The sequence below is a fragment of the Narcine bancroftii genome, chromosome 1, assembly GCF_036971445.1.
Source record: "Narcine bancroftii isolate sNarBan1 chromosome 1, sNarBan1.hap1, whole genome shotgun sequence".
Taxonomy (NCBI): domain Eukaryota; kingdom Metazoa; phylum Chordata; class Chondrichthyes; order Torpediniformes; family Narcinidae; genus Narcine; species Narcine bancroftii.
Genome location: NC_091469.1, coordinates 116,671,981 through 116,796,075, shown reverse-complemented (window position 1 = coordinate 116,796,075; position 124,095 = coordinate 116,671,981). Strand labels below are relative to the sequence as shown.

The window sequence follows — 124,095 nt, the reverse complement described above, 5'->3', positions numbered from 1 at the left end:
TATTTAAAACAGTCTGTAAAACAGGCACCAAAAAAATTTAAAAGATGTTCTTATGAAGATTGCACACACAATCATTTAAGTACAGGCTAGTTTCTATAATATTGCACTTAAAGTTCTGCTGCATGAATCCTGGAACTTGTGGAGTCATTAGTGAATCAAGAAATATTGGTGCCATGCCAATTTCTCTGTACCATGCCAATTTCCCAGTCCTGAAGCCGAGACGTAGTGAATAGCATCTGGTACAAGATCTGTGAGTTATTAATGATATTATTATTCCTATGCACCCAATTGTTCTGAATGATGCCACCAATTTAAATCATATTTCACCTATTGCAGTACTCACACACCACCATAGACCAGTTCGCAGGTTTATTTCTCCATTAAGCTGAATCCAGTCGCGCAGGGTTTACCTCCGTGATTATTTACAATGTAACTTCCGCACTACCGGATTTAAATATAAACCTGATGAATGGGGGGGAGAGTTATCATGAATTAAATTACAGCGGCAATACAGAGAAATTGTGCTGAGGCATTAATTTCACTCCGGAGGTAAATGCACCAGAGAAATGAATGATTAAACTTATGGGAATCCCCAGAGGTATCTTTATCCTCCAGAGGTGGGTGATCTTTAAACTCACGGACCTTGACTGCTGAATGTGTAGAAGAAATGTACTAAATCTATTGATAGGGCTCCATTCCTCTAACTGCAAGAGAGGAGCCTGGAGCCTCAGTTTCAAGTGAACAGCATACAATTCATTAGAGCCACAACGTGCTTAAAGGGACATGCACACTCCCCCTTCAACTGGCTGATCCAGCCACTTTACACATCAGATCCTTTCTTTATCTCACATACACTTAAAGTTAAGATGTATAGAACTCACCCTATTTGCGCAAACATTTCTCCCTGCAAATGTTATAACATCACTCAACTCTCAGGTACTCCCTGTGCAAAATCACATTTGAATACAATTTATTTCATAAATTGGAATTAACTGGTAGTTAAATTCGCTCATTCTACAGTATTGATAAATGATCATTTATGACATTTAAATTTTAGCATGAATTTTAATCAATATTGGTCAGTGACTGAAGTGGGAAGTCGTGATTTATGAAATTATCTCTGGTCTCTACTCTCCCACTCCCGGCACTTCTCCCAGCATCCAGGAGCTGGCACACAGTCCCTGCCTTTTTCATGTTACTCATCTACTATTCCTTTAACTGCTTGCATCAAAATGTTAGCCTTTGCTTTCTGCTTATCCTCAGATGTCTGGACAAATGCTTTTTGTGCGATCTGTAGAAGCTGGGTTATTCCCTGCTCATGCCAATTTTCTGTCTTTTGTAATTTTCTTCTAATGTCTGGGGCTGAGTTGGTAACAAAACCTGTTAGTACCAATTGTTCCCCTGCTGGGGATTCTATGTCGAGACCCCCATATTGTATATATATTTGGTCCCAAAAATTGGTCTACTGTTCGGCACATCCCTGGGGATCTTCTATCAGGGAGGTCAGTTCTTTCTTAAAGTTATGCACTTCAGTACTGGTCAGGGGCACATTTACGAAACCGAGACCCTCTCCCACGGGAACTTCCCGCAGTGGTCTCATCCAGTTGGTTTCTGGCTTATTAGGTCTAGGTTCCTGCTCCCTGGGAAATGAAAGGGTTCTGCCCTTTCTTCCTGAAGAGTCTCACACTGTTCTGAATTAAAGTTACCTCTCTCTCCTGTCAACAGAGGTGGTAATGGAGTGCTTTGTGAGCGAGTCATCATACCACTCCTCTTTTCTCTAGCTGTGGGGGAGGAGGGGAAGGTGCAGAAGTGTAGGGCATAGGAGGGGGAGGAAAGATAGGAGCCGGCATAGGAGGAACATAAGGTGGAGGGAGGGAATGTAAGCACATCCCATCCTTGTGGTTCAGGGACAAAAGGTTCCTCCTCTCTCTTGTCCTTGTACTCTTTTTCTTTCAAAACCAATTGATCACATGATCCCCTAAGCCAGCAGGCTGCATATTCCCTGCTCTCTAGGTTATCTCTCTGGTTTTGATAGAGCCAGATGTTCAAAGCTTGACACATCCGGTCATCCTCGGATCCGAGCTTTGGCCAGTACACGGAGCTCCCTTTAATCGGGTATTTAACCCATTCTCTACAACAATACCTGACCATGGTCAGTTTGTCCTTTCCACGGGTCCTTCCCGTGCCCCACTCAGATAACATCAACCCAAGCGGGCTCTACGTAGTTATCTGATCCTCACATCCTTTACCAGGACTCTCTTCCTTGCTACCCATACTTCCCATACTGATAGGCAAGTAAAATTCCTCTTACCGGGTTCCAGTAGCAATGCTCTAGCGCGCTTCCTTCCGTCGTTTGTTCTCAATACCTCTTCTCGGATATCACTCGCTTCTTCCACTGACCAGCCACCCGTCGTCCGTGAGTCCAGCTGAATCAGCTGGGGTGCACCTACTCTCGTCGTCGGGCACTCTGTCAGTGGAGGGAGTGTGATCCCGGACGAGCCCCCATTTGTTAGAAACAGAATTACCTGTAAAGAAATTGCTCGAGACAAAAATTGAGAACAAAGAACATTTATTTTACAACTGTGCAAAGTTGGGTGCTTCCCCTTACCCTGGGAATACACACATACACTGGGGCTCACCCAACTTTTATACAGTTGATTTCAGTATAGGAATACCCTCCCCCTTACATTCTTCTGCCTCCTGCTGGAGAGGTTTGGCATTAGGCAATCCTGCCTGCCTACGTGCTGTTTCTGTGCACTTGGTGGACCAGGGGGTATCCTGTCGGTGTCCCTTCATGTTATTGTCCTTATTCACACCTTCCTGATTCTCGGAGCTACAGTCTCTTGATATGCAGAGTTCGCTAATCCTGTCTAGGGTTAACTAATTTAATATGTATAACTTTGTAAATCTATGTAAGGTTAACTAATTAGATATGTAGAACTTGGTACTTCAGTCTCCGGCTAGGAGACCCTTATCTCATCCAGACTACCTCAACTTCCTACACTCTATTGTTCCTTACCGCTCCTTATCTTATTCATATGGTGGGCTCATTGATCTTGTCACAAAGACTAGAAGATTCTTATTTTAAATGTGCTGACTCTGCTTTCCTGCATCCTAATTCCCAAGCTCATCCTGTTTATACTGGTTACATTCATTTACTAATGTATGAATTTTAGTTTCCTTCATGTTCATAATTTTAGATCAGTTTTCCCATCTCTCACACATAGATCAAATTAAGGGTAGAGTAAAGCCAGAGTCCGACACTACTTAATAGTGAAAATTGGAGGAGTAAATCTCCAGGGAGATAGCAGACAGCTGCAGATAGCACATAGTGATAGTAGGAGATTTTAACTTTCCACATATTGACTGGGACTCCCATACTGTAAAATATGTTCAGGAATGTTTTGTAGATTAATATATCGTGAAACAAACTAGAGAGTGCAATACTGGATTTCCTATGACAGAACGTGATAGGACAGGCGACAAGTATGGGTAGGGGAATATTGATTATAATCCCAAGGTAATGGATAATGGTCTTCAGGTTGAGATTCTAAATTGGAGAAAGGACAATTATGAGAAAATGGGAAGGGATCTGGAGAGCATAGATTGGGCTAAGCTGTTTTCTGGGAATGATGTGCTCAGTAGGTGGGAGGCCTTCGAAGGTGAAATTTTGTGAGTACAGAATTTATATGATCTTGTTAGGATTCAAAGCAAAGTTGATAAGAATAGGGAACCATGGTTTTCGAGGGATATTCGCAATCTGGTTAAGATGCATTGCAAGTATGGACAACAAGAAGCAAGGGAGAAACTTGAAGGCCATAAATAATGCAGTAAAAAAACTTGAGGACTAAAAGAAAACTTGTTTTGTTGAAATCAATGTAAGGGAAAATCCTGAGGGTTCCTTCATGAATATTAAGAGCAAAATGGTAGTAAGGAACAAATTGGTCTTCTTGAAGATCAGAGTGGACTGCTGTGTATGGAGCCAGAAGAGATAGGGGAGATCTTTAATTTTTTTTGCATCTGTGTTTACTCAGGAAACTGGCACAGAGTCTAGGGAGGTGATGTAAACAAGCAGTAAGGAACCTGTACAGATTAAAAAAGGAGGTGCTTGCCATCTTGAAGCGAATAAAAGTGGATAATTTCCCATGGCTTTACTAGGTATTCCCTCAGATCTTTACAGAAATTGCAGGGTTCCTGGCTGATATACTTAAAATGTTCCCCAGATAATAACCTCTTTCTTTCAGGTTAGCTCAGAGTTCCTTTCTGTTTCTCTTATTCCAAGAGGAAACACAAGACAGCTCATTTTCTCCTCTTGTATGACACACAAGAGTAAGCCATCCTCCACTCTGGAGCTTCTGTTTCAGTTCCAACAAGCTTCTCCTGGCTGACACTGTTCAGTCTCCCTCTCTGAGACCTCTCCTCTTCACTGACTATCAACGCAGGCACACCCCAAGGATGCGTGCTTAGCCCACTGCTCTACTCACCATACACCCATGACTGTGGTGCCAGGCACAATTCCAATGCCCTCTACAAGTTTGCCGACAATACCACAGTTGTTGGCAGAATCACAGACAGCAATGAGGAGGCGTTCAGGAGGAAGATAAATCAGCTTGTTGAATGACGCAATGATAACAACCTTGCACTCAACATCAGCAAAGCCAAGGAGGTGATTGTGGACTTCAGGAGGAAGTCAGGGGAAAATGACCCAGTCCTCATCGGGGGCTCATAGTTGAGAGGGCCAAGAGCCTCAAATTTCTGGGTGTCAAAATCTCCTGGAGCAATCACAAAGAAGACACACCAGTGGCTATACTTTGTTAGGTGTCTGAGGAGATTCACTGAGAGACTCTTGTAAACTTCTACAGGTGTAATGTGGAGAGCATTCTGACTGGTTGCATCACAGCCTGGTATGGAGGTGCCAACTCTCAGGACAAGAATAAACTCCAGAGAGTTGTTAACTCATCCTGCGAAATTACAGTCACCAGACTTCACTCCATCGAGGACATCTACATGAGATGGTGTGTTAAGAAAGCAGTCTCTATCCTTAAAGATCCTCACCATCCAGGCCATGCCTTTTCCAATTTGCTACCATTGGGAAAAAGGTACAGGAGCCTAAAGACTAGCACTCAATGGCACAAGGACAGCTTCTTCCCTGCTGCTATCAGATTCTTGAATAATCAATATCTTTATGAACCAAAGACACTCTTATTTCTCATGTACCTTTTTCTCTTACAGTGATGTAGTAAGATGGTATAAAATGAATGTACAAGTATGACGCTGCCCCAAAACACCAAATTTCATGACTTGCTCATGACAATAAATTCTGATTCCGATTCTGATATTGATGCACAACACTGTAACTAATTGAGGTGTCCCCCGGTGCAAGTTCAATGTTTTAACTTTTGAACTTCGTATGACCTTAAAGGTCAAGTTCAATGTGGTCACAATATTCAACATCACTACTGACTTCGTTGGACACTTCTAGAGTGTTCCACATTGATTTGCATGGAGACAGACAATCAGACAGACATACATGCAGAAACATATATTAGAAATATATACATATATCTATGTATAAATATAGTTATATAGATAGCTTTTCTACACACCAGATTTACATAAATTGAAGTTAAAATATTCAGACATATACAATAAAAGTTCACGGGACACTATCCACATATGTTCTGGAAATTCAGATGCCTGACGACTTGGAAGAAAAAACTTTTCCAATGTGGACCTAAGGACCTCCCACCACACGGCAGAAAGGAGAAAATTTACACGAGGTTGTGTGAAGTCCTTCACAATGTTTATTGCTTTCTGTGTGCATCGTGTGTGGTAGGTGTCCGTCATGGTGGGAAGTGAGCCCCCAATGATCTTTTTCCATTGACTTCACTATCCTCTGCAGGGACTTACAGTCTGAGGTGGTACAGTTTCCAAACCAGGTGGTGATGCAATTGCCCAGAATGCTCTCAATATAGCCTCTGGAGAACGTAGAGAGGATGGAGGGTGGGAGATGAGCTTTCCTCTGCCTTCGCAGGCAGTAGAGGCGCTGCTGGACTTTCTTGGCCATGGAGTTGATTTTAAGGGACCAGCTGAGATTTTCTGACAAGTGCACAGCAAGGAACTTGATACTCTTGACGACCTCAACGTTAGAACCATAGTCCCCCTGGAGTGGTTTTCCTAGACCCTCCTGAAGTGGACAACCATCTCTTTTGTATTATTAACATTCAGATATAGGTCATTAGCTTTGCACCAGATCATTAACAACTCTACCTCATCTCTGTATGCTAACTCATCATTCTTACTAATGAGGCCCACCATGGTCATGTCATCAGTAAACTTGATGATGTAGTTCTACTGTCATGAGTCAGGATAAACAGCTGTTTGGAAGAGGGGAAAGGGTGTAGCGTAGCCAAGTTTGTGGATGACACGAAATTGAGTGGAAAAACAAATTGTACAGAGGATGTAGAGAGGCTGCAGAAGGATACAGTTAAGTTAGGTGAGTCAGCAAAGGTCTGGCAGATGGAGTACAATGTTAGTAAATGCGAGGTCATCCACTTTGGTAGGAAAAATACAAGAGCAGATTATCATTTAAATGGTGAAAAACTGCAGCATGCTGTAGTGCAGAAGGACTTGGGAGTGCTTGTGCATGAATCGCAAAAAGTTGGGTTGCAGGTACAACAGGTTATTAAGAAGGAAAATGGAATGTTGGCTTCGTCGCTAGAGGAATTGAATTCAAGAGCAGGGAGGTCATGCTGCGACTGTACAAGGTACTGGTGAGGCCGCACCTGGAGAACTGGGTGCAGTTCTGGTTTCCATTCTTGAGGAAGGATATACTGGCCTTGGGGGTAGTTCAGAGGAGGTTCGCCAAGTTGATCCCGGAGATAAGGTGGATAAGACCTACGAGGAGAGACTAAATTGCCTGGGATTATACTCATTCAAATTCAGGAGAATGAGAGGGCATCTTATAGAAACATAAAATTATGAAAGGGATAGATAAGATAAAGGCAGGAAAATTGTTTTCAGAACTAGGGACACAGCCTCAAGATTCAGGGGAGTAGACTTAAGACGAAGATAAGGAAAAACTTTTTTTCCCAGAGAGTAGTGAATCTGTGGAATTCTCTGCCCAAGGAAATGGTTGAGGCTACTTCATTAAACGTATTTAAGGTTTAGTTAGATAGATGTTTACATAAAAAAGGAATTAAGGGAGGGAAAAGGCTGGTAGGTGGAGTTGAGTGAATGATCAGATCAGCCTGAATGGCTGAGCAGGCTTAATGGGCCGGGTGGCCTATTCCTGCTCCTATTTCTTATGTTCTTATGAACAAAACTCAAAACGGTCAACCAGTTTACCTATCTCGGCTGCACCATTTCATCAACAACGAGATAGACAACAGACTCGCCAAGGCAAATAGCGCCTTTGGAAGACTACACAAAAGAGTCTGGAAAAACAACCAACTGAAAAACCTCACAAAGATAAGCGTATACAGAGCTGTTGTCATACCCACACTCCTGTTCGGCTCCGAATCATGGGTCCTCTACCGGCATCACCTATGGCTCCTAGAACGCTTCCACCAGCATTGTCTCCGCTCCATCCTCGGCATTCATTGGAGCGCCTTCATCCCTAACGTTGAAGTACTCGAGATGGCAGAGGCCGACAGCATCGAGTCCACGCTGCTGAAGATCCAACTGCGCTGGGTGGGTCTCATCTCCAGAATGGAGGACCATCGCCTTCCCAAGATCGTGTTATATGGCGAGCTCTCCACTGGCCACCGTGACAGAAGTGCACCAAAGAAGAGGTACAAGGACTGCCTAAAGAAATCTCTTGGTATCTGCCACATTGACCACTGCCAGTGGGCTGATATCGCCTCAAACCATGCATCTTGGCGCCTCACAGTTCGGCGGGCAGCAACCTCCTTTGAAGAAGACCACAGAGCCCCACCTCACTGACAAAAGACAAAGGAGGAAAAACCCAACACCCAACCCCAACCAACCAATTTTCCCCTGCAACCGCTGCAACCGTGTCTGCCTGTCCCGCAATGGACTTGTCAGCCACAAACGAGCCTGCAGCTGAAGTGGACATTTACCCCCTCCATAAATCTTCGTCCGCGAAGCCAAGCCAAAGAAGAAGATGAACAGCAGTGGACTAAGCACACAGTCCTGGTGGCCCCATGCTCAATGTAATGGTTGTGGAAGTGATCCAGACTGCCTGAGGTCTCCCCGACAGGAAGTCAAGAATTCAATTGCAGAGGGAGGTATTTAGACCCAGCAGGCTCAACTTCCCTATCAGATACTGAGGAATGATTGTGTTGAATACCGAACTGAAGTCAATAAACAGCATTCGAACATACTTGTCCTTATTTTCCAGGTGGGTGAGGGCTAGATGGAGGGCAGTGGCGATGGCATCGTCTGTAGAGCGGTTGGATCTACATGCAAACTGCAGGGGGTCCAGTGACAGGGGCAGCAGGAGCTTGATGTGTCCCTTTACGAGCTTCTTGAAGCCATTCATGAGAGTATGCGTGAGTGAGACAAGGTGGCAGTCATTGAGGCAGGACACCCATGACTTCTTTGGCACAGGGGTAATGGTGGTGACTTTGAAGCACTTTGGAATCATGGTGCTTCTCAGGGAGATGTTAAAGATATCGATGAAAGCATCTGCCAGCTGAGTCACACATCCCCTGAGCATTCTTCCTGAAACGTTAGCTGGTCCAGCAGCTTTCTGTGGGTTGATCTTCCTAAAATTCTCCTCACATCGGCCACTGTAAGACACAGCACTTGATCATTTGGAGGAGAGGTGGTCTTCTTCACCACCACATCGTTTTTCACCTCAAAATACGCACTGAAGTTGTTCAGTGCATCTGGGAGGGAGGCATCACCAGCACTGGCAGAGGGTGTCGCCTTGTGGTTGGTGATATCTTGGATGCTCTTCCACATGCATTGCGTGGGCATACGAGTTTGTGTAGCATGTGTACATATATATTCATATGTATTTTATATATATATATACACACACAGACACACATACATTACATATATATAGATAGATTCACACAGTATATATTCATCCTCCACTTATACTCCCAAAATGACCTAGTTCACACTTGTCCAGATTAAGCACCATCTGCTATTTACTGTATCTGTTCAAATTTCCAACTGATCTAATATCCTGCTGTACTTGAGAACTTTCCTCACTATTCACAATTCCACCACATGAACATTACTGAATGGAGAGAGAAATGTAAGCAAAAAATAAATGTAAACTGACTGTGTGTGATAGTACAGATTCTATCACCAATGTGTATATGTACATATGTACAGATGGTAGTGTTGGATGACTGTGATTGGCTGAGAGTGTAGCCACACCTACTGGCAGGTCTTAAAGGATTGCTCCTAGCCAGACCAGGTCATTCTGGACTGGTCGCTCTACTTGTGATATGCTCCAGTCTTTTAGTTAATAAAAGCTTTGGTTTGGATCAACAAGTCTTTGGTTCTTTCAACGCACACTACACTGTGCAATCCAGAAAAGTAAAAATATTCAGTAATAAACAATGTGCCAAGTAAGATTCTCTGATTGGCTTTATTGTTTAGGAGTCTGATGGTGGAGGGATAGGAACTGTGCCTGAACCTGATTGTACGAGTAATGAGGCACCTATGCCTCTTTCCTGATGGCATGTCCTGGGTGCTGTGGATCTTTGACGATTACTGCTGCTGCTCTGACGACAGCAATCCATGTAGATTTACTCAGTGGAGGGAAGAGTTTTGCCCGTGATGCCTTTTGCAGGGCTTTTCTACTCAGAGATATCGGTCCCCCCATTACCAGGCCGAAATGCAGCCAGTCAGCACATTTTCCACTACACATCTGTAGAAGTTTGCCAAAATTTACTGTCATACTAAATCTCCACAAGATCCTGAGGAAGTAGAGGCACTGGCGTGCTTTCTTCATGATGACATTAGTCTGTTGGATTCGTCCAATAACATTTTTCACTACTACTCTCTGTCTTCTATGACTACGCCAGTTTTAAATACAAACTTCCACACTCACTGTAGATTCCATGCAACTCAATCTTCTAGATCAGTCTACCAAGAGGGATCAAATTTGTGAGATATGACCTCTCCATACTCAAATGCCAGTATATCCTGTCCCCAAGTATCTTCTCCAATATTTCTCTAGCATTGATGTAAGGCTCATTGCCCAATGATTTGCTGTATTATCCTGATTGTCTTTCTTAAACCAATAACATTGGTTCTTCTCCAATCTTCCGGGATCTCAGCAGTGGTTAGATAATATATTGATCCTGGCTAAAGACCCAGCACTCTCCTCTCTTCTCTCAGTATCCCAGCTAGTCTTTAAGACTCCCACATGCTAGAAGAGGATTTACAATAACAAGTGGTCCCAATTGAATCTCTCCAGTTCCTACCTAATACTGTGGCATTTAGCACTCTTCCCCCCTTTGCCCCTCCCTCCATCTTCTCCCAAAGATCCAATCTCACCCTTATTCATAATTGTCTTAAAATTTACTCGATTATGATCACTGTTCCTGAAATGCTCTCCTAGTGAAACTCCAATCATCTGGTCAGGCTCATTTCTCAGGTTTAGAATGGCCCCATTTCCTAGTTTGTCTATCTGCATATGTTTCAAGGGTTCTTGGATACACCCAACAAATTCTATCCCACTGCCATGAAGCGAGTCCCTATGAATATTGGGAAAATTAAAATCACCCTCTCCAAATTTGTTGTTTTTATGTCTTCCCATGATCTGCCTGCATATACAAATCCTAACTTCCGGGAATTGGGTTGGCCTGGATTTTCCAGATTCTCAGGTAGTACTTTTAAAATTCAAATTTAAGGAGGAATTAAGAAGAGATGAAGAGGTAGATTTTGATAGTTTATGAATTTGCAAATACAGCATGCTTCATTAATCAAAATGAGCAGTTTTAAAGAAAAATAAAAACAAGTGTGGTCATTTGTTGCTGCTGTGCATCTGTGGCACTTCGAAAGCCCGCTATATTTAAACAGTTTGAGAATTTTTGAAAGGTCTGGGTTCTCGGCTGGTCTGGATTTCAGGCATCCGGATATTTACACTTCTACTATATGTTCCTCTATCTCCCATTGGCTAGTAGGAGGCCTACAATATAGTGTCTGCATCTTTCTCATTCCTGAATTCTACCTGTATTGCTCATCTTTAATTCCTTTTGAGGTGTCCTTTGAACTATTAGATAGTTATCTAGGAAATCCAGGAATTAGCTCCAACAAAGGAGTGCTTGTCGCAATGCAGTGTGACTTAATCCAGAAACTGCAGTGTGACTTAGTCCAGAAACTGCAGTGTTTCCATGTACTTTCCTTATGGCAGAGATTGTAGGTTTTGGAGAAGCGATCAGAGCAACCTAAGCAAGTACCTGTAGAGCATTTTGAAACATACTGGAGATATTGCGCTAATAATGGAAGTAGAGAACAATTTAATGGAGCATTAAACGAGTAATGGGTTTGGTGAGATGATATGAGATCCCATCTGTGCATGTGCAGCCAATCTTTGAATCTCGAAAAAGACAACTACTAGTATAATTTTGTCAAAAGAGCATTTTATTGTGAGGCATACATGCAACACTAGAAACTACCTTAACAACGTTCGAAGTAATTACGGGAGGGTAAGGAGGGCATATTATCACCACTCCCATTTTTTTTCTTTGGCTTGGCTTCGCGGACGAAGATTTATGGAGGGGTAATGTCCATGTCAGCTGCAGGCTCGTTTGTGGCTGACAAGTCCGATGCGGGACAGGCAGACACGGTTGCAGCAGTTGCAAGGGAAAATTGGTTGGTTGGGGTTGGGTGTTGGGTTTTTCCTCCTTTGTCTTTTGACAGTGAGGTGGGCTCTGCGGTCTTCTTCAAAGGAGGTTGCTGCCTGCCGAACTGTGAGGTGCTAAGATGCACGGTTTGAGGCGATATCAGCCCACTGGTGATGGTCAATGTGGCAGGCACCAAGAGATTTCTTTAGGCAGTTCTTGTACCTCTTCTTTGGTGCACCTCTCTCTTGGTGGCCAGTAGAGAGCTCGCCATATAACACGATCTTGGGAAGGCGATGGTCCTCCATTCTGGAGACGTGACCTACCCAGCGCAGTTTGATCTTCAGCAGCATGGATTCGATGCTGTCGGCCTCTGCCATCTCGAGTACTTCGATGTTGGAGATAAAGTCGCTCCAATGAATGTTGAGGATGGAGCGGAGACAACACTGGTGGAAGCGTTCTAGGAGCCGTAGGTGATGCTGGTAAAGGACCCATGATTCGGAGCCGAACAGGAGTGTGGGTATGACAACGGCTCTGTATACGCTAATCTTTGTGAGGTTTTTCAGTTGGTTGTTTTTCCAGACTCTTTTGTGTAGTCTTCCAAAGGCGCTATTTGCCTTGGCGAGTCTGTTGTCTATCTCGTTGTCGATCCTTGCATCCGATGAAATGGTGCAGCCGAGATAGGTAAACTGGTTGACCGTTTTGAGTTTTGTGTGCCCGATGGAGATGTGAGGGGGCTGGTAGTCATGGTGGGGAGCTGGCTGATGGAGGACCTCAGTTTTCTTCAGGCTGACTTCCAGGCCAAACATTTTGGCAGTTTCTGCAAAACAGGACGTCAAGCGCTGAAGAGCTGGCTCTGAATGGGCAACTAAAGCGGCATCGTCTGCAGAGTAGTTCACAGACAAGTTGCTCTTGTGTCTTGGTGTGAGCTTGCAGGCGCCTCAGATTGAAGAGACTGCCATCCGTGTGGTACCGGATGTAAACAGCGTCTTCATTGTTGAGGTCTTTCATGGCTTGTTTCAGCATCATGCTGAAGAAAATTGAAAAGAGGGTTGGGGTGAGAACGCAGCCTTACTTCACGCCATTGTTAATGGAGAAGGGTTCAGAGAGCTCATTGCTGTATCTGACCCGACGTGCAGTTGGATAACCACTCCCATTACTCAAATAATAACCGTCAAACTTTGAACCGGTAAGTTCTCACTTAATGCTCCATTATTTTTCGTAATGCTTGTTGGTTCACTAATATGAGATATGAAAGCTCAGTGGTCTTTTTGTTTTGCATGGTCCAAAAGACAATAGGGTAGATCAATGGACCTCCAGTAAGAGGCACAATTCAATCGGCAGCCTGCAAAATTGATGCAGTGAATTTCTTCCCCTTCATCCTTCATCCTCAGAGGTTTATTGTAAAACCTATTAAAAGTTCTTTCATTTGACCATCCTGCCTGACGGATGATATCCCAAATGAGAACTTCCACTCTACTAGCCGTAGACGTAGCTGCTGCCCTGGTTGAGTGAACCCCAAACCGAGTGGTATCCAATCCGACCAACCTCATGGTCCTCTTTAGCCATCTGGCCAAGGTCTGAGAGGATGCCCGCTGATGCGGTTTCCTGTAACATACAAACAAGAATCTCTTTTCCCCTCTGATATCGCAAGTACATTCAATATATTATTTCAGATACCGTACCACACATAATCCTTCATTCTCTTGATAAGCAATTTAAACTTTGTTTCCATACTACCAGATTTATTATGTTTCAACAAGTCATGAACATGAAATTCAGCAAAATAATTTTCCCAAATCATATAGTCCAAGTGAAAACAAGTTAAAATCTGTATTCTTTGGGCCAAAGTCAGGGCCACGAGCATGAGCAATTTCCGAGATAAGTCACGTAAGTCCAAAGTGTATGCTGGTGACAAATGTCGCAACAAATCCAACACAACTTTCACATCCCAGATGGCGTGATAACGTGGAGTAGGCAGACGGAAGTGAAATACTCCCTTCATGAATCTTGAAATCAGGGGATGATTCCTGACAGAGTGTTCGGTGTCTCGTAGAGTCAGGAAATCTACCAAAGCATTCTTGGCTGTATTGATAGCACTATAACTGGCTATGTGAACATAAAACAAATCAGTGAGGAAATGCAAATGATCTGAAACTGAAACATAATTAACATTTAAACTCTCATTAAAACAAAAAAGTTGCCATTTATTAACATAAGTGGCATATTGCTTTTGAGTTGACTTTCTCCATGAAGCACAAATAATGTCCACCGTTTTCGGCTGCATTCCTTTTACACCGAACTTTTCATGCCAATCTGCAACATAAGAGATCGAGATGAGTGAGAGGATGGGGAAGGAGAGACACTGGTTTAACTAGCAGTTCCTTGCTCCTTCTCAACAGTAAAGGCCATTCTAGCAGCATCCAATTCAGCATTGGGAACCAGGACTGGGAAGGCCAATTTGGCACCACTAGGAGTCCAGTGGCCCCATCCGCCTAAACTTTGTGCAGGCAATTAGCTACTAATGAGAAGGGGGGAAAAGCATAGAAATTCAGTTCTGCTCAATCAATTGTAAAGATGTCTATGGCTTCTACCTGGCATTCTGGCAACCAAGATACATATCTCGGTACTTGGGCATTTAAACAAGATGCAAACAGATCGATTTCTGGCAACCCAAAATTCTGTACTATCTGATTAAAACTCTTTCTCCCCAACCTACATTCTTTTCTATCATTCTCTTCTAGACATCAAATACGCAGCTGTAATCCAGATATTCCTTTCGATATACCAACTCCATGTCTGTATTGCGAGCCAGTTACATGATGGGGATTTCAAACCTCCCAAAGGTGTTGGCTAACCTCATCAACACATGTATACACTTTTTCTCTGCGCAGAATGATTTTGGCGCCAACAATTCTAGGAGGTTAACGCCAGATGTTGATGCCAGTCTGAATAGTGTATCTGCCACCGGCCAAGGTAGTTAAGTCTGTGATGCCCCATCCTTCACCACTAGCATCTGATCGGATTTCCCCATCAAACTTTCTAATCTCTAACATGGCATAAGCCTCTGATACATTTGTTGTCCACCATGCCAGTTCTGCTCTCACCTCTTGAGATGAGCTCATAGGTCTATCAAAATTAGCCCTGGCAGCCTTTAAGACTTGTATTTTATCTCTTTCCAGGAATCTATATTTTAGTGGACCGTACTGAATGGCTGGGAAAGCAGCTACCTATTTCCCAATTACTTTTGCCACTTTACGTATAGAGGGACGTGATTCTGCAATCAAAGCACTACAAGCCTGAGGAATTTCCATCTTTTTATCTTCTGGCAGGGTAATTCTATATTTAAGAAGAACCTGAGGAATTTAATTTCTCTGGTTGGACTGAGGACTGATTTTTCTGGGTGTATAATAAATCCAGCTCCTGCAGCAGAGCTTTCAATCCTGCGGCGGCATTTCTGTTCACTGCTCTCTGTGTTTTGCCTATGGACCTGCCGATCATGATGGTGTCATCCAAGTAACCCATCACCATATGACCCTCCTTTCTGAGCCAGAAGAAAACCAGTTTCAGCAATTTTGTAAATATTCTGGGTGCCAAACCAAGTCCATTACGTAGTGCCTTATATAGCCACAATTTGTCCTTCCAAATAAACTTCAGGTACTTTCTAGAGAGTGAGTAAATAGACACTGAATAATAAGCATCTTGTAAATCAATGGATTCTGTAAAATAGCCCTTACGTAATAAAAGCATAACAGAGTGAATCGTTTTCATTTTAAAATGTTGGTATAAGACATACTCATTTAGGTCAGATAAATCTAAGATCACTCTCATCCCCCGCTTCTCTTAGGTCTTGTGAATATGTTTGATATGAACTCATTCTCTTCCCAGCAGCAGCGTTCAATTATGTTTTTGCGTTCTAAAGCCATAATCTCTTTATGTGTAGCTTCCATGAGCTGTGGGCTACATATATAATTGTATAAGCCCTTACTCCAAACCGGAGGGAATTTCTGTGGATCAAATTCAATTTGATACCCAGACGCATATGCCGTACAGTAGTAAGATTACACCATTGGCTAAAGAACATTGTTAATTGACCGCCCACAATCTTATCATCATAATTAGAAAATGCACTCAGCTGTCTATAGGTGGTGTTCAATTTTTTGGCGCACTTTGCCAGCGTGGCTGTGCTATCTGGCTCGACTTCTGCGAAGAGCTTCGGGCGGGAAAATTCTGCTGCCTCTGCTCCACAGAGGGCGTTGCCCTAAAATTTGCCTGCGTGGTGGTGCCACCTGAGAGGGATATCCTCTCTTAAAGTCCCCCGTGTGCCTGCGATAGGGATGAAACATAGCAGTTGCTCTTGCTTGTACTCTCAAGCCTCTAACCACTCCAGCTGCTGCCTTCTGCTGCTCATTCAGATCCTTCACCTGTTTACTCAGATCATCAACAAAGAGAAATTTAGTGACAGGATTAGCAGGTTAACATAAATGAGCATATACCAAGCACTTAGATCAGGCTTTATCAGCTCCTTCTGGAAGGCATTAAGTTCATAGTTGGCAACCCCAGCACATCTTGTGACTCTGTTATTTCTGATGACAGTGTCCAGGCAAATGCAGTGAAACCTTTAACCAGAGGGCCCTGTAATCTTTGCAGCTTCATGTCCTTGGCTCTCGTGGGGATGTTCAAATTGCTCCAAATTGTTGCGAGGTTTACTTTTGGTACATCTAACTGAGGGCAATTGGCTGGGCAGGGGGTAGTTTTTAATCGAGTCCTCTAGCACTGTCTCTTTGAAGACATTAGATACCAGATAAGCTATTCTTCATTGAGGGGTTGCCCAATGCCCCTCGATACTGCAAATTTTGCTGCGACAGATGGAAACTTTCTCTCATCACGACCAATGGGAGAGTGCACTGGGGGTTAGGGGACCCGATTTCACCTTCAGACTCTCGGGCTCTACCTTGTCCCATTCATATTGGAAATAAGATTCCTCGTCCTGCTCAGAAGGAACGTGGTTTACTCACGATTACTGATTTCATGCCTTCCAACTTGTACAGTCTTAGCAAGATCTCCTTCTTGGTCACAGGCTCTGCACTCCAGTAGGCTTTTGTGATGGATCCCGATCAAGCGGGTGCCCGTGGATCAGATTCACGTACGTTGCCTTTTCTCATGCTTTTTGTGCAGCTGGAGGTCGTCCTCACCTGTCGAGCTGGTGGACTTACGCCTAACAAATAGGTCGTAGAGCAGCCAGGCCTTGTCTTACCAAGTGAAGGCACCTCATCTTCATTGCTGCTAGAACTGAGGAGACATGCCCTCATGGAGCTGGCCTCCTGCGGCGGCATTTCTGTATCACTGCCAGACACGTCAGACCCCAACTTCAGTGGAGCTAGGTTAGTGCAGCCAGACTTGGGCCCCATCCTCCACAAGGATAGGCTGCTGTCACCTGATCCCACCCCCAACGGAGGTAGATCAGCATTGCTGCTTTATCAGCGGATGACTGCTCCCCGACAGGATCGCTGGCTCTTTGGCGCTTTGGTCATGCTGTAGGAGCTCTGTGAGCTCAAGGCCTTTTTGGTGTGCTTGTCCCCCCCACCTCAGGGCCCGGGAACCTCCCACCAGTTGCCCTGGATCACTTTTTGCTCACCTCCTTCGAGAGAGAGCCTCCCTGGGGTTTGCACTCAGCCTTCATATGTTGGTCGGATCATCTTAAACATAATTTACTGACTTTTTTGGACCTTTTGTCGGTGTTCAAAATGGCGCCTGTGCTACGTGCTCCAAGTAGAACAAATGAATTGTCTGCACATGCGCAGATGGGATCTCATATTAGCGAACCAACGAGCATTACAAAAAATAATGTGGTGGATGAGGTGCAAATCATGCAATTTCTGGACACTGTGATTCTATTTTACAATGGCACCCTCTCTTGAGTTAAGCCATTTAATCATCGATCATAATTTACAATTGAATGCGGCAGAACTAGATACCTGATCTGTCAGTTAAGGAACTGTGTCACTCAGTTTTGTACTTTTGCAAATGAGTAAGCCTGAACTAAAGAGGGTTGGTGCGAGAACGCAGCCTTGCTTCACGCCATGAAAGACCTCAACAATGAAGACGTTGTTTACATCCGGTACCGCACGGATGGCAGTCTCTTCAATCTGAGGCACCTCACACCAAGACACAAGAGCAACTTGTCCGTGAACTACTCTTTGCAGACGATGCCGCTTTAGTTGCCCATTCAGAGCCAGCTCTTCAGCGCTTGACGTCCTGTTTTGCGGAAACTGCCAAAATGTTTGGCCTGGAAGTCAGCCTGAAGAAAACTGAGGTCCTCTATCAGCCAGCTCCCCACCATGACTACCAGCCCCCCCACATCTCCATCAGGCACACAAAACTCAAAACGGTCAACCAGTTTACCTATCTCGGCTGCACCATTTCATCGGATGCAAGGATCGACAACGAGATAGACAACAGACTCGCCAAGGCAAATAGCGCCTTTGGAAGACTACACAAAAGAGTCTGGAAAAACAACCAACTGAAAAACCTCACAAAGATTAGCATATACAGAGCCGTTGTCATACCCACACTCCTGTTCGGCTCCGATTCATGGGTCCTTTACCGGCATCACCTATGGCTCCTAGAACGCTTCCACCAGCGTTGTCTCCGCTCCATCCTCAACATTCATTGGAGCAACTTCATCTCCAACATCGAAGTACTCGAGATGGCAGAGGCCGACAGCATCGAATCCACGCTGCTGAAGATCAAACTGCGCTTGTTAGGTCACGTCTCCAGAATGGAGGACCATCGCCTTCCCAAGATCGTGTTATATGGCGAGCTCTCCACTGGCATCCGAGACAGAGGTGCACCAAAGAAGAGGTACAAGGACTGCCTAAAGAAATCTCTTGGTGCCTGCCACATTGACCACCGCCAGTGGGCTGATATCGCCTCAAACTGTGCATCTTGGCGCCTCACAGTTTGGCAGGCAGCAACCTCCTTTGAAGAAGACCGCAGAGCCCACCTCACTGACAAAAGACAAAGGAGGAAAAACCCAACACCCAACCCCAACCAACCAATTTTCCCTTGCAACCGCTGCAATCGTGTCTGCCTGTCCCGCATCGGACTTGTCAGCCACAAACGAGCTTCAGCTGACGTGGACATTACCCCTCCATAAATCTTCGCCCGTGAAGCCAAGCCAAAGAAAAAGAAGCCTGAACTGCAGCTACATCAGGCCAGTGCCCTTTTAAGTACACCCAGTGATGCTCTGGTAAATTTGTCCAAATTTGAGAGAAAACACACAAAATCAAGCAGTGGCCAAATATATAACAGATACTGTATAATCATGACTTGTCTGTTGTAGTTTTGATTTTTTATTCTATATCAGGAATTGAGAGTTTTTGAAACATTATGAGTGCAAATTCTAAGTTTTCTCAACAAAGCTTAAATGTTGTTTCATTATTTTTTAATTCCAACACAAAGCTAAAAAACAAAGTCGCAGAGTGAAACACAAAAATCTGTTCAGATTACCACCCTACTGCGTCCATCGAGTGTCCTGGTCTCTCAGTTTCTTCAGGATGTTCTGTGCTGACTGCCTGATGTCCTTGTGGTCAAAGCTGTAGTCTGGAAAAACATTTCTGTGAACAATAATTGGGACATTGCACAGCAACAAGGTCAAGCCTATCCTTCACAACATCCGGGACAAATAGTGGCACAGTCCCCTCGTACTTTGTGTCAACACACAACACCTTGCTACCATTGTCTGGTGACTTGTACATGATGCCCTTTTGGACCCTTTCCATTTTGGATTCCTCGAGGAATTGAAAAATAGCTCTGGTGACTGCCTGGGCAGAGGATGGGCCACACCTGTGCCACATACAGCAGTATGAGAGCACTTTGTACCTGATTACCAGGTTCTTCTCTGATATTGAAAGGGAGCACCACACCTACATATCCAACTTATGCAATCTGCTCCGACTAATTATTGTTGCACACCTAAGTCCCACCAAACCAGATCTCCAACACCTTCACATCGTCAGATCGATTGTTAAGCAGATGGTGGACTAGTTGGCTTGGTACTTGGCATTGCCTCACTCATCTTCCGATTTACCCTGACGTCCAATGCAGACTTAAATTTGCTGCAGATGCTGATTGATATGCGGACCGATCTTAAGTCCAAGCAGAAGACACCAACGTTGACCATGTACAGGGAAGCCTTAACCTGAATGCCTCTACTGCCCAGCACCATCACTCCTCTTTTTTTTAATTATTTTTTATTTTTCACACTGTGAACCATATCAACCAAAATTTGTACAAAAGTTTCTCATTAAATATACACAGTGGCATTTTCTTCATTTCCCCCCCACTTCCCCCTTCCCATCCCCCCTCCAAAACCAATAAATATTCAACATATACAATACAATAAAACCATAAAACAAGGTCCTCACACAAAGGAAAATAAACAAGAAAAATGAGTCATCTACTTTTACACATTGAATCAAGTTATTTTGTCTTCTTATCATTTTAGGGGATGGAGGTCCGAGGCAAGCTCTCTCTGTTATGTTCCATGTACGGTTCCCAAATTTGTTCAAACAATGTGACTTTATTTTTTAAATGATATGTTATTTTTTCCAATGGAATACATTTATTTATGTACCTGTATTCTCAGGCTCTCTTCCATTTTCCAAGTTGACATTATACATTTTTTTGCTACTGCTAAGGCTATCATAATAAATAGTTTTTTTTCCACTTTATCCAATTTGAGGCCTAATTCTTTACTTCTTATGTTACTTAAAAGAAATATCTCTGGATTTTTTGGTATGTTATTTTTTGTGATTTTATTTAATATCTGATTTAGTTCTTCCCAAAACGTATTCATTTCGTACATGCCCAAATTGCATGTACTGTTGTTCCCATTTCCTTCTTACAGCGAAAACATCTATCTGATAATGTTGGAACCCATTCTTTTAATTTTTGAGGTGTGATATAATACTCTGTGTAACCAATTATACTGTATCATGCGTAACCTTGTGTTTATTGTATTCTTCATAGTTCCAGAACATAACTTTTCCCATGCTTCATTTTTTATCTTGGTTTAAATCTTTTTCCCACTTTTGTTTAGATTTATAGCTTATTTCATAATTTTCCTTATCTTGCAACTTAATGTACATGTTCGTTATAAATCTTTTAATTATCGTTGTGTCTGTAATCACATATTCAAAGTAGCTTCCTTCTGGTAATCTCAATCTGTTTCCCAATTTATCCTTTTTAAAAGCTTTCAGTTGATGATATGCAAACATTGTACCATGAGTTATTCCATATTTGTACTTCAACTATTCAAATGTTAATAAATTATTTCACAAAAAACAAACTTCTATTCTTTAGATTCCATTTCTCTCCCAATCTCTAAAGGAAATATTGTCTATTGTAAGAGGGATTAGTGGATTTTGCGTCAATAATAATTTTGGTATTTGGTAATTCATTTTTTTCCTTTCTAAGTGGATCTTCTTCCATATATTAAGTAAATGATGCAGTACTGGTGAGCTTTTATATTGCAGCAACTTTTCATCCCACTTATAAAGTATATGTTCCGGTACCTTCTTTCCTATTTTATCTAGTTCTATCTTAGTCCAGTCTGGTTTTTCCCTTGTCTGGCAAAAATCTGATAAATACCTTAATTGTGCAGCTCTATAATAATTTTTAAAGTTTGGTAACTGCAAACCACCTTGATTATACCTCTCTGTTAATTTATCTAATACTACCCTCGGTTTCCCCCCTTTCCACAAGAATTTCCTTATTATTCTCTTTAGTTCTTTAAAGAATTTCTCTGTTAAGGGAATTGGTAACATTTGAAATAAGTATTGTATCCTTGGGAACACATTCATTTTAATGCAGTTTACCCTCCCTATCAACATTAGCAGTAATTCTTTCCAATGTTCTAAGTCTTCCTGCAATTTCTTTATTAGTGGCTGATAATTTAGGTTGTTCAAGTTGTGATAGTACAGATCTATCACCAATGTACATAGTGCATATAGTTACTGTATCTAGACCGTGCTTACAGCGATTGGCTGAGAGCTAAGCCACGCCTATTGTCTGGGCCTTAAAGGGTTGTGTCCCTAGCCAGGTCGGATCATTCCGGACTGGTCGGCCACCTGTGAAGAGCTTCTGTCTTTTGCTAATAAAAGCCTTGGTTTGGATCAACAAGTCTTTGGTTCTTTCGACAAGCTCTACAATTTTATTAGCAAAAATAATTTTTTTTGAAAGGGATGGAGCGTTTAACTCGGCCAGAAAAACTTGATATCGACCCACAGTCAGCTACAGCCTTCAAAGCCTTTAACTTCTGGCTGCTGAACTTTGAAAACTTCCTGAGACTCATTGAGGTGGAGGAGGATAACCAGCGTCTAACAGCGTTGCTGTCTATGGTGTCCTTGAGAGTCTACGAGAACATCCAGGATGAGACCACTTACACCAAGACATAAAGGTACTGAAAGAACTGTATAATCAACCGGTGAACAGAGTTCATGCCCAGCTCCTGCTTGCATCGAGGAAGCAACAGCCCGGCAAGTCCAGCAGGGCATATTTACAAGTATTAAAGGCATTGGGCAAGGACTGTAACTGTGTGGACAAAACTGCTGCCGAGATCACAAATGATCTCGTCCGGGATGCCTATGTGGCCGGGCTCCGATCGAACGAAGTGAGGCTGCGCTTGCTCGAGCAAGGGGTAGAAAAACTAGAGGACGTGGCCCGGATTGCAATCACAATGGAGGATGCAGCCTTAAAGTCCACCGAGATCTCTAGGGACTGGACCCCACGTTCTGATGTGAGTAGAGTGCCCTTCTACCCTACCACTGACGGCCTGTCGGCTGCTGCTACCCTGCCCCCTGCGAACCCAAAATGTTATTTCTGCGGGAGGGACAAACACAGCAGGTCCCAGTGCCCAGCAAGAAAAGCCAGGTGCCAGAAGTGCCTTAAAAAGGGCCACTTTGCTGCAGTCTGTAGGTCTAAAATGGCCGCCGGCAAACACAGTGCCTCGTGTGAAGCCCAACCGCCACTGTCCCATTCAAACTCTTCTTCCCCAGAGCTCTCGTCCAATGAGAGCGAGGGCTCCCCTGCACGGAAACGCCTGACGTCACGGAGACGCAGAACCTGGAAGAGGCAGCCCACCCTCGCAACCATGGTGTTGGCCCGCCTCTCGCCCCCATGCGGAACACTTGACGCTACCGCCGCTGCCACAGACACCCCCGGGGCCGACGCTACCGCCGCTGCTGCCGCTGCCACAGACACCCCCGGGGCCGATGCTACCGCCACTGCTGCCGCCGCCACAGATAACCCCTGGGCCGACGCTACCGCCGCTGCTGCTGCCGCCACAGACACCCCCGGGGCCGATGCTACCGCCGCTGCTGCCGCCGCCACAGATAACCCCTGGGCCGATGCTACCGCCGCTGCTGCCGCCGCCACAGACACCCCCAGGGCCAACGCTACCGCTGCTGCTACCGCCGCCACAGCCACCCACGCGGCCAACCAAGTACTCACCCTAGCGTCCATCACTGACGACCGCCAGGGCCCGACCGCTGCCACCAACGACCTACCCACTACCAATCGCGAGCAACTACAAACCCCACTACTTACCATTCACCCGCTGACGCCGTCACAACAGCACTTCCGGGAGGTCCTCCAACCTGCTCCTCAAGCGTTGACTACGTCACCCCGTTGCGTGACGTCATCCCGTTGCGTGACGTCATCGTGCAAAATTCCCCTGTCAACTGCTTCAATAACACTAAACCAGCAATGCTCTCATCCCCTCACCAGAGCAATGGAACTGATTAAAGTGCATGGACACTACACCAATTGCTTATTTGACTCTGGGTCAACTGACAGTTTTATCCAGCCAGATCTGGCCCTCCGTTGGGGACTTGACATTATCCCCACTACCCAGAGGATCTCATTAGCGACGAGGTCGCACTCGACTGGGATAAAGGGGTATTGCATCGCCACGCTGGAAGTACAGGGCGTAACGGTCACCCACTTCAAATTATTCATCCTTTCCCAATTGTGCGCCCCAGTGTTGCTGGGATTAGACTTCCAGTGTCAGTTCCGAACGGTGTCCCTACACTTTGGGGGACCCCACACCCCCCTCTCGGTCTGCCATCGCCCCACCCCCGAAGCACCCGAGCAACCCGCCCCCGTGCCCCGGGGCCAATCCTGCGGCCTTTCCACACTCCGGATTGCCCCGCCAGCACTCTTCGCAAACCTCACCCCTGGCTGGAAGCCTGTGGCCACCAAAAGTCGGCAATATAGTTACGAAAACAGGCAATTCATTAGGAGTGAGGTGCGTATATTGCTGGATGAGGGCATCATCGAACCCAGTTCAAGCCTCTGGAGAGCCCAGGTGGTGGTTGTCAAGAACGGGGAAAAACTACGGATGGTGGTCGACTATAGCCAGACCATTAACCGCTTCACGCTCCTGGATGCGTACCCCCTGCCACGCATCACGGATGTGGTGAACCAAATCGCCCAATACTGCATTTTCTCCACCATTGACCTACATTCGGCCTACCACCAGCTCCCGATCCGCTGCGAGGACCGACCATTCACGGCCTTTGAAGCGAATGGGCGGCTATATCAATTTCTCAGGGTACCATTCGGGGTCACGAATGGTGTCGCGGTCTTCCAGCGGGAAATGGACAGGATGGTGGACCAGAACGGGCGAACCGCTACCTTCCCGTATCTGGACAATATCACCATCTGCGGCCATGACACGCAGGACCACGACGCCAACCTAGACAAATTTCTTCAAACTGCCCGTCAACTGAACCTGACTTACAATTTGGACAAGTGTGTCTTCCGGACCACACGACTCGCTATTCTAGGTTGCGTGGTGGAGAATGGGATAGTCATGCCAGATCCTGACCGCATGCGTCCCCTAATGGACTTACCCCTCCCCCATACCCAGAAAGCTCTCAAACGCTGCCTGGGCCTTTTCTCGTATTACGCCCAATGGGTTCCACACTACGCCGACAAGGCGCGTCCTCTTATCAAGACCACCTCCTTTCCCCTCTCGACCGAAGCCAGAGCGGCTTTCGATCGAATCAAATCCGACATCGCTGCTGTGACGCTGCACGCGATCGATGAGTCTGTCCCGTTTCAAGTCGAGAGCGATGCATCCGACTTCGCCCTGGCAGCCACCTTGAACCAGGCCGGTCAGCCTGTAGCCTTCTTCTCCAGATCCCTCCAGGGTCCGGAGAGTAGACACTCCTCAGTCGAGAAGGAGGCCCAGGCCATAGTTGAAGCGGTGCGTCGTTGGAGACATTACCTCGCTGGGAGGCGCTTTACACTGTTGACTGATCAACGCGCGGTCTCCTTCATGTTCAGCAACACCCAGCGTGGTAAGATAAAAAACGACAAAATCGCCAGATGGAGAATCGAACTCTCCACCTTTAACTATGACATCCTGTACTGGCCTGGTAAGCTCAACAACCCGCCTGACGTGCTCTCCAGGGGGACGTGCGCCAGCATACAGATGGACAGACTACAGAAACTCCATGAGGCGCTTTGTCATCCAGGGGTCACTAGGTTTGCCCACTTTGTCAAGGCGCGCAACCTACCCTACACAGTCGAGGAGATCCGCTCCATGACCCGAGTCTGTTCGGTATGCGCTGAATGCAAGCCCCACTTCTTCCGTCCGGATAATTCCCACGTTATCAAAGCCACCCGCCCCTTCGAGCGTCTTAGCGTAGACTTTAAGGGGCCCCTACCGTCGACCAACCGTAATACCTACATCCTTACGGCCATCGACGAGTACTCCCGCTTCCCGTTCGCTGTGCCCTGCCCAGACACCACTGCCACCTCAGTGATACAGGCCCTTCACAGTATTTTTGCCATTTTCGGATACCCCAATTCCATCCACAGTGACAGGGGGTCCTCATTCATGAGCGCAGAGCTGCAACAGTACCTTCTGGAGTGTGGTATCGCTTCAAGCAGGACCACGAGCTATAACCTACGCGGTAACGGCCAGGTCGAGAGGGAGAATGCCACCATATGGAGAGCGGTTACACTGGCTCTCCGGTCTAAAGCTCTCCCGACCTCTCATTGGCAGGAGGTTCTCACTCGTGCCTTACACTCCATCCGCTCCCTCCTATGTACTGCAACAAGTGCCATCCCCCACGAAAGGATGTTCCTTTTCCCGAGGAAATCCAAATCAGGAACCACTCTACCGGCATGGCTCACCGTCCATAGCCCCGTCCTTTTGCGACGCCACGTCCGGCACTCAAAGAATGACCCCTTGGTCGACCGAGTGACTCTACGCCACGCGAACACACATTACGCCTACGTTGAGTTCCCAGATGGGCGGGAGGACACTGTTTCGGTGCGGGACCTAGCTCAGCACGCGGTAGTCCCAGCAAACCCCCCAACCCAACCTTCCCCAACTCTTGATTCCCCAGGCCCCGTGCCGCAACAGAAGGACCAACAGCACCCCAACGACCCGGGCCACCCTGCCGACAACACGACTGGGGAATTGAGCGACGGAGCAGTCGCACCCAACAAGCCCGCTGGCAACACCATCCCAGCGACCCCAATCCCGGCACCACGGCGGTCATGCCGGATGGTCAGACCCCCTGACCGCTACAGTCCTTGACTTACCCCTTCCTTTCATTCTCTCCCTCGTTTTTTTTTTTTGTTTTTTTTTCCCAGGGTCCGTTCTCCAAGAAGGGGTGAATGTGATAGTACAGATCTATCACCAATGTACATAGTGTATATAGTTACTGTATCTAGACTGTGCTTACAGCGATTGGCTGAGAGCTAAGCCACGCCTAAAGGGTTGTGTCCCTAGCCAGGTCGGATCATTCCGGACTGGTCGGCCACCTGTGAAGAGCTTCTGTCTTTTGCTAATAAAAGCCTTGGTTTGGATCAACAAGTCTTTGGTTCTTTCGACGAGCTCTACACAAGTGGCTTAAGTTATTATCTAACCTGATCCCTAGGTATCGGATTGCTTGTGCTTGCCATTTAAATGGTGATTCTTTTTAAATTCTGTATAATCCGCATTACTCATTGGCATCACTTCACTTTTATTTGCATTGATCTTGTACCCCAATATTTCTCCATATTCCTTCAATTTCTTATGTAATTCTTTTACTGATACCTCTGGTTCTGTTAGGTATAGTATGATGTCATCTGAAAATAAAATGATTTTATACTCCTTCATTTTTATCCCTTTTATTTTATTTTCTATTCTTATCAGTTCTGCTAATGGTTCTATTGCTAAGGTGAATAATGAGGGGGATAATGGACATCCCTGTCTAGTTGACCTACTTAATTTAAATTGGTTCGATACATATCCATTTACTGCTACCTTCGCCAACGGTGAATTTCGGTCCATTATACAATGCTTTAATCCAATTAATATATTTTTCTGGTAGATTGAACTTCTATAATTCTTGAAATAAGTAGTTCCACTCTACTTTTTTTGCGTCTAAAGCAACAGCCACTGTTGGTCTCTTATTTCCTTGAACTGCATGAATTAGATTAATAAGTTCACAAATATTATCCACTGTTCGTCTTTTCTTAATAAATCCAGTTTGATCTTGTTTTACTATTTTTGGTACACAATCAGCCAATCTGTTTGCTAATAATTTCGCTATTATCTTATAATCTGAGTTAAGTAGAGATATTGGTCTATATGATGCTGGTTTAATGGATCCTTCCCCGTCTTTGGTATTACTGTAATTATTGCTGTCTTTCATGAATCTGGCAAGTTTTGAGTTTCTTCTACCTGGTTCATTACTTCCAGGAGAGGAGGAATTAATAACTCTTTAAATGTTTTAAAAAATTCTATTGGAAATCCATCCTCTCCTGGTGTTTTATTGTTCGGCAGCTTTTTTAATATATCCTGTACTTCCTCTTTTTCAAATGGTTTTATTAGTTTGTTTTGTTCCTCTTCTTGCAATTTCAGCAGTTCAGTTTTAGCTAAAAACTCTTCTATTTTATAATCTTTCCCCTCGTTCTCAGTGTGGTATAATTCTTCATAAAATTCCTTAAAGTTCTCATTAATCTCTGTTAGGTTATATGTAATTTGTTTGTCCTTTTTCCTTGATGCCAATACAATTATTTTAGCTTGTTCTGTTTTAAGTTGCCAGGCTAATATTTTATGTTTTTTCTCCCAGTTCATAATACTTTTGCTTTGTTTTCATTATGTTCTTCTCCACCTTGTACGTTTGTAATATTTCATTTTTTTTTGTCCGCCAATTCTATCTTTTTTGTTATATCATCCCTTTTTACTAGTTCCTTTTCTGTACTTACTATCTCCCTTTCCAATTGCTCTATTTCCCGATTGTAATCCTTTTTCATCTTAGTTACACAACTTATTATCTGTCCTCTAATGAAGGCTTTCATTGTGTCCCATATATAAATTTGTCTTTCACTCATTCTGTGCTAATTTCAAAATAGATTTTAATTTGGAGTTCAATAAACTCTCTAAATTCCTGCCTTTTAAGTAGCATGGAGTTTAACCTCCATCTATATGTTCTTGGTGGGATGCCCTCCAGTTCTATTGTTAATAACAGGGGTGAATGATCTGATAGTAGTCTAGCTTTTTACTCAGTTTTCCTAACTCTCCCTTGAATATGGGCTGACAACAAAAACAAATCAATCCTTGAGTATGTTTTATGCCTACTCGAATAATATGAATATTCCTTCTCTCTTGGGTGTTGCCTCCTCCATATATCCATAAATTTCATTTCCTGCATTGATTTAACCATAAATTTAGCTACTTTATTCTTTTTGCTTGTCTTTTGTCCAATTTTATCCAACAGTGGATCCAAATTAAGGTTAAAATCCCCTCCTATCAATATATTTCCTTGTGTGTCTGCAATCTTCAAAAAAATATCCTGCATAAACTTTTGATCCTCCTCGTTAGGTGCATATATATTGAGCAAATTCCAAAATTCTGAGTATATCTGACACTTTATCATTACATACTTCCCTGCTGGATCTATTATTTCTTCCTCTATTTTGACTGGTACATTTTTGTTAACTAATATGGCTGCACCTCTAGCTTTTGAATTATATGATGCTGCCGCTACGTGTCCTACCCCGTCTCTCTTTAATTTGTTATGTTCCACTTCAGTTAGATGCATTTCCTGCACAAATGCTATATCTATTTTTTCTTTTTTTCAGTAAATTTAGTAGCCTCTTCCTTTTAATTTGGTTATATATTCCATTAATGTTTATAGTCATATAGTTCAATGTGGCCATCTTATATCTTATTTACACCTCTTTTCTGCTTCCTCGCCACCTCCATCCCCCTTTTTCCCATTTTCATCTCTTAGTCTTCCCTTTTTAAACTCAATGTACGACAACATATTTAAAACATAAAATACTCCAACAATTCCCACACCCAATAATACTTTAACCCCAAATTCTCCCCCTCTCTCGGAGTTGCCCCCTATCCCTTGCCGGGCAACCACAACTCCCCATTCCATTTGGATTGCGATCTTGCTCGCAAGCATCAACTGATTTCAGTGATGGTTATTCCCTCCCCAGAAAACTTTTTTTTTTTTTTACACATATAACAAAGATCTCTTTTTTTCCTCTTACTTCCTTCCTTCCCTTCTCTTTTCCCCCTTTAGTTCTTTACATATATATTGTTTTTACTTTTTTTATATACTTTATCGCCGTTCTTCATTCTTGTTACATCTCTTCATCTCTCCTTCTGTCCTGCAAATGTTCTGCGAATTCTTGTGCTTACTCTGGATCCGAGAACTGTCTGTTTTGTTCCCCGGGTATAAATATTTTAAGCACGGCTGGATGTCTTAACATGAATTTATAACCTTTCTTCCATAAAATCATTTTCACTGTATTAAACTCCTTCCTCTTCTTTAAGAGTTCAAAACTTATGTCTGGGTAAAAAAATATTTTTTGACCCTTGTATTCCAATGGCTTATTATCTTCTCTAATTTTATTCCTTGCCCGCTCCAATATATTTTCTCATCGTGTATCTCAAAAATGTTATTAAGATGGATCTTGGTTTTTGATGTATCTGCAGTTTCGGAGCTAATACTCTGTGTGCCCTTTCTATTTCCATTTCTTCCTGCATTTCTGTCATTCCCAGGACCTTTGGGATCCATCCTTTTATAAATTCCTTCATGTCTGTGCCTTCTTCACCCTCCTTCAGGCCCACTATTTTTATGTTGTTTCGCCTTCTATAATTTTCCAACATATCAATTTTCTGAGATAACAACTCTTGTGTCTCTGTAATTTTTTTGACATTTTCTTCCAATTTTTCTCTTAAGTCATTTACTTCCATTTCTTCCATATTCTCTACTCTTTTCCCTATTTCTGTCATGACCAGTTCTAAACTTTGCATTTTATCTTCTGCTCTTTTCATTTGTCTTTTAATTGAACTAAATTCTAATGATAACCATTCTTTTAATGATCTCATATGTTCTTCAAAAAAGGCTTTATCTATATTCTGTCCATCTGTTTTACCTTCTATTTCTCTGTGAAGATCTTGTTCTTCCTCTTCTTCTGTGTCTGTACCTGTGTTTGTGTCATCTTCTTCTCTTCTTTGTATGTGAGTATCTTGTTTTTTCTGATGAGTTGCTTGTATCTCTTTGTCAGGCCTCTTCTTGCTGGGCCTCTTGCTGTTGGTCCTCCCCTCCTGGGCTGCCCGTCTGTCGGGCCTCCTGCTGTTGATCCTCTTGTGGGTCATCCCGCCGTCTTTCTCCCTCGCCTGGTTCCTCACTCCCTCCCCTGCCCCCATCCTCTTCCTCCAGCTGAGCGCCCTGGTGTCAGGCGTCTCTCAGCTGGTCGCGCTGTGGCTGCCTGCTCCTTGGCCGAGCCCCCCTCCCATTGGTGTTTTCTTTTTCCTTTGATTACGCACTTTTGTTTGGCTCCAATAGCCATTTTGAAGTCCACTGGTCGGGAGGTCGTGACTCCACAGGGCAGGTACCAACCTTGAAGATCGGGTGCTCTTCGCCACCACAGCTCCCTATTCCATCGTGCAGGTAAGGCCTTCTTCTTTCTTCTCCAGTGACTTTTCTTTTTTTCCCATTGTTACTTTCTCCTTCTTGGGTGCCATCTTCTTTCTTTTATCTGAAACTTGTATCTTCTATTTTTTGTATTTTATATTTGTTGAGCTTTGTCTTTTCCTGACTTTTTTTCTGGAGAGGGCTGGTTTTACTAGACCGGCCACTATTCCATCACGTGACTCCTCCCACCATCACTCCTCTTGTGCCCTCATCTTTCCTGATTCAGCAAAGGGCTCAATGTGGCACACTAATAAGACTGGAGAGAGCAGGCCTGCCTGACTCCAAACATAATGGGGAAGCTATCAATTTCCCACCCATTGATTAAGACTGTGTTACGAATGTCCAGGTAGAGCAGTTTAATCCAATTCCAAATCCCACCCCCCCAAGCCCATTTTAGAGAGTACATGTGTTGAAAGCCTTCTCCTGGCCTAAGATGACTAGGCAGACATCCACGTCCCTGTCCTGAACATAGGTGATAGTGTCTCTGAGCAGCACTAGGCTGTTTGGTCTGGTGGGGGGGGGGGGGGGAGAAATCACCTTGCCCAGGGCTGACTTGACTCAATTGGTGAAGGCCTTGGACAGGGTCTTGACAATGTTTAACAATGATATGAGTCTCCAATTCCTGATAACCTCCTTCTTGCCCTTCTCTTTGAATACAAGGCTGATGATGCCCTTCCTCATGCTGCCTGTCAGGAGCTTAGCTTGTATACTTTCAGTAGGCCTAGGCCATCCCAGTCCCACTGAGCCATATACAATTCAGCCAATAAAGCCATATAACGAAATAACAGTTTATGGCATGGAAACAGGCCATCTTGCCCCTTCAAGTCCACGCCGGTTCACTCATACAACTCCACTAGATCCCCCTGCCTATCCAGCCTCCTCTTAAATGAAAGAACTGACTCTGCCTCAACTATTTCCTCCGGAAGATTATTCCATTCAGCCACCACTCTCTGAGTGAAGAAGCATCTTCTAATGTTTCTTGTAATATTTTGCCCCCTCACTTCCTGGAGTCTTACTCAACCTAAAGGAACGGATGGAGTCCGTCAGTTTCCCCAGGGTAATTGGCCTTCGGATATCTAAAATCCAGAACTTTCCTGGTGCTGGTACAGTGGAGGGAGGTGGGGGGAGAGAGGGAGAGAGAGGGAGAGAGAGAGGGGGAGAGAGAGGGGGAGAGAGAGGGGGAGAGAGAGAGAGGGGGAGAGAGAGAGAGAGACAGCAGTGCGACTAGGTTGAGTGGGTGGGCGAGGGGAGAGAAAGAGACACGACAGCGCGACTTGGGTGGACAGGGGAGGAGAGAAAGATGGCAGTGTGACTAGGGTGGGCAGGGGGGAGGAGAGAGACAGCAGCGCAACTCGGGCAGGCGGGGAAAGAGATAGCAGTGCGACTGGAAGGGGGTGGATACGGCAGCACAATTCGGGTGGGCTTAAATCTGGGGCAGCTGGCTTTTGTTCTGAAATCAGGAAAAATCTGAAATTCGAAACACAATGTCCTCCAAGGGTTCCGGATAAAGGATTGTGTACCTGTACAACAGCCACACTGCAGGTGCAGTAGTGGAGAACATGTATATGGAATCCCACAGCAAGAAGTGATCTAGGATTAAACTTTTGCCATTTAGTATTGGTTTTTTGAGCATGTTTTACAACACTATATCAAGGCGTGTTATGAGCTCTGTATCTGATGAACCTGCAGATAGAGGATGACAGAGACACACATCAGAGAAATGATTTACTAGTCTATTTACATAGTAGATAAAACCAAGTGAAGAAGGACCAAAGATTCCTAACAATCTCCCTGATCTATGTTTCATCAATTGTGATGCACTTCAAACACCTCATGGAGATATTATTTAAAGAAACAAATGCCATTCTCAATAGAAAGCAATTGTTGAATTAAGATTTTGAAAATGGCAAAGACAAACTGTGTTACATTTCTGTTTGTCCAATCGTCACTGAACATTGTGTGCTCCAGAACATACAGGGATGGCTGCTAGAGAATTCATATTCATGATGCCCTCATAATTCTGGTTAAAAAACAAGTTACAATTGTAAGAAAACTTCAGGGTCTGAGTTTCTCATCATAATTCAAGAAGCGTAACAAAGCACAATTTCCTTGAAACAACAAGCAATTGAAATAGTTGTTTTTATTCACTATTCAATACAAAAATGTACTAAACCCAAGGGATGCTCAAATATGTATCAATGCTGCATTCATTTTGATAACTTCAAACATAATCCATAGCAAAACAGCTGCACTCCTCTCCTTAGGAGAGAAACAATTAACCTGCAGAGGGGAAAAAAAGGATATTAATTTTTCCCAAAACAAACAAAATTACAACAATTCAGAGCCATAAATAAAACAGCACAATGTTAAGAATGATTTATCGTGACTCTCAACCAGCCATTCTCAATAGGGGCCACAGCACATTTAAGGAGGGCCACAGAATGAAGTCACAATATATTTTATGTTTTTTTTTAATATACTGTAGTCAGTGGGAAAGAACACAAGAAACCATCTAAACTTGACTGCTTCGCTGGGAAGGGGCCCCATAAATTTTGAGCAGAGTCTTTAGAGGGCCATAGCCAAATAAGGTTGAGAATGGCTGCTTTAAACCACTGTCAAATTAAGATTTTTAAAGAAAGCTCATATGGCTAATCCCAGACTCCATAAACTAGCTATTGATTACTGGACATTCCTAGTCATTGCACCAACAGTATCACATGGCACCACGCACAAACTGAATGTTGTCATAATTGTTTGTTAAAGTAGTGTCAAAGGGACCAAAAAGAGAGTTCCTTGAAAAGGAGGTAGCAGGAACACTCCATCAATCCCTATCTGTCAAACTCATTGTGGGCTCTGCACAGCCTTTACCTGGAAAGACGGCCTCAGCCATATATCTCCAACCCAGATAACACAACAGAAACACACGGTGGTAACCATCCAAGACTCTCATAGTCATGAAACAATATTTATTTATTTGTTTGTTTAAATAGCATATTTATCCTCTGTGATTAGTAAGGGATTACTTAAGGTGGTATTGAGTAGGGAAAAAAAAGGATGAGAACCATTGGTTTAAGGTGAGAGGGGAAAAATTTAAGAGGGACTCTGTATTTGGAAGGAGCAGCCACAGGAGGCTATAGAAACAGGTACAATCACAAATTTCAGAAGGTATCTGAATAGATACAAGGAAAGGAAGAATTTAGATAAATATGGACCTAGGTCAGTATGCCATCTTGGCTGACATGAACAAGATGGGCCAAAGAGCTTGTTTTGTACTGTATGACTCTATGACAAGTTTATGGGCTCAAATGCAATGGGCATTTGTGGGTGTTGGAACAAGAGTAGGATCAGATTTGGTTCCAGTTCCTTACAAAATAAGAAAAACTTGGGCCACACATCAATCAGCTATAAAAATAATGAATCATCAGTAGGTTAACTACAATTATGAAAGATGACCCCAGAATCACATTTAAGACAACTCACATTTAAGCAAACTAAGATCGAGGACTCTTCTGCATGTCCACTTCCATCCGCCCTTGCTTAAGGCCCTTAAGAAAGAAGGGGGGGGGAAAGAAATCAATGACTGGATGGTCTTTTTCCCCCAAATGAAGACAAAAAATAATCATCTTTTATTATCTGCAGTAGATTATCTACATTAAAACCATTTCAACACATTAACTGGGAGATTTAGATCATGAAGGAATGGTGAAATTAGGACCGACACAATCTGGAAGGGAATTTGAGGGTTATGCAACTCAAAATCGTGCACATGCTTATGAAATCTTTTCAAAAGCAAATGACTTAGAATAGAATAAGTAATTCCAGCCTCCATGCAGATTTTCGCAGCACAGCATCAGTCACATCCTGCCAATTTGTGTACCTAATATCTGTGCCCACTTCTCAGCCAATTGCCAAAGAGATTTGTCTTTCATTCCATCGATTTTGGAAGTCCATAGGAATAACATTCATGACATTCTCCTAAATACTAGTTACCTCCACAAACTAAAATCAAAGAAGGTACTTCAAGTTCAGTTTGTGCTTTTAAAAAAAATCTGTAACGACTCTTCATAATTAGTCACAAATTGTTAAGTTGCTTGAACATTACAAACTAGAAATTTCCCAATAATACATATTAGCCAATAGGCATATCAGTTTGTCCTCATCTTTCTTCAATAGAGGGTGCAATTTACTAAACTAAAAAGAAACTGTTCCTGAATAATGCTAACCTTAGAAGAGGTTGACTTTTTTTATATATTGGCCAAATCAAAAATACTAGATATTCAACAGATATTGTATCAGTAGAAAAAGAAAAACAGATTTCAGGTCAATGATCTGTAAAATGTTTATTCTGAGAAAAAGCAACTGACCTAAAACACTAACTGGATCATGCTCTTACATCTCCCAATACTGAGTACTGCAAGGATTTTGTTTTTATTTGATTGAGACATATTTAATTTTCATTTTTCATTTAGACATACAGCATGGTAACTGGCCCTTTCAGCACACGATTCCAATTGACGTACAACCCCTGGTACATTTTGAACAGTGGGAGGAAACAGGAGCACCCTGAGGAAACCCACGCAGACACGGGAAGAACATATAAACTCCTTGCAGACAATGCAGGATTTGAACCCCATCCCAATTGCTGGTGCTGAAGCAGCGCTGCACTAACCACCATGCTAACTGTGCCACCCTGTGTTCCAAGTTTCTATGCATCTTTTTTGTGGATTTTTTTTGTCGTACTTTCTTAACAAAATTAATTTAGAGATGCAGCACGATAACAGGCCCTTCTGGCCCACACTGCCCAAATACAACCAACCAACTCTGTGCGTCTTGGAATGGGGGGGAAAACCCACATAGTCATGGGATGAACATATAAATTCATTACAGTCAGTAGCAGATTTGAACTCTGGTCATTGGCAATGAAATAGCATTGTGCCATCCACTTATCTAACTGTGCTGCCCATCTATTGCATCTCTCTGGGTGTTCCTCTTGAACTTAGTGCATAATTTATTTGATAAAAATCATCAGGAAAAACTTGAATTAAACTGAAACCGTGGAGTTACAAACAGTCATTGTGAACAGAAGCTTTTAGAAACAATACGCAGGGCAAAATTAACACTTGGTTGATGGATGAAGTCTTCACACGTGCAAAAAGAGCCAATGTTACATAATGGGCTTGACAGCAAGGTTGAAGCCAATAGAATTTAAAAAAAGTCACCTTGGCAACGTAACAGAGAAGGATTATTTTCTGGAAGAACAGCAGATTGAACAACATTAGTGGGAAACTAATAGTTGAGGTTTCAAATCAGAACCCTTCAAGAAAATGACCATTTTATCTAGCTATTAACTTGGATTCCAATAGCCAGGTGACAATTTCAAAATTTGTACGAAAAAGCCTCAAGGTTAGTCAGCACGAAGAAGTTATGGATTGTGAGGGTACTGACAGATCTAGTGAATACTGTCAGTCAAGACTGGTGAAAGTGTGTTGCCTTTATTTAACCAGGAACAATGAAGGCAATACAATTGAAAGATGGAGGACAGCTGAGAATGTAGTTTACAACTGCATCAGCACCCCAAGTTTAATTAATAGTAACAAAAAATGTTACAATGACTACTTATAAAATGCTGCTTTGTGTATTGTATTCAATAATTTGCATCTGAGGAAGGTTGTGAGTATTTACAGAGATTTATTAGAATGGTTCCAGGTACAAGTGACTCCAATTATCGTATATGGAAAGAATGGTGAATCTGACATTGTTCCCCTTAGAGAGAGTTGGTTAAAAAAAATGAACTGAGAGTCACAAACTCTTACATTTAAAGGAAGGTTTAAGAACTAAATATTATTGGCAAAAAAAAAAGACAAATTGAAGATTTTTAAAACATGTACCACATAATTGCATTTGTAATGCATTGCTTCATAGAAGGAAGACTTCTTGCTGGCCGTTGATGGAGTAGCAACTTTTTGAAGTTGCTCCAATTTACCTTACTATTTCCAACTTTTTTAAATCCTTATCCTTTACATTGCTGAATTTTATTGGATTAACAACTGTAACTATCTCTAACATGGCTACAAGGAGTAATGGTACTGGAAGAGGATCCTCCTCCATTTTTGGAGTCTGTCAACATAGAAAAGAATCCTCTGATGAATTATAACAATTCAGAAATGAACTTAGAATTTAATTTAAGCAGATGTATGCAAAACTAGATTTTTTTCAAAAAATCTTAGAAGAACATGATAAATGTATTTAAGATAATGAAGAACTTGCGAAGGCTTTGGATGGAAGAATGGATGATATGCAAAAACTTATCAAATACTAATGAAAAACCCAGAAGATTATTAACTTAGAAAACAGACGCCAAAGAAATAATTTACAAATTCTGGGCTGGAAGAGTCAACTGAAGGTGGCCAGCTACTATATTTCTTTTACAGGTTTTCTGGCTGAATTCCTTGGATCTGCAGTTCTTCTGACTCTCCCTTTCTACTACTGACTACCTCTGATTGATCATGCACATAGGTCATTGACTCCTCGTTAGGTTATAGTTGTTTTGTGCGGTATAACCATGACGAGCCTTTATTATCACATTATGACCCGAGGTCAACACTGGTATGCTGCAGTGTATGTATGGCAAGCCACCAGTGCAAAAAGCTTAATCCTAATATTCCCCTCCATTTATTTTCCAAGACCAAAAGTAATCTGCTAATTGGCTTGCATCGTTTCCAGTTATACATCATTATTTTTTTCAACAGTCTTTAAATCTTCAGAGTCCATAAAAAACTAATAATTTCACTGTTTAGTTGTTGTTATTATGTTTTTAGGAGTTCAGCGTCTTAGTGAATTTCTATTGAAAAATGTCAATTCTCAATATTTTACAAAATCCTTGTTGGTTCTCGTGCATGTTGGAACTGGTCCTGGTGGTGTTGACGCTTGCTGGTCCCTGAGTGAAGGACAATTTTAAAAAGTGGTTTTATACCATTAAAAAAGCCCAGAAATTCTTTGAAAAATATCTGCCATTGTAGCACTGCTAAAAGCAGAGCTGAAATAAATGCTGTCCACTCCAAGCAAGTAAACCAGTAACTACCGGTTATTCAAACTATACACATTCCTTTTAAGGGGAAGCGACAGGCTCACAGGAGTGATGTCATAATGCTGCTGAGAGGCCTGGCTGTTCCCCTGGCAATGGGCTCCTGCAGCCTGGAACTTTTGCGCAGTGGAGGGAAATCCCGTGTCCTGCTGCGCTGGCTGTTCACTACGGTGATTCGGCCCATCGTGTGCGGGGTTGACCCGGCCTGCTACACCATCTATTTTTTCTCCTTCTGAGTAACTGTTTCTTTAATTCTATGTAGCTAATTTTAATGTTTAATTAATAAAATAAGGTTTACATGAGTTAATACCTTAGTGTTTATACATTTTGATCAGAGTTTGCTAAAATGTTAAGCTCTCTGATTCTGAAATAACTATTTAAATTAATATTTTAATAATTGTTTTTTTTTACTCCAAGGATTTTTCTCTTGTTAATTGGCAATGTGTGCTGTTTTATTATGGAAACTTAACAACTATATCGGCTTCTGTCCTTGGCATTAACTGCACTAGCTTTGTTTTGTCTCATTTGGAAACCATTCAAAGTTTCATTATAATATTGAAGTTTTGCCAGCAGAAAATATTTTGGGGATGGGTAAATTAGTTAGCTGCGTACCATCTATCTTTTGGTCAGATTTCTGGCTTTGGGTAGAGGAAGGGAGGGATGTTAATATTCCTTTCAAATTTGTTTTGGAATTTATATAAATTGAATTACCTCCCCTCGCTTGGAAAGATTAAGGAGGATTTACGTAAATGGAGGAGCCTGCCCATTACTTTGATGGGCAAGATCAGTTGTATTAAGGTGAAAGTGATGTCAAGACTTCAATACTTATTTCAATCCTTGCCCATTCTTATGCCAACAAGTTTTTTTTAAAAGCATGTCAGACAATTTATATGGAAAACTAAGGTGCCAAGAGTCTCCATGGAAAAACTTACTTCAAATTATTCACTGGGTGGATGACTATTAAACAATTTTTAAAAATATTATTTGGCTGCCCAATCAAAATTTATAGCATCTTTTTTTTGAGGGAGACAATATTTCTGATTAGGCTCTGACGTCAGACCCCTCTTCATATAAACGGTGTGCTGAAATTAAGTTAAATATGAGCTTTTTCTAACGTATCCAATTGAAAGTCAACTTTTAAAAGCTAAAAGTCAACTCTATATTAATGGAGAAAAAAAACAGGTAAACTGTAGCTAATCAATTAAAAGTTTTAACAGCCAAACGACAAATCAAAGAAACTCATAAAGCTAAAGGAATTATGACAACTGATCATTTAGAAATTAATGATACCTTTTAGGAATTTTATTCTGAACTGAAAAGCTCTGACTCTTCTAAGGATAATAGTGTAATGAATAATTTTTTTCGATAAATTGAATCAACCTATTTTGTATGAAGAAATTGCTTAGGCTGTCACCAGGTCCTGATGGATTTCCTGGAGAATTTTATAAGGATTTTTCTCAGTACTTACATTTAACCTGTGTTCTGTTTTTTTGTGATTCTTTTAAATTCGGTAAATTGCCAGTCTTTTTATGAGGCTTCCATCTTGCTAATTCTTAAAAAGAATAAAAATCCAGTCCACTGTTCTTCATACAGGCCAATTTTTCTACTCAATGTTAACACTAAAATTCTATCCAAAGTTTTGCTTGCAGATGAAAATATTTCGCCATTTATTTTATCTGATGTTCAGTCTAGATTTGTTAAAAATCACTATTCCCATTTTAATATATGCCATTTATTAAATATTATATACTCTCCTTCTAAGGAGGTTTCAGAATGTGTAATGTCAATGGATGCAGAGGAGGCCTTTTGATCAGGTAGGATGGATTTAAGACTTAAGAAAAATTTAATTTTGGGGATGACTTTATTTGTTGGATCAAGTTACTATATCTATTGCCTTCTGCCTGTATACTAATAATTTTCAGAATTCTAAACCATTTAAACATCAGCGTGGACCCAGTCAAGGATGCCCTTTAAGTCCATTGCTTTTGGATCTGGCTATCGCTTTTCAAAAATCTAATATTTTAAGGAAGGGCAGAGCCCACAAAGTTTCACTTTATTCTAATGATTTATTGCTATTTATTTCTAATCTTGACTCTTCATTGCTTTCTTTAATTTCTCATTTTAGTCAATTATCAGGTTATAAATTAAAACTACATAAATTAACTTTATCCTTTGAATAATCTGGCACCGATACATACTAACCTTCCCTTTAAAATTGTAATAAATCAATTTACCTAATTGTAAAAACTTATTCAAAGAAAATTTCCTCACTTTAATTAAACAAGTGAGAGGGGTGTTATCAAACTGGTCCTTTCTTTATCGTTGGTTGGTTGAATCAACAATATTAAAATGAATATATTAGCTAAATTTATATCCCTTTTTCAGGCTTTGCCTGTTTTTATTCCTGTCTTTTTTTATTCCCTTGACTCAATCTTATCTTCTTATATATGGAAGAATAAACATCCTTGCCTAAACAAAGTCCATTTACAAAAATTTTAAAAGAATGTAGTTTTAGTCTTACCAGACTAAAATCTTATATTATGGTTACATTATATTAACCATGAAGACTGTCCAATATGGGTCTCTTTGGAATCTAATTCTGTTACAAAAGTTTCTATTATTTCGCTTCTTGGTCCTCACTTCCTATTATCATTAATAAATTAACTTATAACCCAGTGGTTAAACATACTTTGAGGACCTGGATACAATTTAGAAAACACTTTGCCTTATTAAGATTTTATCTTTCTTGTCCTTTTTTAAACCTTCCATGATTCATGCAGCTTTTAAAGAATGAGATAGATTAGACATGAAATGTTTTAAAGATTAATTTATCGAACGAAGTCTTGCTTCTTCTGAACAATTGTCAATTAAATATAGATTACCAAATATGTATTTTTTTATTATTTAGATTAAAGATTTTTTTTGCAATCTCAATTACATACAATCCCTATGAGCACTGATAAGAATTTAATAGATGTAATTTTTAATTTACAACCTTTTTATAATGTTTCAATGTCTAACATTTATAGCAAGTTGTTGAGAATAAGAGAGGCTCCTTTAGATAAAACTGAAAAAGCCTGGGAATGGAACCCACATCTTTTAATCTCTGAAGAAATTTGGAAAGCAATTTTCAAATTGGTTAATACCTCATCTTTATGTGCCTGCCACTCCCTCCTACAATTTAAAGTGGTCCACAGAGCTCATATGTCCAAGGTCAAATTATCTCTTTTTTCTGCAAACGTATCTCCTCGTTGTGATAGATGCAACAATGGAGATCTTTCATTAATTTATATGTTTTGGAAATGCCAGAGTCTTGAGAAATACAGGAATGAAATATTTCATGTACTTTTACGCCTAATTCTTTAACTGCCTTGTTTGGTATTGTTGGAGAGAATTGCATAACTCTAACAGCATCTGATTTGCATATATTAGCTTTTTTTTTCTCTTATGGCTTGGCAGTGTTACTCAGATGGAAGGACATTGCTCCGCCTACTCATGCTCACTAACTATGTGATGTCATGTTATGTTTACATTTCGAGAGGATTCAATGCTCAAACTCTAGTTTTAATTTAAATTTTCAAACATTGTGGGGACCTTTTATTTATTATTTTCAAAGTCTGATTTAACATGAATGCATAAGTATTGACTAATAAAGTAATTTATTACTTTGATTAGGAATTCCTTTTTTCTCTCCTTGCGGGGTACCTTGGATAAACTGGTATGATCTAAGTGCAATGTATTATTTTTTTACTTTTAATATGCATTCTTATGCACTCTGGATTTATCAATGTGGAAGTTCAATTTCAATAAACATAATGAAAAAGATAGAAAGAAGGAGACAGAATCAATTGTAGCTTTTTGAAACATGGATTGAAATTTTAACTAATCTATTCACTGCTCAAATGTGATTAGGACAAGAAGGTTCTGGAAAATTCTTCATTAAACACCACACAATAAAGAAATTAAGGAATCAAAATAATAATATAAATTAATTATTTTAAGCATCAATCATTTAATAGAAATCTGGTTTCGTATTTAATACAATTGAAGGCAATAAAAGGTTCATGGAAATGTATATTTTTTAAGATCACAAGTACTTACCAAATAATAACCAGTGTGGTAGCCACTCATGTACCAGGCTATTAACATGCTTCCTAAGGCTTCATCATCCTCATCTGTTGTATCTGGACCCATTGGTGGTGGAGGAGGAGGAATTAACTATATTTAAGGAAGTAGAAAAGTTTAATCAACAAAATACTGTACTTGCAATTTTTTTTAAAAATTCTGCTTTCATGAATTTTTAAAAATACAGATCAATTACAGGTATGCGTCGCTTAACATCTGTCGGGCCACGTCTGACTGCATATATGCCTATGGTTCCATAATTAATCAGTTACCACAAGCAAGTCCGCAGCAATTTAGAAAAAGCGATCGCTAGTGTTACAAGATCAAACCAGCAACCACAAAGAAGGCATATCACACAGGGGTAAAGATGAACAATTAATTACTTTATTAACAAAAAAATTACCTTCAAACTTTAATTCAAAATCCCCCCTTTTATAACAATGCCCACTGCATAACTATGCAAATTCCTATAACAGTGTAAAACTAATAAATTTCCCAGCCTAAATATAACATAAATAATTAAAATCTAAGTTATATTTCCAACCAGCCCACAGAAAAACTTAGACACAAAACAAACACAAAACACACAAGACTCACAAAACTTCGATCTCAACTGAAGCAAAGATCAGAAACAAAATTCAGTTTGTTTGGTAAACTGAAGCCAAACGATCTTTGAGAGAGAGAGAGAGAGAGAGAGAGAGAGGGAGAGAAGAGAGAGAGCAGAACATTCAAAGTTGTCTTGTGTTGCTTGCAGAGAGAGGAAGAACTGGCTTGGTCCAGATCCTTCTGGCTGCCTTCGGAATAACCATATAACCACTTACAGCACAGAACAGGCCAGTTCGGCCCTACTAGTCCATGCCGTAACAAATCCCCACCCTCCTAGACCCACTGACCAGCACCCGGTCCATACCCCTCCAGTCCTCTCCTATCCATATAACTATCCAGTCTTTCCTTAAATGTATCCAATGATCCCGCCTCGACCACGTCTGTCAGAAGCTCATTCCACATCCCTACCACCCTTTGCGTACAGAAATTTCCCCTCATGTTCCCCTTATAATTTTCCCCCTTCAATCTTAAACCATGCCCTCTAGTTTGAATCTCCCCCACTCTTAATTGAAAAAGCCTATCCACGTTTACTCTGTCTGTCCCTTTTAAAATCTTAAACACCTCTATCAAGTCCCCTCTCAATCTTCTACGCTCCAGAGAAAAAAGCCCTAGTCTGCACAACCTTTCCCTGTAACTCAAACCTTGAAATCCTGTCAACATTCTCGTGAACCTTCTTTGCACTCTCTCTATTTTGTTTATATCTTTCCTATAATTTGGTGACCAAAACTGTACACAGTACTCCAAAGCTTTACTAAAGTCTAAATAGACAACATCCACAGCTTTCCCTTCATCAACCTTTTTTGTAACCCCCTCGAAAAACTCAATCAGGTTTGTCAAGCATGATCTACCCCTGACAAAGCCATGCTGATTACTCCCTAGCAATCCTTGTACCTCCAAAAATTTGTAAATACCATCCCTCAGAACACTTTCCATCAACTTGCCCACCACAGACGTCAGACTCACGGGCCTATAATTCCCAGGTTTACATTTAGACCCTTTCTTAAACAGCGGAACTACATGCACCACCCTCCAATCCTTTGGCACTACCCCCGTGGCCAGTGACATCCTAAATATCTCTGTTAATGGCCCCACTATCTGTCCACAAGTGTCCCTGAGTGTCCTTGGGAATATTTTGTCCGGTCCCAGAGATTTATCCACCTTTATCTTTTTCAACACAGCCTCGGTTATCCTTAAATGCTTCATAACCTCCCCACTATTTTTCTTTACCTCAACTGGTTCAATATTTTTTTCCCTAGTGAATACCGAGGCAAAGAAATCATTCAAAATTTCCCCCATTTCCACTGACTTCTCACTCAGCCTACCCTCACTGTCTACAAGGGGTCCAATTTTATCCCTCACTAATCTTTTACTTTTAATGTACTTATAGAAACCCTTTGGATTTATTTTTACTCTGTCAAAGCCTCTTCGTGCCTTTTTTTGGCCTTTCTAATTTCTTTCTTAAGATTCCCTCTACACTCCTTGTAGTCCTCCTTCAAACTGTCAGCTCTCTGTTCTTTATACCTCTTGTACTCATCCCTTTTTCTCCTAACCAAATTTCCAATATTCCTTGAAAACCAAGCCTCCCTATGACTTTCAGCCTTTCCTTTGATCCTCACTGGGACATAACTACTCTGTACCCTCAAAATTTCTTTTTTGAATATCCTCCATTTCTCATTTACACCCTCACCTGAAAATATCCTGTCCCACTTAATACTCCCCAAATCCCTTCTTATTCCTTCGAAATTTGCTCTTCTCCAATCCAGAACCTCAACTTTAGGCCCCTCCTTGCTCTTCCCTAAAACTACCTTAAAACTAACAGAATTATGATCACTAGACCCAATTGGATCTCCAACATTAATGTCTGATACCTGACCTAGCTCGTTCCCTAACAGGAGATCCAGTATTACACTGTCCTGAGTCGGTTCTTCTACTAATTGATTCAGAAAACAATCTTGAACACATTTAACGAACTCTAGCCCATCCAGCCCTCTAACTGTATGGGTATCCCAATCAATGTGAGGGAAGTTAAAATCTCCCATGATCACTACCTTATGATTCTCACACATATACGTTATCTCTCTACACATTTGTTAATGTTCATCCCTTTTTGAAATCCCAACATTCTAAACTGTCCTCCAGACAATGACATGCTCTGGGCCTTCTTCCACTCCACAGCACCCCCAGAGGTGGTTTATCATCCAAGTCCAGAAATTTTTAGATCATTTTCTGCACATGCCCAGTCTGTCTCCCACTCTCTCAGCAGTCTATCTTCACCTTAACTCTTAAAGGCAAACTGTCACTTTTTAACATAAAGCCACACAACACATAGGTTTTGGCATGTTGGGGGATTGGATTGGAATAGAAGAAGGGCAATGATACATCTCACAGGTTGGCAAAGAAAGCTCAAGAATTTAAATCAAATCTGTCTTTTCAAATGAAATAAAACAAAACAAGAAGCTTACAGGTTGGCAAAGAAAGCTCAAGAATTTAAATCAAATCTGTCTTTTCAAATGAAATAAAACAAAACAAGAAGCTTGCTCACCGGTGGCCCTGCTGGACATGCTGGCAGCCATCCAGGTAAAATAGGTGGAGGACCTCGAAACTTCTCACCTGTCTATACAGAACAATAACAAATCTTTAAACATCAAACATGGCTGTTAGAGAAAGAACTTTTAGTCCAACCAGTCTGTCAACCATCAATATGCAAACAATGACTGTCAATAAGATTTAATTCCTGTTCCCATACAGATGTTAATTTTTACTTTATCTTTCTCAAGAAAAAATGTACAACTCAAATAATACTAATTTTATTATCCATATACTCCTCATTATCCCTAATAAATTAATTAGGTAATTAATTAGATTTTGACATTCCTGGTCAAGTCTAATTCCATTTCAAAAACATTTTCATTTGCACATCTGTAAATACTACTGCACACTTAACAATTTCCTGAAAAAAAATCCCAATTCCAAATTGTCACTGCCATCTATATCAATGACCAATATAGATATATTGGGGTTATTTTGACCAATACAGATATTATCTCTCCAACTTCTGCAACCAAATAAATGACATCATGTTTATTTTATACACTTGGTTTGTTGAATCTGAATTGTGATGGGACAGAGAAGGACACTCATATTCAAGTAAAAGTGAAGATTCTTCACAATGTTAGTAAGCACTACAAGGTGGAGGATAAGGAGAGATTTTAAATTTAGAGATACAGCACAGTAATGCCCCACAATTCCACCCAAATGACCTACAACCCCCTATAGGTTTTGAACAGTGGGAGAAAACCGGATCGCTCGGAGAAAACCTACAGAGACAAAGGGAGAACGTACAAACTCCTTACAGACAGCGTGGGATTCCGAACCCCAGTCCCAAACATTAGCGCTGTAACAGTGTTGGGCTAACCACACTACTCCTTCTGATGCCCCTATTGTGCCGAGTCCTGAAAGCTTATAAAATTATAAGAAGCATTGATAGTGAGTGTGGTGCAAGAATCTCAATGTGAATAAGGATATGATAGTGGATTTCATGTAGGTGAAGGACCATTCCCCACTATATATAAATGGTTCCAACACAGAGAGAGTGGGGAGCACAAAGTTCCTTGCTATCTGTTTAAAGGATGAGCTATCCTGGACCCGCAACACCTCCTCATTAGTCAGGAAGATGCTGTAGATGCCAGGCAACGAAACAGCTTCTTCCCACAGGCTTTAAGACTGTTGAATAATTCTAAAAATCTGCAAATTATTTATATATATATATATACATACACACACACACACACACATATATATATATATATATATATTTATTATATATATATATATTTATTATATTTATTATATATATATATTTTGTATCACTATGCATACATGTCATTTGTGTGTACGATGTATTGTGTGATTGTGCACGCAAGCTATGGTCTGATGCTACACTATTTTGTCAGGTTGTATATGTACGATCAGATAACAATAAACTTGAACTTGACCACACAAATTCTACCCCATCTATCCCTCTTGCAGCAAGGATGTGCCAGTCAATATTAAGGAAGTTGAAGTCTCCCACAACAACCACCCTGTTATTTCTGCACCATTCCAAAATCTGCCTATTTATCTGTTTCTCATGTATTCCAAGGGCTAATTGGAGGCCAATGGACTACTCCCTTTGTGCTTCTGACTTGTCTCTGTAATGGCCACATCATAACTCCATGCTTTGATCCATGTTCTAAGTTCAACTCCCTTATTCCTTATACTTCTTTCACTGAAATAAATAATCAAACCATCCAACTGACTACATAATGATTCCTCCACTGCCTTTCCCTCTTCACAAACCCAAAACACAATGCATACACTTTTCCACCATCCACTCTATTCTTTCCCCTATCATTCTGGTTCCCATTTCCTTGCCAAACCCATTTAAACCCATCCCAACAGCTCGAGCAAACATGCCCACTAGGATTCAAGATTCAATGTATTGTCATACTAATAAAAGTGTCCTATTACATGAAATTCCTTTTGCCTGCTGCAAGGCAGACAGATTCGCCACCGGCAGAAATTGCCTAAGCACCTCTTACATTTCTTACAATCAGACCTACAGTCAGAGAAAGAGAACCAGAGATGCCCAGAGTCACCGAGTGTCCGTAGATTTGTCTCCAGCGCTTCTGCAGCCACACGGAGTCCAGTCCAAACCACTGGCAACCCGAGCTCCAAATCTGAACCTCCAACATGGTCAGGCATCGACTCACATCCCAGTTCTGATAACTGGTACTCCTGCAGCCAGTTTGAGCCAGTCTCCAGCAGTCCACAGTGCCTGTGGGTTCCTCGCCTCAAATCGCCAGCGGCCCGCCGCAGAGCCTCCTCACTGGTTCACTTCCATGGTCACAGTCCCGTGGGTTGTCTCTTCTGCTTCTCCTTCTCAGACGGGGGTGGGGGCGTGGGTGGGGTTTGGTCTTTCCATCTTCTGGTGCCCTGCTCCAGTCCTCTGCTTCCCTGGAATCTGCAGCCCCTCGTGCCTGCTGCCAATTAATAGGTGCCGCTATCTTTGGCAGAGATCCTGTGGTCACGGGATCTCAAATAAAACCACTGTCAGCTCCCTCAATGGGCTGTTCTGAGCCTGTGTGGAGCCAACAGTCAACTGGGTGTATGGACCCCACAGGAGCGTTGTAACTCCAATCCCTGCGGGTATGCACTAGCACCAACACTGCCGCTACAGTGGCTCTGGAAGCACTGCCATCTTTACTTTATTGGTCGTCTCCTATTCAGGTGCAACCTGGCCTTTTTGTACAGGTCATAGCTTCCCCGGAAGAGATCCCAATGATCAACAAATCTGAACCCATGCTTCCTGCACCAACTCTTCAGCCACAACTTGCTATTCCAGCCCTCACTGACATGGCACAGACAGCAATCCAGAAATGACCACTCTTGAGGTCCTACTTTTTAGCTTCCTTCTTAACTCCCTATATTTCCTCCTCAGGACCTCATCCCTTTTCCTATCAATGTCATTGATACCAAAGTGGACCACGACATCTGGCTGCTTACCCTTCTGCTTGAGAATGCTATAAACTCGATCTGAGATGTCCCTGACCCTGGCACTTGGGAGACAACATACCATCCAGGAGTCTTAATCTTGTTCACAGAACCTCATATCTGTGAAAATTCCCCAGGAAGTCAGAAGCCATGATACATAGCCTCTGACTTGGCATCTTCAGCACTTGTCTGCTTTATCCAGTTAAATCTCCTTCAACTAACATTCTCAGCATTCTGTTGAATTTCCAAGGAAGATGATTAGACCTTTCATCCTGTAGTATGCTGTAAAAATATATCCCTCCCAGATGGTTTCACCACAAAATAACAACTTGGGTTTAAAATATTGAATTTTCTGCCAAAATATTTTTAAAAATTGGATTTACTTTCTTTAAATTATCCTACCGAAGACAAATCAATCACCTTTTATTTGAATCTTCCCAATAAATGCATGCATACAGCAAAATAACAGGCCCTTTCAACCTGTGATCCCCAATTACACCCAAATGACCTACAATCCTCAGTACGTTTTGAACCTTGAAAGATTTTTGTAACCCCGACGTAAGGGAGTGGAATAGTTTGCAATGTAATTTCATAATCCTTTAAAATCCATTAAATTTGGTGGTCTCAAAATAAATTTTTGTTCTGCTATGAGACTAAATTGGGTGCCACAGTTGGTATAGCAATTAGCTCAATGCTATTTCAGTGCCAGCCATCTGGATTCGAATATGGCACTGTCTAAGGAATTTGTATGTTCTCCCCATGTCAGTGTGGGCTTCCTGTGGGTGTTCCAATTTCCTCAAACCCTCCAAAAACGTATAGAGTTCGTAAATTAATTGGTGTTTTTGCAGTATGGGCTTGTAGGCCAGAAGGGCTTGCTACCGTGCTGTACCTCTAAATTAAAATGACACAAATAATGCAAACACAAGAATATACACAGCATAAAAGGAAAAGTGACAAAGTGAAAAAAGACCAACAAGGTGATGATCATGAAGACGATGGGTTAAGGGAACAAGAGTTGAGAAAATGTTCAGAAAGACTAGCAATGTAATTGTCAGCAAAAGTAGTAAAATGGAACAAAAGTCTGATTTTCTTTCATTTCAAGAAATTAAAGGTGTGAAGTGCGGAACATTTAATTCTATAGTGAATTACACAGCAAGGAAAATCAGTGCATGAGGAACGTTACACAACTATAAATACCTGCACAAGATATTTTTATCCTTGAACTTACAGAGCCAAATCCTGATATTTGTGGCGGTTGAAGAGGAAGATGACGGTTCCATGAAGAATGATCCATTGGTATTTTCGGTTTTGCTCCATTTGATCGGTGAGGTTTATTTATAGGTGAAATAGCATCACTCTCATCTGTTGATTGCTGGCCAGTCCCATTTTTCTAAGTTCAAGAAGAGGTGAAGGTATCCCTTAAAAAGTATTGGCAGGTTGTAACTCATACAATGTGTATTAAAAAAAAATCAATTACTGTTTACCTGTTCAACATCCTCATCTGCTCCAGATACATCAGGTGGAACCAAGTCTGATAAATTTTGCTCCTCCTCATTTCCATAACCAGTATACATTACCACACATGTTCCTTGCTTTTCATGAATAGACAGAATGGTAGCCAAGTACACATTGCCATCTTCTGACCATACCGCATTACAAGCATCACCAACTTGCCACTATATTTTAACGAGACAAGAGAAATAATTTTCTTTCAATGTTAATTTTTCTGGCTTGTGTATTTACCCATTTAACTACAATAGAAATCACTGTCTACAAAATGCCATGTAGGCCTTGGGTTACAAGTCATCTGACATGCAGGAATCTGATTTTACACAAATTCTCTCATGCATTTTTAAAGCTGGTCAGAGTAATAAATAAAATTTTTTAAATCATAAAATAATAATACAAAAGAGAGTGTTTGATAGGGAAAGTTTAGTTTGTTGAGGAGGTTGCTATCGGTTAGCACATCGGGCCCCAAAGGGTGTGTACTGTTCTGTAATGTTCGATGTTCTAAAATATTTTATGGTATAGTAAAATCCCCATTATCTGGCACCTACGGGGGTTGCGGATTCCTGAAATGCAAATTTTTTGATTGTCTAAGGCTCACTCTTACAATGCCTAACTAATGCACCTGCATTAAGAATACTCTTTAATTTTGTAAAGTTCACTTTAATCAGCTAATTCCCGTAACTTACAAAATTTAAATTCAAACCCCGGCCACTGGCACTGTAACAGTGTTGCACCAGCCGCTGCACTAACCATGCTGTATCATAATTAACCCCCTCCTTCTCCAAGTGTACAGATTAAGCCTTACTAATCTGTTTAATAATATACTAATAAAAATAAAGACCCTTACCAGGCAAGAATAGAAGACACTTCAGGAGTCGCTCCAGCAGGCAGCTCTTCATCCTGGATGCCGCCATTTTATTCAAACACAACTTTAATTGAAACTTAATTCAAATAGCTGCTGCTGGTGGGGCACAACTGGGGTGCTCCGCTGTTGAATGTTTGCTCCCTTCCAAGGGATTGTGTGTTGCTTCGGAGAACATTTACTTTTACAATTTTAAACTTTTATTTAGTCTTTTATTTAAAACTTTATTTATTCTTATTTATCTTTAAATGTATTTATTTCCTTGTTTTTATGCCAGTTGTTTGAGTTTCTGGTTGATTGAATGCCGGATAATGGGGATTTTCCTGTATTAATTTATAATTGGATACAGTACAAGTTCCATTAGTTTAATTATATATTTTGTTAGGTTTATTCAATAAAATTAAAGAATGTATAATATATGGCACAGACTACTATAGAAAGCAGACACTTCTGTTTGAAAGGAAAACACGAAAGTCTGCAGACACTGTTATTGAAGTAAAAACAATACAGGGAAAACTCAGCAGGTCAAAGTGTCCTTTATATAGCAAAGATGATACATAACCAATGGTTCGGGCTTGAGCCCTTCATCAAGGTAACATCGTTACATTTTGGGCTTGAGCCTATCATCAATGTACCTTGATGAAGGTCTCAAGCTCGAAACGTTGGTTATGTATCTTTGTTCTATAAAGTACACTGTTTGACCTACTGAGTTTCTCCAGCATTGAATTTTTACTTTTTGTTTTCACTTTTGTTTGAAGTTGGCTTAGATTTGATTCTCATGAAATGAACCCTGACAAAACCCCAAGAATGGTTGCTCCTCCACAAATGGGAAATTGGGGATAGCATGGTGAGAGGAAATTATTTTTGTGTATGATGGTGTTAAATTTTTGCAACTTCAGCAAGTTAATACATTTCTTCACAATCTGTGGATTGGATCAGAGCTTCAAGTGGCTTATTATTAGCAAAGTAATAGCTTTAAGATGGTCATACCTTTCTATCCCGATGGAGATTACTCTTCTTGTTTTTGAGCCTCTTGTTTTTTCGTTTTGTCCCAGTTACAGTAGACTCCTTGGTACAAGGCTGAACCCATTCACCATTCTTCAAGGCATTCTGAAGAAAGAAACAGATGCATATCAAATCAAGAATACTTCACCGAGTCACTGGGACAACTTGAGTCAAAGATGAACAGCATGCAAACAGACCATTCAGCCCAGGATTCATGACAAATATCAATTACTCATTTTCCCTAACCTCATTTTAATTTCCCAACATTCCTATCAACTAATTCCACCATTCACAAGGAGAATTATTCTTTTTGGGCAAGTCTTTCTTAAGGGGTGTTGTCAAAGACCCTACTGAAGTTGACAAACCAACCACACTATCCATATATAACTCAGAACAGTACAACATAGGCCAGGCCCTTTGTCCCACATCTGCACCAAAAACACTGAAAAATTAAACTTCATCTCTTCTGCCTGCACACGATTTATATCCCACACACTCTACGCTGCATATTTGTGTGTCAATCCAGTGGCTTGTTAAATACTTATATACACTTCCACCTATACTCCAAGTAGGCTATTCAAGGCACCTTCTATTCTTTATACAAATCCTTTTACAGATTTCTCCCATTCTCCTTAGACTTCAAAATGGCATTTTTCCCTTATTAAAATTATTCCTGCTACCATATCTCGGGCCTTCTGATTTTATATCAGGCCTGCAACAGTCCATAGAAAACAACTCAAGCCTATCCAAACTCTCCTTATCGCTCACACCATGTCATCCTGATGACATCCTGAAGAGATCCTGATGAATCTCTTCCAATACCTTCTCCAAAGCTTCCATAACCTTCCTGGGATAATCAGAATTGCACACAATTCTTCAAGTGCAGCCGAAGCAGCATTTTATGTAGGTAGCTGCAACATGCGTTCTTTTTCTTATACTGAATGCTCCAACCAATGTACGCAAACATCCTGCATAACTTCTGTGCCACCCTATCTCATACATGGCTACTTTTAGAGCTCTTATAGACTTGAACCCTGTAAGGTAAAAACATCATGAGATGGGACCGGAGAAGGAGTCACCCAGTACTAAGGAGTAACAGAATGCAGATGTGACCTTGTACACTCAAGATAAGCTTTGCACTAACAAGAATGATGTGCAGCAGACTAACAGAGAAGGATAGCAACAGTTTATTCATTGGACAATGTCATGGTATGATAATTTTCTAAGTACGTATCCTAAGGTATATAAAAAACACCACTTGCTGATAACGGCAGAATGCGCCTTCTCCAACTAACACTGTTAGTTGCAAGTGTTACAATCCGGCAATAAAGAACAAAGAACCTTGATTTCGACTCAGTCTGGTGTTTGACTCACTCATTCATGAACAAAGCAGACCTAACAACCCCCAGATCCCCCTGTATACCCTGTAAAGGGTTAAAAATCCTGACATTATCTGTATACTTTCCCCATACATTTTGTTGGGTATAAGCCCACCCTCTGCTGGATATCATGATGCTCATGTCATGATGTCATCCTTCCATATATATAACCCTGTGTGTCAGTAGCCATGTTAGTCCATTAGAAGTAAAGAATGAGAAACCATCTTGTCTCCGAGTCTTAATTGTGTGAGTGCATACACAACAGTGGCGATGAGGAACGAAATGAACCCTATGCATACTCCATGCACCAACCGTGAGAAAGAATTAATAGAAGAAAGATAGAAAACGACTACCTAACGACCCAACAAATTTTCACCAAAAGATCAAGGTGAAAGCACACCAAGATGGCGGAGGGAAAGTTCGGGGAATTCAACGAAGTAGAGAAAAGTTTTCGCTAATGTCTTGGTTGCGTATCTCAGTTTCTGGACTCCTCAGTGGACTGCTCGGCTCTGCAACCATCTCTGCCCCACCCCTCACTCGGCCTGAGGGGTGGGATGGTCAGGGCAGGCCACGGCAGATCTGGTGGCCCTCCAAAGACATCAACAGTAAGAGAATGCAAAGTATGTCAGTCAATGCAGCCAAAAATGCCGCAAGCTAAAGCTAACCCATGGAAATGGCCATCCGAACCCTGGCATCGGATTCACATACACTTCGCTGGACCAATTATGGGTGAAACTTTCCTAATAGCTGTGGATGCACACTCCAAATGGCCAGTAGTTTCACAGCTGAAAAATACCACAGCAGATCCCATGATTGACTGTCTACGAGCTATCTTTGCCACTTATGGATTGCCTCATGAATTAGTTACGGACAATGGGCCTCAATTTACATCAGAACATTTAAAAATTTTATGCGCAACAATATCAGACATATTTTATCCGCACCCTACCACCAAAATACTAATGAGGAGGCAGAATGTCTTGTACAAACATTCAAAAAAGCAATGAAAACCATGAAACTTCTAAATGCCTCCTGGACACACAAAATTGTAGATTTTCTATTGGGATGCAGAAGCACGCTGCATTCTATCATGAAACACACCCCAGCAGAACTAATGTTTGGCCGCAACCTGCAGTCCAGATCTGGGTCTCCGATTGCAAAAAACAGCATCGCCACAAACCTCACCTAGAACATTGGAAGTGGGCAAGAGAGTTCTGGTACAAGATTATAGACAATATAAAGACCCATGGGTGGTAGGAGTAATCTTACAAAAATTGAGCCCCTGCTCATACTCTGTTCTAGATTGTGGAAGCAATACATTGACCAATTACGAGCATTGACTAACACTAGGTCCATGAACTGCCTCATGAAATGGAGGTGGAACCAGACCTGCCGTGGCCTGCCCTGACCATCCCACACCCCTCAGCCCAAGTGGGGGGGGGGTCAGAAACGGTCACGGAGCCAGTTAGTTAGAGCCATATCCATACAGGCCATGGGATGGGGGGCATGTAGCAATATCTTGATCTGATTGTTTACTGTATGTGAGTTTGTGCCATTCCGAAATTCTTTTGGTTTTCCCTCGTTACCCACAGTGTATATTCTTCCCCTTGCATATTGTGTGTTTCGGCTAATTTAGCATTTTGATTTTGTTGTTCCATCTGCATCCCCTGAGAATAAACTTGTGCTTTGTACTTTGATCTCAATCTTGTTCTTAACCTGTGGGACACACACAAACCTTCATTCACAACAGAAGTGGATCTCATATTAGGAAATGAGGCAACTGATAGAAATGTGTGTAGGGAAACATATTGGGTTCTGTGATTTAAAAAAAAACCATTAGTTTCAATAAAATTATGAATAACAATTACTCTGGTCTTCAGGTTGCGACTCTTATTTGGAGAAAGGCCAATTTTGAGGAAATGAGAAAGGATCTACAAAGTATGAATTGGGTGAGGTTGGTTTCTGGCAAGGATGTGCCCAGTAAGTGGAAGGCATTCAAAATGTGGAATTTTGAGAGAACAGAGTTTGAATGTTTCTGTGAGGTTTAACGTCAAAATCAACAGGCATAAGTAACCTTGGTTTTCGAAGTAAATTGGGGCTCTGGTTTAAAAAAAGAGAATAGCAGATACAGAAAACAAAGAGCAAATGAGGTTCTTGAGTATACAAAATGTAGGAAAAAAAAACTTCAAAGGGAAATAGGAGGGCTAAAAGACACAAGGTTGGTTTGGCAGACAAGGTGAGCTAAAATTCCCAAGGGTTTCTACAGGCTTATTTAGAGCAAAAGGATAGCAAGGGACAAAATTGGTCCATTTAAAGATTAGAGTGGTCAGCTGTGTATGGAGCAAGAAGAGATAGGAGAGATCTTGAATGAGTTTTTAAGTATTTACTGAGGAAACTGGCAGAGTCAAGGGAAGTGACATAAACAAACAGTAAGGAACCTATACAGATTAAAGAGGAGGTGCTTGCTGTTTCAAAGTGAATAGAGGTGGATAAATCCCAAGGGCCTTGATGAAGGCTTGAGCAGAAATTGCGTGGGCCCTGGAAGATGTTTTTAAAATGTCCTTAGCCACAGGTAAGGTTCTGGAGGATCGGAAAATAGCTCATATTGTTCCATTATTTTAAAAGGCTCCAAAAATAACCCAGGAAATTAAAGGTGGGTGAGCCTGACATCAGTAAGTCATTGGAAGGTGTTCCAAGAGATGGGATATACAATTATTTGGATAGTCATGGACTGATCAGGGATTGTCAACATATCTTTGTGCGCGGTAGGTCATGTTTAACCAATCTGATAGTTTTTCGAGGAGGCTACCAGGAACATTGATGAAGGAAAGATTGTGGATGTTGTCCATTTAGTAAGACCTTTGACAAGATCCCACATGGGAGATCAGTCAGGCAGGTTTAGTTACTTGGTATTCTTGCTGAGGTAGTAAACTGGATTTGACATTGGCTTTATGGGAGAAGCCAGAGTGATAGTGGATGATTATCTCTCCGACTGGAGGCCTATGACCAGTAGTGTGCCTGAAGGATCAGTGTTGGATCCATTGTGGTTTGTCATCTATATTATTGATCTATATTAGCCATTCTCAATGGGAGTCATATGGCCCTCTGGTGGCCACAACACACTAAGGGGGCCATGGACGAAATTCATAATATTTATTGTTTTTTTTATGTTCAGTAAAGGAGATGTATGAAAGAAACTAACTAAATTTGACTGCTTTGCAGGGAAGAGGGCCTATAAACTTTGAACAGAGTTCCCAAGGGGCCACAGCCAAATAAAGGTTGAGAATGGATGATAATCATTTGGATCTGCAAGTTTGCAAATGATAAAGGTGCAGTAGACAGAGAAGATGGCTTTCAATGCTTGCAGAGGGATCTGGACCAATTGGAAAAATGGGCTGAAAATGGCAGATGAAATTTAATGCAGACATTGGTGCATTTTGGAAGGACAGAAAAGGTAGGGTATACATAGTAAGGCACTGAGGAGTGTGGTAGAACAGAGGGATGCGGAAATATAAATACATAATTCCCTGAATGTGGGTTGTAAAGACAACTTTTATATCAAAGTACTGAGAACAGGAATTTGGATCTTATGGTAAAGTCATACAAGACATTGTTGAGGCCAAATTTATATCTCACCAAACCGTAGGAAAGATTAATACAACGCTTCCACCAGCGTTGTCTCCGCTCCATCCTCAACATTCACTGGAGCGCTTTCATCCCTAACGTCGAAGTACTCGAGATGGCAGAGGCCGACAGCATCGAGTCCACACTGCTGAAGATCCAGCTGCGCTGGGTGGGTCACGTCTCCAGAATGGAGGACCATCGCCTTCCCAAGATCGTGTTATATGGCGAGCTCTCCACTGGCCACCGTGACAGAGGTGCACCAAAGAAAAGGTACAAGGACTGCCTAAAGAAATCTCTTGGTGCCTGCCACATTGACCACCGCCAGTGGGCTGATATCGCCTCAAACCGTGCATCTTGGCACCTCACAGTTCGGCGGGCAGCAACCACCTTTGAAGTAGACCGCAGAACCCACCTCACTGACAAAAGACAAAGGAGGAAAAACCCAACACCCAACCCCAACCCACCAATTTTCCCCTGCAACCGCTGCAACCGTGTCTGCCTGTCCCGCATCGGACTTGTCAGCCACAAACGAGCCTGCAGCTGACGTGGACATTTACCCCCTCCATAAATCTTCGTCCGCGAAGCCAAGCCGAAGAGAACAGGGAAAGGCAAAATAGGTTCAGACTTTATTCCCCAGAGCATGGAAAAATGAGGAGAGATTTAATAGAGGTATACAAAATTATGATGGTATTAATAAAGTAAATGCAAGAAAGCTTTTTCCACTGAGATTAGGGTGAAAGGTTAGAAGCTTAGGGAGAACATTAGGGGGCAATTTCTTTAAACAGAGAATGGTAGGAGTGTGATAGGAATGCAGAATGAATTTGAACATGAAAGAAAAATCTGGGCAGGTCCATGTTTGGTCCGGCTGCAGACGAGAAGGGCCTGTTTTCCGTGCTGTCATGTGCTACAAACATTGAAGAGGTTCGGCCAGCCACGCAGCAGCTAATAGGTGTTGCCAGAGTGCTTACTTTGAACGAGGTCACCGCCTTGTCATAGGCTTTGATCAGCGCCGTGTCGTCCCAGATGTCCGAGTCGTCGCTCTGCAAGCACAAACAGGACACGATGAAGAGCTGGGAGACCGCAGGCGACAGGCCACGGGCTGAGATCGGGCCGCCCGCGGCGCCGACTCGTCGCTTCACAGCGCCCCGTGATGGTTCGTGCACCTCCAGGGCGCCATTACCTGGCCACAGCCCCGCCGGAACACCATCTCCCCGACCTTGTTCTCCTCACCCATCGTCCTCGTCACACAACAGTGTTCAAACCCAGTCACTCGTCATCAGACCACGACCGAGCTGTAGCGTCATAGACGAGCGACGGACATGGCTGCTGACACCTCCTCATCCTGCGACGAATTGGGAATGGATTGTCGCGCAACAAAATTGACACCGTCAATTTCATATTCAGACCGAATTCAAAACAAACGGCTGCGAGGACTGTGTCTCCACCAAGGTCCCGACCCCAAACTTCTACGAAGAAGTTGCCTGACCTGCGCATCCCTTTGTTTGCTGGATATTCCGGGATCTGCCCTCTTTGATGTCAAACCCCAATGCTGGAAACTCAGCGCTCTGTATCACTGACCTGCTGAGTCCCTCCAGCACTGTGTTTCTTACTTAACTCACGGTGTCTTCGGACTTTCGTGTTTTACTTTTGCAGACGTTGTGTTTGTCCCTGGAGGAACTCATTGAGTTAGGCGGCATCTGTGCAGGCAGAGGGTGAGGTCTTTAATCGACATACTGTCTCCACGGATGCTGCTTGTTCTGATAACAGATCTCGATCCTGAAATGTTAATAGTTTCTCCTTCCTTAGATGCCTGTGTGGTGATATGAAATTACCCCACTAGGTCACCAGAGGTCATCCCGGTGACCTTGTATATAAAGCAGTCCAGAGCTACTACAGTCTAGCCTTCCAAGTTTGTCTTGCAGAGAGACAAGACCTCTTAGTGTACATATCAGTTTATTAAAGCTGTCTTATACTCGCACTGCTGGTGTGGTTATTGTCAGTACAGGCTGACCTGCAGTTTTGCAGCAATTCTGCTTGTATTGCAAGATTCCATTAGGTTTCCCTATAACCTGTTGCAAGTTCTGACAATTCTTTGTTTTGTGTACAAAAGTGGTTCTCAACACTTTTCTTTCCACTCACATACCACTCAATGTAATCCCTATGCCATCGGTGCTCTGTGATTAGTAAGGGATTGCTAAAGTGGTATGTGAGTGGGAAGGGAAGGTTGAGAATCACCCAATTGTTATTTTGCTTGAGAAAAATTGTCAGTGGCCCATTTTCTTTGGAGTTATGAAACTACACATAATGAGTCAATTAGGTATGATTAAAACAGTGGTTTTTAAACTTTTTCTTTCCACCTACATACCACCTTAAGCAATCCCTCACAGAGCACCGATGGCATAGGGAATATTTAAAGTGGTATGTGAGTGGAAAGAAAAAGGTTGAGAACCACTGGTATACAAGGAGCACCATACCTCATTATGCTGTAGTTTTGTATTTTCTCACATTAAATAAAACTTTTTTTGATCTTCCTTCCAAACTGAAAAAAACATACATTTTCCTCCATTTAACTTCCTTTACTCAATTTTCTGACTCAGTTATCCAATCAATTTCCTTCTTTAAATTTCCACCCATTTTTGTGTTTTATGTGTAACCGAGTTAAAAATGGGTTTTAATAATTTGTCTTTAATTCTGTATTTGTGAATTTTATCTCAATGAGTTAGTTAATTATCTCAATGAGTTATTTCAATTATGTTTTTGGTGAGAATGAGTTCAGCAGTCCACACCGCTTGTGCACCTCCTAAGCCCCTTCCTTCCTAATCTCTCACACTGCTTGTTACCTTGCTACAGGTAAGTGGGGGAGAAGATTACTACTGGATTATTTTAAATATTTTCATTGGAAAATTAATTGGCTATGTTATCAATCTTGATGTATATTCATTACTAGTATATTTTACAGTTGGTTTTGTATTGTTTTAACCATTACTGCAAGTTTTAATCTTACTGGTGTTTTGACTCTATTACCATATGCTGGTCATGTGACTAACATAGCTTTGCTGAGATTTCAGTGTAAACTATTATTTTGCATGATTGGGAGAAAAAGGGGCAGAAAACTCAGAAGACAATGGTTATGTTATTTTGCCTTCCAAAAGGGAGCGATTAAATGCTAGAACGGTTCCGTGAGTCATCTCTTTTTCTATGTTTTATGCACACCTGTTACATAAGCAATTATGGCTACTATTCACCTCATTTCCTTCCTCCCAAATCATATATTGTAAGTATTTGCTTTTGTCACACTGATCCATCTGTTTACAGGTTGCAGTGTTGAAATTGATTCCCATATTTCTGTGGTTATTGCCAAATAGTCAATCCTTTATCCATGCCAATATATTATCTCCAATACTGGATTTTTGACACACTTGTCAAACACCTTTGTAAGTCCAAATATAAACTTTGTTTCCCTCCATCCATCCTAGTCAAAATTTACTCCAAAAAAATTAGATACAATTTCTTTATGAAGTCATGCAGACTTTGCACATTTAAAAAATGTGCTGTCAATTCTCCTTTGCAACTGATATAACATTATTCAGACAATAGATATTAGCCTAATCAGTCTACAGCGACCCAAATTTGTTTTTGAATATGGGTGTCATTTTGGCTGTTATTTGATATTCCAGTACCTATTAATTTTAAAGATTTTAATCACAACCACTATCTTGGTAGAGGAAGGAAGCCCCCAAGACCAAAAGAATTATTAGTCTTCAACCGATTAGTTTGCCTCGTAATATTTCCATGATGATATTTAATTCCTCCCCAAAATTATTCAATTCTAATAGATTGCTTGTGGTAAGTTACATTAGTCTCTACTGTTGCAAGATCAAACCAGCAACCACAAAGAAGACATATCACACAGGGGTAAAGATGAACAATTACTTTATTAACAAAAATTCACCTTCAAACTTTAATTCAAAAATCCCCCCTATGAAGACATGTAACAAGAGTAAAAATGACCACGAACTATATGTATGTGTGTATATGTGTATGTATATATGTGTGTACATGAGTGTATCCGTATTTAAAGGAAAATATATAGAGTATAGATAAGAATTAATAAGGGAAAGAAAGGGAAGAGAGGAAGTAAGGAGGGAATTAAAGAGTGACCTTTGTTATATATGAAAATTAAAATCTTTTCGGGGGGGGCTGGGTCAGGAGGAGTTACGGTCTCTGTGAAATCAGTTGACGCTTGCGAGTGAATTCGCAAATCCAAATGGAGAGGGGAGATGTGGTTGCCCGACAAGGGATAAAGGGCAACTCAGGAAGGGGAGGGGATAGTGGGGTTAAAGAAATTTTAAATAGGAGAGTAAGGGAAATGTTTGATTGTCTTATAAAGTGTTCAAAACAAGAAAGCAGAAATGGATAAGAAGGAAAGGTGATGATGAGGAAACGGAAAGGAAAGATAAACAAAGTATGAAATGGCTACGTTGAACAATATGACTTTAAATATTAACGGAATACATAACCAAATCAAAAGGAAGAAACTGCTAAATTTACTGAAAAAAGAAAAAAAAATTGATATAGCATTCGTGCAAGAAACACAGTTAACTGAAATGGAGCACAAGAAATTAAAGAGAGATTGGGTAAGACATGTAACAGCAGCGTCATATAATTCAAAAGCTAGAGGAGTAGCTATATTAATCAGTAAAAATGTACCAATTAAAATAGAAGAGGAAATAATAGATCCAGCAGGGAGATATGTCAGATATATTCGGAGTTTTGGAATTTACTCAATGTATATTCACCTAACGAAGAAGATCAAAAACTTATGCAAGATATTTTTTTGAAGATAGCAGACACGCAAGGGAACATACTAATAAGAGGGGATTTCAACCTTAATTTGGATTCAAACATGGATAAAACTGGGAAAAAAATTAACAGAAAGAACAAAGTAACCAAATTTATAATTAAATCGATGCAAGAAATGCAACTTTTGGATATATGGAGGAAACAACACCCAAAGGAAAAGGAATATTCATGTTATTCGGGTAGACATAAAACATACATAAGAGTAGACCTATTCCTGTTATCAGCTCATATGCATGACAGAGTAACAAAAACAGAATATAAAGCTAGAATATTATCGGACCACTCACCCCTGATATTGACAATAGAGTTAGAGGACATCCCTCCAAGAATGTATAGATGGAGATTAAACTCCATGCTACTTAAAAGGCAGGATTTTAGAGAATTCATTGAAAGACAAATTAAAATGTACTTTGAAATAAATACGGAATCAGTGAAAGATAAGTTTATACTATGGGATGCAATGAAAGCGTTCATCAGAGGGCAAATAATAAGTTATGTAACCAAGATGAAGAAGGACTACAATCAGGAAACAGAGCAGTTGGAAAGGGAAATAATAAATATAGAAAAAGAATTAGCAATGAAGGAAGATACAACTAAAAGAAGAGAATTGGCAGATAAAAAAAATAAAATATGAAACACTACAAACATATAAGGTGGAGAAGAACATAATGAAGACAAAACAGAAATATTATGAACTAGGGGTAAAAACGCACAAAATTCTAGCATGGCAGCTTAAGACAGAACAAGCTAAGAAAATGGTATTGGCATCAAGGAAAAAAGACAAACAAATCATATATAATCCAACGGAGATGAATGAAAACTTCAGAGAATTCTACGAACAATTATGTCAAACTGAAAATGAAGGGAAAGAAGACAAAATAGATGAATTTTTAACTAAAATTGAACTACCAAAATTACAAATAGAGGAACAAAATAAATTAACAGAACCAATTGGAATAGTAGAAATACAAGAGATAATTAAAAAAAACTACCAAATAATAAAACACCAGGAGAGGATGGATTCCCAATAGAATTCTATAAAACATTTAAAGATTTATTAATTCCTCCCCTCCTGGAAATAATCAACCTGATTGATAAAACACAAAGCTTAGCAGATTCATGCAAAACAGCAATAATTACAGTAATACCAAAGACAGGGAAAGATCCACTCGCACCAGCATCATATAGACCAATATCTTTACTTAACATAGATTATAAGATAATAGCTAAACTATTAGCAAACAGATTAGCCGACTATGTACCAAAAATAGTAAATCTAGACCAAACTAGATTTATTTAAAAAAGACGAACAACAGACAATATTTGTAAATTTATTAACTTAATTCATGCAGTAGAAGGAAATAAAGCTCCAACAGTAGAAGTTGCTTTAGACGCAGAGAAGGCCTTTGACAGAGTAGAATGGAATTATTTATTTAAAGTATTACAAAAATTCAGTTTACCAGAGAAATATATTAATTGGATTAAAGCATTATATAAGGGGCCATTGGCGAAAGTCACAGTAAATGGATATATATCAAAGCAATTTAACTTAAGCAGATCAACAAGGCAGGGATGCCCACTATCACCCTTATTGTTCGCGTTAGCTATAGAACCACTAGCAGAATTGATAAGAACAGAAAATAAAATAAAAGGGATAAAAATAAAAGACAAGGAATATGAAATCAGTTTATTTGCAGATGATGTTATAGTATACTTAACAGAACCAGAAATATCAATAAAAGAATTACATAAGAAATTGAAGGAATATGGAGAGTGTCAGGATACAAAATTAACACAAATAAAAGTGAAGCAATGCCAATGAATATGGCGGATTTCTCAAAATTTAAGAAAGAATCACCATTCAGATGGTAAATGCAAGCAATACGATACCTGGGTATACAAATAAATAAAAACCTCGGTCATCTATATAAACTCAATTATTATCCACCAATGAAAAAATTCCAGGACGACTTAGAGCATTGGAAAGACTTACCATCAACACTAATAGGAAGGATAAACTGTATTAAAATGAACATTTTCCCAAGGATACAATACCTATTTCAGGCATTGCCAATACATTTGACGGAGAAATTCTTCAAGGAGTTAAAGAAAATAATAAGGAATTTTTTATGGAAAGGGGGGAAACCAAGGATAGCACTAGATAAATTAACAGAATGGTATAAACAAGGAGGCTTACAACTGCCAAACTTTAAAAATTATTATAGAGCAGCACAATTAAGATACCTATCAGATTTTTATCAAACAAGGGAAAAGCCAGATTGGACTAGATTAGAACTAGATAAAATAGGGGAGAAGGTACCTGAACATATATTATATAAATGGGATGAAAAATTGGTACAACGTAGGAATTCTCCAGTATTACATCATCTGCTCAATATTTGGAAGAAGATTCATGTAGAAAGGAATAAAACAAATTACCAATTACCAAAACTAATACTGACGCAACAACAGCTAATCCCTTTTACAATAGATAACCTTTCCTTTAGAGAATGGGAGAAAAAAGGGATCAAAAGAATAGAAAATTGCTTTTCAGGAAATAAATTACTATCCTTTGAACAAATGAAGGAAAAATATAATATAACTCATGATACAGTGTTGGCATACTACCAACTGAAATCCTACTTGAAGGACAAATTGGGAAGCAGTCTGAGGTTACCAGAGGGAAGTAATTTTGAATATGTGATTACAGATACAATGATAATCAAAACATTTATAACAAATATGTATATTAAACTGCAAGAAAAGGAGAATGAGGAAACAAATGGTAAAACTAAACAAAAATGGGAACAAGATTTAAACATAAAGATAAAGAAGGAAACATGGGAGAAGTTATGCTCTGGAACTATGAGAAATACAATAAACACGAGGTTACGTATGATACAATATAACTGGATACACAGGCTATACATTACACCTCAAAAGTTAAATAAATGGGACCCAACAGTATCTGACAGATGTTTTCGCTGTAAAAAGGAAATGGGAACAACAATTTATGCAATCTGGACATGTGAGAAAGTGAAAAAAATTTGGGAAGATCTAAACCAGATATTAAATAAAATCACAGAAAGCAATATACCAAAAAACCCAGAGATCTTCCTCCTAAGTAACATAAAAAACAAAGAATCTGGACTTGATTTGGATGGTGCACAAAAAAGATTTGTTAGGATAGCCCTAGCTGTAGCAAAAAAATGTATTATGTCAGCCTGGAAATTAGAAGATAACTTGAGAATACAACAATGGTATATAGAAATGAATAAATGTATTCCATTAGAAAAAATTAACATATAATTTAAGAAATAATATTACAATATTTGAACAAATATGGGAGCCATACATGAAACACAATAGAGAAAACCTACCGAGGACATCTACCACCTAAAATGACAGAAGGAGAAGGAAATGAAAAGAATTGACTCAGTGGAATTTCTTGTTCATTTTTATTGAGTGACAACATTGTTTGACGGGTTTAATGTGTCTTAGATTCTGTACTTTAAATGAATGGGAGGGGAGGTAGGGAGGGTGGGATGGGAAGAGGGAGGGGGAGAAAACAATACTGTACATATTTGAAAAGAAAAATGTATGTATCTTGATCAATGTGGTTTATAGTGTGAAAAATAAAAAAGTTTTAAAAAAAATCCCCCCTTTTATAACAATGCCCACTGGTTACTATGCAAATCTCTATAACAGTGTGAAACTAATAAATTCCCCAGCCTAAATATAACATACGTAATCAAAGTCTAAGCTACTTCCAACCAGCCCACAGAAAAGCTTAGACACAAAACACACAAGACTCACAAAGCTTAGATCTCATCCGAAGCAAAGCTCATAAACAAAATTCAGTTTGTTTGGTAAACTGAAGCCAAAAGATCTTTGACAGAGAGAGAGAGAGAGAGAGAGAGAGAGAGAGAGAGAGAGAGAAAAGAAAATTCAAAGTTGTCTTGTGTTGCTTGCAGAGAGAGGAACAACTGGCTTGGTCCGGATCCTTCTGGCTGCCTTCGGAATGTTCGTCCTTTTTGAAATCCCAACATTCTAAACTGTCCTCCAGACCATGACTCATGCTCTTAGCCTTCTTCCACTCCACAGCACCTCCAGTTATGGTTTATTGTCCAAATCCAGAAATTTTTAAATCATTTTCTGCACATGCTTAGTCTGTCTCCCACTCTCTCAGCAGTCCACCTTCGCCTTGGCTCTTAAAGGCAAACTGTCACTTTTTAACATAAAACCACACAATACATAAGTCAATATACAGCACAGAACTCTGTAGCACCTCCCCTACTAAAAAAGAAAATTGGTCCACAAGAACAAATTTTTTAACAATTAATGGAAGTACTACATAAATAAAATAAAATAAACACTCCATATTTTTACAGTAAGTATGTGATTAGATTCATATCTACCCAGATTAACATCTTGACAAAGAATCTGCTATTATGTTATCCGTCCCCTTTATGTGTGTGATAATTAAATCATACTCTTGTAACATTAAGCTCCAGTTCAATAACCATCTGTTCTTATTTTTCACTTTAGACAGAAAAACTAATGGATTATGATCAGAATACATTATTAACAATTTTTGAGCAGTACAAATAAGCACATCAAAATGTTGCAACGCTAAAACAAGCACTAATAACTCCTTCTCAATGGTTGAGTAATTTCATTGATGGTCGTTAAAATTTTTTGAGAAGTACGAAATAGGATGTTCTACTCCATCACCATCCTTTTTCTGTAACAGTAAAACACCAACCGCTTCGTCACTGGAACCCACGTCTAAAGAGAATGGCTTTTCAAAGTTAGGGGACACAAGTACAGGCTGATGGCATAAAATGTCCTTTAACTTCAGAAACACTTCCTGGCGTGCATCTGACCAGATATATTTTTCTTTCTTTCCAAGTAGTTATGTTAATGGGAGTGCATTTTCTGCAAAGTTTTTACAAAATCTACGATAGTAGCCAATCATACCTAGAAATCTCCGAAGACCTTTCTTATTACCTGGGGTAGGGAATGCAGTGATAGCCAATACTTTCGCTCCAACTGGTGCCACCTGTCCCTGTCCTATCACATAACCCAGATAAATTACAGTGGCATGTCCAAACTCACTCTTGTGCAAATTCACTGTGAGGTGTGCTTCCACCAGTCTCTGAAATAACTGCTCTAATTCAAGCATGTGTTCTTCCCATGTATCTGTACTAATTACTAAATCATCGATATAGGCTCCTGTGTGCTCTAAACCCTGAATTACTGCATTAATCATTCTCTGAAATGTGCCAGGTGCATTTTTCATCCCGAAAGGCATAACATTATACTCATACAATCCCGAAGGTGTAACAAATGCAGAAATCTTCCTGCCTTTCTCTGTCAAAGGAATACACCAGTATCTTTTTAAGAGATCAATCTTTGTAAGAAATTTAGCCTTCCCCACCTTATCTATACAATCATCTATTCTGGGGATAGTGAATGGATCAGTCTTTGTCACCATGTTTACCTTTCAATAATCTGTACAAAACCTAATTGAGCCACCTGGCTTAGGCACCAGACACAGGGTGAACTTCAATTTGAACTTGATTTTTGGATGATGTCGTTTTTGAGCATATAATCCACCTCTTGATCCAACAATCTGCTCCTTTCCTGATTAACTCGGTAAGGATGCTGCTTAATAGGCTTAGCATCACCGACCTCCACAACATGACAAGCCACAGTAGTTCTTCCTGGAACATCTTGGAATATATCCTTAAATTTCATAAGTAATGTCTTCATTTCTTCCCTTTCTGATTTAGTCAAATGCATTAACTTGGTGTCTAAGTTTTGCAAAACTATAGAATTTTCCAGCCTGGGGCTTATCACTTTCTGTGCTCCATGACCTTCCATGAGACTTATCTCCTCCTCACTTTGGTGAGGACCACCAAACTAGCACCTTGGTTGGTCTCCTCCTCCTCAGTCATTTTCTCAAAATAAGGTTTAAACATGTTCACATGACAGACCTGTGTCTCTCTTCGATGATCAGGCGTCTCAATGACATAGGTGACCTGGTTAATTTTTGATTTCACCTTATATGGTCCTGAAAACTGAGCTTTCAAATGGTTTGACTGCATTGGAAACAAAACCAATACTTTGTCACCAGGTTTAATGTCCCTAAGTTTTGCTTTGTGATCATACTGAATTTTCATTTTTCCCTGAGCAGTTTTTAAATTTTTCCTTGCCATCTCGCAAGCCTGATGTAATGTTTTTAAATTTGAAAACATAATCCAACAGATTGTATATCATTATGTATCCACTGTTCCTTCAACAATAGTAAAGGACCCCTGACTTCATGACCAAACACCAACTCAAATGGACTAAAGCCAAGAGACTCCTGAGTTGCCTCTCTAACAGCAAACAATAACAAATGGATTCCTTCATCCCGATCCTTATTATTTTCCATGAAATAAGCCCTCATCATATTTTTCATAGTTAAATGGAACCTTTCCAAGGCCCCTTGACTTTCAGGATGATAGGCAGGTGACACAATTTGATGGGCTCCCAATTCATACATCATCTGTTGAAATATTCTAGACATAAAATTACTCCCTTGGTCTGATTGAATTTCCCTTGGTAGGCTAAACAGTGTGAAAAATTTTAGCATAGCCTTCACAATCGTCTTTGCTTTAATGTTTCTCAGGGGAATAGCCTCTGGAAACCTTGAAGCTATACACATGAGTGTTAACAAATATTCATTTCCAGTTTTGGTTTTTGGCAATGGGCCAACACAATCCACTATCACTTTTGAGAAGGATTCCCCAAAAGCAGGGATGGGTTGTGAAGGTGGTCCTTGATTAAGCTTGCCCACAAGTTGACAAGTGTGACAGGTTCTACAAAAGTTCACAACATCCTTTCTTAATTTCGGCCAATAAAGCTGTTTCCTTATCTTTTCCACTGTCTTCTTCACTCCAAGATGACCTCCTAAAGGTGTACTATGAGCCAACTTTAATATTTCATTCCTGTAAGTTTTGGGAATTACAACTTGCCTTACTACCACCCAGTTTTCACTGGCAGGTATCACTTGTGGTCTCCAGTTTCTCATCAATATTCCATCTTGAACAAAGTAACCTACTGACACAGTTTCAATTTCCTGGTTAGACAGAATCTTATCTCTTATCCCAGCAAGATCAGGATCATGCTTTTGTCTGGCTATTAATTCCTCTCTTGACAACAGCAAAGCTGGATTCTTAGGTTTGTCCTCAATGCTTGCCTCCACTACAGGATCATCACAGACTTTCTCTACCTCTACCTTTTTTCTAGACATGGCTCTAGTAATGGCACACACAGGGTAGATTTCCAAATCCTTTTTGGACTCATAAATCAATGGCTTACTTGTGAGTTTCACCACAGGTACGACTTTACCCTCTGCTAAATCATTTCCTAACAAAAGAGAAACTCCATCCACTGGTAGACTTGATCTTGTCCCTATTGTAACTGGGCCATTAACTAAATCTGATTTCATCACTATTCTATGCAAAAGTATAGGCTTTGCTTCACCACCAATACCTTTAATTAAATTCACATCTCCAGTATCGGTCTCCTCACCAAAATTCAAAAGGTTACTTAATACAAGCGATTGGGCTGCTCCAGTATCCCACAGGATTTTAACTGGCACTTGATTGGATCCTTCTTTAACCAAAATGAAACCTTCAGTCATGAATGGTTTAAAAATATCCTTAACTTGCTCACTCTGAACACAGGCAGTTGGTACCACCCCTTTCTCTTTCTTCCTTTTCAGTACAGGACAATTTGCTATTATGTGCCCTGGCTTCTTACAATAGTGGCAAATAACATGAAAATTTTTCCTTCACCCATTTCTCTTCCTCTCTTCCTTTAACTTCACTTCTAGATTTTCTTTCTACTCTACTTGGATTATCAGCAGTATTCTTTTGAAAGGTTTTCCCTGGTGCCCACTTAGGCTTGTGGGTTAAAGCATATCCTTCTGCGAATTTAGCCAATTCTTGCCAAGTTTTTATATTTTTCTCTACCAAGTACACTTGAATATTGTCAGGAACACAATTTTTAATCTCTTCAATCAGAATGATTTCCCTCAATATTTTCTACTTTCATTGCGGCACACCACCGATCAAAACACACAACCTTCCTATAAGCAAAATCCAGGTAAAATTGGGTTGCTGCTTTTTTTTAAACTTTTGTCTACAAGCCTCTGGGACTAGTTCATAAGATCGGAGTATAGCCCGCTTTACAAATTCATAATCAGCTGCTTGTTGTACAGTGAGACATGAGTACACCTGTTGGGCTTTCCCTTTAAGAACACTTTGTAGCAGGAGTGACCACTGGTCTGGTGGCTATTTTAAATTTACAGCTACGTTCTCAAAATGCTGAAAATACTGGTCAATTTCAGCTTCCTCAAATGGAGGAACTAACCCCTCTTCTCTACTGACCAGAAACCTCTCCTCCTGACCAGCACATGGGTTTTAGGCTTCTCCCTCTCCTTGCATTAGTTTAGCTAGTTCTAGCTCATGCTTCCATTCTTTCTCTCTCTCCTCCATTTCTGCCTGCCTTACTGCTTCCCATCTGGCTTTCCTTTCAGCCTCTCTTTTTTCCTCTAACTTTAGTTTTCTCAAAGCCAACTTTACTTCCTCTGAAGTTTTTTTCCTTTGGAAACTGTTGTAATGCAGCTTCTTCAAATACCCCCTTCCCTACATAGTGCTTAACAATCTTTAGGGCAATTTCCTTCTTTTTCATCCCAGTTTTTACTGTAAGAAGTTTTAACTTGCCAACTATAACCATCAGTTCTAACAATTTAGCCATTTTTAAATTAACCACCGAAGGGATAACTATGAACTGGTCAATATTCAAAGTTGCTGGTTTTTCTGCTGGTGATTTATATACTCACCGTTTATTTTTAATTTCAAGCTGGAAGTTGAGTCAAACTCAGACGACTGATAACTAAGCACAAGTCAATTGCTCCTAAAGCTTCCAAATTGGTTTGATCCCGGACAATTCCCCCAAATTATGTAACAAGATCAAACCAGCAACCACAAAGAAGGCATATCACACAGGGATAAAGATGAACAATTACTGTATTAACAAAAATTCACCTTCACACTTTAATTCAAAATCCTCCCTTTTATAACAATGCCCACTGGTTTCTATGCAAATCTCTATAACAGTGTGAAACTAATAAATTCCCCAGCCGAAATATAACATACATAATCAAAGTCTAGTGAGACCGCACCTGGAGTACTGTGTCCAGTTCTGGTCTCCATATTTGAGGAAGGATATACTGGCTTTGGAGACGGTCCAGAGGAGGTTTACTAGGTTGATCCCTGGGATGAAGGGGTTGACTTATGATGAAAGATTAAATCGTCTAGGATTGTATTTGCTTGAGTTCAGAAGAATGAGAGGAGATCTTATAGAAACATATAGGATTATGAAGGGCATGGATTGGATAGATGTAGGAAGGTTTTTTGAGCTGGCCGAGGAAACTAAAACAAGAGGACAGTCTCAAGATTTGGGGGAGTAGATTTAGGACAGAGATGAGGAAAAATAGTTTTTCCCAGAGAATAGTGAATGTTTGGAATTCTCTAACCAGGGAAGTGATTGAGGCTGCCTCATTAAACATATTTAAAATTCGGTTAGATAAATTTTTACATGATAGAGGAATTAGGGGATATGGGGAGAAGGCAGGTAGGTGGAGTTAGGTCATAAATTAGATCAGCCATGATTGTATTGAATGGCGGAGCAGGCTCGATGGGTCATTTTTGGCCTACTCCTGTTCTTACTTCCTATGTTCCTATGTCTAAGCTACACTTTCAACCAGCCCACAGAAAAACTTAAGACACAAAAGAAACACAAAACACACAAGACTCACAAAACTTCAATCTCAACTGAAGCAAAGATCAAAAACAAAAGGGAATGATCATCCCTTTTTGAAATCCCAACATTCTAAACTTTCCTCCAGACAATGACTCATGTTTTGGGCCTTCTTACACTCCACAGCACCACCCAGTGGTGGTTTATCATCCAAGTCCAGAAATTTTTAGATAATTTTCTGCACATGCTCAGTCCGTCTCCCACTCTCTCAGCAGTCCACCTTCACCTTGGCTCTTAAAGGCAAACTGTCACTTTTTAACATAAAACCACACAACACATAGGTCAATACACAATACAGAACTCCATAACCCTATGATATTGATACAAAATGCAGTACAATTATTAATCCAGAATGCTTCAGATTTGAGCCAGGCGAAAATATTTTCTGGACAATCAAATATTATATTACAATAGAATTATTCATTTTTAAAATATTTTGTAGTAAAATAAATTTTCCTGTTAATTTTAAATTTAAAGGGAGCACAGATAAAAATGCTCCACTAAGTTTAAATGAAGCAGAGCAAACAGAACTTGGTTCTTTTAAGGGTGCCCAGGAACCAGAACACCAAGAATGGAATGGAATATGGGAACAATGACCCTGGTGAAGGGAACAGTAAATGAACCGGGGCCACAGAGGTGAAAATGGATTGTGGAAACCGGGATCCCCAAAAACAAAATGGAGGGCCAGGACCAGGACTCTGGAAAGCAGAAGGGAATGAGAAAGTCAGCAGGCCTAACAGCCAGATGTTAGATTTCCAGGTAGCAGATTATCAGAGTTTTATCCTATATAACTCTGCTGTCATTTTGTTTCCCCTGTATCATATTAAAAATCTTCATTCTCTCAGTATCCAATGTTCACTTTCACTTCTCTTTTTGGTCTTGTACATTTAAATAACCTTTATTCCTTTATTATTAGTTAGTGATGACATGGTGGACCAAAGGATTTTTGTGCTATCTCACTCCAGGACAAAAGTTCAACCACTTTCTCTTTGATTTCCCTTGATATTTTTAATTTTAGAGTAGAAAATTTGAAATATATAGATTAGTTAAACTTTAATAATTTAATTTTAAAATTATCCTTTTGTAAAGGAATACAATATTTGAGCTGTTGTCAAAATTAATCAAATATTCTTCACCAATTCTGAGGAAGATACCTCCTCAGCCTGAGTTTCCTGGACATAAACAAACCTCAGAATTTGTTCAAACCATCATTCTTCATGTAGAGGCTTGGATAACAAGTGTTTATCATGACTGCCGTTTTGACTCCTTTTCACACAAAGTGTATGCAATTTTAGGAAAATTGCCTGAATTTCTTTATTCTGCATGGCACCACAGTGCTTCTTGTAGAATCTATTTATTCCAGTTCTCAATATAGTTCAGTGGTTCTCAACCTTTTTTTCCCCCACATATCATCTTAAGTAGTGCCTTACTAACCACAGATCACCTATGGCATGAGGCCGTAGGTGTCCTGCAGGGCTGGATTAAGCAAGTGCAGGGCACTAAGTTTAAAAAAACCACACATAAATATTAAAACATCTAGTACTTTAAAAGAAAGAATGAAAGGGGCAAGTAGGACACCAAATGCCATGGGAAGCTAAGTTCAGAGGAGAGAGATGAACTCAAAGCGATAAAACATTGTAAATGCAGCCAGCAGCCTCATGCATTTTATGATTGGATACAAATCTACGTGGGTGTTGATGATTTGAGGACATAGGTCAGAGGCAGTCTGCTGTGGTCTAAACACCGAAGTGTAACAAACCACGTACTTTTTTTTCTGGAATGGCGGAGTGAGGGGGTGTGTGCGCGCTTTAAGTTTATCAGGCAGATAAATTGTTCTCCTGAGGGGTTGCATAATTTTTAGCTGCTTCAAAACATGATGGGAGAGAGATAATTAGAATACGAATCTTCCAATTAAATTCCTTTTTTTTTTGCAAGTATTAATTTGTGTAGAATCTCAATGATTTTTATTTTGAGTCAACATTGATAATATTTTTACTCCCACAACCTTGCCCACCTCATTTATCTTCACAAATGATCTTATTCTTAATAAAATGATGCTAGCTTTCTCATATCACTATATTTCAGTGATTACATCCTCGATGAAAGGTTATAATTTTGGCTGCCATCCCTTTAAGCTTTCATATTTCTCATGAATCCCCTCCAAAAACCCATTAAAAAAAACATAGTATTTTAGCCAATTATCACCTTAGTAATTAATGGAAGTGGGATACCTCCTAGCCGCTGCTCAAAGATGAAAACAGAAGTTTAAGTTAAACACTCAGTCATTCATAAAGATTGAAGGCAGTATAGTACAAGCAGGTCAGCAAGTGCAATACTAGAGAAATAGAGCAAGCATTTAGCACGGGGCCGTTGAAAATGTGGGGCCCATAATATATGCTACTTTTGCTACTAAATTAATCCAGCACTCATGTTCTGTGGTTAGTAAGGGATTATTAAAGTGATATGTGAGTGGGGGGGTGGGGGGGTGTGGAAGGTTAACTATAGAGTTAGTTAGCCACTTCAAAACAGTAGAGGGACTTCTTGGTCACAGGTTCTAAATGATTATTTACAATGTGTTTACAAACAAAGGTATCAAGGCTCTCCCAATGTGTTGAAATGCAACCAAAGTAAAATTTTCAATATCTTGGAGAATCAATAATTACTGTAATCAGCCTAAAAGCTGATTATTTTACATGAATGTTAGCATGACCAAATTTTTATCATTGTTCGAGTGCGGTCTTTCATAACTACCATTTTCTCACAATTTGTACATTTTCTGATCTGAATTGACCCAATTGTCTAGCTCTTGTTTGATCAAAATATGTTGAAGTGAAAACAGCTCTCAGCTATGAATAAAAAAAATTCCCCAAAACAGCTAAAATAGTTATTCATTGATCTATTTTTTTTTTAAAATCTGGTTTAGTGAGAGTGCTGAACAACTGAATGAACTGATCATACTAATACTTCAAGACTCTACTAATTATAAAACCATATTTATTTATATAAATGTATATATGCACTGCATATGTATCGCTTCTCTGTATGTGTGTTATGTCTGGTTATGAGTTTGCATGTTTTTGCACTGAAGACCAGAGAATGTGATTTTGTCAGATTGTATTCATACAATTGGATAATAATAAACAAACTTTATTGATCAGTAATTAAGAATTCGATTGGTTGTGAATACATCCAGGACAACAATGCAAAGTGTCATGAATAAAAATGTCACATTCCACGCAGTAGATGCTCTGGCACACATTGCAAACATATACCTGTAAGAAAAAGGAATATGATCTTAATATTGCAAACAAAATGGTCTTTTTTTAAAAAAAAACATCACCCCCACCCATCCCCAAAATTATATGCTTCTCTTTCTCAAGTGAAAGGACAAGGCTGAAAATTCGGTCAAATCTATCAATTCCACTTTTCAGCCAGCTACATCATTGGGAGGGAAATTTGTTCCTGAATTCATCAGAAAAACAGCTGTGTTCAAATGGATATCAAACAAGGTTAATTAAACATTGGTCAAGGAGTGAAATTTTGTTGTAGATAGCTTGGTACGGCATTGTTTGAATTGCTCTATGATAAAAATGATTTTCTGAGTTTTCTGCACAAGATACTTCAAGGTTCTGTCACCACTACAGAGAGATAGAGGTAGGTTCAGTGAGTGGGCAAGGGTTTGGCAGGAAGGATTTTGGTCGATGAAGTAGAAGATAACATCATTATCTAAATGGTGAAAGACTGGAGCATGCTGTTGTGCAGAGGCACTTGAAAGTGATTGGATCACAAAAGGTACTACATTCAGTTCTAGACTCCTTCTTTGAGAAAAGGTATACAGTTGGCAGGCGGTCAGAAGATTACCAGGATGATTCCAGAGATGGGAGAGGGGAGATTAGATTTTGAGAAGAGAACAGGTCTCCTGGGTCTATACTCACTGGAATTCTGAATAAGGGGATATTAGATTAACATACAAAAAGGATACACAAGATAGAGGCAGGAACATTGTTTGGACTGGCAGGTGAGGTTAGAACTTGGGTACATGCCCTTAAGATTCAGAGTAGATTTAGGGCAGAGATGAGGAACTGCTTTAGTGACTCTGTGGAATTATTTGCCTAAGGAAGCAGTAGAAGCTACCTGATTAAATTATAGGAATTAAAGCACTGTAGGGAATTAACGGTTATAGGGAAAAGGTGGGTAGGTGGAGCTGAGTACAGCCAGATCAGCCATGATCTTTTTGAATGGCGGAGGAAATATGACAAGCCAGATGGCCTACTCCTGTTTACCTTTCTTATGTACAAAGTTAACCTACCAGAGATCCATTATACCAATAATTCAACAAACTGGGTAACTCCTCATCTAGTGGTTTATTTTGCAGGTAAATCTTAAGTATACTGTCATAATTGCAAGTTAAGTTGTATATCCTAACATTTAAGTTTAAAACGAAAAAAAATCACAACTGAACTGATTTAAGGCATTACATTATGAAGTGATTTAAGGCATTATTTATTAACGTACAAGTGCAACTGGAACTCTGCTCATCTAAATTCTAAACAAGACCACCAAAGGAGAACTTGAAAACAAAACACAAATTTATCCAAGTAGTCTAATGGCTTGACATTTCACAATAAAACACAATTCACCACATCAAGAGGCAATTTCTCCAGTGCGTGGCTAAAGTGCTGACAATGTCTAGCAATTACTCTCTCAAAAAGAAGCGACCTTGCCTAAATCGTGCAAACTTACATTTGGATCTTGCATCTCCCCTTGGCAACCTTGACAATACCTGAATAAATAGAGGACAAAAATGTAATACCTTGATTTTGAACTTCTTTTTCCTTCAATAAAAAACATGAAAGCAAATCATGAAGAAGAATTTCAACCCCAGTTGTCTGATTAAATGGGAATGCTCGTCCATTCAATGAACCAACAGCAAGCACAATACTACATTGATTCAGAAACTGATAAGGACTTGGTACCTTCTCCCTGAGTCTGTGTGGGTTTCCCCCAGGTGCTCTGGATTCTTCCCACCATTTGAAATGTACCAGGGGTGTAGGTTAATTGGGTGTAAATTTGGTGGCACAGACTTGTGGGCTGAAGTGGCCTGTTACCATGCTGTATGTCCAAATTTAAAATTAAAAAAAATCTCACAATTCAAGGTTTCTTTTATTGATACATGATGTACGTTAACTTTTGTCTGCTGTTAGGTAAACAAAGAGTTGCCATGAGCATTGCCCGGTGGCCCTGACAATAGGAGAAAGAGAAGAAAAAGAGAAGCCATAATGTTATTGAGTGCAAAATAAAGCCTGCATAACACTGAAAAAAATTTGTTTAATTGTGCCTATTTGTTTTTGGCAAATCCCAGTAAGCCATACAATCCATAGTTAATTTTTAATTTGTGCACCAGCGGTTAAATGCTCCAATATAGAAATTTGTCAACAGATGACAAATACATTCTTGACGAAGTAAAATGTTTTCAGTGCACCATTTGAGAAGAAATATCATCTCAAACTGCGGCAGTCTTATGAATATTTTCTCTGGCAAAGCAATTTAATTACATTATCACAAGAAATATTTTTCAGTTTACCTGAAGAAAACATTTTGATATTTCCCTATCTGTAGCTTTACCTACCTTTCTCCCTGAATCTCTTCTAAGGGAATTTCTCCAAATGCATCCAGTGGAAACAGATGATGGTAAGATCTTGCCAAGTGAGGTGCAGAGACTAATGTAAGACCTTAAGTAAATAAAAGAATCAGTGATGTTTCTCAATATTTCAGTTGCACGTGCCAATCCAAGTAGCTTTGAACACAGTCAATAAATGTTCAAAAACAGTTTAAACATCAAATGAAAGGACGAGCACAAATAACTTGTAATTTCAATTTTAAACATATCTGTAGAATATGTGGTAGTTTATAGTTGGACAAAAGTAATCATCTAAGCCAGGTTCTTGGGAATTCAAAATCTAGAAAAGGATATAGATTAATAATATGATTGATTTTTCTGCAGTCCATTATATTTCTGCATATTATTTAATTTATACATAAAGCATGGCAATGGGCCCTTCCAGTCCACAAACCAGTGCCACCCAAATATCCCAATTAAACTATAGGGCAGCCTGGTTGGATTAGTGTTAAGTGCAACGTCTTTACAGCGACAGTGATTGGGACCAGGTTTCAAATCCTGCGCTGTCTTTAAGGAGTTTACACGTTCTTCCCGTGTCTGTGTGGGTTTTCCCCGGAGGCTCTGGTTTCCTCCCGCCATTCAAAATGTACTGGGGATGTATCTTAATTGGGTGTAAATTGGGTGGCACAGACTCATGGGCTAAAATGGCCTACATGTTTAAATTTAACATTTTTTAAAAATTTAAGCTCCACTCTCTGTACGTTTTTTTGAAGGGCGAGAGGAAACCAGAGCACACGGTGGAAACCCATGCATACCTGGGAGGAACATACAAACTCCTTACAGACATTCGAATCAGAGTTGCTGGTGCGGTAACCAAAGCATTCAAACAAGCCATTTTCAATGGTTATGTGGCTTACAAAAGACAGACCAATTCAAATAAATACCAATGACAAAATGAAACATCTTTTGCTGGCCTCCGTCAAGGCTGTTTTGAAGGTCTTGAATCTGGTGATTTGTATTACTGTCAACTCAATTCAAATACGTCCGATACAATCTATACCAACAACAATTTCAAATGCACAATTGCACTTAATAGAAAATCAATGATTGTCACAAACTCATCCAGCCCAGCCAAAAAATAACCCAGCTAATTCCACTTCCCAACTCTCTGTCCATAGCCATATAGACAACAGTGTATCAAAGTCTTTTTAAAATGCGCTGAGGAACAAGTCTCGCAAGCAGTCATTTTCAATTTATCACCATTTTCTGGGCCAAAATAAATTTTCACAACTTCCCTCCAATTCTTCTCCTAAATAATTTAAACTTATGCCCATCTTAAACCTCCTGCTAACTCCTTCAGTCACCCTAGTCCGTTCATTTTTTCCCCATCTTCCCCTAGTCCTAATTAATCTTTCCAATATTCAAATTCTCCAACTATGGTGACATTCTCTTAAATCACCTTGGTAACAATCTTGCACGATCACCTCCTTGGATGCATACCCCTTCCAATCACCCGGGTCCCAGTTTCCTCAGCTGGTTTTCACAGTGGTTCTTGCCTTTAAACATCCAATTAACTGGAATTTTTATTATAACACTGCCTAAAAATAGGATTTAAATTATGTTGGGATATTAACAAATATAATACTCAATGGTTCAGAGTATCTGCTCATCAGGCACTAAAGTCCCAAACATGCTGGATCATTGGAGTTTCACTGGAGTAACTCATTTCCTGTCAATTTCATTAACTTTCTTCTATTCTTTATCTTTGTGCCACTGCTTTCCCCAACTTTTATTTTTTTATCATTTTCAGTGCAGTTAATAAATCCATAATCTATTGTATTCCCAATTACTTCTTCACCTTCACCTATCTGCTAAAACATTCCACTTTTCAGACACATTTCTGTCAGGAAGTACTTACCACAGAGTTTACACTCCACAGGCAGCTCAGCATATTTAGCTCTACATTGAGGGCAAAAATATCCACCAAGCGTTAAAATTGGCCCACTGCTGCTATCCAAATGTCTAAAAGTGAAGAAAACTTAATTTAATCTAACATAATTAGTAATATAATTGGACTCAGTTCCCAGCATGAATTTTTGCAAATCTAAAGACCCTATAATGAACATACGAATACCAGCAAAGAATACACAGGGATACAGAGTCCACTGAATTACCAATGGCCTGCTGATGTTCAGTTTTAAGTTCCATAAGGGCTACTTTACTCTAGACCCAAACCCAAACGAAAGAATTCAGCATATTATGTGACTTGGAGAAGAAATGGAGGTTGGTGTGTTCTTTCTGACTTAGAAATACTACGATTCCTCAGTCTTCAATTAATTAAAATGCCACTCCCTCCACTTTCTTAATATTCTAGTTTTGGAATTTAGCACAGTCCCTTCCCAATCATACCATGGCTCTAACTTCGCCCTGTATATTGCGGGGGTTCAAGAAGTTGGTGAACCATTAACTTCTCTGGGACAATTAGGAAGGGCAGTCAACGCCAGCAGTATGTGGTCAAATAAAGAAAATAAAGTAAAAATTATGGAAAATTTATTTGAACCAATTGATCGACATAAATAACCTAATACACTATAGTTTCTAAAGTACATTTTTAAAATAATTAATTTTATTGTTAAAGGAATTGATGCCCAACTGTAATGATTTTGGTCAAATACCAAACGGAAAGTAATATATACAAACAAGCCCTGGTTATTCATGAGAGTCAGGGATAATAAAAGGCCACTTGCAATGACATGAAGTCTATAATAGCATGAAGTAGTTGACCCCTTGATAAATGTACCAACTTCTATGCACATTTCAGCTTTTCAAAATAAATGAGTTGTTTTTAATTTACTGCATCTTTACAGGGAGATTAACTAGCTTTTAACTATCCCTGCCAATTGGTAACTGCAATTCAGCTCATGGAAAACAGGTGTGTGGCGGCGCATTCGCTCAGGGCGAACTAACCCAGCTTGTAACGCCACGTAGCGGGGCAGCCCTGGGAAGATGGCATCGTCGGGGTTTACTTCCGCAGTCAAACCTCCCGTGTAGCGCGCGCCCCAGGCAGCGTGGTGACATCATCACGCACGTGGTGACAGAACCAATGCTGCCCTTAAAGGGGCACGCGCCAGATTCAAATAAAACAGTCGTTAACGACCCTCAACGTGGTGACTGTGCTTCTTACACTGCTCACACCACCACAGTGGTGACCCCGACGAGCCCAGACGTTTTTCTGGACTCAAGTAACATGTATTCAGCATCAAGCTTCCCCCCTTTTGGACCCACCACCCAAGAATGTGGTTCGGACAAGCGGAAACGCAATCTAGCTTCACAACATCTCCACAGACGCCACGATATTTTACGACGTCATGAGCGCGCTGGACCAAGACACGGCAGCAAGGGAGGACGACCTCATCCACCACCCCCCAGCTGTGGCCAGGTACACCACCCTCAAGGATCTGCTGCTGGGAACTTTCAGGTTCACTCCCCAACAACGGGCTTCCAGGCTGCTAAACCTGGACGGGCTTGGGGACCGTAGTCCCTCGGCACTGACGGACGATATGCTGGCCCTGACGGAAGACTGCAAGCCGTGTTTTCTCTTTCGTTAGATATTCTTGGAGCAGATGCCAGAGGACATTGCGGATGAGGACTTCTCAGACCCACGATAAGCAGCGGCCCACGTGGATGCCTCTGGCGAACGAAGAGGGAGAACGAAGGTAACAACCAGGTAACACGACCAGGACCCAGCCGCCCCCAAGATCAAGCTGGAGAAGAGCCAGTTGACCTGGTGTTTCTACCACCAGCGCTGGGGACCACAAGCCCATAATGCCGGCAACCCTGAGGGTTGATGGGTGCGTCAGCTGGCCATGTGAACAGCCTCCTTCATGTTACGGACTGATCCACTGGCCGCTGCTTCTGGTGGACACAGGCTGAGCTGAGCATCCTCCCCCCCCCCCCCCCCCCCCCCCACCATGGCCTTAGAGGTTTGCACCCAATCTTGCGGTCCAACCCTGCGGGCAGCCAACGGCTCCACTATCAGGACCTACGGCACCCTCAGGGCACAGATCCAGATCGGGAGGGAGAAATTCCACTGGAGGTTCGTCCTGGCCTTGTTGGGCACCGCGCTGTTGGGGGCCGACTTCCTGAGGGCTCACGGTCTCCTGGTTGAAGGGCAAGAAGCAGGTCAACGCCCACACATTCCACTCCAAATGGTTGGACACAGCAGACACCTGCAGGCCTGAAATCGTTGCCGTAGCCGTCGCTAGGGAAGAGTTCTCTGATATCCTCCATGAGTTCCCCGCCATCTTAGAGCTGTGCTTCAACGCCGCCCTGCACTAGCATGGGGTCTTCCACCACATCACCTTGCAAGGCCCCCCACTGCACACTAGGCCCAGATGGCTGCTGCCCAGAAAACTCCAGCAGGCAAAAGAGGAGTTCTCCAGGCTTCAGGAGCTGGGAATAGTCTGGCATTCGGACAGCGCCTGGGCATCTCCGCTCCACAAGGTCCTGAAGTTATCTGGAGGCTGGAGACCATGTGGGGACTATTGTCGGTTGAATGATGCAACCACTCCCGACAGGTACCCAGTGCCCCACATACAGGACTTCTCCGCCAACTTGCACGGCGCACGGGTTTTCTACAAAGTGAACCTCTTGCGAGGATACCATCAGATCCCGGTGCATCCAGACGTTGTGGGCAAAATGACGATCATCACCCACTTTGGCCTCTTAGTTCCTCCTCATGCCCTTCGGTCTAAAGAAAGTGGCCCAAACATTCCAGCACCTCATGGACGCAGTGGGAAAGGATTTGGACTTTGTGTTCATCTACTTGGACGATATACTGATTGCCAGTTGCAACCGCGAAGAGCACAAAGCCCACCTTCACACCCACTTTGCCCGACTGGCAGAGTTCTGCCTCACGGTCAACGCAGCCAAATGCCAGTTTGGCAGAGAGTCCAGTTCTTGGGGCACAACATTTTGGCGGCTGGGGCCGTCCCAGTGCTGGAGAAGGTGGCAGAATACAACACTTCCCCAAACCCTCCACCCTGAAAGGCCTGCAGGAGTTCGTGGGGGTGGTGAATTTTTAATCATCGGTTCATCCTCGGAGCCGCTCGCACCATGCACCCATTGTTTGCGCTCATGGCCACCAAAGAAAAAACCCTGGCTTGGCCGGAAGAGGCGTACAATGCGCTCATGGCAACAAAGGAGACTCTGGCCAGCGCAACACTGCTGGTACATCCATGACCGGAGGCACACGTGGCACTCTCCGTGGACACCTCAGCTACAGCAGTAGGTGGGTTTCCTGGAACAGTGGTTCGATGGACAATGGCATCCGCTGGCCTTTTTCAGCAAACAGCTGCGCCCGCTGGAGCTCAAATACAGCGCCTTCGACTGGGAGCTCTTGGCGCTGTACCTGGTCATCTGCCATTTTTGCTACTTTCTGGACGGCAGGCCGTTCAGTTTTCACGGATCATAAGCCCCTCACCCAGGCACTGGTGATGGCCAAGGACCCCCCGTGATCTGGCAGACAACAGCGCCACCTTTCGTACGTGTCGGAGTTCACTACCGACATCCAGCACAGGGCCAGCAAGGACAATGTGGTGGCGGACACACTCTCACACCCAGCCATCAACACTCTCGCACCCAGACTGGACTACGCTCAACTGGCTCAGACCCAGAGAAATGATGCAGAGACACAAGCCCTGTGGACCGCCATCTTGTGGTGAATATCTGCCAAGCTGCCTGTCTCGCCTCTGACGAGCCTTGCTGTACTAACATCTCTACTGTTAAGGACACTCCCCTTGGGTATAACTGTGTATGCACCTATTGTCTTTCATTATTGTACCATGAGTTTCTGCTAATAAAAGCCATGATTATTGTTTGACCACATCGTCTTTGTTTACTTCATCAACTGGCACTTCAAATCTCAGGCCTCGAACTCAAAGACATCCAAGTGCCCAATGGCCCGGACATGCTGCTCTGCGACATTTCGACAGGTACGCCGCGTCCGGTAATCCTGCCACACTGGAGAGCGAATCTTCAGCACGATCCCCGACCTCGCTCACCCAGCGTGCGGATGGTCGTGGAGCGGTTCGTATGGCAAGGACTAAAGAGGTAGCGGAGCTGGCCAGGAACTGCACCAGGTGCCAGACCTCCAAAGTCCACTGACACACGCAGGACCCCATCCAACACTTAGACTCGGCGGCTCGCAGGTTCCAGCACATCCACATCGATGGACCCTTGCCGGTATCCAGGGGGACACGTTACCTACTCACGGTGGCGGACCACGCCATGAGATAGCCCAAGACTGTCCCGATCAAGGAGGCCGCTGCAGAGATGGCTTTGGTCAGCCAGTGGATCGCCCGATTCGGAGCCCCGGCACATATCACCAGCGACAGGGGCGCACAGTTCACGTCCGCTCTGTGGACGCAGATGGCAAAACTCCTGGGGGTCAAGCTCCACCACACCACGGCATACCACCAGCAGTCCAACGGGCTGCTGAAGGCATCGCGCATGGCCATTCGCCAGCCCCGTCTGGATCAGGATGGCACCCAAGGTGGACCTGCAAGCCTCATCAGCAGAGATGGTATATGGCACACTGCTCTCCCTGTCTGGTGAGTTCTTTGGCCCCGAACCTGACACCGTGACCACAGACACAAACTTGCTGGCGGACCTCTGCGGGAGACTAGCCTCCCTGCCTCCCCACCTCCATCCCGCCACGGCACCTGGCCAGTCCGCCTCCCCAAGGGGCTCGACTTTACCCATTCGTTTTTGTGCAGTGGAGACTGCAGGGGGCACTGCTGCAGTGCCCGTACGAGGGGCCGTACTAGGTCTTGCACCGGTCTGGCGGAACCTTCACCCTGGATGCTGGGGAGAGGGAGGAACTGTTTACGGTGGACCGCCTGAAGGTGGCCCATCTGGACTTATCATAGCTGGTGCAGACGACCAGACCCATGCAAAGGGGCCGCCCGCCCAAGCGACGGGATGCGTAGCCGATTCTTTGGGGTGTGGGGGAGTTGTGTGGTGGTGCACTCACTCAGGGCGAACCGGCCCAGCTTGTAACGCCACGTGGCAGGGCAGCCCTGGGAAGATAGCGCCATCGGGGGTTTCTTCCTCAGTCAAACCTCCCGAGTGGAGCGCACCCCAGGCAGCGTGGTGATGTCATCACGCACGTGGTGGCTGAACCAACGCTGCCCTTAAAGGGGCACGCGCCAGATTCAAACAAAACAGTTGTTAACGACCCTCAACGTGGTGGCTGTGGCTTCTTACACTGCTCACCCGCCACAAGTCAAACATTATAGTAGAAGGGTCTGGAGGAACACATGATGTTTAGCAACACTCCCAGTAATATACATGGATGACCTTGAAAGTACACATATCTAAGAATAGCAAGTAACTGTAGCAAGTAACAAGTAATGAGGTCTCAGTGTACAATTTCATTTTGCAACATTTTTTTTTATATATACTTACGCCATGCTGAAACATGGTTTTGCATCCTGATCTGATAAAGATGCCATGGTGTGTTGAGGAAAACCTTGCAAGAAAATTAACATTTCAATTTAAAAAAAATCAAATTCTACACATTATGAATAATATCAACTTCTCTGCAAGAAACATGTCTACTAATTGATAATACCACAGCAAATTAAATGTTCTTTAATTAAATATCTATAATACTAATCTGATCTTAGCCACAATTTCACTTTTTCCCCCCCAATATTCTCATTAATCATTTATTATCCTAGTTCAAAAATCTGTTTCTCACACCCAAGAATAAATTTAACATTTCTATAAGGTAGAGAATTCCAAAAATTCATAACTCTTCAAAAAGAAATTTCCCCACATTTCTACCTTAATTGGGACTACTTATTCTGAAAAATGCACTCAATTCTAGACTTCCCCCTTCCAAAGTGAATACGTCCTTTATACATCCACCTATCACATCCTTTCACTTGAACTCTCAAATCTTTCAAACCGATGACTTTACACCCAATCGGCTCAATTATTTCTTATAAAACAATCTCTTCATCTGGGGAATCAACTAAGTGGATCTTCTCTGAACTGCCTCCAAACAAGGAGCCATAGCAATACACAATGCTCCAAATTTTCCCAGCAGCAAGGATCAAGAAATAATTTATTTAAAAAGGTAGAATTTTCTGCGATTCATGAGAAATATTGGAATGTTTATTTTCTTACAGATATTTCTGCAGCGTACCAAGAAACTACCTGCAGTAATCTAACTAGCCGCGAAATAATTTTAAATTTAGTGTCATTATTAAGAAAGAAACATTTTTTTCTTCTAGGAATACTGTTTTCTTTGATGAACAAATAGAAATGAGTAAAGAGAAATATTTTGGACACCACATGCAAAAAGAAAGCACAAAATGCAAAGAATATCACATACTCAAGGATTTGAATTAGAATGTACTTACCCATACGAATGAGGGAACATTCTGAATTGGAATTAGCAGGTGGAGGTCGAACATGATAATTTAGCAGATCTCTAAAATGACTCTCATCTAAAATAACATTGTGTACCCCTAGGAAATTACCACATAAATAATGTCAAATATCCACAATGTTAGTACAATATTTCTAAAGTTATATTATTCCTATTTTCACTTTGAGGAAAGGACTTCATACATCTTTTTATTTCATGTGTCTTTAGGCTTCATGCTAATGTTAGTGAAAGGGCAGATGAACACATTCTCTTATTTTCTTACTACATCGGAGGAGGTTTTTTGACCCATCATATAACCATATAACCATTTACAGAGCGGAAATAGGCCATGTTGGCCTTTCGAGTCTGCACCGGTTCACTGATGTCCATGCCGGCTCCCTGAACATTTCCATCAGTACCATTCCCTCAATTATTTCCCTGTGGTCTATTCACTCTCACATGCCCATCTATTCCACCAATTCTCCTGCCAAAGAAACTCCACTTGGGGCAACTCCACTTGAAGCATGGGGGTGGGAGGAGGGGGTTAAAAAAAAAAGATCCAGGGAGAACAGTGAGGATGTACAAGGCTTTGACAATGTCACTAAAAATCAGCCAGCAAAACATTCACAAAAATGCTTTCAGGCCTTCACTCAATCATGCCTAGATCTTCCCTACAGTAATGACTGAAATTGGGAAGAGTCAGAATCGACCAAGTTCTTGATTACATTTTACTATTTCCTTTTGCCTGCATTAGATCCGTATCTCTTTTGTCTCTTGCTTATTCAAGGGCATGTTGAAATGCTTTAAAAGTAATTATAAATCAGATTCCACCATCTCCTCCTGCAATGAGTTCCAGATATTAATTACTCTGTATAAAAGAATTTTCCCCTCAAAATTTCCTTTAAAACATTCTTCTCAGCTTAAGGTCATGTCTACTTATTTCTGATATCCCTACACAGGGCAAAAGGATTTTGACTTTCTACCAAATCCAGGTTTTACATATCGTATATTTCGGCATACAAGTCGACTGGCAGATAGGTTGAACCCCCGCCCCAGTCTCATTTTAATAGATTTATGGTATATCCGGGACACAAGTCCACCCCCATTTTTGGGCTGACCAGGCCTCCCTGCAACAACTCAAAAATTCTTTAATACCCCAAATGCCAAATAACAAAGCTGTAAATTACTGTAAGCATTGTTTTTAAAAAAAGTTTAAAAACCCTCAGCCTACCAGGCAGGAACGGGAACCTCGGACCTATGTGGCAGGAGTGGTGACCTTGTTCTCTGGAGCAGGAGCAGTGATCTCGACCTACCAGACAGGAGTGGCAACCTCAGGCTCCTGGGTAAGAGCAGGGACCTCGAGTTCTATAATTGAAGAATGTCTGGGTGGGTTATGGCGGTGCCGACAGTGGGGAGGTGTTGGGGAATAGTGGCGCCAGTAGTGGGGAGGTGCTTCCAGGGTCAGCTTGTATGCCAAATCAGTGTCAGTTTTTGATCTGAATTTAAAGACTCAAAAGTATATCTGGTGTATAAGTTGACCCTCATTTTTTGAGTGATTTTTGAGGGTTTTACGACTTGATATATGCTGAAATATACGGTATACATATCTTACTTTTAATTGGATCTTACCCTTACTGACATTACCTCAGTCATATCTCCTATTTTCTGCACATCTGCTCTAGGTCCTTCCTCCAGCCTTCCCTCCCCCTGCCCCCCCCCCCCCCCCCCCACCCTTGTCCATGAGATGAAAAATAGACAGGATTCCCCTCATCCTTACTGACTACCCCAACATTTCATTCTCTTCAACTTCCACCATTTGCAACAGCATCCCATCACCAGACAAATCTTCCCCTCCTATCTCTGGTTTCTGAAGGGAAATCGCACCCTCCACGACTCCCTTGTCCACTCATTGCTTTTCACCAATCACCACTTTGGAACCTACCCCCACAACCACAAGAAGTGCTACACTTGCACTTCCACTCTCACTAATATTTGAGGCTATGAAGAGTCCTTCCAAGTCACATGAATATGTAGGTAATATTTACTGCATCCAGTGAACCCCATGTGGCCTCCTCTACATTGGAAGACTGGATGCAGACTGAGTGATCACTTTGTTGAGCGCCTTTGCTCTGTTTGCTGGCAAATTACTTCAATTCCACACCTCATTGTCACACTGACATGTCAGTCCATGGCTTCCTGTGCTGCAAAGTTGAGGCCACTCACTAATTACAGGATCTATCTTGCCATAGGGGTTTCTTAGGTATGGCAGCCAGGGCACGTCCTGGATGCCACTTGAAGGGGGCCCCCCCCCCCCCCACACTGTCCTCGCGTGACCACCTTGCTCCTAGCCCCGGCCGTCCATCGCCACCACCCCCCCCCCCCCATTTAAGTCCTGACGTGGCAGCAGTGGGTGCACAACGTTGGTCTGAATGGTTTACCAGCTTTCAATGAAGACCAGAAATAACAGCTGTTTGCATTGTCAGCGAAGACTTGCCCTCAACTCTTGATAGGTGACAGACAGTTCAGGGCACAATGAAAACCATCAGGAAATGTGGAGCTTTATTGGTGGTGGGGTTAAACTTGGTGGCTCTCTTTTTCTCAACAACTGCTTTCATAACAACATACTGGTGCAAGGGGACCCAGAAAGCATCAAACCAAACTGCAGCAAAGGCATGGAATTAAACTGTATCACCTTTAATGGTAACGGAACAACCAATGGCTCTCATTCCAACCTGGTCCATTACAGCTGGGATATGGGGAACAACAGGTTTTCTCTTGCTTTTTACACATAGGAATTTGGAATTCTTGTGAAGAAAACATAAATGGTGTAGTTGAGTGCCTTTTATCATGTTTTTTAGATGAGCGTTGGCCTACACCAGAGTCCAGTGTGTGTATGCAGTAGTAGGTCAAAGGGAGGGTTCTGAATTGACACCGGGAGCTCAGGTGTGCGCCTATAGGCCGACTGCCGAGGGAAGGGTTCAGAGTCGGGCGATCCAGTATGTGGTAGGCCAAGGAGAAGGTTTGGAGTTGAGCGTCGGGAACTCCAGTGTGAGGTAGGCTGAAGAGAGGTTCAGAGTCAGGTGTCAGGAGCTCCGGTGACCAGAACTCCCAACTCCGAACCCTCTCCCAGCCTATACCAGAGCTCTCGATGCCGACTCCGAACCCTCCCCTGTCAGAGCCAGGGTTGAGGAGGGTGTGCGCTGAAGGATGAGTTTGAGCATGGGCTTCAGGATCTTCCTGCTTCTCTCCCACCGGATGCTCAGCGCCAAGAATCACCTTTCCACCGTGGGGACAGTGACAGCCGAGCCACTCAACACCGTTAACTTTAGTCGTTCCGCTCCATCCCGGGAAACACAGCTTGCTGCTTTCATTCAGTAAATGCTGGCTTTTGGAGTAAGCGTAGGGTTTTTTTTTTAATTATTGAAACAACTGTCGTTTTTTTTATTAAGGTGTAGATTATTTTCCAACACAACAGTGGATATGACTATTTTAGGGTTCTACAGCAGCGAAGACAGGTAGGGAAGGCGAAGTGGATGGCGTGGTGGCAGTGAGGGGTGGTTGCGGGGTAAAGAGTTGAAGTTTTAACGGTGAGAGGGTGCAATTTCAGTGCTTGCCATAGGTGCTATTATCCCTAGATACACCACTGCATCTCAGCAGTCTCCAACTAGATGGCATCAATATCAACCTCCAATTTACATTAATCTCCTCTCCCCCAGTCCCTCTCTTTCTCTAATCCCTCTGCTTCCCTTCCTTCTCTTATCAGACAACTACCCTTCTTTGTCCTATCCCTTATCCCTCAGCTTCTTTCTTTTCTACCCTCCCACCTATAACTACCTTTCACCTGTTAGCCTGTGCTCCTTCCCCCCTCCCTGATCAGCATTCCTGAACAAGGGCTCAAGTTCAAAATATTGACTGTCTTTTACTTCCTATGGATGCTGCATAACCTGCTGAGATTCTCCAGCACTTTTGTGTACTGCATTGTACTCCTGCGTCTGCAGATTTTCTTGTGTCCTCTCCTAAACTGCAGTTCCTCCTCTAATCCTCTGGTTCCAATCAGGTAAATCAGCTTAGGTGTACATAATTCAGATAGTCACTGCGTTGATCATTGAAGCCTTGGGTAGAACTTAGAGCAAGCTGTGATATTATGTTACAATTTATATTGCATATAAATATATTTTAAAGGAGATAAATTGTGGCAGGTTTTTTTAGTGTAGGTCACAAACAAATACAAACACTTCAAAACAGATCTCATTTAAAATGCCAGAGCTCTGCTCAAGCCAGACAGTCCAGGCTCCGAGTGCCTTTGAAAAAACTTTGAAAAATGCCTATAAGGACTTCACAAGTAGGTGTTGATTGGACGTGATGTGGTATTATTGTTTTGGAAAGCAACAGATGAACAAACTCAGAAGATTAGGTCCAGTGCTACAGTCTGTCTGAGTGAACAATGCTGTTCTAAGAGGGTCATGTGATTTTCTCAGAAAGAGAGAGAGAGAGAGAGAGAGAGAGAGAGTAATTCAGTTCTACAGTTCAGCAGCAGGGACTGGAACATGACAAGTTGGTAGGCTTGTGGAAAAACCCCATTTTGAAGATGGGTTGTGAGTTCTTAGTTCAACCTGGTCAAAGCCCTTGCGGTCCATACAAGAGGTGATGGCTGGCTGTATAATGTTTCACTTGAAATAAGGAAACAGAAAAGAAACTCTGTGGTGACCTGAAAGAAAGAGCTAATAATCTGGAAAACCCTGATGGGGCAAGTTTCTGAAGTGACTGATGAGAAGGAATCAGTTGTGGGTGTCCAATGAGCAACAAATCTCTCTCTGAAAAACCAACAAGAACCTTCCTGAGCGGTAATGATTTAATTTTCAAGCACTAAGGCCTGGTGAATTTCATAAATGTTAAATTCTGTGCACAGTATAAGAATTGCCTGATACTAGTGAACTTGGAGGAATGAGAAGTGAGATTGGACACTGAATCAAATAACTTTTTTTGAACTTACACACACATTACATACACGTGCACTTAGAATTAGAAGAGGGTTAAGTTAGGTTAAGTTAAGTTAAGAGTAATAAGTTAAGGTTTGATCCTGTTTTATGTTTAAAGATAATTAAAAGCAACTTTTGTTAAAGTAACCATTGGCCTTGGTGAATTTCTATTGCTGCTGGGTTTTGGGGTCCTCTGGGCTCATAAAGCAAACACACCAAAATAAATATCCTCCATTTCTTTAACTCTGGAAAAATTAGTGGATTAGTTCAAATCACTTACCACCAGTTTCACGTGCAAGAACAGTGCAAACTCGAACTTCTGCCGATAGACCAATTACAGACACACGGATTTTAGTTGCTTTCAAGCACTTAAAGTTCAGAAAAAGCATACATTAGCATCAATGTAATAAACATTCTAAAATACTCCAATGAATAATTAACATTACAATACAATTCTGACTAAAATGACTATTTCCTTTGCCCTTCCCCTATTCCTTTTCCAAGGGCTTGACTCTATGGCAATAAATACTTCCCAGTACCTCACCCTGGCGTCAGTGACCAATGAACATTATATATTCAATGCAAATTTACAGTTTGGTGCAGATAGACCAGAAAACAATTAGCAGTGGAAATTCTGCATTTTTCACTTTCTCCAGGAGATCAAGCCAATGTAGCAGCTTTATGTACAAGGACTGCCTAAAGAAATCTCTTGGTGCCTGCCACATTGACCACCGCCAGTGGGCTGATAACGCCTCAAACCGTGCATCTTGGCACCTCACAGTTTGGCGGGCAGCAACCTCCTTTGAAGAAGACCGCAGAGCCCACCTCACTGATAAAAGGCTAAGGAGGAAAAACCCAACACCCAACCCCAACCAACCAATTTTCCCTTGCAACCGCTGCAATCGTGTCTGCCTGTCCCGCATCGGACTTGTCAGCCACAAACGAGCCTGCAGCTGACGTGGACTTTTTACCCCCTCCATAAATCTTCGTCCGCGAAGCCAAGCCAAAGAAAAATGTATATGTAAAGAACAATAAATCTTCTAGAATATATGGAACACAATAACTGAAGGCAAGGCCTTTCCAGCTCAATTTCTATTCAGCTGTTCTGCTAGATATAACTGAATAGCATTAATGATTACCACCTTCCCCCCACAACACTAAGTCTTTTTGGTGGGAAATTTGCGCCATAAATCGTAAGCAGTAACTTCTATATCTACATTCTGGAATTCCCATCTAAACACACACAGGGCAGGAATACACATGTGACAAACAAAATTGATGAAATATTTACCTTAATAAGATCATAAATGTTAGATGGGTCACAAGTTGTAAGACTACTAAAAATGACAAGTACCTCACGACTTGTATGTCCTGGCATGTGTCTTTTGGTGGATAAGACAAAACAGAGGTTAAGCCATCTTATATTAATCCAATACAAATTTTAACCAAATTGCAATTTGAGTACAAGTACAGCTCAAAGCATCTTAAAGGAAAGAGGAACATATAGTGACAAAATATTGAAACAATCTGGATAGATGGCATAGGAAGAAAAAGAATAGAAAACTATAACAATTTAATCAGGTTCTGAAAGCACTTACTTCAGAGTATCCATGGCCAGAGAGAGTGAATTATAAAGAGATGGTTCTCCACTGCATGACACATTAACAGCTTTACTTAAGGCTTCTTTATGCTTCTTCGGATTTCCTAATGTAGAAATAAGACAAAAGTCGTAATTTGAAAATTACAAATGGTCTCGCTGTCAGAGAGAAGGGAAGAAAATAATTCACTCATGTTTCTTCTTCCTGATTGCCTTCTACTGTCCCACTGCTGTTCAACAAATTGATCATATGCCTTTGTGATGATGTGATGTCAGATGTGATTGCCCTACCACACCTCATCAATTTGTTTAATAGAATTTATTATCAGTTTCACACAACAAGGAAAGTCACCCAAGAAAGATATCAGAGGATTGCTGGTTTATACGAAGCAATGATGAAGGAATAAAACTAAACGAGGAAAAATAGGAATAACATTATTTTATTGGAAAAAACGGTCATTTCTAAATAAATTATACTCAAATTTATACATTCGACAACAGAGATTTTGCTTCCTGAACACTTTGGGTGTATTTTATGGATTTTGGGCTGCTGATCACGAAAATCACCTTAAAATTTTCCTATCACATACTGTTTTTAAGATATAACCTATTTCTATGATTTCCTGTCATATTTCAAATCTACTAGTATATTGCCCACAAACCAAGCATACAGGTGCTATATAAACGTCATCTTAGGCCTGGGCATGCTTAGAAGGCATTTAAAGATGTTGTTGAGAATTTTTTTGGCAACTACAGAACTCCAAACTACATCCACCAGATTGACAACATGCTTCAAGCACATAAAACCATTAAGTATAACATGTCATTGAAAATTAATTTTCTACATTTCCACTTGGATTTCTTCCCTGCTAATCTTAGTTAGTAACAAACATTGCGACCATGGAAAAGCAGTAGCAGGACGACTGGAATCCAGCAATGCTGGCCAACTATTGTTGAAAACTGACACAGGAGGCATCAGATGTTGAGTACAAAAATAAAATCAGCAGCGAAACATTTTTAGGTCAGTTGAACTAAGGCAATGTGTCAGCGTCATTATGCAATTAAACATGCTAAATTCAATAAAAAATAATATAATGCTTCTCCAACTTCCTACGTGATAGAGGAAATCTGAAACAGGTAGGTCATCTTTCAAAACAAAAATAATGAAACCTGGTTGGGTCCTGGAAGCTAATTGCCCATTTCCTGTTTTCAAAATAAAATCTGTATCTACTGTAATAATAAATATGCAGCTACCACTAATTTGTCCAAATTACACTGACTTTATCAAATTTGAAGAAACAGTTTGGAAGCCATTTAGGTTGATTTAAGTAGCCACACATCCATCTGCAACTGTTGTACAGTTATTAATTAATTACAGTTCACAATCTACTGCAAATATTCAATCAATATATTTCAAGTGACATTCATAATGGAGAGGAATAGAGATATTTTCAAGAGCAGAGTTGAGAGCTAGATTCCATTTCTTCAGACCCCCTCAGTAAATTTCATAGCTATTTGCAACTGTATTTTCTGCTACATAGACAATACTACATCTATGCGAGTTTCTTATTTTAAGATAGTATGAAATATACTTAATTACCTGCAAGTTCAGTAACCTTTTCTGCCCTTTTGTTTTTTGTAGAAATTATGCCAATCTAAAAATTAAAAAAAATTATAGGAATAATTGTAATATTTCACTGCAATTGAAAAAAATGACTTAAATCTTTTATACATGAAAAGCCCTATACCAGCCTTGGACAGTACCTTATATTTAAACATTCAGAGGCTCTGGTGTAGAATAAACCAGTGCAGAAAATAAAGTGTATCGCACAAGGAGAAAGTTCTGAAGATACTGTATGTAATACAATCCCACTGATTCTTTATTTAAAATAAAAGTTTAGAGTATATATTACACTGGAAAACTGAAATCTCAAATAAGCAAGTTTTTAAAGAAGAATTTTAAAAAAGGAATTGAAGAGATCATAGAACATCACAGACAGGAAATTCCAAAAAAAAAGGCCAAGAAAGCAGAATGCACATCTGAGTAATCCAGAAGATACTGGACTTGAGGAATGTAGAGGATTTAGGAGGCTTAGAAGGTTACAAGAGATAGGTATTCCTGGCCAGGAGGGGATCTGAATGGATGATGAAAAATTTAATTGCAAGATATTCAGGGTTCAGTGGCCAATGCAAGTCAACAAACGTGAAGCAAGAGGTGTACACTACTTGGTGCAGACAAGCTAAAGCACAGTGAAGCCAGATGCAGCTGACAGACCATGAGAATATTGAAATTAATGGAGAAAATATCAAGACAGATTGGCTGGTAAGGATGTACATTGTTCAGCCAGCTGGAGGCCCAGAAATATTATTGTACAGCATTTAAGTGAGAATGGGAGTCAAGGAAGCAAGATATGGGAGTCAAGAGCCCAGATAAGGAAAGTGGAGAAAAAGGACAAATTTGATTAACAATGCAGGGAAAGACGAGATCTGTCTTGACTTACAAATATTCACTTACCTGACTAATAGGATTTTGATCAAAGTATTCTTCTACAAAGTATTCTAGCAACTGGGGTTAAAAAAAAGGGAAAGAATATCACTTACATACCTAAATATAATAAAGCAATTCATGTATAATGCATCATGTATCTTTCAAGAAACCTACAGCATAAGCTTGCTTCAGGCTTTTGATGCAGATAATTCTCTTTGTATTCTTCTTTTTATTTCATGAGAGGCAATGATGATGAGTTTAGAGTCATATGCACTGAAATTCTTACTTGCTGCAGTCAAATAGATTAGCTCGACGTTCTGTTTAAATACAACCCAATTCCAATAATATACATCAAATTACCATACAGAAAGCAATAATAAATATAAAAGATAGATAACAAATATTCAGTTAAGTTAGTGCAAAAAGAAAAAAAATGGCTTTTCAATCATGCAGAGTAGTTTACATTTAAAGTAGTTGAGAGCCTGATAGCCATTTCGCATTCTTGAACATAGAAGGGCTGGATTTCACGCTTCTGTACCTTTCCAAATGGAGTAGTAAGAAAAAGCTGTGACCTGGGATCCTTTATAATGTTGGGTGGCTTCTTGAGGTACCTCATACAGAGATCTTCAATGGATGGGACATCAGAACTGGTGACAGGTATGCCTATGTTTACTACAGTTCTTTCTGGATCCTTCTGCCGGCCTGGGCACTCAAATTACCAAACCAATCAATGATGGTTTTGATGAAACCAATCAACAGACTTTCCACAGTACACGTGTAGATTTGATAGAATATTGCCAAATCTCCTCACTTCTTAGAGGCAGCACAGATGGCATAGTGATTAGTGCAACACCATTGCAGTGCCATGATCAGGGACCAGACCGGGGTTTGAAACCCACGCTGTCTGTAATGAGTTTGTACATTCTCTCCATGTGTGCATGGATTTTCCCTGGGGAGGGGACTCTGGTTTCCTCTCACTGTTCAAAAATGTACCAGGGGTGTAGTTTAATTTGAGATAAATTGGGCAGCACAGACTCGTGGGCCAAAATGACCTGTAACCATGCTTTATGTCTAAATAAAAATGCCTCGATGTGCTGATCCTCACTGTAATACGTGGTTTTCCAGGAATTTGAAGGTTCTAATCTTCACCTGCATCCCATTAAAGCAGAAAGGTTTCTCTTCCTAAAATCCACAATAAGCTCCTTGATTTTGGTGATCTTGAGAGCAAGATTATTGCTGTGGTGCTATTCAACCAGATTCTCAATCTCCACCCTGTATTCTTATTTATAATTTCCTGTTAATTGGGCAACAACGGTGGTGCATCAGCAAACTTGTAGATTGAGTTGGAGCCGAATTTGGCTAATCTTAAAATGCTACAAAAACATAATCCATTTGAAACTCTGAAGCAAACTTAAGATTTTTCACTTCACAGATGCTGTCTAAACATGCTGAATGTATTGAACATTTTCAGTTTTAAACTCAGAATTCTCTCATCTATATTATCTAACTTGTGCATAATCAAAACATTGGTAACAGACAACAGGGAAGAAACTAGAAAAGTGATGATATCATGTGAAGATTGACTCCAAATTCAGGCATAATCTGCACGTGCTTCCTCCCACATCCAAAAGTCATCTGTGGGTTAATTGCCCACTGTAAAATACAGTGAGTAAAAAAATGTGGAAGGAAAAATGATTAATGTAAGTGGATACTTTATGATTAGAGGGTACTCAGTGATATGAAAGGTCTGTTTCTATGTTCCATTAATCAGCCTTTCATGTTTCAAGGGATGAGAGCCCTTTGCATTCAAAGCTAACAAAGCAATTTAATGAAAGAAGAAACTACAATTTCTCAAGTGTACAAGAATATTACAAATAGGAGTAGGTCATCTGGCCTGTGGAGCTTGTTCTGACGTTCAGTAAGATCATGGCTGATCTGGCTCTTAACTCGGCTCCACCTACCAGCTTTTTCCCCGGGACCCAAAATATGTAAAAATGAAAGCAAAATCAATTTTTCTCCAGGACTCTGACTATGCAAAAATCTACCTGTTTCTAAGTAAAATTAATGACGCAGCCTCCACTGCTTCCTTGAACAGAGGTTTCCACAGACTCATTACTCTCTGGGAAAAAAAGTTCCTCCTCAATTCAGTCCTAAATCTACTCCCGCAAATCTTAACCATATAACTGTTTACAGCACGAAAACAGGCCATGTCGGCCCTTCAAGTCCGTACCGGTTCACTTGAACAACTCCACTAGCTCCTCCGCAAACTCCTGAGGAAGTAGAGGCTTTCTTCATGATGCCATTGGTGTCTTGGTTCCAAGAAAGATCTTCCAAGATAGTGACTCCCAAGAACCTAACATTTGCTCATCCTCTAAATCTTGAGGCAACATCCCCTAGTTCTAGTCTCATTTACCAGTGTAAACAATTTTCCTGTTTCAATCTTATCCAATCTTTTAATAATTTTACGTTTCCAGAAAATCCCCTTCCATTCTTCTGAATTCTAGTCCCAGACGAATCAATCTCTTTAAAAAAAGGACTTACTAGTTTGTACAGATACTATCTTGATTACATATTCTTTAAATTAAAATTGGAGAATCTTAAACACAGCAACATGTTATTAAAATAAGTAGCCAACAGGATGTAATTTTTTTTTACAATAAGAAAATGTAACTTTAATTTTACCTTTAACGTTGAGGTAAGTCGGTTTGGTTTCAAGTCTTGGTCTTCCATTGATTTAGACATGTCTATTATGATATACAAGTGCCGCATCTTTAAGATAGAATAAACAATACAAATGTAAAGAATAATTATATGCAGAATACCTTGCTGTGCAAACCAAGATCAAAAGATAATCATCTACTTGGTCATTATTTTGAAGGTCATGTATAAAATACTTACCATTCCAAGTCTAACTTGTCCATGTGATTCAAAGACTCTATAAAAGAGAAACCAGCGCAATTAAAACTATACCAAAATCAAAATGGACCTGTTCTTTGCAGTATATTAACTAGTTTTTTTTAAATTTAAATGTAAAAATGATTGTCCACCATATCAAAAGTGACAATGAATCCTGTATGCAAGTTCCCCTTGCTTCCCTTTATTTTTTTGTGTGATTCTCTTAATTTTTACTTTGGATTCGGAAACCAATATTATTTCTAATATTTAAGGATTTATTTTAAATGCAGGGAAGGTTAACAGAGCACAAGTGCTTTGCTGCAGTAAGTTGAAACAGAAGTAATTTATCTTGAAATATCAAAATTTAAACCAGATAAATATAGATATCGCAAGAGAGCAAGATGATGAATTTTGTTTGAATTACTTCAGCAGCAAAAAGTTGACAATATAACCATATAACCATTGGCCTTATGTTGGCCTTTCGAGTCCGCACTGGTTCACTGATTTTGTGCGCCCTCTTCAGGCATTGGTCCCAGTAGATCTTAATTCAATAACGATGGTAAACCAAATTGTTCCTGTAAATTTCTGTGGTTCTTTACTGTCTCAGGTTTAGTCAGCAGGAACTGCAGGAACAAAGTCAAGAGTGGAGAGCACCAAGTTCCTTGGTGCGCATGATAAGGATGACTTATCCCAGACCCACACCACCATTTGTCAGGAAGACACAACGGCACCTACACTTCCTAAGGAGGTTGAGGGTACTGGTCCCATCTTGAAAACTTTTTGCAGGAGCACAACTGAGTGTCTGGTGCATCATTGTGTGGGACGGTAGCTGCAAAGCATTGGACCGGAAGTCAATACAGAGAATCGTAAAAATAGTCGAGAAAATCACTGGGGTCTCCCTTTCCTCTATTGACATTTACTGGGGACAGGGCTCAAAAAATTATAGAAGATCTTTTCCATATAGCACACAGAATCTTTGACCCACTACCAACAAGGAAGAGGTAGCGGAGCATTCAAAATCAGGACTACCAGGTTGAGAAACAGCTTCTTTTGTAAGATTGATGAACAATATAATTTAACTGATTATATCATGTGCTTGTGTTGGGGGTGGGGGGTGGATCTGGAGAAACATTGTTTCATTGAGTTGTACATGTACAGTCAGATGATAATAAACAAACTAAATAGAAGACTGTTTAAGAATGGTTACCTTTGAAGATATCTTGTGGTAGAAACATATATAGAAAAGGTTGAGGGAAAGGGGTGAGATGGAAAAAAAATCAAATCAAAGTCTTCATTTCCCTCCAAATGAGCTTCAATTTAAAAGAGCAAAAAGTACAATAAAAAAACCAGAACCAATTAACAAAAATATGGTAGTGTTTTATTTGCTGGGAGATTGGCAAGTAATGTAACATGGGCAACCACCAATCATGTTCATACACTTCAATTAATTGTATCAGATTGCAATTTAAGTAGAAATTTCTGACCACTGTGGGACACAGGTAAAGAGCAGCTAACACAGGTGCCTCTTAAGCAGAACACCTTAGAACCTTCTCTTGGCCTTTGACTTTTTAAAATTGGAAACAAAATTTTCACTCCGGTCTTCCCAATGAATTTTATAGGATTACTATTGCCCAGTCACTTTTATATTCAACTATAACATATTTACTTTTTATTTCCACCTCTTACATACACAACTTTATCAAAATGTCCAACCATATTTAAAAATTAGTTACAAGAATAACAAAACAATTTTAAAGATTTACCATCATCCATACATACCATTCTCACTCACTAATTTTACTTTTAAATTAAATTAACATGCTTGTTGTCAATCAATCTTTTTGTCCTTTCACTGAAAATTTATTTCACTGTACTTTTGATACCAACTCTTACACAGCTGTGCAACTTATCTATGCACACTCACCCCAACCCTTCTCCTATATAAAATAATTCTCAAACAGTTTTTCCTGCTTTAGTTTTCTATCTGTTGCCAAATAACATTAACTCAATTTTCATTATATCCTGCAGTGGAGACTCCAAATCTTAGAAACATTAGAAACATTTCTAACATTCAATTATTCATGCAACTTGGTTTCTGGAAACAAGTTATCATTCACAAATCCACTTCAGTTCTCATTAATTATTGTGCATCTTAATGTAAATACAACTTTTGGCCCATGTAATCACTTAGAAACATGTTAATCAGGCTGACTGAACTATAGTAACCTATTTTATCCTTTTCAGACAATGTTCCAATAGTTCAGTCAGCCTAATTTACATGATTCTAAGTCAGGATAACTTTCCAAAGCAAACAATATTTGAAAAGATGCCCTCCCTTACTGTATTTATGCATCTTAAAAGTGTTTGTCTTCAATTCCACAATGCAGAAAATGCATTCTCATGTACAGTACCTCCATGATTAAAATATATGAACTTGCTCTCTGTTACCTTTTCCTTTTTTCTTTGAAGAGAAGATCATCAACCGTGGCTTTAAGAGAACCTGACTCATCTTCTTTCAGGACTTCCCTGTAAAAAGGGGTGGAAGGAGGAGTATGAAATAGTTTTTTTTCTATATTAAATGATGGAATTCTAAACAAGTCATTGCTGTAGTACTGTGTATGAAGAGAACATGTAATCATCCATCTCACTTTAAAAATAGAGCAAGAGTTTGTGATACATATGGAATCCTGGGATTCATAGAGAAGCAAAAAGTGCAGTAATGTTGAACCCATTTAAACATTGGTGAAGTGGAGCCCTGCATCCAATTTTGATTAGCTCATTTAAGAAATAATGTGACAGTCCCAGAAAAAAGATAGAAAAGATGTACCAGTATGGCTCTAGTGATAAAGCATTGCAGCCAAAAGGTTAGTCCAGAAAGACATTCTCCCCTCTTCCCCCCCTCCCCCCACCGCTCCACCACCTTCCATGGAACAAAAATCAGCTGTAAGATCTCTTATCATTAAAATTTCTCAATCATTCTAAAAGTTATATATTTGTGTATATCTGATGATTATGTGCTGTGTATTATCTGTGTACATATATGCACCATGGTTCAGAGAAACGCTATTTCATCTGGCTGTATATGTACAGTCAGATGATAATGAACTTGAAAATGAGTGGATAAAAATTTAACAACAGAAATAATCAATCTTAAATGAAACTTACCAAGTCCGTTCATAGCCTCCTTCCCACCTCTTGGTTTTTTCTGATTCATCATACATTTTCAATGTTTTGTTTGGTTATTGCCTTTGAAATTAAAAACATTTTTAAAAAAATACTAGTTTACTGCTACCTAAAAAAATACTACCATGCTCCTGCTACTCCACCAATAGTCAATATTGGACTTCTATTCTCACTAGACTTTAACAAAACTCTTCACTCTGGCCTCAGCTCACACAGCAACATCTGAGGAATTTTGGAAGAAAGACTCAATCACATTGGTCTCAAAAATTCCTAGCTGGCAGAATTTCTGCACCAAATCCCTTAATCATTGAGAACCATCGTGCCAGTATCCTGGACGATTGCTTATTTCCAGTGGAACTATATGCAATCTTTGGCTTGGCTTCGCGGACGAAGATTTATGGAGGGGTAATGTCCACGTCAGCTGCAGGCTCGTTGGTGGCTGACAAGTCCGATGCGGGACAGGCAGACACGGTTGCAGCGAAAAATTGGTGGGTTGGGTGTTGGGTGTTTCCTCCTTTGTCTTTTGTCAGTGAGGAGGGCTCTGCGGTCTTCCTCAAAGGAGGTTGCTGCCCACCGAACTGTGAGGCGCCAAGATGCAATCTTTGGCTTGGCTTCGCGGACGAAGATTTATGGAGGGGGTAAAAAGTCCACGTCAGCTGCAGGCTCGTTTGTGGCTGACAAGTCCGATGCGGGACAGGCAGACACGATTGCAGCGGTTGCAAGGGAAAATTTGTTGGTTGGGGTTGGGTGTTGGGTTTTTCCTCCTTTGCCTTTTGTCAGTGAGGTGGGCTCTGCGGTCTTCTTCAAAGGAGGTTGCTGCCCGCCAAACTGTGAGGCGCCAAGATGCACGGTTTGAGGCGTTATCAGCCCACTGGCGGTGGTCAATGTGGCAGGCACCAAGAGATTTCTTTAGGCAGTCCTTGTACCTTTTCTTTGGTGCACCTCTGTCACGGAGGCCAGTGGAGAGCTCGCCATATAACACGATCTTGGGAAGGCGATGGTCCTCCATTCTGGAGACGTGACCCATCTAGCGCAGCTGGATCTTCAGCAGCGTGGACTCGATGCTGTCGACCTCTGCCATCTCGAGTACTTCGACGTTAGGGGTGTAAGCGCTCCAATGGATGTTGAGGATGGAGCGGAGACAACGCTGGTGGAAGCGTTCTAGGAGCCGTAGGTGGTGCCGGTAGAGGACCCATGATTCGGAGCCGAACAGGAGTGTGGGTATGACAACGGCTCTGTATACGCTTATCTTTGTGAGGTTTTTCAGTTGGTTGTTATTCCAGACTCTTTTGTGTAGTCTTCCAAAGGCGCTATTTGCCTTGGCGAGTCTGTTGTCTATCTCATTGTCGATCCTTGCATCTGATGAAATGGTGCAGCCGAGATAGGTAAACTGGTTGACCGTTTTGAGTTTTGTGTGCCCGATGGAGATGTGGGGGGGCTGGTAGTCATGGTGGGGAGCTGGCTGATGGAGGACCTCAGTTTTCTTCAGGCTGACTTCCAGGCCAAACATTTTGGCAGTTTCCGCAAAGCAGGATGTCAAGCGCTGAAGAGCTGGCTCTGAATGGGCAACTAAAGCGGCATCATCTGCAAAGAGTAGTTCACGGACAAGTTTCTCTTGTGTCTTGGTGTGAGCTTGCAGGCGCCTCAGATTGAAGAGACTGCCATCCGTGCGGTACCGGATGTAAACAGCGTCTTCATTGTTGGGGTCTTTCATGGCTTGGTTCAGCATCATGCTGAAGAAGATTGAAAAGAGGGTTGGTGCGAGAACACAGCCTTGCTTCACGCCATTGTTAATGGAGAAGGGTTCAGAGAGCTCATTGCTGTATCTGACCCGACCTTGTTGGTTTTCGTGCAGTTGGATAATCATGTTGAGGAACTTTGGGGGACATCCGATGCGCTCTAGTATTTGCCAAAGCCCTTTCCTGCTCACGGTGTCGAAGGCTTTGGTGAGGTCAACAAAGGTGATGTAGAGTCCTTTGTTTTGTTCTCTGCACTTTTCTTGGAGCTGTCTGAGGGCAAAGACCATGTCAATGGTTCCTCTGTTTGCGCGAAAGCCGCACTGTGATTCTGGGAGAATATTCTCGGCGACACTAGGTATTATTCTATTTAGTGGAATCCTAGCGAAGATTTTGCCTGCAATGGAGAGCAACGTGATTCCCCTGTAGTTTGAGCAGTCTGATTTCTCGCCTTTGTTTTTGTACAGGGTGATGATGGTGGCATCACGAAGATCCTGAGGCAGTTTACCTTGGTCCCAACAAAGCTTGAAAAACTCATGCAGTTTGGCATGCAGAGTTTTGCAATAAGGAGCTGTTAACTGCAGTATCAAAGGCTGGGTGACAACTTTTGTGCAAAGATTTGGAAAGGAATATAAATGAAATCACATTTTTAGTACCAAGAAACCAAACATATTTCAATGACCCAGTCCAATCTATGAAAACGCATCTGCTCACCCAACAATTCCCATAAAATCACATTCTCCAACCTCACTGCTCCTGACTCCTCAAATCCCAAGCTCCCAATGAAAACGATCCTTAAAACCTCGTCCCAGGAGCCCCACTCCCACCGTTACCTTTTATTGCTGCAGATCCGATGCCCCGCACCAGCTCACCCACAAGCGACCGCTCCCTGTGTCACACACAAACTCCTCCGACTTCCCGCATGCGCACAAACTCCAATTCGTCTGGCGGCCGCAGGGGGCGCTCCAAGCGGGTGGCATGGACGGCGGGAGTCAGGTTGGGGCGAATCTGTGTCCGTCGCCGACTGAACTACCACTTAATACAGCTGATGTATCATAGAATTCCCACGGAGTCGAGACGACTCCAGTTCTGAGGCGGTTGGAAAGATCAACAAGAGAATATCACGACAGCGCCAGCGGATGTGAAGCCCAAGACTTGGTTACATCTGATCTTCTTCATGGTTGCCTCAGTGTGCTGGTTCTCGGAGAGGCCCTCCAATAAATGGACACCCTCTCCTTTTCCTTAAGCTCCTTGGTCTTAGTGCTGTTGAGAGCAAGATAATCGACACAATTATTTGCCTGATTCATAATTTTCCACTATTCTACTTAATCAACATTGGAGTCATCGGTGAATTTATAGTTTGTGTTGGAGCTGGACAGGGAGTAGAGCAGTAATTTGAGAAAGCGGCAGTGATGGTCAGCGAGGAGGACATGATGACAGAGATGCGCACGATTGTGATCTCTCAATTACAGAGGAAGAGAGTCCCAGTTTGCAACCCTTTTTTTGAGACTAGAATGGAAAAGGGAGACACCAAACAGAAAAGGAGGGTGGGGATAAATGCTGCGAAAGGTCGAAGAGGTACAAATGAGGAGCAGAGGTGGAAACTTGGCTTCTGTGGTCACTGAGTCGCGGTGCGAAATGAAGAGACATAGTCGAGTTGAGTTCAAATAGAAAACAACAGTTAACTATGAACTCGCACTCTTTTTAAAACCCTGGGCACCACACATAGCTAAAGGTCATGTCATCGTGCTGCCCGAGACTTCCCGAGCCGGTTCAATTTCCTGACATGCGAGCTGCCACGTGCCCTGGCACAAGATTCGATGGAGGAATCCAACAATGGGACTATTTCTGGCCATCTAGTGAACGTGTCCACGATGGTATTTCAACCCATGTGATACCAGGAATGGGCCAAAGATGTTGATGTGCACATGGTTGAACCTTTGTTGCAGCAGCTTGAAGGGTTGAAGCGGCGTCTTCACGTGTCACTGCACCTTAGCCGTCTGGCAGTCCGTGCACATCTTGGCCCAGTAGGCAACCTGCTTGTTGGAAACCAGGTAGACTATTGTGTGAATTGAGGGGTGTGCCAATCTGTGAAGTGCATCAAAAAGGCATAATCTCCAGACAGCTGGGATGATGGGGCGAGGCTGATCCATGGACACATCATAAAGGAGAGTCTTTCCTTTAGGTCCAAAGACAATGCCCTCAAGGCGCAGACCAGTGACTGCAGTTTGGTGCACTGGATTTTCTTCATCATGTGGCGCTTCAGCAAGTGCTATATAGTCAACCCCCGGAAATGGGGATTGCAATGCCTGAATGCAGGAGTGGGGCAGTATATCTCTTACCAGAGATATACTTAATCCTTGTGAACTAGGATAAGAGAGGTGGCACTGCTGTCGGGCTGACCACGGATCCGACACTTTTGCAAATGCAAATGTTAGTTATTTGTGAAGTCCCTGCCATCCAGGAAATAACGGAAATGTCGAACTGCCGGGTTCAGGGCCAGTAGCTCCCTATCGAAAGCACAATATTTGGTCTCTGGGGGTTGTAGGTGCCTACTAAAGAACGCAAGCTCTGCTCCAATACTCTGCCCACTGCTGAATCTGATGCAGGTCTATTCGCAGGTGGACCAACAGAGTTACCTTTGCTATTGTCGCCTCCTCTGTCCATTCCAGGTTGTTGGCTTTTATGGACATTAGTTCGATCAGGGGTTTCATGATCTGGGCTGTGGATTGTAGAAAGCGATGGTAGAAATTGATCATTCCTACAAACTCCTGTAAGCCTTTGACTCTGAGCAGTTTTGCAAATTTGAGGATGGCCTCCACTTTGGCTGGTAATGGGATGACACCCTTGCTGCTGATTTCACATCCAAAAAGTCGATCGAGGACAACCTGAATTTGCACTTCGTGGGGTTTATTGTTAGAACGAAGTAGGTGGCAACAGAATAAACACAGGTGCTGAAGGTGCTCTTTGTAGGAATGGCTGGCAAAGAGTATGTTGTCCAAGTACACAAAGAGAAAGTCCATTCCTCACACCACTGTGTCCAGAAACTCAAGGAGTCCAAATGGTGTTATGATAGCAGTTTTGGGTATGTCTTGTGGATTCACCAGCATCTGATGATATCTAATCAATCTTCAAGAAAATCCTGGTCCCATGGAGATTTGCAGAAGGTATAAGGTAGCGGTCTGTGATGGTGGCATCATTGAGGAACCTGTAATCCCCACACAGTCTCCAGTCCCCGTTTTCAGGGCCACCGTTTTCCCCCTGTTGGCAGAAGCCTGCAAGTCATTCGACCGAATCAAAGCTGATAATGCAAAGGCCATGATGCACATAGTGGACGAATCCACCCCTTTCAGGTGGAGAGCGATGCATCGGACTTTGCCCTGGCTGCCACACTTAACCAGGCGGGCAGACCCATAGAGTTATTTTTGCACACCCTCCAGGGCCCCGAGATCCAGCATTCCTCCATCAAGAAAGAGGCTCAGGCCATTGTTGAAACGGTACAGTACTGGATCATTACCTCACTGGTAAGCAATTTACCCTGCTGACTGGCCAACAGGCAGTTGCCTTCAGGTTAACAACCAGCAGTGGGGTAAAATCAAAAACGATAAAATCCTGAGGTGGAGAACTTCATTCTCCACCTACAATTATGACATATAGTATCAACTAACCTCCTGATGCCCTGTCTTGGAGGAAATGTGCCAGTGCGCAGATGGACCAACTGCAGTCGCTGCACAACGGCCTCTGCCACCCTGGGATCACCCATTTTTTTCATTTCATCAAGGCCCGTGACCTCCCATATTCCATTGACGATGTTAGGATGCTGACCAAAAATTGCCGGGTCTCCGCAGAGTGCAGGTCACACCTGATCAAGGCCACTCACCCCTTTGAATGCCTCAGTATGGACTTCAAAGGACCCCTACCCTCCACGGACCTCAGTGTGTACTTCATCATCATCATCGATGAGTACTTGTGGTTCCCTTTTGCCATCCCGTGTCTGGACATGACCGCAGCCACCATCATAAAGACCCTGACAACCTGTTCACCATTTTAGGATAACCTTGCTACATCCACAGCGACAGGGGTTCGTCCTTCATTAACGACAAGCTGTACCAATTTCTGCTGTCCAAGGGCATTGCCTCTAGCCGTACCACCAGCTATAACCCCCAAAGGAAATGGCCAGGTGGAGCAGGAGTATGGCACGGACTGGAAGGCAGTACTACTGGCCTTAAAGTCCAAGGGCCTCCCCATCCCCCACCGGCAAGAAGACCTCCCAGAGGCCCTCCATGCTATTCGGTCCTTCCTGTGTACAGCCACCAAGACACCTCATGAGAGACTCTACATTCCCCAGGTGATCGGCGTCAGGAATGACCCTACCTATGTGGCTGATGTCTCCTGAGCCAGTACTACTGCGGAAACATATAAGGACCCATATGTCCCACCCACTAGTTGAGAGGGTCCAACTGCTCCACATCAACCCACAGTTCTCCTACATGGCATTCCAGGATGGAAGCAAGGACCTGGCACTTGCAGGAGCATCTGAACCCCCACCCCCCCCCCTTCAGCCAATAGTCGGGTATCCCCCCCCCCCCCCAGCTCTCCAGGGCCTCAGATCCCTACTCCCACCTCCTCGGCCAACCTGCCCAACCGGTGCACACATTCCCACTCCCCCCAGCTCAGCCAAGCACCCCGGCCGGGCCGACCAAGAAGGAGCAGCCACAGCCGACGGGGTCACCACACCACTGGAGTTACATTGGTCACAACACCAAAGGAGGCCGCCGGACAAACTGAACTTATGAGGGCGCTGTTAAAACCACTGTTTAAATCATACCTAATTGACTCGTTATATGCATGATTTCATAACTCCAAAGGAAATGGGCCATTGACAATTTTTCTCAAGCAAAATATTTCAGTAACAATTGGGTCTAGAGCAGTGATTCTCAACCTTCCCTTCCCACTCACATATCACCTTAAGCAATCCCTTACTAATCACAGAGCACTGATGGCATAGGGATGACTTAAAGTGGTGTGTGAGTGGAAAGAAAAAGGTTGAGAACCACTGCAATAGACAAAAGTTAAAGGATTCTAAATGTAGTATTATGTGACAATAATAGAACCTTTATCTTTACCAAGCTGCGGACTGCTAGAGACTGGCTCAAGACTGGCTGAAAAGGTACCAGGTATCGGAACTGGGATGTGAGAGAGTGCCCAGGGCACTGAAGGCTTCCTGACTGTGTCAAAGCTTTGGATCTGGCGCTCGGGATGCCAGTGGTTTGGACTGTAGTCTGTGTGGCTGTAGGAGTGCTGGAGGCGAATCCATGGACTCTCAGTGTGGGGGGGGGGGTCTCTCCTCTCTCTCTCTGACTGTAAAAGGTGGGCATTTTCTGCCAATAGTGAATCTTCGCCTGCCTTATGGCTGACTAAAGGAAATTAGATGTGATATTACACCTATTTTACTACATGTTGATAAAGGAATCTTTTGGCATGAACGGGAGTTGGAGCGAATGAATGCGAGGGTCAGCTGCTTTAAATAAGTGAGTGATAGAAGCAGAGCAGCCATTGTAGGAGTGCCCATTGTGTGAGATGGTCAGAGATAGAGTGAGGAGTTAAGGCTTTGGCTAAAGAGGCTTCAACATGTAGCATTCTGGCTAGTTGCATCACTAGCTGGTATGGAGGTGCCAACTCTCAGGACAAGAATAAACTCTAGAGGGTTGTTAAATCGGTCTGCAACATCACAGGCACCAGGTTTCACTCCATCGAGGACATCGACATGAGGCAGTGTCTTAAAAAAAGCAGCCTCTATCCTCAAAGACCCCCATCACCCAGGCCAAGTTCTCTTCACTCTGCTATCATTGGGGAAAAGGCACAGGAGCCTAAAGATGAGCACTCAGCGGCACAAGGACAGCTTCTTCCCCACTGCCATCAGATTCCTGAATAATCAATGAACCACAGACACAGCCTTACTTTTCGTGCACTGCTATTGTTATTTTATTTTTTTATAGTGATGTCATAAGATGGTTAAAACATGTATGCTTGTGCTATGATACTGCAAAACACCAAATTTGCCGCAAAACACCAAATTTCATGACTTGTTCATGATAATAGATTCTGATTCTGTTCCAACCGGACAGTTTATAGCTGAACTGGAGGGGTGTTGCAGAGTTATGCTGTTAATAATGCTATTAATCATTAATCATGTAAAATATATTACATTTTTAGTAAAGCTTTGTAGGTTTTGAAACAGGGACACTTGCACACAAAGGCAGATCACACACTCGTGTTAGCAGATAAGATACATCTTTTGAAGACTGGCTGAAGTTGGCACAGTCATAAAAGCAAAGTGGACTGTTCTATTGAAAGTTTGCAAGCAATGAATATTTGCTAAAGAGACACCTGGTCAAATAAGCAGCCATTTGTTTGATGGCCTGCTCATTAACTTATACTTTTGAAGAAATGAAACTTCAAACAGAATCAGTGGTGATGTCATGTCATGTGATTGGTACATTTCAAGAAAGCATCTTTAATATTGAACCAGTTTTCATCTGAAGTCAGAGATGCAGTAACCTTCAGTGATAAAGGTACTGTTGTGTGTTCTCCTGTTAACAGGAGGGAACACAGAATCAATGGCTTTGAAGAAAAGGGCCACTTCGACTGCCTGTCAAAAGAGGGCAGTTCTGCTATGTCCATTTGTAATAGTCACTTCATTTAACCCATGCCTTGGTTGGTGAAATCATGATGTAAAACACAAGTTCCATAACCTCCATGCAAGAGAGGGGAACTTGTGAAAAGTTATTCATATGAAGAAACATTTGTGAGTTTTGAGAAGTCTGATGACTTCATGCCTTGCCTACCCATAATTACTTTTGAACAACAGTTTAAAGCGCTCTGGGTTTCAACACAAAAGATTTCTAAGACTGAAATTTTAAAAAGACTTTTCAGAATTGTGCCTGAACTGTAATTGTTTTGGCACCTGCCCCCCCCCCCCCCCCCACACACACACACACATATAGATTAGAGTTAATTAAGAAATGTTATGTTATTGATAATTATTAATAAAAATAATTGTTTTTGAAGATACCATTGTCTTGGTGAATTTCTATTGATGCTGGTCTTATGTCATTACAAGGGGGAACTGATATCCTTGCATGAAGGTTTGTGAGTGCTGTTCTGGGGGGTGGGGGTTGAAACTAGATTTGTAGGGAGATGAAAACCAGTGTGCCAGAGCAGATAGTGGAGTGAAGGAGGAAAAAGATGCTGTGAAGACTGCATGTAAAGACAGAAATCAAAGGGTTGTACATGGTGGAAATGTTCTCAGGTGCATCTATTTCAATGCAAGGAATATTGTAGGAAAGGCAGACGAGCTTAGAATGTGGATTGGCATGTGGAATTATGACATTGTGGCCATTAATGAAATGGTTGCGGTGGTGGGGGGGGGGGGGTGCGGGGCAGGACTGGCAGATCAATGCAATGGGGTTCAGTTGTTTCAGATGTGATAGCGGGAGGAATGAAAAGGGGAGGAGTGGCATTGCTCATCTGGGAAAATATCACAGCTGTGCTCAGACAGGACAGATCAGAGGGCTTGTCTTCTGATGTAATATTGGTAGAGCAGAGAAACGGGAAAGGTATGACCACACTCATGATGTTGTATTATAGACCATCCAATAGTCAACAAGAATTGGAAGAGCAAATCAGTAGAGAGATGGCAGATAGTTGCAGGAAACAAAGTTGTGATAACATAACATAACAATTACAGCACGGAAATAGGCCATTAGGCCCTTCTAGTCCGCACCGAACCAAACACCCCTTTCTAGTCCCACCTCCCTGCACAATGCCCATAACCCTCCATCTTCTTCTCATCCATATACCTGTCCAACCTTTTCTTAAATAATACAATTGACTCCGCCGCCACTATTTCTCCCGGAAGATCATTCCACACAGCTACCACTCTCTGAGTAAAGAAGTTCCTCCTCATGTTACCTCTAAACCTCTGCCCCTTAATTCTTAACTCATGTCCTCTTGTTTTAATCTTTCCTCCTCTGAACGGAAATAGTCTATCCACATCCATTCTGTCTATCCCTTTCATAATCTTAAATACTTCTATCAAATCCCCTCTCAACCTTCTACGCTCCAATCTCTCCCCATACTCCAGATGCTTAAACCCAGGCAACATTCTGGTAAACCTTCTCTGCACTCTCTCCACTCTGTTTATATCCTTCCTATAATTAGGCGACCAGAACTGCACACAGAACTCCAAATTAGGCCGCACCAACGTCTTATACAATCTCAACATCACCTCCCAACTCCTATATTCCATGCAATGATTGATAAAGGCCAGCATACTAAAAGCCTTCTTCACCACCCTATTCACGTGAGTTTCTACCTTCAGGGAACGATGTACCGTTACTCCTAAATCTTTCTGCTCTTCTGTATTCCTCAATGCTCTCCCATTTACCACGTATGTCCTATTCTGATTCTTCTTACCAAAATGAAGCACCTCACACTTATCAGCATTAAATTCCATCTGCCATTTTTCAGCCCACTTTTCTAAGCAGCCCAAATCCCTCTGCAATTCTTGAAAACCTTCTTTATCCACTATTCCACCTATCTTAGTATCGTCTGCATATTTACTAATCCAATTCACCACCCCATCATCTAGATCATTAATGTATATAACGAACAACAATGGGCCCAATACAGATCCTTGAGGCACACCACTGGTCACCAGCCTCCAACCTGAATTATCCACTACCATTCTCTGGCCTCTCCCTTTAAGCCAATGTTCAATCCATTTGACTATCTTAAAATTTATACCTAAAGACTGCACCTTCCTAACTAACCTTCCATGTGGTACCTTATCGAAGGCCTTACTGAAGTCCATATAGACAACATCCACTGCGCTACCCTCATCCACATTCCTAGTCACCTCTTCAAAAAATTCAATCAGATTGGTCAAACATGACCTTCCTCCCACAAATCCATGTTGAGTGCTCCTGATCAGACCCTGTCTCTCCAGATGTTTATAAGTACTATCTCTAAGAATTTTCTCCTTTAATTTACCTACCACAGACGTCAAACTTACAGGCCGATAATTGCCAGGCTTCCTCCTTGAACCCTTTTTAAATAACGGAACCACATGCGCAACGCGCCAATCCTCCGGCACTATCCCCATATCTAATGACATTTGGAAAATTACCGCCAGAGCCTCTGCTATTTCCTCCTTCACTTCTCTCAATGTCCTGGAGAAGATCCCGTCTGGTCCCGGAGACTTATCCACCTTTATATTCTTCAAAAGCCTTAAAACTACACCTTTTGTAATCTCTATATTCCCCATATTTACCCAATTTGCTTATTTCATCCCACATCTCCCAATATCCTTCTCCTTAGTGAATACCGAAGATAAGAAACTGTTCAATATCTCCCCCATTTCTCTAGGCTCCACACACAGTTTTCCACTCTGATTTTCTAAGGGACCAATTTTGTCTCTAGCTTTCCTCTTACCATTAACATATTTGTAGAACTCTTTTGGATTAGTTTTCACCCTGCTTGCCATAGTTTTCTCGTACCTTCTCGTAGTTGGAGATTTTAAATTTCCACATATTGACTGGGACTCCCATATTGTAAAAGAGTTGGATGGCTTGTCAAATGCATTCAGGAAAGTTTTCTAAATCAATATATCAAGGTACCAAATAAAGAGAATGAATTACTGAGCCCCCTATTAGGGAATGAGACAGGACTTGTAACGGAAGTATGTGCAGAGGAATATTTTGGGTCCAGTGATTGTAATGCCATTAGTTTAAAGTTAATTATGGATAAGGACAAGTCTGGTTTTTGGGTTGAGAGTCTAAATTGAAGAAGGGAGAATAGTAGAATGAAGAGATTTAATAAAGGTATAAAAGGTTATGAGAGGTATAGTCAGTATTAATGCAACTAGGCTGTTTCCAGTAGTAGATGAGATACAAACCAGAGGACATGGGTTAAAGGTGAAAGAGGAATGGTTTAAAGGTGGAACTTCTTCACACAGAGAGTAGTGGGAGTGTGGAACAAGCTGTCCGCAGAAGAGGTGAATGCAGACTCAATTTTAACATATAAGAAAAATTTGGACAGGTACATGGATGGGAGGGGTATGGAGGGATATGGACTGGTGTAGGTCAATGAGATTAGGCAGAATAATAGTTTGGCACAAACTAGAGGGGTTGAAGGACCTGTTTTTTGTGCTGCAATGTTCCCAGTTTCTATCCTAACATGGTGTCCTCTACATTGGAGAGACCAAATGCTTTTTGGGCAACCACTTTGCCCAAGCACCTGCTCCTGTCCACAGAAACCAGCTGGAGCTTACAGTTGCCAATCATTTCAATTTCACTCCCCATTCCCAAACAGACCTCTCAATTGCCAAGTTGAGGCTAAAGGTAAACTTGAACAGTGCAACATGTTTCACCTGGGTTATCAAAAGCCCATCAACATGAACATTGCATTTTCCAATTTCAGGTAATCCCAACCTTAGTCCTGTTCCAGTTTCCATCAGTCTTTTGTCAGAATCAGAATCATTATTTTTTGTCATGAACAAGTCATGAAATTTTTTGGTGTTTTGTGGCAGCGTCACAGTGCAAAGATACAAATTAAAACCATCTCATGTCATTACTACATTAAAAAAAATAATAAGAATAATAGCGCATGAAAATAAGGCAGTGCCTTGGCTCATTGAATATACTGGAATCTGATGGCAGCGGGCAACAAACTCCTTGTGCCGCTGAGTGCTCATCTTTAGGCCCCTGTACCTTTTCCCCAATGGTAGCAGAGAGAAGAGAGCATGGCCTGGGTAGTAGTGGTTTTTGAGGATAGAGGTTGTTTTTTTAAGACAGTGCCTCATGTAGGTGTCCTCAACGGAGTGAAGTCTGCTGCCTGTGATGTTGCAGACTTAGTTAACAACCCGCTGGAATATATTCTTGTCCTGAGAGTTGGCGCCTCCTGTCCCATCCGGAATTTTCTTTCAAATAATCCTTCCTGCTGTTATCTCTTCTCCACCTTTCCCACCTTCATTTGTCCAGCACTCTATTATTTCTCAATTTACATCACACACTTACACCTCTGCTTGAATATCTCTCCTTCCCATCCTTATCTTGAAAAAGATCCTGACCTGAAATGTTGACTGTCCATTGCTCTCCATAGATGCTGCCTGGCCTGATAAATCCCTCTACCTCCTCCTTGTTTGCTTAAGACTAGTTCTGTGATTATATAAAGTTGAAGGAGACATTCATAATTGAAACTGAGAACCCTGACTGATTTTTCGCTTCCCACACCCAAGGTGCAAAACCTAAATGCCGTTTGAGAGAGAGTTTTAAATCAAATTTTTTTAAAAATCTACATTCCCAAATTCAACATTTTACTTAAGATAGGGAGCAAATAATTACCAAGTGATTTCCTTCCAGAGGGAGGATTAATTAGGTGTGGTGATAAGTAATTACACCACTAGGTCACCAGGGGTCATCCCGGTGACCTTGTATATAAAGCAGTCCACAGCTACAGTCTCGCCTTCCAGGTTCACCTTACAGAGACAAAACCTCTTAGTGTACATATTAGTTTACTAAAGCTTTTATATTCACACTGCTGGTGTGGTTATTGTCAGTACAATTTAATAAACTAATACTATAGCTACTAGGATGGAAGCTGCTTCTGCTCCGATGCATGTTCCCAACCACCTGGAGACTCTTCCTGAGGAATGGAATCCGAGGATGACCAGCACGCACGTGCATCCGAGGACAGAGATGACGAGGGACCACTGTACTGGAATCGTGGTGGAATGCGGGGAAGACTGCAGAAGTACGATAGGGCAGGTAAGAAATGGCCAAGAGCCCTGCCTGCCTGTGGATTCGCCAGTACAGGCACCGCCAACCCTAAACCCCTGTCTAATTAGAAAGGGGCCACTACAAGGGCGGATGGAAGGATCTCCACAAGTCGTGCTCCCGATCGCCATGTATGTGCAGAATTCCCAACCACTCCAGAGCCAGGGAAAGCAGACACCACTCCTCCTGACACTACTGCTGGGATCCCCCCTAAGCCCGCTGCAAACGTCCCAAAGCCAGAGATTCAGGCAACAGCCCCAAGCACCCAGGTTATTCCTTCAGCAGACACAAGCCCCACAGATGCTGTACCAACCCCCAGTACCCCAGGGTCTGCCCTTGCTAGACCTAGACCCAGAGACCACGTGGAGACCGGGACTGACCCCCGGGGTGTGGCTTAGCCATGTGCTGCGACCAGACAGGCTGGAGCTCAACCCCAGAAATTCTGGACCCAGCACGCACTTCAGCCGCTGGCAGAGATGCTTTTTGAATTACGTGGAGTGTGCTGAGGCATCAGATAAAGAGCTATTAATGCTGCTGTTAGCGCTGCTGGGAGACCACCCTTACCCCTTATATAGGATGCCAGATCCTACCAAGAGGCCATGAGCACTTTATAGAGGCATTACAGTAAGGGGCATAGCAAACTCCACTCCACTACAGGCTCATGACCAGGTCACAAGAAGTAGGGGAGTCTGCCAGAGAGTTTATACTCTCTCTGAAAGACCTGGCGAGAGGCTGCAACTTTAAAGCAGTATCAGCTCAGGAGTATGTGGAGGACTTTATTAGGGACAGAATTGTTGCGGGTATACGGTCCACTGAGACAAGACATTGATTGCTGGAGAAAGGAATGGTGGGGCTAAATGAGGCAGAGACTATTGCAGAAGCTATAGAAAGCACCAGGAAAGATTTGGAGGAGTACTCACAGGACCTTGGGGCTTGGACAAACGTCACTCTGCTGGACTCTCTAGCCCCACGAAAAGAAAAGTATGCTGCCTCACAGGAATCTACAGCAGCAGCACCACACATTGAGGGTCTCAAGTGCTTTTTCTGTGGACATAGAAAGCACCCCAGAGCCCTCTGCCCTGCCAGAGAAAATGTCTGTACCAACTATGGAAAACATGGCTATTATGCAAAAGTCTGCAGAAGCCCCAAGGCCATAGCCAAGGCCCATTCATGCTAATGAGAGGCGGGAAAGCTCTTCTTTCTCCACAAACAAACAGAAGAAGAAGAAAGCCATGTGTAGCCGGCCATCTTGGGCAAATGCTACAGAGCAGAGGACACAGACTTAAGGAGACGAATATGACGCCGAGTACTATTGGATGGAAGGGCATGCCAGACTCGCTTCCCTACACATGAATTAGGTGAGTCCACACAATTTATCTGATGCCACTGTGTGCATCAAAATTAATGATGTGAGGGTAAATTGCTTAATAGATAGTGGAAGCACTGAAAGTTTTATTGACCAGGGGTTAATCAACCGCGTTGCCCTCCCCACATGCCCGAGTGAGCATCAGATCCTGTTAGCAGCCAGCACCCTTGAGGCTGAGGTAAAACAATTTTGCAGGGCTACTCTAGAAGTCCAGGGCACAAAATATGAAGGGTTCAAATTACTGGTACTCCCTCATCTCTGTGCCCCGGTACTATTGGGGTTAGATTTTCAGTGCCAGTTAGAAAGCATTACAATAGTGCACAACGGGCCTCCCCCCCCCCCCCCCCCCACTACGCCTTACAAAGAAACAACACTTCAGCCTATTTGTCCTGAACATGGAACCCCCTCTGCTGTTCACACACCTGATCCCAGAGGGCACACCAATAGCCACAAAGAGCAGGAGGTACAGCTGAGTGACAGAGCCTTCATTAGGACAGAGGTCCGCAGGCTTCTACAGGAGGGCATCATAGAGCAGACGACCAGCCCTTGGAGAGCCCAGGTGGTTGTAGTAAAGTCAGGAGAAAAACTGCGCATGGTAGTGGATTACACCCAGAATATCAACAAATTTACACAACTAAATGCCTACCCCCTGCCACGCATAGCAGACATGGTCAACAACATTGCGCAGTCTACGGTGTTCTCCACCCTAGACCTGAAGGCAGCATACCACTAATTGCCCATTAGAAACAGCGATCGCATTTACACGGCATTTGAGGCAGACGGCAGGCTGTATCAATTTCTGCGACTCCTCTTCGGTGTCACCAATGGAGTGTCCCTGTTTCAGAGAGAAATGGACCGAATAGAAGATGACTTCCAACTGAAAGCGGTGTTCCCCTACTTAGACAACGTGACAATCTGTGGCAACATTCAGGAGGATCATGACACGAATTTAAAATACTTCTTCCAGGCAGCTGAGGAAAAGAACCTAACATACAACAGGAACAAATGCATCTTTAGCGTAAGGAAGTTGCCAATCCTGGGCTACATAGTGCAGAACGGGGAAATCAGCCCAGACCCAGCCCGTATGTGCCCTCTCCTAGACCTCCCCGTGCCACACATGCTGAAAGCACTAAAAAGGTGTTTGGGACTGTTCACTTACTACACCCAATGGGTCCCCAACTACGCCAACAAGGCCTGCCCACTTATAAAAGCCTCATTTTTCCCACTGTTCCCAGCAGCCATCAGAGCATTCAGGGACATTAGGGACCATATCGCTAAATCTACCATGTGATCCATAGATGAGTTGATCCCGTTTCATGTAGAAATGGATGCATCCAATATGGCTCTGGCAGCCACCTTAAACCAAGATGGACAGCCGGTGGCCTTTTTCTCGTGAACCCTACAGGGGTCAGAGGTAAGACACTCAGCAGTAGGGAAGGAGGCCCTAGCCATTATGGAATAAGTAAGGCAATGGCGACATTATCTGGCGTGCAAAATTTCATCCTCAACACGGACCAATGGTCTGTGGCTTTTATGTTCAATAACCAGAACAGGGGGAGAATAAAGAATGACAAAATCCTGCACTGGCGAATAGAATTGTCTACATTTAACTACGACATTCTATACCACCCCAGGAGACTCAACGAGCTGCCGGACGTGCTAACCAGAGGCACTTGTGCCATCCTTAACCACATGTCCTAGTTGCAGAGCTTGCACAATGAGGTGGGCCACCTGGGGGGGTGGGGGGGGGGGGTCACTAGACTGTTTCACTTCATTAAAACCCAAAACCTCCCATTTTCAGTAGAGGAAGTGAGGTCAGTGAACAAGAGCTACCCCATCTGTGCAGAATGCAAACCGCAATTTTACCGGCCAGACAAAGCCCCCCTGATAAAAGTTATCAAACCTTTAGAGTGCCTCAGCCTCGATTTTAAAGGCCCACTCCCGTCCAATAATAGAAATGTCTATTTCCTAAACGTAATAGATGAATATTCCCATTTCCCCTTCGCAATCCCGTGTTCTGATGTATCAGCAGCCACTGTTATAAAATTCCTCCAACCCATCTTCAGCATATTTGGGTACCCGAACTACATACACACAGACAGGGGTGCTGCATTCATGAGCACGAAAGTACAGCAGTACCTGCACGAGAGAGGGATTGCTACCAGCCGCACTACAAGTTACAATCCCAAGGGGAATGGACAAGTCAAAAGGGAAAATGCCACTATCTGGAAAACAGTCCTCTTGACCTTAAAAGCAAAAGACCTGCCTGTTACTAGATGGCAAGAAGTGTTGCCAGAGGCCCTACACTCTATTCATTCTTTGTTGTGTACTGCCACAACATGACCCCACATGACCGTATCTTTTCTTTCACAAGGAAAGCCACGACGGGCACAGTGCTGCCTAAATGGATGATAACACCGGGACCTGTTCTCCTTCGGAAGCACTGCAGACCCCACAAAGCAAACCCACTGGTGGATTAAGTGGAGTTGAGGCACACGAACCCTCACTATGCTTTCGTCACATTCCCAGATGGAAGAGAAGACTCGGTGGCCACCAGGGATCTCGCGCCGGCCGGATGTGTGAACAACGCGGAGGCAACACAGATGTCTACGGATCAACAAGGAGCGCAGCAGCAGTCACTAGAACAGTCATCCACCGAGTCACCCCAGAGGACTATACCACCCACCCTGGAAATCAGGACCCTGGGTATGCCCACCCCACAAAATATCACCATCCTAGACTCGGTGGCAGGACCTAATCCCATACAAGAGGATCCCCAGCCCACATGACCAACCAATACTTCCCATTCCCACACCTCCACCAAGAAAGGCCGAAAGGCAGACCGCATTCCCCACCCCTATACCACTACTGAGGAGGTCCAGAAGGCCACGGAAGCCATGAAAAATTTTGGACTTATGAACTTACAAACAAGGGAAGGAGGACAGGGGAAATAACAATTTTTTAAGGGGGAGTGAATGTGGTGATATGTAATTACACCACTAGGTCTCCAGGGGTCATCCTGGTGACCTTGTATATAAAGCAGTCCAGAGCTACAGTCTAGCCTTCCAGATTCGTCTTGCAGAGAGACAAGGCCTCTTAGTGTACATATTAGTTTATTAAAGCTTTATTATACTCGCACTGCTGGTGTGGTTATTGTCAGTACATTAGGACAAGGTTTCTGCTTCTACTTTGGCTTAAAAAAATTGGCCATAATTACCATCTAAGAACAGAATAAACTGAATCATGTTCCCCTTGTTTGAGTAGCTTGCCAATAAATTCACATCTAAGGAATGGTGAGATGCCAGAAACCTATCGATATCCAATGTATCTTATATGAGCATAAATTGGGAATCAAAGCCAAAGGAGAAAATTAGCATCAGAATCTTTACTCTTCAATCTGATTGTATCAACATCAGTGACTTTGGTTAATTTAGGTTTTTGTAAGTACTTGAAGAGCTGGAAACATTTCCTAAGATACATTAATCAAAGGTAGCATGAGCTAATCACAAAAGTATGAGAATTTGCTTTGCTCTTGTCTGTCGTCTATTTACATGAAATTAAATATTGAGCCCAGTGTTAATTTACAGAACAGCGAATAACATCGTGCATTTATCGATCAATCACTGTAAGGCACACAGAAGGAGAATCAGATAAATAATTTATAACAAAGATGGAAATGTCTGAAATTACAGTAAAATGACTAGTTCTGAGGAAGTTGTTAAAATTACAGAAGTAACTAAGATTCTGAGGAATGTAAGGGTAGATTCCAGAGTGGTAATGGCCCTGCTTGGTAAGACTGATTGAGAGAGGCCAGAGATATAGAATTGACAGGCACAGGTTAGGGTGTAAAATGATGGAGTTGCAGACATTGTGTGGAGAGCTCAGACCACAGAAGTTTTCATAAACAAGGAATTCATTTCAGCACTTTTGGTTCAGATTTTCAATGGAAATTAATAGGAACAGCCAAAAAGAATGTTAGATTTAAAAGAAATGATCAATGGCTTTTTGCAGTAAAACTAAACTGCTGGAGGAACTCAGTGGGCCAAGCAGCATCTGTGGAAGTAAAGGAATGATCAACATTTCAAGCTCCTGATGCAAGGTCTTCAGCTAAAATATTGACCTTCCCTTTGCTTCCACTGATGTGACTTGACCCACTGAGTTCCTCCAGCAGTTTGGGTTTGGCTTCATGTTCCAGCATCTGTCATCATTTGAGTCACCAGCTTTTTGCTGTGTGGAATTTACATTGAATAGAAGTGCTCATGTGAATCTCCCTAGCACTCCAATCAGTTCATTATGGGTACTAAATTCTGTTGGAAAGAGAAGAAACAAGTGTAATTGTATGGTATTTCATTTTGCTTTTTTATGGATGCACTCAAAACTAAGAATATTCCTTACACTGACATGGATACAACAGGTTGAATGGCCTGTTTCTTATATTTATGTGATTCTTTGATTAATAAATATAAAATAGAAACAACAAATATTTAAAAATATTAGTTACATTGTTCTTATCTGGTTCATTTTCTTTCCAAAACACAATGGAGTAAATGTGTTACGTAGATCAAAAGGATTCCAGTTTCAGATCAGTTTGTGACAAATTAACTAAATATCAGCAAGTCGTCATTTCAGTTAGCTTTTTTTGTAATTCTTCATTTATCACACTATGAACCATATCAACCAATATATTTGCAGATGCACCTCTTTAAATATTTCCAGTGACATTTTCTCTTTTTTTCCCCCCTCTTCCCACCCCCCTCCAAAAACAGTAAATATTGGAAATATAAAATACAATAAAACAATATCTTTATACAAAAGGAATACAAACAAAAAAGACGTATCATCTACTTATTCACATTAAATCTGATCGTGTTTATCTTCTTACCATTTTAGGTGGTGGTGGTCCTAGGCCTGCTCTTTCTGTTATGTTCCATATATGGTTCCCAGGTTTTTTCAAACATTGTAACTTTGTCTTTTAAATTATATGTGATTTTTTTTCCAATGGGATACACTTAAACTTGGTTATATATTCCATTAATGTTTATAGTCATGTAGACCAACATAGCCATCTTATATCTTTATTTTCACTTCTTTTCTGTCTCTTCACCAACTCCATCCCTTTTTTCCATTACTGTTTTTTATGTTTTCCTTTTTAATCTCAATATCTGACAATGCATTTAAGACATGAAATATCCCAACAATCCCCACAAGCAATACCCCTTTAACCCCAAATGAACCTCCCCTCCTTGGATTGCCTCCTGTATATGACAACACATTTAAGACATGAAATACCCCAACAATCCCCACAAGCAATACCCCTCTAACCCCAAATGAACCTCCCCTCCTTGGATTGCCTCCTGTCCCTTGACGGCAACCACAACTCCCCTTTCCATTCGGTTTGCGAACTTACGAGCATCAACCGATTTCACAGTGACCATTATTCTCCCACGCCCAGCACCCCCCCAGAGAGCACTATTTTCCTATACTTATAACAAAGATTTCTTTCTTCTTTTTCCCTTCTTCCCCTTCTCTTATCCATCTTTAAATCTTTATATATACATTATCTTTACTTTATATTGTTACATATTTTTGTATATTTCCTTCTTGTCACTCCTCCTCTCTTCTCCTGTCCTGCAAATGTTCAGCAAATTCTTGGGCTTTCTTTGGGTCCTAGAACAGTCTATTTTGTTCCCCAGGAATGAATACTTTGAGTACTGTTGGATGTCTTAATATAAAGTTATACCCTTTCTTCCATAAGATTGTTTTCGCTGTGTTGAATTCCTTCCTGTTCTTTAAAAGTTTGAAACTTATGTCTGGGTAAAAAAAATATTTTTTGTCCCTTATATTCCAACGGCTTATTGTCTTCTCTAACATTCTTTCTTGCCTGCTCCAGTATGTTTTCTCTTGTCATATATCTTAGAAATTTTACCAATATGGATCTCGGTGTTTGATGTGGCGGCAGTTTCAGTACTAGCACTCTATGCGCCCTTTCGATTTTGATTTCTTCATGTGAATCTGTCATTCCCAGCACCTTCAGGATCCATCCTTTTATAAATTCCTTCATATCTGACCCTTCTTTGCCTTCTTTCAGGCCCACTATTTTTATGTTGTTTCGCCTACTATAGTTTCCCAATACATCAATTTTTTGTGACAATAAATCTTGTGTCTCTTTAATTTTTTTTGCTCTCTTCCAACTTCCCTCAAATCATTTATCTCCATTTCTACAGCAGCTTCTCGTTCCTCCACATTTTCTACTTTTTTCCCTATTTCAGACATGACCAACTCTAAGCTTTGCATTCTGTCTTCAGCTCTTTTCATTTTTTTTGATTGAACTAAATTCTAATGATAGGCTTTATCTAAACTTTCTCCTTCTATTTTACCTTCTTCTTTCCTTTGAAATTCTTGGTCTTCTTCCTCTCTTCTTCTGTGTCTGTATCTATGTCTGTGTCATCTTCTCTTCACTGTATCTTTGTATCTTCATCCTTCTCTGGTGAACTGCTTCTGTATCCTTGCTGGGCCTCCAGCTGGTCTGTCTGCTGTTGTTGGGTCTCCTGCTGCAGGTCGACCCATTGTTGGGTCTCCTGCCCCAGGTCATCCCCCCCGTCGGTTGCTCCATTGCCGCTCACCCTCTTCCAGCCCTTAATTCTCTTTCTCACCACGCTTCTTCTTTCTTGTTTACTTCCCCCAGCCAAATGCCCTGATACTGGGCATCTCTCAGCTGGCTGTTCCTCAGCTGAGTCCCCCTCCCATCGACATTAACCTTTTCTTTTACTTGTGCTCTTCATGCATGCGCAGTTGCGCACCTCTTGGCTTTGAGAGCCATTTTTGGAGTTCGCCATTCGGGAGGACACCGCTTCTCTGGGGACTCACCAACACCGGAGATCGGCTGCTCCTCTCCACAGTGGCTCTCTGCTCCGATGTGCAGGTAAGGACTTCTTCCTTCTCCAGTGATTTTCCTTCTTCCCTTTTCTCTATTATTCTTACTTTCTCTCTTTTGGGTGCCATCTTCTGTCTCTTCTCTGTAACTTTATTTTTCTCTTCCTGTATTGAGCTGTTTCTTCACATTTTTTTTTCCCTTTTCTCTGGAGAGGGCTGTTTCCACCTGACCAGCCACTACTCCATCACGTGACTCCCCCCATTTTAGTTAGCCTTGATCCCAGGGTCGTTGTGAGATAAACTGGGAAGGAATGTTGGTTTCACTCACTTTCAAATGATTCCCGTTGGAGCTATTGATTTGTAAAAGCCAACAGAAAACAGCAAAGAATTTGGCCATTGTATATTGGTGGAATAGTTGCATGAGCAGAGGACATGCAAGAGAAAAGACCAGTAGTAATATTATTTGTTTTGAACCACATTTTAAAGAACCTTGAGTTCATAAATACATCCATTAACAATAAAACTGTTAATCAATTAATCTGGCTCTATTTGTTTTTGTTGGGGTTTCTGGGACAACCAGGAACCATAAAGCATTTTCTTAAAACAGTCATTGTTTTCAGGATACAATATCTTGGTTGAAAAAGGTCTTTTGGCACTCCTGCTTTTTGCCTGCTATGTGTGTAGGGCTGTTTAAAATAACCATTACCATTGAACATAACTACAATAAATCATTGCTGAATAAATGAAATGAAATGGTGCAACTAGTTATATTTAAATAGAGTAAACAGTAATGTATTTATAAAACACTTATTATGGTAAAATGCCCCAAATATTATCATGGCGTCATCAAACAAAGTTTAATGTTGAGCATAAAAAGATGGCCAAAAACAAACAAAAGAGTAAGTTTTAAAGAATCTCTTAAAGAAAGATAGAGAAATCGAGGTGCTTTGAAAGGTCATTAAAAAGAATCGGATTCAGGTAAAGCTACCAGTGGTGGAGCATTTAAAATCAGAGGTGAACAAAAAAATTAGAGTTACAGAAATAGTGAGAGTTCAAAAGATTAATGAGAAGAGGAGGCAACAGGGATTGCAGTGGACAAAGCCAGAGAATTTGCAAACAAGAAGGACAATTTTAAGATTAAGGAATCAATATGGATCAATAAACATAATGATGAACAGGCAAAAGACATCAGAGTAAAAACATGTTATGCAGCAAATCAAGTCTGCCCCACCATTTAATCATGAGCTGATCCATTTTCCCACTCAGCCCCATTGCCCAGCCTTCTCCACATAACCTTTGATGCCCTGACTAATCAAGAACCTATCAACCTTTGTCTTAAATACACCAAAAGACCTGATCTGCTCTTATATTCTATTCCTCTTGACATGAATGCCAGCATTGTATTTGCCTTCGTCACCAACAACTCAGCCTGGAAGTTTACTTTCAGGCTGTCCTTCATGAGGACTTCCAGGTCCCTTTGCATCTGGGTATTTTCAATTTTCTCCCCATTTAAAAAATAGTCTGCCATTATTTTTTTTTACCAAAGTGTATGACTGTACACTTTCCGATACTGTATTTCATTTGCCACTTCTCTGCTCATTCTCCTAATCTATCTAAGTCCTCTGCAGCCTCCATGTGTCCTCTACACTAACTGCTCCTCCATCTACCTTTGTATCATATGCAAACTTGGCCACAAAGCCATTAATTCCATAATCTAAATTAATATACAACATAAAAAGAAGTGGTCCCAATACTAACCACGAGCAACTCATACCCAACCAGAATATGATCCCCGTATTCCGACTCACTGCTTCCTGCCAATCAGCCAATGCTCTTCC

The 124,095-nt window shown here is 41.6% G+C and overlaps 2 protein-coding genes and 1 long non-coding RNA gene across 5 annotated transcripts; 1 reads left to right on the top strand and 2 right to left on the bottom strand.

Annotated features, from left to right (window-relative positions):
* Positions 1-32,903: 32,903 nt before the first annotated feature.
* Positions 32,904-57,803, bottom strand: smn1 (survival of motor neuron 1, telomeric). The gene is made up of 9 exons (XM_069936671.1): positions 57,688-57,803; positions 57,476-57,547; positions 51,490-51,609; positions 49,613-49,804; positions 49,357-49,518; positions 45,139-45,210; positions 41,967-42,083; positions 34,262-34,326; positions 32,904-33,061 (listed from the first exon to the last, which is right to left on the bottom strand). Exons 1-8 carry the CDS (start codon positions 57,739-57,741, stop codon positions 34,273-34,275), a joined length of 843 nt encoding a protein of 280 aa, XP_069792772.1. The 5' UTR covers positions 57,742-57,803; the 3' UTR covers positions 32,904-33,061; positions 34,262-34,272.
* A 16,574-nt stretch (positions 57,804-74,377) lies between these two features.
* Positions 74,378-103,173, bottom strand: gtf2h2 (general transcription factor IIH, polypeptide 2). Of its 3 annotated transcripts, none has more exons than XM_069936648.1 (17): positions 103,015-103,173; positions 100,428-100,508; positions 99,711-99,788; positions 97,266-97,302; positions 97,050-97,136; positions 94,395-94,445; positions 93,480-93,534; positions 91,881-91,986; positions 91,574-91,664; positions 90,563-90,650; positions 86,535-86,612; positions 85,296-85,403; positions 84,334-84,397; positions 78,785-78,825; positions 76,876-76,978; positions 75,990-76,029; positions 74,378-74,518 (listed from the first exon to the last, which is right to left on the bottom strand). In XM_069936648.1, exons 2-17 carry the CDS (start codon positions 100,481-100,483, stop codon positions 74,408-74,410), a joined length of 1,194 nt encoding a protein of 397 aa, XP_069792749.1. In that variant the 5' UTR covers positions 100,484-100,508; positions 103,015-103,173; the 3' UTR covers positions 74,378-74,407. The 3 variants fall into 3 exon arrangements, with proteins under 3 accessions (XP_069792749.1, XP_069792742.1, XP_069792755.1); XM_069936641.1 differs by having other exon boundaries at positions 78,785-78,888; positions 103,015-103,121; XM_069936654.1 differs by lacking the exon at positions 86,535-86,612 and having other exon boundaries at positions 78,785-78,888; positions 103,015-103,121.
* Positions 103,141-109,251, top strand: LOC138763078 (uncharacterized). Its single transcript, XR_011357308.1, has 2 exons — positions 103,141-105,705; positions 107,312-109,251. It is a non-coding gene; the product is annotated as an uncharacterized lncRNA (long non-coding RNA).
* The last annotated feature ends 14,844 nt before the right edge of the window (positions 109,252-124,095 follow it).

Coding starts and splice junctions, on each gene's coding strand:
- smn1 (XM_069936671.1), bottom strand. CDS start 57,741: ATGGGTGAGGAGAACAAGGTCGGGGAGATGGTGTTCCGGCGGGGCTGT. Junction 49,805..51,489: donor ATCTCCATCGGGATAGAAAG/GTATGACCATCT, acceptor GTTAAAATATAG/TGGCAAGTTGGTGATGCTTG. Junction 45,211..49,356: donor AAATATCAGGATTTGGCTCT/GTAAGTTCAAGG, acceptor TGTTCTGTATAG/ACAGGTGAGAAGTTTCGAGG.
- gtf2h2 (XM_069936641.1), bottom strand. CDS start 100,483: ATGTATGATGAATCAGAAAAAACCAAGAGGTGGGAAGGAGGCTATGAA. Junction 85,404..86,534: donor GAGGTTCCCGTTCCTGCCTG/GTAGGCTGAGGG, acceptor GTAATTTCCTAG/GGGTACACAATGTTATTTTA. Junction 84,398..85,295: donor ATGTTCCCTCATTCGTATGG/GTAAGTACATTC, acceptor TTTTCTTGCAAG/GTTTTCCTCAACACACCATG.